General features: G+C 57.0%; 5 protein-coding genes and 1 non-coding gene across 27 annotated transcripts; 3 read left to right on the top strand and 3 right to left on the bottom strand.

Annotated features, from left to right (window-relative positions):
* Positions 1-5,236: 5,236 nt before the first annotated feature.
* LOC123617111 (lipocalin 1-like) lies at positions 5,237-10,649 on the bottom strand. Of its 2 annotated transcripts, XM_045517300.2 has the most exons (6): positions 9,768-10,649; positions 8,957-9,090; positions 8,165-8,238; positions 7,881-7,994; positions 7,297-7,392; positions 5,237-6,526 (listed from the first exon to the last, which is right to left on the bottom strand). In XM_045517300.2, the coding sequence occupies exons 1-6, from the start codon at positions 10,008-10,010 to the stop codon at positions 6,483-6,485; spliced, it is 705 nt and encodes a 234-aa protein (XP_045373256.1). In that variant the 5' UTR covers positions 10,011-10,649; the 3' UTR covers positions 5,237-6,482. The 2 variants fall into 2 exon arrangements, with proteins under 2 accessions (XP_045373256.1, XP_045373257.1); XM_045517301.2 differs by lacking the exon at positions 7,881-7,994.
* A 31,286-nt stretch (positions 10,650-41,935) lies between these two features.
* GBGT1 (globoside alpha-1,3-N-acetylgalactosaminyltransferase 1 (FORS blood group)) lies at positions 41,936-53,336 on the top strand. 10 transcript variants are annotated; one of them, XR_012506596.1, is made up of 10 exons: positions 41,936-42,224; positions 43,245-43,433; positions 44,018-44,083; positions 47,674-47,724; positions 47,805-47,840; positions 48,432-48,566; positions 49,629-50,373; positions 51,043-51,209; positions 51,615-51,702; positions 52,238-53,236. XR_012506596.1 is itself a non-coding variant. In XM_010955916.3 (7 exons), exons 2-7 carry the CDS (start codon positions 43,348-43,350, stop codon positions 50,311-50,313), a joined length of 1,059 nt encoding a protein of 352 aa, XP_010954218.1. In that variant the 5' UTR covers positions 41,936-42,224; positions 43,245-43,347; the 3' UTR covers positions 50,314-51,017. The 10 variants fall into 10 exon arrangements, 6 of the variants coding, with proteins under 6 accessions (XP_010954218.1, XP_045373311.1, XP_010954219.1 ...); XR_012506594.1 differs by having other exon boundaries at positions 51,615-53,280; XR_012506595.1 differs by having other exon boundaries at positions 51,043-51,702; positions 52,238-53,278.
* Positions 53,337-54,495: 1,159 nt separating this feature from the next.
* On the top strand, positions 54,496-116,555 carry RALGDS (ral guanine nucleotide dissociation stimulator). 12 transcript variants are annotated; one of them, XM_074362486.1, is made up of 19 exons: positions 76,587-76,835; positions 86,476-86,586; positions 87,552-87,745; positions 88,248-88,346; positions 89,208-89,401; positions 89,629-89,657; positions 89,736-90,077; positions 90,815-91,030; positions 91,343-91,446; positions 91,900-91,984; positions 93,250-93,318; positions 93,733-93,819; positions 94,283-94,315; positions 94,616-94,737; positions 94,929-95,024; positions 95,308-95,509; positions 95,678-95,920; positions 97,136-97,250; positions 99,071-102,606. In XM_074362486.1, the coding sequence occupies exons 1-19, from the start codon at positions 76,653-76,655 to the stop codon at positions 99,244-99,246; spliced, it is 2,700 nt and encodes an 899-aa protein (XP_074218587.1). In that variant the 5' UTR covers positions 76,587-76,652; the 3' UTR covers positions 99,247-102,606. The 12 variants fall into 12 exon arrangements, 11 of the variants coding, with proteins under 11 accessions (XP_074218590.1, XP_074218589.1, XP_074218585.1 ...); XM_074362489.1 differs by lacking the exon at positions 76,587-76,835 and adding an exon at positions 54,496-54,651 and having other exon boundaries at positions 89,629-90,077; positions 99,071-102,605; XM_074362488.1 differs by lacking the exon at positions 76,587-76,835 and adding an exon at positions 60,917-61,029 and having other exon boundaries at positions 89,629-90,077; positions 99,071-102,605.
* Positions 104,442-104,513, top strand: TRNAA-UGC (transfer RNA alanine (anticodon UGC)). Its single transcript has one exon. It is a non-coding gene; the product is annotated as a tRNA-Ala (tRNA).
* Positions 105,778-114,706, bottom strand: CEL (carboxyl ester lipase). The gene is made up of 11 exons (XM_010955915.3): positions 114,598-114,706; positions 112,250-112,403; positions 112,037-112,159; positions 111,641-111,838; positions 110,905-111,035; positions 110,651-110,758; positions 110,434-110,551; positions 108,126-108,312; positions 107,760-107,963; positions 106,516-106,713; positions 105,778-106,145 (listed from the first exon to the last, which is right to left on the bottom strand). Exons 1-11 carry the CDS (start codon positions 114,661-114,663, stop codon positions 105,863-105,865), a joined length of 1,770 nt encoding a protein of 589 aa, XP_010954217.1. The 5' UTR covers positions 114,664-114,706; the 3' UTR covers positions 105,778-105,862.
* A 2,981-nt stretch (positions 116,556-119,536) lies between the features above and the next one.
* Positions 119,537-133,923, bottom strand: GTF3C5 (general transcription factor IIIC subunit 5). Its single transcript, XM_010955913.3, has 11 exons — positions 133,480-133,923; positions 131,648-131,867; positions 130,112-130,310; positions 126,121-126,316; positions 124,876-124,980; positions 123,720-123,834; positions 123,188-123,268; positions 122,970-123,067; positions 121,756-121,838; positions 120,952-121,094; positions 119,537-120,222 (listed from the first exon to the last, which is right to left on the bottom strand). The coding sequence occupies exons 1-11, from the start codon at positions 133,630-133,632 to the stop codon at positions 120,065-120,067; spliced, it is 1,551 nt and encodes a 516-aa protein (XP_010954215.2). The 5' UTR covers positions 133,633-133,923; the 3' UTR covers positions 119,537-120,064.
* Positions 133,924-136,253: the final 2,330 nt, after the last annotated feature.

The following is a 136,253-nucleotide window of genomic DNA, read 5'->3' as shown; positions in this document are numbered from 1 at the left end:
CAAGTTAAAACAGCAAGAAGATACCACTACACACCTGTTCGCACAGCCAGAATTCGGAACACTGACATCAGCAAACGCTGGTAAGGATGTGGAGCCACAGGAACTGGTGGGAATGCAAAATGGCACAGCCACTTGGAAAGACAGTGCGATGGCTTCTTACAAAGCTCAGTACAGTGATCCAGCAATGATCTAGCAATGGGGCTCCTGAGTATTAATCCAAGTGTCTTGAAAACTGTCCACAAACAACCTGCACAAGATTTTATGGTAGCTTTATTCATAATTGCTAAAATCTGGAAGCAACCAAGATGTCCTACATTAGATAAATGGATAAACTGGGTACATCCAGATAAAGGAATGTTCTTCAGTAATAAAAAGAAATAAGCTATCAAGTCATGAAAAGATATAGAAGAAACTTAAAAGCATGTTGGTAAGTGAGAGAAGCCAGAAGCAAATCTGCAAAGATTACCTACTGTATGATCCCAACTACAAGACATTTTGGAAAAGGCAAAACTGTGGAGACAGTAAGGGGCTCAGTGGTTGCCAGGAGGTTGGGAGTGGGGGGGGGGGTCAGTGAGCACTGAGGGTTTGGGGGCAGCGGAACTGCTTCACGTGCCCCTGCAATGGTGGGCATGTGGCACCAAGCCTTTTTCAAAACCCATCGAACTTTATAGCACAAAGAGTGAGTCTTAACAGAGATAAATGAAACAATCATTTAGGAGGTTGGGGGAATTCGGGGAAGGAATGCTATAAGTGACAAAATAATTGAACTGTATCAAACACGCCGGGAATAAATTCCCTGAGGGCGGAGGAAGGCACTGACTGAGGTCACTTTGGAAGCGAGTGGAGTCTGTAAGAGTAAAAGCAACGGAGCTGCACATGAGACCGTCTCTAGTTGATAAAGCCATTTCCCGCTGGGAGTACAAGGTAGCGACTCTGAACCCTCGACTGGAACGATTAAGTAAGTGGACAACAGGGCGTGGGAACCTGCTTGTCACTGGTGGGGTGAAGGTTTATAGGTGAGCAGGGGAGGGTAGGTGGACCCATGTGTCTATGGGTTGGAACTGGAGACACCAGTATGAGCTCCTGTTTAACTTCCCGGAGCACAGAGTCACACATGGAAGTATCTATAGATACCTTTGTACAGGTTGGTACGAATGAATACACACGTTTCTTTCCTTGCTTTTCCAGCTGAGACAGCCTCGAAAGAATGACGCCCCCAGTAGCAGCAAGCACACCTAGCCCAGACCTTGGTTTCTAATATGATTCTACAAAACAAAGCAAAACCCCAAACCAAGGCTCCTTGGAGAAATGTCTGATTCTAAGACTGAGATGGAAGTGCATAGGATGAGCCTGCAGCACGTCAAAGGAACACAGAAGCCGACTGGAAGAGTCCCCAGTGGATAAAGATGGAAGAATCTGAGCAAGAAAATAAAGTGGTATTGGATGATGGCACAAAGTATAAAACAGATGTCCACTCATGTGGACATGAGTCCGCGCTGGTGTAAATAAATGACTGAAGAAACAAGGAAATGAATGGGAAAGAAGAGACAAAACTGCCCTGCATAAGGATTCCAAGTAGATACTCTCCTCCAGAAGGTGGAGCTCATGGGCTGCGTGGTATTTCTGCACAGAGATTACAGCGTGGAGAGCAGGAGACAGAGCAGCTTTCCCGTGGGGGGGAGAGCAGGAGACAGAGCAGCGTGGAGAGCAGGAGACAGAGCAGCTTTCCCTGGCTCTGCAAACTCAGAGCCAGGTGCTCAAGGTCACACCCGCTGGAATAGGTCATGATGCAGAGAGACTCACAGCTGGGAGGAGCCTAAGCAGACGTGCGTCACGTGGGTCCCGGACAGGGTCCTGGAACAGAAAAGGACGTTGGGGATGAGTGGAGGAAATCTGACTGAAGCGAGGAGCTGAGTCATTAAGAGTGTCACCATTGCTTCACGAATGGTAACAAATGCCCCCTAGAAACGCAAGCCATTGATGATGGGGGAGCTGGGTGCCAGTGGGTCCAGGGACCACCTTCACAATTCTTCTGTACAATGGCTCTAAAAGTAAAGTTTATTTTAAAAGGAGGAGAAATAAGAAAAATGCATTAATAATGCAAGATCAAGGCAGAAAAAAATGAACCCCACTGCTCTGGTTGTCTTCCTGTGGGGTTGTTTTACCTTAAGGAAAGGGCTCAGCGTAAATTACTATTTTGGGGGTAGTAATGACGGGCTTTCCTCGGCAGAAGGGGTGCACACTAATCCGTGGTATGGGTTTTGTCATGTACCCCGGAGCTGTCAAATTAGACCCGGCATAGAGTAGGTGCTTGGTAATCATTTGGTTTAAAAGAAAGTAAATAAATGGATCTGAATCCTTGAATTTTTGTGATTCCAATTGCAATAGGTCTTTGTTCAAATTCAAAACGTAAATGATCTTTTTTCCCACTGATCTAAAGAATAAACCACTTACCATGAGGGTTGACAAATTTAGCAAATAAAAATACGGGATGCTCAGGTAGCCTTGAAGTTCTGATAACGCATAATTTTCAGCTCCAATTCCCCATGCAACACCTGGGACATGCTTCATTGAAAACATTATTTGTTGCTTCTTAAATAAGAGTCCTGTGTGTGTCTGGCAAACCATCCCCCAGAAGATCCATCTCTGAGGGTGAGAATCTTTGCTGTGTGAAGATTCTACAACCTGGAAAGCAAAGCTGGCAGGAGTCGAGAGATTCCGGTGGTGGCAGAACCAGAAGGAACAGAAAAGCGCAGACTGGCGTCCCTAGAGGCAACCGCTGTCAACTTCTTCGCCTGTCAGTTCAGAAATAGTCTTTACACGTGCACGTCTCCGTGTGGATTAGCCTGTGTGTACCGTGTGCGTGCAAGTGCAAGGAGTCTGGTGTTGAGCAAGGGAGAGTCAGGACGCGGGACTGCGATCTTGCACCAGGAGCTCCATGGGGCAGCGGACCTGGAGCCAGCGGGGTGGGGCTGCCGCCCAGAAGGGGATCGCGGAGGGGCTGCATCTGTCTGGATACACATTCTCTAACCTGCTTTAGTTTTGTTTTTCCTAATCCTCTCAACCACACCTCTTTCCTGACCACCCGTTCCCTTCCAGACCCAGGTGAAATGTCTTCTCTCCAAGCGGCTTCCCCTGGTCCCACATTTGGGCTGAAGGTGCCACGTTCAGCCATCGGCTCCTTAGGGTCTGGTCACCCCCGTTAGCACCACCACGGGGATTATTTGGGCTGCTTCTCTGCCGCAGGTGCCTGGGGGGGTGGGAGCTGGTTCACAGCTGTGGAAACAGCACCAAGAGCCCCCACCACACCCCGAGGGGCTGGTAAATATTTGTGGAATGAATAGATCACTTGTTATAACTTGGTTTTCCCTTCACACCCAGGGATAATCAAGGAGAGGAACTTCAGCTCTCAGACTGGTTTAATCCCCGATAAGAACAAAACTGTGTGCTTACAAACACACACACACACGCACACACACACGCGCGTGCGCGCGCGCACACACACACACACGCATGCATGCACACATGAACTCAATTTGGAGTGATGAGTTTTTTTTTTTTTTTCTTTTTTCCCAAGCGGCAAATTAGAGCATCCTGGGAGGTTTCCATAAATTGGAGTTAATACTGACCCAGTCAACTTGCTTGAACCTTCCTGATTTATTCAGTGAAACAGAGAATCCCTTTGGAGACAGCTTGAAAATGCCGTGAACAGCTTCTCTTGATCGTGGCCTCAGCTCTCAGGAGAGGGTCCCATTTTCAGTGGCAGATACGCAATATTCTGCTTTATGGTTATATGCCATACTTCTTAGCTAATCCCTTCTTGGCTTTAGATTGTTTACAGTTTGGGGTTCTTGCCAGTAATGTTCCAGTGACTAACCTTGGACATATATATTCTTACACTGTCATGTGAGTTTATCTGCAGGTTAAATTCCTGAAACATTCAGAGTCATTAGGTCAAAGACGGCAGACTTTTACAATTTTGATGTAAGCTGCTAAATTTCCTTTTAATAATTTACCACGTTACTATCTTATCTACAGTGGATAAACTGTCATAAAATCTTTTATTCTCAGCAAAACTATTAGTGAAAATATCCAAATTCAATTTACATTTCTGTAATTATTATTGTATTTTATCATATTAATGTGTCTACCATTCATATGTACTTAATCTTCTGTGGATTCCTTTTCCATACATGTGTTTTCCAAATGGACCTCAGGTGCTCAGAGTTAGATTAATCATGAACTGTGATTCATGAAACACTGTCTTCATGGGTTTATGCAAAACCTACTTATGTTATTTATTGATTTGTTTGCTGATAAGCAAAGTCTTCTTGCTTTCTGATGTTTGGTGATGCCAATATCATGGGCATAAAGTATCTCTTGAGGTATGTCACTAATACGATGCAGTAATCACTTCCAAAGTTTTTCTCCTCCGTAAACTAATGAGAAAACTGGCCAAAATTGTTATAATCAACTCTTTCTGAAAGCTGGAAATTAACCAGGGGCTTACACTACTCCGGGGAGCGTTTACTCAAGAAAAACAGCTCTCAGTAAGAAAAGTGAGGTTTGTGGCATTTTAACTTGCCCTGGACTGATTGCCTTTCTCTAGCTCTATAAGGGCCTGGAGTCAGATTCTCTCTCCCTCCCCAGGGTTTATTTTTGCTTTTTGTTGTTACATTTGTTTGTTTAATGACTTTTCCAAACTAATTTTATAAAATCTGTATTATTTGTCATTTATGGCCACTGAAATCTCTGCTCTGTTGGAGAGAATCTGATTTACAGACTTGCCATATTATATTATTTAAATTATTTATTTTCGATCAAAAACTACCAAATATGCAAAGAAACAAGACAGTGTGGTCTCTACACAAGAAAGAAAGCCATGAATAGAAACTATTTAGTAAGTCCAACACCTGAGCCTGAAGAAGCCCAGGTGCTGAACTTACTAAAGCTTTAAATAAGTCATTTTAAATATCTTCAAAGAACTAAAGGAAACCAAAGTATGAGGACAATGTCTTACCAAAGACAGTATCAATAAAGATGTAGAAATCATTAAAAAAAAAGAATCAAATAAAAATTCTGGAGTTGAAAAGTGCAATGTCTGAAATAAAAAATTTACTGGAGGAGTTCAGCAGTAGATTTGAGCAGACAGAAGAAAGACTCAACAATTCAAGGAGCTCAACAAATTCCAGATAGGATGAATTCAAAGAGATCCACAACTAGATAAACCAAAATCAAACTATCAGAAATCATAAGCAAAGAAACAGTCTTGAAAGCAGCAAGAGAAGTGACTCAATAAGATTAATGGATGATTTTTAGTTGTGGTGGAATGCTAGATCCGTTTGCATTCTTCTTTTCTCTAAAATGTTTTAAAACTTTGATTCCTTCTTGTGGATTTGAGATTCAGGTTTGCAATTTGGGGAAACTGTCCCATTGGAATGTTGATTAAGCTGCTTGAAATAGATAAAGGTTAACTTCAGATCGTTAACTATGTGTGATATTGAAGACTTTGCAGGAATGCCACACATCTATTTATTTAAGTCATTTTTTTTCAGTGTCCCAGAGCAAGGATGTATTTTTTAAAATGTGATTTTAACGTGTCCCTTATATTTTTCTTTGGGGGCTGCTGGTTTGTAGGGAGGCCTCCGTGCTTTGAGCACCTGTTCACCCCCAACTTGCCCGTGGGCCGCAGGTGGAGTCCGCACAGGTGGCCGATGGGGTCCCTGCCTTCGTGCTGGCCTCACGCAGTGGCTGTGGTGGAAGATGCCCCCCCCCCTCGGGAGGCCTTGTTCTTGCCGAAGGCGTTTCTGGGGCTGGATCTGGTCATACCTGCCTCTGGCATTTCCAGGGGGTGAGTACTGAGGCCCTGACCCAGTTTTCTAAGAGCCGGCCCTGCTGTGGGTGGCCCCTGGTTCACTGGCTGAAGTAGGCACCTCCCAATTCAGGCACCACCAGGCAGGGCCCTTGACTCGGAGGAGAGGGTGGAGACCTGTGTCAGCTCACCAACTGCGCAGGTATATGGGCCTGTGTTTGTTTACCTGGCTCGTCTGGGGAGCATGGGCTGGCACTGTGGTCATTCAGTGCCCCTCTGACCTGGGCAGGGATGTGCTATGTTGGCTCACGGAGCCCAGAGCAGTTCCCAGGTGTAGGCAGGTCAGTGCCAGCCCGGCCCTCGCAAGGTCCCTGTCCCTGAAGGACCTGGCAGGTGGCTCCATCTGCCAGCCTGCAACACTGTGCTCACCATGGTGGGAGCTTGAGAGGCCATCTGCCCCCTTCCAACACCCAGCATGTCCTCAAGCCCGCGGGCCAGGCTGGGAGACTGCGGCCCTTGGTTTTTGGTTGGTGGGACCTGGTAACCCACAGCGATGGAGGGGCCGGGCTCTAGGCTGGAGGGGCCTCCAGGGGGCGGAGGGGTTTGGAAGAATCCTGGGTGAGCCAGGGTGCGGGGGAGGGAGGGAGGCGTGCCAGCGGGGCAGGAAAACTCAGGGGGTGGCTCCAACCGAGGCTTCAGGTGGGGGACACTGGTCTGTGGAGGGGAGAGACCAAGGTCAGATTCTAAGGCCTTCGTTCATTCAGCTCAAGACAACTGACTAATCAAACACACCGCACACAACCACCCCCAGCTCTGGGATCTGTCAAGCACCGCCAACAGCAGCCCGCACCTGCCTCCTCCCACCCACAATGACCTGCAAGACCCCACAGCCCTACCCGCTCCTTGGCTCTCCCTCCCCCGACCTCTGCTCCTGCCACATGCCTCACATGCTTCCTCCTCCAGGCAGCCTCCCTGGCTGCACTCCCCAGCTCTAGGGGCCTCTTTTCCCTACAGCCTTGTCTCTAATGAATTAGTGACCAACTGCAGTGTCCCTGGGTAACCCACACAAGGGCTGAAGAATGTCTTTCTTGTTCTACGTGCATCCAAACTCCCAGAACAGGGCCTGGCCTTTGTGTTTGTTGATTGACTGAATGATACACAGGGAAGGGGTACAGGGAGAGGCCGGTGCCTCACAGCACCTCCTCCCGGCTGTGTGACCTCAGCTGTGTTTCTGAATCTCTCTGGGTGTCCACATCCACAGGATGGAGATGACAGTTGTGCCCACACCACCTCGTTATAGGGGCTTCATGAGATCTGGCAGGTGAAGTGCCTGTCACTGGCCTGTCTGTACTGGGTGCCCAGTACAGGCTGGCCGTGTTTCTAGTTACTCTGGTCTTGGGTGGTTATTGCTAGTGGGGGCTTCCCACCTCCTCCCCAGCCCCCTCTCCTGGGTACAGGGGAAATGGCTGGACGGTGGTGCTCACCATCGAGGTTGAAGACCGGGCCTTCCTGCAGATGGAACTTGGAGACGTACGCAAGATACTGTCCCAGCCACTGGGGATCCTCCAGCATTCTTCTGGCTGAAATCCAAGCGGCTGCGGTGAGGGGCCAGGAACCCAGGGCTTTTCTTGGATGAGGCCCCCCCTCCCAGCTCCCTGCCGGGCCTGGGACCCGCGGCTCTTCAGCCGTAGCTACAGTGGCTGCGCCCTGTCCCCTCGCCTGCTGCGTCCGCTCTCATCACCGCAGACACAGCCCTCCTTGAAAGGGAACGTCAGGCATGTTCCCTCAGGTGAGGACCCCAGGGGAGCCCCAGCCAGTCTTCAGGACAACGGCTGCTTACCCTGCACAGCCCACCCTCCACTCTGTCCTCGGGGCCCCGCCTTCTCACCGTGGCACTTCCACTTTCTAAGCCCCATGTGGCTCAGTGACATCCACATTCATGGCTGCATGGGTTCTGCCCTCCTCAGGACAGCGGGTGTGGAAGATGTTGTCCCCACATCCCCCACTGCTGGGCCCAGGTGCTGCCTGGCTAGCACCGGGGAGCCAGCACCGGGGACCCAGCACCTACCCAGCAGTGCCCACAGGCTGGTGACCTCGCCGTCGTCCTGGAAGCGGACGTAGAGGATGAGGTGGCTATAGTCAGTGCTGACGAAGTGCAGGAGAATGGTGCCGCCTCCCTTGACTGCGGGGACCGAGGCCGGTGACCAGCCATCCTCCCCTCTGGTCCCGGCTCCATCCCACCCCGTGGAGAGCGTGTCACCACCAAGAAGATGTCACCCACACACCCATGACCAGTCTAGGGCACAAGGGCCCCCCGCCCCCCCATCTTTCCCAGGGGGCTGGGCTGCTCACAGGCACTTTGGTACTGGCCGAGGAGCCCCGTTGGATGGACGGTGACATTTAGTCCTTGGCACACGCCTTCTCCTCTGGGAAAAGAGAAAGGGGATTACTGGTGGTCACCCTCCTAACCCTCCCTGTCTCTTGGCCCCTGGCCTGGTGCGGGCTCAGGTCTGCTGCAGGGGGTGCGTTGGGGACACCCCCAGCTGAGGTCCCTCCATCTCCCAAGGCTCTTGGCCCCCTGGGCTTTGGAGGGTCAGATTCTCAGCTCTGGGAGCCCTGGGAGGCGGGTCTGCTCATTCCTCGGGGCATGGAGGGGGCCCACCCATGAGGTGCCGGGATGGGGCTGAAGAGGCCAGAGGGCAGGAGTGAGGAACTGGCAGCCTCCTTGTTTCTGGGATGGAGGCAAGCCTCCCAGGGCGGTTGGACCCAGGCTGGCTTTGGCGGGCGGCTTCAGGTCTCCAGGTAGGGGTTGTCTGTGGCCGTAACTGCTGTCCACGCCATGGGTGCGTCCTCGAGTTCACAAGGTCAGCGTGTGGCCCCCTGCAGACCCTCCTGACCACCAGCCAGTGCTGGGAGCACAGCCCTGCCAGGGTCCCCTAGCCTCTGGGGCGGGCATGAGCAGTTGGGGGGAACGGAGCTGTCTGTCCCACCCACCCCCACTTTGAGGCTTCGGAGGCCCTGAAGCTGAGCCTGAGACTGCCTAGGCAGGGGCTCGAGCCCCAGCGCCGCCGTGGGTCCGCCCCGGGTCTGACTGCCGTGCTGTCCCTTGGGAGGACCCCGAGGGGCTGCGGGGAACAAGCTTACGTCCAGAACAAGACAAGCTCCACGTCCTCGCCCCGGCTCCAAATGGAGTGGAGCGCGAGCCTCAGGGGGTCATCTGGGGCGGCCAGGGGTGCATGGCTGGCGGCTAGCTGGACGGTCAGCCAGCGCCCCTCCACCTGCAGGGGTGCGGGCGCAAGGGCGGGTGAGGGTCCTTGGCCGAGTGGCACCTGGAGCACCCCCCCCCCGGAGGGTCTTTGCTCTCGGCCCCCAGCATTGGTGCCGAGCACTGCCAGGGACGATCACAGGCCCTGGGGGTACTGGCGAGTGCCCGCGGGCTCTGGGCTGGGGACACGTAGTCCACTTCCTTGCAGCCTCTCCCCCACTTCCTTCAGCTCCTCCCATATCTGGTCCAAACGCTGTCCACTGTGGGGTCCATGTGCCCCGGCTGAGTCCAGGGAGGATGAAGGACGCCCTGGGACTGCCCTCGCTGCCCCCCGCCCAGCACAGTGATGGTTGATGGGCAGGCAAGGTCAAGCAGGGGAAGGAGCCCCTCGACTCTGAACCCCTCATCACCCTCAGGACACCCTCCTGTCGTCCCAGCAGTGACGCTGCCAGTGCTCGGCCAGGCCTCCGGGCCCATCCCCAGCAGCAGAGCGCTGCATCTACTTTCCCTGGTGGTGCAGGAATGCAGAGACCCTGCCTCTAGCTGGGCGGACAGACGCCCCTCGTCCATCCCTCTCCCTTAGTGTCCTGCCCGCTTCCTGCCCGCCTGCCCCGAAGTGCCTCCTCCGTGTGACACTTGTCCCACATCCCCATCCCAAGGCTGAGTCTGGGACCTGAGCCGCATGGTTACCTTCTGGGCGTCAAAGCCTGGTTGCACTGGCACATCTTCCAGAGTCTCCTGGGCTCTGGCCAGGCCCAGGCTGAGGATTAGCAGCAGCAGGGGCCCACTCTCCAGGACCTTGACTGCAGGGCCCCAGAGGGAGGAGAGGCCAGGCAGCTGGTGCCCCTTCTCTGTCCCCATCCTCCAGCACTGACTTGCTACCTGGGCCAACCCAGATGTCCTAGCCAGACTCTTGGAAAATTCTGGAATCATCTCCGTGGGTTTGAAGGCCTCTATGTTACCCGCCTTGCGTACAGAGGAGTGAAGGATGCTTGGCCTGGGCTGAGGCTGTCAGGGCAGTTTGACCACATAGCTCTGTCCTGGGAGCCCTGGGAGGCGGGTCTGCTCATTCCTCGGGGCTCAGCTGCCCTTCCTGGCCCGCCCTCCACCCAGGGTTGTCTGTCTATCCATCCTACAGAGCCAGAAAGGCCACGACACCCTCCTTGTCTTCCCCTCCCGCTGTCCTGGGGCCGAGGTTGGCATGGAGGTCCTGGGATGTGGTCAGCTCACTGGCTCCCACTTGTCCCCAATTACAGCCAGCATCTCTCGCCTGCCCCCCCCCCCACAGCCCCTTCCTGAATTCAGAGGCTCAGAGGCTGCACTCTGCGTGTGCTGGCCCGTGGGGTGCAGCTCAGCCTCGGATGTGCTCTGCTGACCTCTTTAATGGAAGGAAGTATCCAAGATTTAAATCCTTTTCAAAGAACAATTGAAAAACATCCACAAGCTGAAAATTTAAAGAACTCTGCGGAAACAGCAAACACCAGGCTTACAGAGCAGCCTCTCTGAAGGACACAGAGGAGCTCCAGACGGAGGCAGCTGGATCCGGAAAGTGGGAGGAACGGGGCTTTCACCCAGGTGCGACTATGCCCTTGCGCCCCCAGCCCCCCGCCTTCCTCCTCCTCCCTTCCCTCCCCTCCCTCATCTGGCTCCCAGATCACACAAGCCAGTGACACCAGTGTGTCCTGTGAGCTCTGGGCCTGCATGGCGTCCACCCTGAGGGAGCCCTTTCCTGGTGTCACCGCCTCTCTTGCCCTGGGAGCCCCTGGGACTGTCAGCCTTGTCTGCCAGGCAGGCTTGCTGGCTTTTCCATCATCACATCCACTTGTGTCCAGCAGTGAGGCACCCTTGGCCTTCACTTTCTGGGATCGACCACCACCCACGGACAGAGGGAGACCAAACCTGGCAGCCAGGCTGCAGAGAGGTCATTAGAGCCCCTTGCCAAGGGAGTGTCCCTGCCGGCAGCCAGGGTGTGTTCTGGGACCTTAGATGACCTCAAATGATGGCCCCCTCCCCACTTCTGGGCCTTCCCCAGTCCTGGGAGGGGTCCAGCCACTGTGTCTTGGAGGTGGGCCCTGGGAGAGGGCCGGGGTGGTGAGCAGGATGGCCGGGGCCCCGGCACTGCTGTGTGATTCTGAGCCGGACTCCACCTGCATCTCTCACAGCTGGCGGTCCCCGTGCTTGCCTGGCCTCGGCAGACCCAGGACGGTCAAGAGGCTAACGTGTCAGAGGCTGACTCAGAAAGCCCTAGTTAACGCGGGCTGGCTTGTCCCTGCGACTGGAGACCGAGACCGCCCACATCACGCGCTAACAAGGCTCACCTGTAAAGCTGGAGGGCTCTGAGCCCTCCCACATGTGCAGGTTCCTGGGTTACAACGCAGGCAGGTTAAGGCAGGATGGTTGAGCCCCTCGGGTGAAACCTCCCACTGATGTTTCTGTGGGTTTGGAGGTGTGCGGGGGCGCAGCGGCTCCTTCTGGAGGGGCAAGAGTTAAATTCTTCCAGACTCAAAGTGAGAAAACCCTGGAGAGGTGCGAGGGGTGTGTCTGCACAGCAGCATTCCTGTTTCCCCTTTAGGTTCAACAGCATCACAGTGTCCTGCGGGTGTCCGGTTGCTTTACGAAGTCACCCATCTCTTTCTCTTTGACAGGAGTGACTGGGAGAGTGACGAGGTTGTGGAAACTCTGGAGGCCCGTCCATTTGGGCATTACTGGTGACTTGCAAGTGAGGCCCAGCGCCTTGCTCAGGGTGTTCAGAAGTTACAGCATTCAAAGCACAAAAGAGACCTCAATTTTTTTTTTTTTAAGATAGTGAGCCATGAAAGGTGCTGCTGCAGGGCTGTCTGTGGTAGCAAGAGTCAAGGGGACAGGCATTCTGGAGTGGGAGGGGTGTTCTCTGGTCATGGCTGCTGTTTGCGGGGAGCCTCACCCGGGCACGGAGGGAGGCTGAGCTTGGGAAGATGCCAGGAGTGAATGAGCCTCATCTTGTGTACAAACTAGGGAGGCTTTAGCATGCTTTTTAGGATGCCCGGTCTGGACGACTGCACGTCAGCTGGGCGCATTCGTGCACATCCCTTTCTGGGTCCTCTGCTCTGTTCTACTGATCGGTGGTTCATGCCTCAGCAAATTCCACAGCGTCTTCATTACTGTAGCTGTATAATAAGATTTGCAATGTGATAGACTGACTCCTCCCATCTTATTCTTTTTAATTTTTGCTCTTCTGTAGCCAAGATCCTTTGCCCTCTCATATAAATCTTAGAATAATCTTATCTATGTCTACAAAAAACCTTGCTGGGATTTGGATAGGAATGGCGTTAAACCTGCATGTCACTTTGAGGAGAACTGACATCCTTGCTTTGTTTAGTCTTCTAGTCCATGAACTCTCCATTTATTTAGATCTTCCTTGATTTCTTTTATTGGCAAGCATTGTGTGGTTTTCAGTCTTCAGATCCTATACAAGTTTCATGAGATTTACACCTAAGTATTCCACTTTTTTTGGAGTGGTTATAAATGGTATTGTATTTTTAATTTTGGGGTCCACATGTTCATTGCTAGTGTGTAAAGATGCCACTGATTTTTGTATGTTTTTCCTGTATCTGGCCACCTTGGTGAACTCAGTCATTAGTTCTAGGAGGTTTTGGGTTTTGTTTTCATATTTTTTGTTTGTTTGTTTGTTTTTTTGTTTTAGATTCTGTGAGGTTTTCTCCATAGACAGTCATGTCATCAGCAAATAGAGGTGCTTTTATTTCTTCCTTTCAGATCTGTATGCCTTTCATTACCTTTTCTTGCCTTATTGCTCTGGCTAGAACTTGCCACACAAGGATGAGCGAGAAGGGTGAGAGGAACATTCTTCCCACATTCTTGATCATTCATTGTTCGTCGCTGATGAAAGTGTTAATCACCCCCCACTAAGTGCAATGTTAATATAAGTTTTTTGTAGATGAACTTACCAAGTTGAAAAAGCTCCCTCTATTCTTGTTTTTCTGAGGTTTTTTTTTTTTTTTTTTTTTTTTAAATCATGAATGAGTGTTGAATTTTGTTGAATCCTTTTTCTTGCATCCCTGGCATAAATCCTACTTGGGTATGGTGTATAATTCTTTTTATATATTGCTAAAATCTATTTGCTAGTATTGTATTAAGGATTGTTGAGTCTATATTGATGAGAAACATTAGTCTGGAGTTTCCTTAAAAAAAAATCTGTGTGGTTTTGGTATCCACTTTACCAATATACCAATATTTGGCATACCAAATTACCAATAATATTTTGGTAATATTAGTTTCACAAAATGAATTAGGAAGTGTTTCCTAATCTATTTTCTGCAAGAGAGTTTGTAGAACTCATGCTAATTCTTTACACATTTGGTGTAATTCTCCTATGAAATAACCTAGGCCTGGACATGGCGTTGGAGGAGTCCTAAAATTAGGGATTCAGTTTTCTTAATAGTTTTAGGGCTATTCAAATTATCTAGCTCACGTTGGATGAGTCCTGCTAGTTTGTATTCTTTAAAATAATTGGGCCATTTTATCCATGTCATCAAGTTTATTATACCGAGTTGCCCACAGAATTCCCTTATTATCTTTTTGATGTCTGCAGGGTCTGCAGTGATAGCCCCTCTTTCATTCCTGATATGACTCATTTGTGTCTCCTCTCTTTTTTGCTTCGTGAGTCATGCTAGAGGTTTCCTTTCCAACGCTTATGCCTTTTGTCTCTGTTTGTTGTCTTACTGCGCTAAGACCTTCAGTATGATGGGAGAGGACAATCTTGCCTTCATCTCAGTCTTCATGGAAAGTGTTTAGTCTCTTATCGTTAAGTATGGTGTTAGCTGGTTAAAAATTTTTTTTTTTTTAATTATCACTTTAAGGATATCCCCTGCTGTTCCTAGGCAGGATTGTACTTTCTGGCTCCCTTCCTGTTGAGTGACAACTTCTGGCCGACAGGTTGAGAAGGGAGGTGGTGTGTGTGCCTTCTGGGATAGAGCACTGGATGGATTGTGTGGCCCTCTGGATGTCCACATTTCCCCTCTGGATGGTGACCAGCAACCTCGTGAGTGGTGGCTACTCGATCACCTGGATCCTTGAGTGATCACGAGGTGCAGACACCGCTGCCAACCTGCAAAAGAGCTTTCACATAAACAAGAAACAAGTCTTTGATGTTTTAAGTCACTGAGATTTTTCAGGTTATTCATTAAGGCAGCAAAGCCAGTTTGTGAGGAATGACCCTCCTGGTGTGTAAAGGATTTGCCTCATGAGTGGGACAGGATGTTTTTGAAATATGTGTATATATTTCCATCAATTAAAGGTGCTTAGATGGGCGTTTCTCCATTAACCTTAATTATATATTTTCTAATGGGGACACTTCTTTGATCCTTCTGGTTTCAGTCACAATATATTGAATACTTTGTTGGATTCAACTTGTTAATAAATTATTTGGGTATTTGTGTCTTTATTCCAAAAGGTGATGGTTCTGCTCCTCCTCCTGCATCGTCCTCGAGGAGCTTTGTCGGAGGACAACCCGGAATCCCCATCCGTCTGTGTGCCTGGGACACACTGTGTGAGCCAGGATGCGCCTGATGCTGGTTTGGTGGTTCCCACCCATTGACTGAGAAGATCGGGAACTCCTCATCATCTGCTAGAGTTACTGTTCTTTCCAAGTTCTCTTTTTTAGCCTGTATTGATATATGATATATTTTTAATGGATCCATTTCATCTATATTTTAAAATCTTTAACATATATAATTATACATATATAAATATGAGCATATATTATGTTATATGTAAATTGTTCTTATTATTTAAAAATCCCTGTTTCAGCAGGGAGGGTACAGCTCAGTGGTAGAGTGCTTGCCTAGCATGCATGAGGTCCTGGGTTCAATCCCCAGTGCCTCAAATAAGTAAATAAATAAACCTATTACCTGTCCCCCTAAAAAAGAGTGGTTGGCCCTAAATAACAAAATGCAGAAATACTGAAAATCCCTATTTCTGTTGCTAGATATCCCTTTTCCATCTGTGCTGCTCAGAAGTGTGTGCAGAACAAGTTTCCTTTAACCTCTGGCCTCTTTGTCCAGTTCCTCTATCCAGGGGGAATGTCTCCCTTTCATTTTAGCGTGGAAAAGATGAATGAATTTTTGGCAGATGAAGTTTGGTATCAACCGTCTTCCTCCCAGCAATTACCCTTGTGTTCCTGAAACATGGCCTTCAGGGTTAGGGGGCTGCGTTTGTAAAAGAGGCAGAATTTGATCTGCAAGTAACTTATTTAAGTTTTTATTTATTTATTAGGTATTTATTACATTAAGTGAGAGTAATTTTTCATTTCCTGTTTTTGTGGAGTTTCGGTGTTGGCTGGACTCGCGACATTAACTGGCAGGTGCCTCTGCAGCACTGCTACCTGGTTCCCGAAAGTTTAAAAGACCCGGATGACGTGTGCTGATGCCCAGGTGTCACGAGGCCCATGACGCAGACACCCTGGGTCCCGGCCCCTGCCGTCGCCCTCTGAAGCTGCCCCGTGGCTCCATCCATGTGCACAGGCCAGGAAAGACTCAGGCAGGAGTGCTCGCTGGTTTATGTCTTTACTGCTGGAGGAGGAACAGCCCAGAGCAGGAGATCCCAGGTCCCAGCAGGAGTGACCTTGGACCCAGTCCCTCCTGATTCCACTGATGGTGGAGGTGGGGGTGACATGTCTGTCCCCAGAGGGGCCAAGGCTCCCAGGCCCTGAAATGGACACGGGGCTCCCCTGTGACTCCAGGGGAACCTGCTGCACCCTCGCCAGCCCCTCCCTGGCTGGGGGTGTAGGATGGCTCCTCCTTGGGAGAAGGACCCTTGCCTCCTCCCCAGCTTCCAGCCATCCCCGTGGTGAGTGCTGGGGGTGGGGGACAGGACCTGACTGGGGGAGCTGAGGCCCCACCGAGACTCCCACCCCATGCCCGTACCTCGGGAGGGTAAGAACAGCAGGGGCGCACCTGGCCATGGCTCTGCTCTGGAGGGAGGGCGGGAGGGCCTGTGAGGGGAGAGTCAGGATGTGGAGCCCAGGCCCAGGGGGGCTTGGCAGGGGTGTGGGGACCGGGGACCCACCTCGGTGGCTCTGTGCCCCCACCACTCCGGAGAGGCCTGGGGAGAATTGGGTCACCATAGGAGGAAGACAGCCCAGGACTGTGTCTTTGCGACCGGGGCACACAGGGGAGGGCCTGGGTCATCCATCTCCTTCCAGCTGGGTCGGGTTGAAGCTGGTGCTGAGCTCACAGGCTCTGGCGAATTTCTCTGCGACCTCTCCGTCCACCTTCAGGTCCTGGCAGTTGGGGCGGGCTCAGTCCCTGGGGCCCCTGAGAGCTCGGATCGACTGACATGCCAGGATCCACAGCGCTTGGTGCAGCCCCGCTTCCCAGGGTGGTCTGCAGGGCCCAGCCGCTTGCCCTCCAGGTTCCCTGCCCACCCGCCTCTGCCCAGCCCCCTCCTCTCCCTCCAGGGCAGCGCCAGGAGGGTGTGCATGCTCACAGGGGGAAGCCCCCCGGTCCGGGCTGTCCAGGTCTCGCCCAGCGTGGCTGATGTGCTGATCAGAAGTATGTCTACAGAAGCTCACGTGAAATCCCTCAGAAGAGGACTGGGGACGCCTCTGCCTGACCTGATGCAACCTCTTCTTCGAGCTTGCATTTGGTTAAATACGTTAGAGTTTTAGTGGCCCTGTTATTAAACACCACCATTCAACCAAAGCTTTACTTAGTATTAAGCCTTCAACCAAGCCAGTAACATTAAGCCTAGCCTTGCCCGGGCCACCACCCTCCAGGCCCCCTTTCCAGCTCCCGCCTCCCAGTTTCTGGCCCATGTCAGTGGACTTAGCGCGCTACCGGAGGAAAACTCGGCCAAAAGGACGGGCCAACAGGGCGCTGAACACCTGTTCTCCAGGAGCCCAGGGACTGGACAGGGGTCCTCAGCACCCTTCTCACTCGGGGTGACCTCAGGAACATCGGTGTTGGATCCAGGAGCTGGCACTTCGGGGCGACAGTGTTCTCTGTGCAGAAGAGCCGGTGGTTTTCGCAGTCGGGGTGGAGCAGGACAGCTTTGCTCTGCCCCACCCCTGGGAGAGACGAGCAGAGCCTACGTGCAGGTGAAGTCTCTGCGCCAGAGGTGCTGCTGAGTGTTCCCTGCAAGTAACTGGACCCCGCATCCGCGGCCACCCTGGGGCAGAAGCTGGCACAGGCGGTGTTTTGCTGGAGGCAGCACGAGAGGGGGCGGAGGAGGGCAAAGCGGTGCAATACAAAGCACCTGCTGAAGGTGGGGGGCCAGGTGCGCATGCGGCCATGGCGGACAGAGGGGAGGCGCTGGAGGTGGACTCTGAGCTCAGAGGAGGGAGGCGTGAGGGCAGGAGGCACTGCCGGCACGAAAAGAGGGTGTGGTGCTGGGGTGGAAAGAGGCAGAGGACATAGGCCCCTGGGAAGTGACGGGATTCTGGAGAGAGGAGGAGGGTCAGGATGACCCCGAGCAAGTCCCAGGTGCAAGAAACAAAGAGAATTTGCAGGGAAACATCCACAAGAAGTTTCTCCTGCATCCTTCTGTTCAAGTTTTAAGGCAATTGTCCACAAGTGGACGAGAGGTTCTGAGGCCACTTTGTCTCCACTTTTGTATTTTTATAATTCACTGAAAAACTCAAGATGTTGCACATGGTCATGGAGAATTCCATAGAAAAAGAAGATGCTCCGTGTTCTTCATCAGATGATGCTCTGGTCCCTCCATCAGGACAGACCCTGTGTCTCTCCATCACCCAGCAAAGAGGCCCAGGAGCTCAGTAAGGAGTGAGCTTCAGTGTTCTAGATTGAGCTGGAGGCAGCCCCACTCTTTCTGAGCCAGAACAGACCCCCCCCCTCCCAGAACAGTCCTGGAGGAGATTCACGCTGCCCTGGCTCTGGCGTGAGGCTGGAAGGAACCACACACGGAAGGCTCCTGTCCGGCACTCAGACACCTCCACGTCTGGGGAGGGCCTCGCCAGCCCCTTGAGATAAAGTGCTCCCTGTGAGTCAGAGTCAGGAGGCCCTGTAGCTCTGGCTGTGGACAAAGGCCCCACCTCTCCCTGGTCTGAGCTCAAAGCAGCCCTCGGGAGCTGGGCACTGACCACTGATGTTGAACTTGGCTGCACACTCAGTCTTCTTGGCAAAGATCTCCTTGACACACCTGCTGTCCCTCCTTGAAAGGCAGTGACAGCATAACATGGTGACACTTGAACTTGAACCACCCTTACTGCATCCCTCATCCCAGACGGGGCTCCTGACCGGAATTGCCCTGGCCCCAAGGACCCGAGCATGAACACGGGAGGCAGTGAGCGTCTAGCAAACACTGGGCTGTAGAATTTCCCACTCTTGAAATAATGCTTGTCTGTTAACCCAGGTGGATTTAAAGTGCAAATCATAAGCGTTACCTGGGACCATTTGGATCTTGGGAAACCAAGTGACAGGCCACCCTGCAGATGGTGAGCACGGAGAGGGTTTCCTAACATCGTGGCTCTCCGTGTGCTCCTTCAGGTCTCGGAGGCCCCAGCTCCCCTGTCCTCCCTGCGCTCACCACCCACCCAGCCACCAGTGAGAGGATGAAGTCACGGGGTCCAGACACTCCTCACCCCGTGTTTCCTGGGCTCCAGCAGCTCCCAAATTAATTTGTGGTGATTATAATACAATTAGCAAAACAGCTTACATTTGTATTTATTTTCTAATTGTTTACCTCTCTGCCCATGTTTTTTCTCTTCAAAATCCCTTCCTTTAAAGAAAAAATTAATCTGTTGGAGAAGTGAAAAAAAAAATTCAGAAAGGAAGAAGAGGAATCCTATTATGCTTCTCAAGGATAGGATGGTGAACAGCAATCTTGCCAGAGTTGAAGAATTAAAGGAAATTGATGTTAAAGTGAGGAAAGAAATTGAGGGTGCTGCCCAGTTTGTTACAGCCAATCCTGAACCCCCTTTGGAAGAAGTCAGCTATCACATCTACTGCAACGATCCGCCTTTTGAAGTACAGGTTGCAAACTGGTGGATCAAGTTCAAATCCATTAGTTAATGGGAGATGGTTACACCTCAGTGGCCTGTTTGGCAGCAACTGTAAGGAACGCTTTGTATTCTCAACTTTGTTGAGGAGGAAAAACCCACAGAAAGAAAGTGTGTAGATTAAGATAGTAATTGCATGTGGTTTGTACAGGGTTGCATTAAATGATGTTATTGCACACTTAAAAAAAAGTTCCTGCTTCTGGCCAAATCATCACTGCAGAGCCCACCCCAGCACCAGGTCCCCTGCAGGACTGGAGGGCCCCCTCACCCACAGCCCATCCCAGATGCGCCGGGGAAGGTTCTGCAACTCTTTATCTGTATATGAATGGGAAGATGTACCCTTAAAGGTCAGAGCCTTGAGAAGGGGCTATCTTGTATATTTCAGGCTCTAGGCAACATTCTTTCACAAAAAGCGCAGAACCAGCAAGACTCAGCACAGGAAACAGGGCGCAGGGTTGGAGCCAAAGGAGCAGATCCAATATGGAGGCAGATTTGTTCTTTCCTATCACAGTCTCGCACATTTTCTGTAAGGTTTACTCCTTAGTACATTGTTATTTTGCCGATGTAAACCTCATATCTTTCTTCTGTAAACTATCTGGTTGGATATGCGTGTTGTGAAAAAATCCTCTTCAAGGCCATCTTGTACTAGAAAACCTTGTACTCCATCCAGCGGTTCCTGGCTGACTTTTCTCTGTTCCTCTATGTCGATAATCATGTAAGCGGTAGTGACCCCTTTGCGCTCCCTTAACCTGATCTCTATGGTCTCCCTTTTCTTGTCTCATTGCATTGGCAGCGACCCCAGTGTGATGGCACCCACGGAGATCAAATGGGCATTCTGGACTCATTGCCCAGCTCGGGGAACTGCTATTTCAGAGTTAAGCATGATGGTAACTTGGGTTTTTGCAAAACAAACTTTACAAGGTTAAGGACACGTTCTATTTGCAGTTTTCTAGGAGGTTTTGGTTCTGTGGTTGTGGGAAGCTTGTCATCAAATGCTTTCCAGCATCTGTTGAGTTTATCACGGAGTCTTCATTTAATGTGCGTGTGTGTGTCTGGCAACGGACAGATTTTCTGAATTTCAGGAACAATCAGAGTATGCCCACTAAAACCACTACTACTTAGCACTGTGCCAGCCTGTTAGTGAAGACAATCAGACAAGAGGGGAAAACAGAAGTGTAAGGGAAGACGGAAGTAAATCCGCCACCACAGGCAGGTGACCTGACTGCACACCTACACAGCTCAAGAAAATCAGCTGAAGACCAACTGTAAACAACAGAGATTCAGCTACTTATAAGAATACAAACCAAAGTAGTTTAGGAACCATTATCTTTCCTACATATGTAAGCAACAGACAGTTACAAGTTAGAATGAAAGCAAAGAATAATTTGGAATCTCAACAAAATAATAAAACACTTGGAACAACATAAGCAGCAAATGCAGGGCCTTTATCAGGAAAACTTCAGAACACTGTTGGAGAGCCCCTAGCAACTTGACCGAATGACGATCTGGCCCAAGACTCTGTACAGGGAAACCCAGTATAAAAACATCAATTTCCCCAATAAAAATTATCAGTGGAATATTTTTTAATTTTTTTTATGATGGGAAGATAGACATTACATAAACATTACCGTCTTAACCATTTTTAAGTGCCATTAAGCACATTCACATTGTTGCACAACCATCACCGCGTCCGTCTCCAGAACTTTCTCATCTTCCCAAACTGACACTCTGTCCCCATTAAACACTCCCCCTCCCCCAGCCCTGGCCCCACCATCTACTTCCTGTGCCCAGGGCTTTGGCTCCTCTAGGGACCTCACATAAGTGGAATCACATAGGATTTGTCCTCTGAGGGACCTTGTGGGGGGTGATGCCAGGAAAGCCTTGGGTTTTCCAGGGGAAAGGTCACAGTGTCACCGTCCCATGGGGCCTGAGTTGGAAACAGTTTCATCAGTCCCTACTGAGCATGGTGTTGGCTGGAAGAGGAACGGGTGGCTCCCCAGGCTGGAGCTGGTGCTGGCAGTGATGTCCTGCGAGTCCCTGAACTAAGTGTTCCCTAAACGTGACAACAGGTTGTTAGAGTGTGTGGCCTCAAAATGGGGCTGTGGCTCTCCCGGGGTCACCTGCACAAAGTGGATGCAGCCCTGAGGACGTTTGCTTGCGAGGGTAAAAGCAGCACCCAGGCCCCCTGGGCTGAGCCTCCTCTCCCAGGACTGAAAGACGGGAGGCGCTAAATCCAGTCTCTTTACCTCCGTGCGGGGGGCTGACGATTTCTGTTTTGTTTAGCCCTTTGCTCTCCACAAACTCCTCGAAGATTCTCAGGGATTTCCGGGTTGGCCTCTAGGGAGCAGCCTGCAGGTGAGATGGATGCAGCTGGGTCCTGGCAGGGCCTTGCCAGGGGCCTCTTTCAGGCAGGGCCTCCAGGCACCAAGGGGACTCCTGCCTGCTGTCCCCAGGGGCGCCCGGGCAAATTGAGCAGGAGACAGACAGTGGGGCGTGTGAAACGCCATTGGAGTGGGGGCAGTGAGGGGACCTGGGGGCACCAAGGGGCTGGGCGGCACCGAGGGCGCTGTGCTCTGCAGTCCCAGGAGGCACCAGACAGTGTCCTCTCGGCTCGGCTGGGCTGGGACGCTGGGGGCACAGAGCCTGCTCGGGGCTGGGGGTGTGCGGGGACTGTCCCTGCAGGGCACGTTGGGGGTGATGAAATGACAAGCATGACCGGCGGAATCTGGACTGGACACACGGAGAACTTTGACAGAAACGTGACAACAGGTTGTTAGAGTGTGCGGCCTCAAAATGGGGCTGTGGCTCTCCCGGGGTCATCGCTGTCCAAGGTCGAGAGCAGGGTTTCTCCACCTCGGCAGGACTGGCGGGGTGGGCTGTCATGGGCACTGACGCCTGGGGAGCAGCATCCCTGGCCCCCATCCACCAGGCGCCTGGACCACCTCTCCTAAGTCATGGCAACCACAGATGTCCCCAGGCATTGCCCAGTGTCCCCTGGGGCTCTGTTAGGAACCCCTAGTCCAGGACAGGGCCGCACCAGACGCCGGCTGAGGAAGGAAAGGACAAGAGGATCTCGGAAGCGGGGAGGGGCGAGGGGAGGGGGGATGCTGAGCGGGGCCTGATGGGCGGGGACGAGGTCTGATGGGGGCGTGGCCTGGTGGGCGGGGTCCGATGGTGGGCGGGGCCTGCTGGGCGCCGGCGCAGGGAAGCAGGCGAGGTAACGTGAAATAGTAGACTAGAGGGGTCGCGAGAGCTTGCAAATTCTTTTTCCGCGGAGAGCGTCTGAGTAGTGGGGACCACAGCACCCCCAAGCCAGCGCCCCTTGACCTCAGAAAGTGCTGGGCGCACCGATGAGCATGGTCATCCTGGAAGTAGGTCTGATCCACTCTGCCCCTGGAGAGCACGATGGCGTGCGCCTTCCCCGGGAGGAGGTGGATAGAGATTCCGTGCCTCCATCCTGCGGGCGACATGGGCTAAACGAGGACCATCAGGGCCACACACGCCACCCCCGTCTGCCTAGAGAGGGAACGGGCATTGTGGCCACTCACAGGTGCTGAAGGTGTCGGCGTCAGACCCTCTGCGCAGGGGCAGTTTGTGTGCATCCGATGGGCTTCCTGGAACACAGGAGCAGGGGAGCTTCCCCACGACACAGACTGGTCCCTCCCCGCCCCACCTTCGGGGCCCCTCGCCCCAGGTCAGGCCTGCACCTGCTCCTCTCCCTGCCCCTGGGCTCTTCAACTCTGCCTGCCTGACTCCTGGAGCCCCACCCAGAGGCCCCGGAGCGAGGGGGCTGTCACAAGTTCACCTTGTTCAAGCAGGTGAAGCTTATTCCAGGAGGGGGCTGGGCAGGGTCCCAGGTCCTCACTGGACCCTACACAGCCTGGCCACGGCCCCACCAGCCCTGAAGGCCCCTAGCCTTCCCATGAGGGCCCACTCCCGGTGGATCCCCGCCCCTCCCTGGGTGCTTGGGTGGCCCCAGCCGGGAGGGAACCTGGGCAGGGCAGGGCCAGGACCAGCCTACACTGGCTTTCAGGACAACCTGGGGCAATTTCTCACCAAGCTAGTGAGCCTCTAGCCACTCTCTCCCTGTGTGTCCAGACCCTGGAGTGGCCTTGGTAAGATCGCATCTCAAGTTCTTCAAGTGCGCCTCCCGAGGTGAACAAACCTGGAGCCACACCCCGGATCCCCCTGGCTCCCGCCTGGTCCACTCATTGACCACAGAGCCATGAGCCGAGGCCTCTGTCCCTACGTGGGAGCCAGTGCCCAGGCCGCGGTCTTCCCGGGAGTGAGTGCGTGATGCCCGCAGGGACAGGGCTCAAGTTGGGCTCACATCTGGCTGGGTGAGGTCCCCTCTGGTTCCATGGAGGTCACAGGAGTGAGGACACAGGAGCCAGGGAATCACTGATGGGGCTTCAGGTGTGCTATTCAGTGTGGAGGGGCTGACATGGAGCGAAGGGCTGAGGGCTGGGGGAGATCGGCCTGTTTCCCTTTCGTGGGGGTGGGGGCCGGGAACCTGCATGTGGGAGCAGGCAGGCAGATGAATGAGGTGCTTACATGAGGTTCATCCTGAACTCCAGCTTGTCCAGAAGGCTCATCACGAACTCAAAGGGAGGCAGCTGGTGGCCCCTCTTCTCCTTAGGGATTGGCATGTTCCACACCCAGCACCCTATGTACCAGTTTCCTAAAAGTTGGGCGGAGGTGTCCGTGAGCAGCGGCAGGCTTGACCAGGGAAGGTGCCAAGGCCCGCAGGGAGGCCTGGCATGGTTCGGCTTTCCCATGAAGGCTTGAGGGGGCCAGAGCCCGGTCACATCACGGCCCCTGCGTCCAGCAGCACAAGGGGCAGCCAGGCTCCTGGGAGGCGCACAGACAGGGCTCTACACGTGGGGACACAGGGGACTGGGCTGCCGAGGAGAGTCACCTGAAGGATCAGGTCAAAGCCCTGTGTTGGGGGACATGACAGGAGGAGGGTGCTGAGAGTGTACAAAGCTTGGGGCGTTGGCCCAGGAATGGTACTGTCTGAGCACCAGCTGGCCCAACGACCCCATGGAGACAGGCCAGGACCTGGGACGTGGGACCCTGTGCTGCAGTGCCTGCACCCGGAGAAACATCTCCTCAAGCAACAGAACACAGGGAAACTAGAAGGCACTAAAAATAACTGCACACATGTGCAGTTGGGGCAAATTATGAACAATAAAATACAAAAGAGGCCACAGACCAAATGCCACTGCTAAGGTGCCAGGAGCAAATGTGGGGTACTGGGCATGACTCCCACAAACAGCTCCAGCCAAGGGGGCGGGCGACCACCCAGGCTATGCCTCCTGCCCCACCCGCCTGTCTGCCCGACTCTACCCCGTTTGAGGGACCACCTGTCTCTTGTTCTCGCTCCCTCCCTCTGCTTCAGTGGGTGTCCCAGTAAAGTCTTGCCTGGATTCCTCGTCTGGCCTCTTGTCAATTTCTATTGATCACGGAGTCCAAGGGCCCAGGTCAGTAGCACAATCACCACTGCTTGGTGGTGGCCAGGTCAAGGGTGAACACTGCCCTCCTTCCCCCGCCATCCCCAAACCCAGCCTCAGCGCCAGCTCTGGCCTGGGTGTGGCTTCTGGGATCCACACTCTTTGACCTCACCTGTCTCTTGTGTTCAGGGGAACCCGGGGCCTCAGGGCTGTGGGGGACACGTGGGATGTACTGAGCCCAGGCCATTTTTGTCAGTGAGGAGGGAGGACCTCGGGACAGGGGTTCACTAGGGAACGTTTAACAGGGAAACGGAAAAGAGAGGGATGGTCTGGCCCCCAGCGGAGCTGGCAAGCTGACCAGCTTCTGGGGATGGGAGGCGGGTGTGAGGGCCCAGAGGGTGGTGGGAGGACAGGTGCCCTGTGGTCAGGAAGGGGGACCAAATGCTGACTGGTCACTGGAGGGAGTGTGGGGGCACCTGGACCCCGAGATGTGCCTGGGTTGGGGAGGCTGATCCCTGGCAGCCTGGGTGACAGGGCCTGGGATGTGGCGGGTCATTTCCAGGGCCCTGACTCTCACCATAAATCACCCCTGAGTTTGCAACAGTCAAGTAATTGGTAAATGGTTCTGATATAGGTCTTCACATATAGGCTCTCATGGCAAAGTGGAAACTCTGATCGGAGTCCTGTCTGATGGACAGAGAGCAAGTTTCTGGTACCCACAATCTGACGGGGCAAGAAGTGGGTCTCAGGGTGGACTAGCCCTCGTAGGGGCTGGGCTGGGCCCCACATCAGGCACCATCTGTCCACGGCCTCACTGAGCCCTGCTGCCCTGGGGAGTGAGCTTGCCCTGGTGACACTCAGTGTCCCCTCCTCTGCCTGGAGACATCATGGTCACTGAAGACACAGAAAGGGTACTCTGGCCAAATTCCACCTGGGGCTGGGAGCAATAGGACTGAGACTCTAGCCCAGCACAGGTGCCAACCTGGGACACCCTCGTCCCCTCGTCCATCCATCCCGAAGGCTCTCATTTCCTTAGTGTCAGTGGGGATAAGCCGTGCCCCTCGGCTCCCAGCACAGAGAGCAGACCCAGCCCCGCCGCCAGGACGAGCAGCTGCATGTTCAGGGCCTCACGTCTGCTCTGTGCTCCCCTGGCCTCCTGGCCTCTCATTTATCCTCCGGCTCCAGTCTGTCCAGGAGACAGGATCCCGCCCCACCCACCACCTTCACCAAAGGCCCCTCAGTTTTGCTGTGTAGGTGGTGATCCAATTGTTTTGTTTGGATCCTGTGAATGGATGTTCTCAGTTTCGGGTAATTAGCTCATTACTCTCGAGCGGGATGCCTTCTGAGAGCCTTATCTGGGAGGCTGTCATCAGAAAGGGAAGGAGTGCCCCACTGGATTAAGAGCCAGGAGATAAAACACCAGCTTCCCTATGCTCCCCGCCCCCCACCCCCTGCCACAGGGCCTTCCTGCACCAGCCCTGGTGCCTCGAGCTCCCCCAGGAGAGCTGATCCACGTCCTGGCTCCAGCTGTCACCTCGGAGCTGATGGCCCCATGCCCTGCTTTACTCCCAGACCTCCTGAACCCTAGGCTCAGCGTCACGCCCTGAACGCCTTCACCAGGCTGCCCGTCACACCACTGCAGCCCCTCCCCAAGGCAGGCTGGATTGATCTTCCCCACAAATGTCCCCGGGCTCCTGTGTTCCCATCAGGGACCCAGTGTGGACCTGGGAGGCCTCGCTGGAAACTTCTCCTCTGCTGCCCACGCAGCCCGAACACTTTGCCCCCAACCCCTACCCTGTGTGTCCTGAATCTACCTCCTCCCTCTGTTCCTGCCCCTTCCCCCCTCATTCCAGGCTCCTGGGTGCAGCACCACTGACTGAAGCACCTTGGGTGGTCTCTGCTTTCCCCACCCCCCATTCTGCACCCAGAACTTTCTACCAAAGTGCAATGGCATCATCTCGCCCCTGTGCACGTGTACATGCATGTGTGTTTGTGTGCATGTGTGTGTGTCCTCATGTCTGTGTGACATGCATATGCATCTGAGTATGCACATGCACACGTAGGTGTGCACACATGACCTTCTGTGTGCATGGATGCACATGTGCGTGTCATGGGCACAGGTGTCCGTGCGAGGGTGTGTATGTTTCATTGTGTGCGTATTGTGCTGTGTCTGTGCTGCAGGAGAGAATGTGTGTGTGTGTGTCTGTGCATGGTCGGGGGAGATTCCAGAACATTCCCCCGGCTACACAGTTCTTACTCCAGTGGTGGGTGGTCCCATCCCCACCAGACCCAGAACCTTCTCTGAGCCCTCCAGCCTGGACTTGCAGCCCCTCTGCTGGGGATGCATCACCGTGTGGTCACGACAAAGCTCGGGCCCCCTTCTCGGGGGTCTTCCCGCTGCTCCTGAGGGGTCAGCCACGCTGTTTGTCCCCTTTAATGGCTCCTCACACACCAGTGACACTCGTGTGGCAGGAGGGAACATCTGCTCCATGGAATTAGCCTGGCATGTGCCCCGCCCACCGAGAGGCCCTCGGAGTCACCGTCTCGCTGGTCCCTGGCAGCGCTGCGCGCGGTGCCCTTCGCGGCCTGTCCAGGCCAGACCCGTCGGTGTGTTAGACTCACGGCAGGGAGCCCTGCAGGTGCAGATGGGCTGAGGGGCGGGTCAACTCCCCTTGAGGTGGGAGACCATCCCGGATCATCCAGGCGGCCCAGAGCAGTCTCACCTGTTGGGAGGGGCAGGGGGATGGTTAGAGAGGGGGGACGGGAGGATGGGACAGGGTCAGAGTGACGCCTGTGGGGTGACTGCGCTGGACGCTGCTGGCCCTGACGGTGGACAAAGGGGCCGCCAGCCCCGGGAAGGCGGTGGCCTCTAGAGGCTGAAAAAGGTGAGAAAACGGATCCTTCCCAGGGGCTCTGGAAGGGAACCAGCACGAACTAGAAAAACAACCCTGGTCTGTGAAATGGACGGTTCGTTGGGGAGGCCGCCCTGCCGTCCGGCAGATGAGGATGCGGGGCTGGTCCGCTCGGGAGAGGCAGGAGGTGGCTCTGCACGGAGGGCCTGGTCCAGGCCCGTGGGAGTGTGTGTCTGTGCTTGTCTGTGTATCTGTGCGTATGTGTGCGTGTCCGTGTGTCTGTCTACGTGTGTCTGTGTGTCTCTGTGTGTGTGTCCAGGTGTCTGTGTGTGTGTGTCTGTGTCTGCGTGTATCCGTGTGTCTGTGTGTCTCTGTGTGTGTCTGTGTGTCTGTCTGTGTGTCTCTGTGTGTGTCTGTGTGTCTGTGTGTCTCCGTGTGTCTGTGTGTCTCTGTGTGTGTCTGTGTGTCTCCGTGTGTGTCTGTGTGCACCCACATGATGGTGGTGGTTCACAGTAACAGGAAGTTCTCTCACAGTTTGGAGGACAGGTGTCTACAACCAGGTGCCGTCGGGAAGTCACCCAGGGTGTGTCCTGAACCAGTGGCGTCTGTGGCCGCAGCCCAGTACCTGAAGCCCTGGACACACGGCTGCCCGGGCTCTTCCTAGGGTGGGTCTGGGTGTCCCTGTGACCTCTGCCCCCTGGTTCCTGTCGTCCAGTCTGACTGTCCTGGTTCCTACGAGCTGTGAGAGCCACAGGACCATGGCCCTGAACTGTATTTCCACATATACCCACTGGAGAGCCTTCTGGCACCTGCAGTCAGAGCCCCGGTTGGCCAGATGCTTACAAAGAACAGTTAGCCCGGCGGCGCCAGCACCGGGGTCTGTGAAGAGCTGGTGCCCGGCGTCCTAGGCTCTGTCCTCAGACAGAAGGACAAGAGACGTGAAGCATGTGAAGGGAGAGCAAACCCGCGGAGGGTGCGCTGAGGCCCTGCAACTCGTCTGACCCTGCACATTTCTGAATTTGGGGAGGAATCTGAGGGTCTGTACATCATGTCATCAGCACAGGGCCAACTTTTGGCCCATCACAGCTTTGCCCACCCACACCCATCCTGCCCCTGGCTCTCCCAGGCCGTTGCTCTGGTCACTTCTGATGGACGGGACTCGGGCCCTGGGGCAGCAGGAGTCAGGGCTGAGGAGGACGCCCCCCCCCAACATGAGGCCTCCTGCTGGGAGGGAGGGGCCCCCTCCTCTGACCCCGGAGCCCCTCCCCGACAGCCACAGGAACGTCTCGTGCTGCTGCCTCTTCTGGGCTCTCTGGGGGCTCCTCTCCAGGCTGGCCGTCGTGGAGGTCCCCTCCCGCCAAGGTCGAGGGCAAGGTCAGCGAGGCCTCCCTCCCCACCTTCACGTGCCTCTGGCCCCCGACTCAGAACGTCTGGCCCGAGCCAGCTGGTCCCAGTGCTGCCCCCACCTCCGGCCGCGGCCACGCTGGCCGGTGTGGGCGTGGGCCTGGGGCCTGGTCTGCCTGAGCCGCTTTCCTCCTCTGAAGGTGTGAGGGGGGCTCCCCCTGCCTCCCAGGGTCTCCCGAGGACTCTGTCGTGTGACGGTCGCCCTGGCTCTGGCCCTCACCCTCCTAGGGGAGCCAAGCACACTGCTACCATCCATTCCTCTCTGCCCTTGAACCTCATCTCTGCTCCGTGAGGCCTGGGCACAACATCACCACCCTCCAAGTCCAGATGCAGAGACCCAGGCCCACAGAGGGACAGCGATTTGCGCAGGGCCCCTCCCAGCCAGAGGCCCCTCCCACGGCCCTCACCACCTGCGGCACCACCACTGACCAGGGCCCCCTCCCCTAGGTGCTCGGTGTGTGTCCCAGCCCACAGACCTGACGGGCCGCAGAGGAAAGGCCCAGGACTCTCCTGGGGGCCTGGCCAAGCAGCTTCTGCTGCCCCAGCCCCTGGGGTGTCTCCTGCAGGTTTGGTCCAAGGCCAGGAACGCTGCCCCTCCCTCCAGGAAGCCCTCCGATTCTCCCCCGCTCCTGCACAGAGCTCTGTCTCCATCTACCTCTGATGGACAGGGGAGGGGCTCCCGGGCACAGGTGGTGACGATTGGCTTCCCCTTTTGCAGGGAAGCTTCTGCATTCTGTTCCAAAAGAAATGCATTAGCCACCTCGAGCGTCCTCACGAGCCACCCCGCCGGCACCAGCTCACTGCTCCCAGATGCGGGCAGGCGGCTGCTCCTGTCACTCTGGTCTCAGCAGCCGCCACCTCAACGAGCCTTTCAGACCCTCCTGCCCAGCGCCCCCCCCCCGCCTCCCTAAAGAAGACTGTCCACATCATATGTCACCAGGGGAATGCAAATTGAAACAACAACGAGATGCCACTACACGTCTACTGGAGTGGACAAAACCTGGAGCGCCGACATAGCAAACGCAGGTGAGGATGCGGAGCAGCAGGCACTCACATCACCGCTGGTGGGAGCACAGCGGGGTTCAGCCACTTCGGAAGATGATTTGGCGGTTTCTTGCAAAAGTCAACAAACTCATACCACATGATCTGGCAGTCCTGTTCCCTGGTTTTTATCCAAAGGAGTTGAAAACTTACATCCACACAAAACCCACCCACGGATGTTTCAGAGGCTTCATTCATAATTGCCAGCACTTGGAAGCAACCAAAACGTCCTTCAGTAGGTGAAAGGATCAATAAACTGGTTCATCCCGACAGTGGGATATTATTCAGCACTGAAAAGAAATGCGCCTTCAAGCCATGAAGACATGAAGGGATTAAACGCGTATTACTAAGTGAGACAAGCCTGGTTACTGCGTGATTCCATCCTAGGACTTTCTGGAAAAGGCAAACTCAGGGAGCTGGTAAAACGCTCAGTGATTGCAAAGATGGATGGGGGCGGGTGCAGGGGGGTTTTAGGACACTGAAATCGTGTGATACCACAGTGATGGATACGTGCCAGACCTTTATCCAACCCCACAGAGTGTGCAACACCCAGGGTGAACCCTAAGGTAAACTATGGACTTTGTGTGATCATGATGTGTTAACGGAGGTTTATCAGTCATAAAACATTGACCGCCCTGGGGGAGATACTGAGAATGAGGGAGGCTGTGTATCTGCGGGTTAGGGAGTCTCTGAGGAATCTCTGTGCCTTCCCTTCGATTTTTGTGTTAACTTAAAACTGCATTAAAAAAATAAACTCTTAATTTTTTAAAAAAGCATACAATTCGGTGGGTTTTAGTATATTCTCAAGGTTGTGCAATCATCAACACTATTTAATTCCAGAAACCTTTTCATCGCCCTGAAGACCTTCTTTGTGCCTGTTAGTAGTCACTCCCAACGCCTCCCTCCCCCAGCCCCTGGCATCCAGTCATCGATGCTCTGTCCCTGTGGATTTGCCAATTCTGGACTTTTCTTATAAATGGAATCATACAAAATGTGGTACTTTGTGTCTGACTTCTTTCATTTTGCATAATGTTTCAAGGTTTACCCATTTTGTAATGTGTATTAATACTTCATTAATTTTTATGACTGAATAGTGTTCCATTATATGAATAGCCCACTTCTGTTTATCACTTCATCGACTGATGGGAATTTGAGTTGTTTTCACTTCGGGCTCTCAGGAGTGATGCTGCTATAAACACTCGCGTACCGGCTTTCGTGTGGACATGTGCTTCCATTTCTCTTGGGGAGACACGGGGAAGTGCAAACTCCCAACCTATGTTTCTAAGCAGCTGCTCTGTTTATATTCCCACCAGGAGTGAAGGAGGGAGGGTTCCAGTTTCTCTGAATCCTCTTCAACACTTGCCATTATCTGAATTTTAAAAAATTATTGTCAGAGCCACACTAGTGTGTGTGTGAAGTGACATCCCCCTGTGGCTTTGATTTGCGTTTCCCAAATGTCCGCTGCTCCGTCGCTGTCTCCGCGTGTGCTTGCTGCCACCTGCGTGTCTTCTCGGGAGGGACGCCATCCACGAGCGCTGCGCGTTTTCTCCGGGCTGCTTGTGTTCTCAGCGCTGAGCTGTGGGAGCTCACTGTCTGCTCTGCATAGTAGCCTCTTATCAGAGACGCAGACGTTGTAAACATGCTCTCCCAGCCTGAGGATGGTCTTTTCCCTTCTTGATAGTGTCCCTTGATGCACAGAGGTTTTAATTTTGGTGAAGTTCAATTGATCTATTTCTCTCTGGTTGCTTGTAGGTTGCGGGGGTGAGGCATATGTAAGAAACCATTGCCTGTTCCAAAACCATGAAGACTTAATCCTATGTTTTCCTCTAAGAGTTTTATAGTTTTAGGTCTCACATCTTTGATCCATTTGGCTTAGTTTTTACATATGGTGTGAGGTAAGGATTTGACTTCCTTCTGTGGTATGTGGATATCCAGGTATCCCAGCACCACTGGTGCCAAAGACTATTTTTCCCCATTGTCTTGGCACCTCAACTAACATTTGCATTTGTGTTTGGGGGTGTGGTTTGACTTACAGTTCCTTGGAAATGCTCTCTACCCAGAAGTTGTTTACCTTTGGCTGGAGGGGCTTCACGCAGTGCATATGTCGGCTGGTTTTTAGTGAGGTGCTCTGTGGGTCTCTCGGGTAATTCCTGTGCTTAACTTCCTTTTCTCGGGCTCTTTGCTCAACTCACTCTCATCATCCCAGAGCCCCAAAGCCCAGTCTTTGTCTCCTCTGCTCAGCATGGCTGCCTTGCTCTGCTGGGATTCTCTCCTCTGTGCCGCGGTGTTGAAATCCCCTCCTGACCTACAGCTGCAGGGATAATGGCTCACCTCACCTGTTTCTCCTCAGGATCATAGCTTCGCATTGTCTGCTGGCCAATGTCTAGAAACAATCCTTTCGTATATTTGGACCCATTTTCTCTTTGCAGTGGGCACATAAGTCCACCCCTGTTACTCCCGATGGCTGGGTAGACCTTGTTGCACTATCGTTCTGGCCTAGATCATGGCTGTATCTTTCTGACTGGTTTCTCCGTCTTTGTATTTGCTCTGCCTCCATTCTATCCTCAATGCGGCAACTGGGGTGACCCTTTAAAGCCATAAGGCACCCCTGGACTTTGCAAACTGTCCCTGTGGGGTCTCCATTTCTCAGAGCACATGATAAAGTCCTCATGGGGGCCTGCCCTCCCGACACCACTGGTCACCCACCTGTCTGACTCACCTGTGGCCCGTCTTCCCTTCGTCACCTGCCCCAGGCCCTCTGCCCTCCCCTGTCTCCCTGGAACACACCTGACACTCTCCCACCTGAAGATCTGCACTGAATGTTCTTTCCACCTGGAAGCCTCTTCCACCTGCCGATTTCATGGCTCATTTCCTCCGATATCTTTATAGTGTGTGCAAATGTCACCCTGGGGAGGCCGTCTCAGGCCCGTCACTTAAAATATAAACCGCCCCCTTGTCCCCACACTTCCTACTCCACCCGTTCCACTTTGACTTCTCCCCTTGGCACTTATCACTGTTTAAAATAATACATAATTATATGAATCAGCCTTCAGATCAGGACGCAGAAGCCATTCAATAGGCGGGGCAGGGATGGTCCGTAGGATGAACAATGAACTGTGAAGAACCACGGAGAAGAGCCCAGGGCTACAGCAGAGCGGCCAAGGAAGGGTCAGGCTGGGTCCAGACCTTGTTGAAGAAGGGGAGACTGAAGCCCGAGGGATGGTGGGCAAGTTCGCTGGGTCACGGTGGGCCAGAGCTGGTCCACGGTCAGGACAGAGGCCGGCAGGTAGGGAAGCACAGGCTGAGACTGGCAAGCAGGAGGCCTGTCTCCTCTCCCAGGGGCGGGTGCGCTGAGGCTGGGAAACCTACAGGGCTCACCGGGAATCCACTTGCCCAGGTGCCTCTGACTCTCCGCAGGAAGCCATCCCTGGGGATTCCCTGCATCAGCGTGCTGCGTGGCGGTGGACACCCCCGACTGGTGCCGCTGTTAGTCATCCAGCAGGAGAGAGAGAAAGAATGAAACGGAAGCACCCCGGACCCGGGAAGGAGGCCCCTTCGTCCTAAGCCTCCTACCAACAAAGCTCAACTCGCAGCAGGTGCAAAAGAGGAGTGTCTGCTGGGTCCGGCCCCATCACTGCAGAGCAGACAGCGGAGGACAGCGCACTGACGCTGCATCACAGAGGCAGCCCACTGACAGCGGCTCCATAAGGGCTTGCTGACATTTTCTGTGCTTGTACTTCCATCCTGCCTTCATTGTGAGAGCGGCAGTAAGCTTTCTGAGGACAGCACGTAGTTGTATCATGGCTTTTAATCTGTTCTGCCCATCCCTGGTCTGCTTTGTGTACTTAGTCCTTTACATTTGGCAGAATCATGAACGTGTTAGGGCTTGTATTCATTTCCTAGAGCTGCTGTACCGAAGTGCCACATATGACATGGGTTAAAACACAGAAATTGATTCTCTCACAGCTCTAGAAGCCAGTAGTCTGAGGTCAAGTGAGACGGGGAGGGAGAACATGCAGTCAAATGCGTGTTCATGAGGAGGTCACCACTGTGGGCACGGGGACTCGGTCCTCCTGAGCACCTCCGAGAAGCGGGTGGGACCAGTCAGATGTCCCACTGGGGAGCAAGGAGCCCGGGATGGGTAGCCCTGAGCTCCCATCCGTTGCACTGGGTGTGTTAACTCGCCTGCACATCCGCTCTCACCACGTGTGTCAGGGGAGACACAGAAGGAAGGATGCAGGCAGGTGAAACGGGAAGCCATGGTCCTGTCAGGGGCAGGGACTGTGTCCTCCAGCTGCAGGAGGGGCTGGAGGGGGGATCGGCGCCATCAATCACAGTCCACCCCTCGCCCTGCTCCGATGCACCCCTGCCCCATATTGAATGGTTCTGGCCAGCGCTGGAGCTGAGGCTCCAGGGTGGTGATGGCCATTCCCCCTCAAGTGATGTGAATGGACGGCTAGCGGAGCAGCCGCAGTCCCGCTGAGCAGCCGTTCTTGGACCCTCTGTGTAGGCATCCTGCCTCCCCTCTCCCTTCTACATGCCCCTCAGCCCCAGCCGGCGTGCCCTCTGGTCTGGTGTTTGCTAGGTGGGGCCGTCAAAACCTTCTGATACCCAAATACCAAGGAAAGCAAGACACTGTCCACTTCAGTGAGGCACCTGGGAGGTGGCAGCACCGAGACTTGAAGGCGAGACTCAGCAGAGCGGTGAGAGCCGGGGCTGTGGAGGGGGCAGCCCCTGGCAGCCACATCACGAAGGGGTGCAGAACCAGAGAAAGGTCCCAGCCATGGCACTGCGGCAGGGCTGTGTCCCCCCTCCTGCCCCCCCGCATCTGCCGGTGGGGTCCACCCTCAGTGGCGCACATCCAGTGTCCAGGAAGCACACAGTTGGAGAACTGGGCAGCGTTCAGCCTGCTGGGGCACAGGGCACAGGGGTGGAGGACGGGAGCCCTGGAAAGCTCAGCCACCCCAGGCAGAGGGTTCAGGGGCGGGGGCACCCTTGTTCTCTCGGTGAGACCTGCGTGCTGTTCCAGTGTTTCCTCGAGGATGAATTAAACTGGTCCCTGTCACAGATGCTGAGAGCAGTGACTCCCACATAACAACCTGACTGCGTGCTCCCTGGGCACCGCCGGGAGGCGCAGGGAACAGGGGAAGCTCTCCTGTCGATGAGGAGACTCAGCGCGGCCGCTCACCTCCGGCCCACCCCGGGGGTCGAGGCGGGGGCTTTCTGCTCGGCCGCACCTGCCAAGCTGGAGTGATTCCCGGATCATGCCAGCGCCTTCAGTGCAAGCCCCAGGGGGACAGAAAGGGCCAATTCTTATTATTTAGCCAGTGCTTGGGGTGGACAGCCTACAGCAGCATCCAACCTCGGGCCATAGAGGCACAAAGACACCATGTGTGACCCCAGCACCTGCCCGCAGGGCCCGCGTCAGCCGTGGGTCTCGGTGGGGGGGGTGTTCAGGCTCGGAACTGCAGGGCCGGGGAGGAAGCATCCCAGGTTCCTGCTCGGGACGTGGCCGGGGCCGAGGCCAGCAGAGCCGGGGCCCAAGGAGGCCCAGCCGCGACGTCCGCACAGACTCGCACGGGGCCGCCTTGGACTCTTCCAGCCCGTTTATCCGAAAGGAGTAAGACGTGAGGCCTGTCTTGGGTGATGTGGGGGCCAGAGCTGATGGGGGAGAAGCTCCCAGGTGGCCGGGATTCTAGAAGCATGAAGTTCAGGGGTTGGACAGGCTCTCCGGACCCGCGCGCTCTGAGCCTCCTGCGGGCTGGGAAGGCCCGTCACTCGTCCTCCGGGGAGCCCGCACCGTGACCCAGAGCCGCGGGAGCTAAGGGGCCCCCGCTGGAGAGGAGTCCACTGAGGCTCCGGAGGCGAGTCGCGGGCTTATTCCTTTAGGGCCAAATATCCAGTGACCCCCTGCCAGGGGGCCGGAGCTCTTCCCACACCAGCCGGCGAACCGCAGGAGTCAAGCCCCTGCTTTGAGGAATTGCGGTCGGAACGGGGGCGCCAGGCCGTGGACACGCGTGCGGGAAGCGAGCCGGCCCGTCCGGAGAGAACCGCGCGCTCTCCCGGGAACGGCCGGCGCCAGGGGCCCCGGGGAGGCCATGGCGCTCCTCCCTGGGCCTGCGGGGAACTCCCTGAGGAGATGGCACTGAGACTGAGCCCAGGCCACGAAGTAGTGCCCCGCCCCCAGGCAGCTCTGGGGTTTGCATCCTAGGCCCGGAGCCAGGAGCGCAGAGCATCAGGGCGGGGGGGTGGGGGGGTGGGGTGGGGGGTGGTGCTTGGTCCCCGGGACCCCGGGGCCCTTAGCCAAGTGCACCCCGCAGGCCTGCAGCGCTAAAGGCCAGTCCCTCTCTCCTCCCAGGTAAGCAGTGCTGAAGATCCCACCTGGGGCTCTGGGAGGTCGGGGTGGGAGGGAGGGTCAGGAAGCCAAGGCCTGTGTTCCGTGCTGAGCGCACACCCCTCCGTGCTGACAGCGACCCCCTGCCGATGGCGCACCTGAGAGTTTGCGCCCTTGGGCGGGGCTGCAGCATTATGCGTCCTTCGTTGCGGGGTGGCTCTTAATGGTCACTCAGCAGAGTCCAACAATAACCACGTGCCGCCTTCCCGATGCAGAACTGGCCGGGATGCTGTGTGGGAGGGATGTGGTCTGTGCCAGTTGCTCAGGTGCCAGCAGCTCAGATGGGTATAAACTGCAGCCTGGTGTGGAGCCGGCACAGCCTCACCCAGACCCCAGGTGACCTGCTGGCAGCTGCGAGCGCAGAGCCCCGGAGATGAAGGCCCTGTTCCTGATCATCACTCTCGGCCTGCTTGCTGCCCTGGAGGCACAGGACCCCCTGTCCTTCCCCTTGGAGACACAGGATGTGAGCCTGGGAGGGCGACGGGGGCAGGTGGAGGGACAGGTGGACTGCCTGTAGGCGGCAGTCCCAGGGGCCCTGTCTTAGGAAGGGTCACTGAAGGTCGGCTATGACCCTGTGCTCTCTGCAGGAAGGGGTCAGATGGAGCAGGAGAGCAGATTTGTGGGGTCACAGGCACTCCCTGCCTCTGTTCGGGGCCGGGAGCCCTGAGTTCCGGGCTTGTTCTGACTGAGCGAGGGGTGTGGACACGAGAGAACCCAGACTGCCTTTAGTAGGGGCTGCAGCTGGGCGCTGGGGGGCTGGGGCGCTGGGTGAGGAGGGGAATCTGGGCCACGCTGGGGTGGACTCAGGGGCTCAGGACCCCCATCTGCTCAGATCACAGGGACATGGTATGTGAACGCCACAGTGGCCGACAATGACCTGCCTAAGGAGAGGAGGCCTGGGAGTACCATCAGGACCAGTAGGGAAAGGAGCCGTTGGCACCGCGCGTGCGGGCGGTGAGACTGTTGGGGCGGTGCAGGCTCCCACGTGACATCTAGAGGCCCCGCCCCCTTGGCGGGGTCAGACGCCTCCCGTCACGAGGTGGGTGGAGGGGCGGGGCCCTGAGCTCCCAGCCTCCCAGGAGAGTGAGCCAGCGCAGCGTGTACGCTGAGCCTGTTAAGCAGGTCGTTAACCAAGCCCTCGTGGGACGATTAAGAAACTGAGGCCAGGAGAGAGGCAGGGAGTCGCCCCAGCCACAGGAGGTGGACACGGTCCAGGGGACAAGGGAGGGTGCCAGCCTCCCAGGCCAGGGTTCAACCGTCCCATAGGGTTTGCACTGGGAATGGGAGATCCTGAGATCCTGAGGGTCCCTGCCCACCCACTCCCATCAGGACCCTTTCCTCTGGGCATTGACACGTGGGCACACACACACACAGACACACACACTAAATGTCCTGCTGGGAGTCCCAGTGGACCCTGGGATGTGACAAGAGAGAAGAAGAAAGAGGTTGGAGGCAGCTCTGCCACGGGCAGGGGCTGCCAGTCTCCTGACACGGAGACCAGCCCCGCAGCATGGGGAGGGGACAGACGAGGTGAAGGCGGTTCTGTGCTGCTTGGACTCCTTCATTCCTTCTTCCCACATTTCTTTCCTTTTTTTTCCCTTGGGGATAGGTCACCAGGTTTATTTATTATTTTATTTTAATGGAGGGACTAGAGAGTGAACCCAGGACCTCATGCATGCTAAGTCTGCGCTCTACCACGGAGCTGTACCCACTCTCCGTCTTCCCACATTTTTTTTTTTTTGCAACTTCCCACATTTCTTGAGGGTGTGCTCCATGCAGGCAGAGCTCTAAATGCTGGTGGCATAGCAATGAACACGCCGTTTGACGGGCTGACAGATGAGGTCTTCACGCCCAGCACACGTGCCTCCAAGCAGATTTCGTGCTCAGGAGATGATGAGTCAGACAAGAAGTCTAAGCAGGGCACCTGGAGTTCCACGACAGCTGGAAGAGGACAAACTTCCTGGGAAGCTTTTAGCATCCCATCACCAGAATAGGACTGGGAGAACACAGGGGCCCCTGGGAACAAGAAACGTGGCTCTCTGCCATGGGGAGAGGTGTAAAGTCCTTTGTCTCTGACCCTGGAATCCGTGTAGTCTTAGGCATCTAGGAAATGGTGACAGGCTCAGTTAGTTTGCAAGTGGGTCAAATCTCAGCCCCTTCTTAGTTCTCAATGCACCAAAACAGAAGCTGCACTCCAGGGCACAGCTCAGAGCACTGGGGCAAAGAGCTGGGGGCTTGAGGAGGGCAGAAAAAGCTAAACACAGCTCTTTTAGGAGCCACAATATTGGGCAAGAATGAGTTTTGGGCTCCAGCAAGTGCTGGATCAGAGTGGGGCGGTTAAGAGGTTCGCCTCTGCACCAGATCTTTCAGGTCCAAACCCTGGCTCTGCTGCTTGCTTTGTGCGGATCACTTCCCTTCTCTGGGCCTTGATTACCTTTTAAAGGTAAGGATCGGGTGAAGATTAATGAGTTAGTACAGAGAAAGCACTTAATAGAATGCCTGGCACACCAGTGTCCTATAGAAGGTTTAGTGCAATTGGTTCAGCAGATCAGGGCCCCAGGGGCAGCACAGAGGACAGACTCACTGCTGGTGGGAAGGGAATGGAAGTGAGGCCAGTTCAGAGGATGAGGAAAGCTATGGATGGGGTACCCTCCACCTGACCCCTGCCCAGCGCTCTGGTTCCCCAGGAGGCTGTCAGGCATAACAGTGCTCCTAGAAAGGCAGGGGTACTGCTAGCAGGGTCACGCTCCTTGTTACCAGGTAGGCGAATCCTCTGTTCCTCAGGTTCAAGAGTCCCAGTGGACCATGTGTTGGAAGAGAGAGGCAGGCTCTCTGAGATTGGCCAGGTTGGATTTCTGCCCCAGGGGAACTGGTCCTCAGCCAGGTCATCCAAGAAGAGGGGAGATGGGAGGAGCTTGGGGAGAAGGAGAGGGTGAGGAGCTGATGGATGAGCTGGCAGTGAGAAAGGGGAGCATCTAGCGCAGGAGAGCCTCTAGGCTTCTGGGATCACTTGTGCTCCCTGTCAGCAAATGCAAGGGGGAAATGAAGTTCTGATTAAAAAGAACGTGCCTCAAACAATAAATGCTGGAGAGGGTGTGGAGAAAAAGGAACCCTCCTATACTGCTAGCGGGAATGCAGTTTGGTGTCACCACTGTGGAAAACAGCATGGAGAGTCCTAAAGAAACTAAAAATAGACTTACCATATGATCCAGCAATCCCACTCCTGGGCATATATCCAGAGAAAACTCCAATTCGGAAAGGTACATGCACCCCATGTTCACAGCTGCACTATTTACAACAGCCAAGGCATGGAAACAACCTAAATGGCCATCGACAGATAATGGAATAAAGAAGTTGTGGTATATTTATACAATGGAATACTACTGAGCCATAAAAAAGAATAAAATAATGCCATTTGCAGCAATATGGATGGACCTGGAGACTGTCATTCTAAGTGAAGTAAGCCAGAAAGAGAAAGAAAAATGCCATATGATACTACTCATATATGGAGTCTAAAAAAAAAAAAAAAGGACAATGAACTTATTTACAAAACAGAAACAGAGTCACACACATAGAAAACAAACTTATGGTTACCAGGGGAGAAAGGGGGTGAGAAGGGATAAATTGGGAGTTTAAGATTTGCAGCTACTACTATATATAAAATAGATAAACAACACAGGAAACTGTATTCAATATCTTGTAGTAAACTATAATGAAAAAGAATATGAAAATGAATGTATGTATGTATGTATATATGACTGAAACATTATGCTGTACACCAGAAATTGACACATTATAAACTGACTATATTTCATTAGAAAAGAATGAAAGAAAAAAAAGAACCTCTGAGGTAGGGACAATGGTTCCCCTATATTCTAAGTGGGAAACTGAGGTGCCAAGATCCCTCCTGGCCTGTGAGGAACAGCACTGGGGTTAAAGCCGTGTCCCTCCAGCCCAAAGGCACAAGGCTTGGCTGGTTCGGCCTCTTCCTGGAAAATGGAGCCCTGAGCAGGGATGTCAGAGGCCCTGGGGCCTGGAATACCTCAGCCCCCTCCCCCGCACACCAGACACACTGTGGCCTGCCCCCTGGGCCTGCCCCCACCTGGAACACACACCACATCTGACGCAGGACACGCACATGCACACGCGTGCACACAGAGTCCATGAAGCACTGGCTCTTCTTGGGAGGGTTGCTGTCTCATGTTTTCTGTTCTACTTAAAAGTCCCAGCTACCCCACACGCTCGGTCACGGCCCACTAAGCGGTGGTAAGGGCACTGGGGACCTCCGCCTGAGACCCCCCCGGCCCGACCCTGGGGTGTCCTCTGCAGGGCTCTCAGAGACAGGCAGAGATGGCCATCCACGCACATGAGCAGCTGAAACGTGTCTCTAGTCGTTTCCTCTGGTTTCTAGAAGTAGATAAACTGAACCAAAGGGAAGGGTATCGGGGTCCCATTGCCGAGTCACCCTCCAGGAGGAGAGTTCAGGAACCTTTTATCTTCCCTCACCATTTTACCCCGAGGCTGCCCTGAGGCTGACTTTGTCCTCTCTCCTGGAGGGTAGCGGGCATGGGGATAACAGAGATTGTCGGCTGGGTCAGGGGACAGCTGTTGCCCGTTGGCAGAATGCTGGCATGTCTGCCAGGGCCACAGGGCTGGGTCTGCCCCATCCCGCCCAACTCTTTATTGTCAGGATGGGACCAGTATCCAGAAGGTACACCAGAGAACTTTGCGAAAACACAAACTGAGTGAGAAAAACCAATCAGCAGGTCCCAGACTAGATCCTGGGAAACTAGTGTTTGCATCTAAAAATGGAGTCATGACCTTTCAGCCAACAGTCACCAGCTCCCCAGGCCTGTGCCAGGCCCCTGCAGACTCTGGGGAAACAAGCCAGGAACTTAGGGTCCTCAAGGGAAATCCCAAAGACACGGGCAATGACGTCCGCAAAGGACCTGGGAGGCTGTGCCCAGGCGCCAGGAAGATCTGGGTTTGTAACTTCAAGCTGCATCAATGTGATCTCAAGCAAACCTATAACCTCTCTGAGCCTTGATGGTTGTTCTGTCTTCCATACTGTTTCTCTGTCCACCTATTCCCCGACTTCCAATGGGGTTACCTCCTGATAAAAGTCCCATATGGTCTGTACCAAGTTCCTCCCCAGCCCTTGTTGCTTGGCCCCTTATTTACCATCAGGGTACCTTCTTTTTGTCCCTCTGAATGCCCCACCACCACCACGCCTAAGCAGAGGCCTCTACCTCCAAGGCCTCCAGCCCTGCGCTTGGCCTATGCTTGGAGACGTGTAAAAGGGTCTCCCTGGGGCTCCTGGAATCCCTGGGGTGAACCAGGGTCAATACTACCCCTACAGGCCATGGTTGGAAAGTACGGCCAACTCTTCTAAAAACAGTAGTTTTTTCCCCCAAATCCTTTCTCTTATTTCTCAGGCCCATATCCCCATCAGCAGTGGCCGGACGCGCACTTCTCGCCCGGAAGCCGGGCCCGCTGCTTCGGAGACCGCAGCCCAGACGCAGGATAGAGCCCAGAGGACTCCCTGCGCGTTGGGACCCGGGGGGCCGGGGCGGCAGCTGGTGGGCGGGGCGTGCGGGAAGATAGGCGGGGCAGCGGTGAGTGGGCGGGGCGCAAGGCTGGTTGGTGGGGCTGCGGCCAATGGGCGGGCGGGGCGCAAGGCTCCTTTTCCCTCCCCAGAATCCCACCAGGCTCCGCCCCCGATCGGCCCTGAGTCAGGCCCTACCCAGTGCGGTACTGGAAGCTCTGCGCGGCCGCCGGATTTCGCCGGAACCCCGGCAATCCCTGATTTCCCGGCCGGGGTGCGCCGTTAGGATCCATCCTAAGGCTGGTCCGGCCTCAGTGGGGTGAATCTGCAGCCCGCAGGGACAGTCGCGCTCCCTCCGCCGCACCTTGTCCTCGCCCCGCGCCCGGCCGGAGGAGGAGCAACGAGCAACGCGAGTCCCGGGCCCGCAGTGGTCGGCGGAAGTCCAGGTGTGCGTTCTGGATGCAGATCCCCGGCTGGGGCGGACGGAGCTCGGGCCTGGCTCTGCGTCGGCAGAGCGGCCCCGGGGGCCTGGGCCGGGCAGGAGGCAGGATCTAGCGGAGCCGACGCCCGAGGCGGGGCCTTAAGGGTCGGACGCTGCGCCCCAAGCCCGGTAGGGAAACGGGTCCGCAGACGGAGGAGAGGGACGGGCTTGCTAGAGGCTACTGAGTGAACAGGGGCCAAAGCCCCAAAACTCCGGTCCGGGGAGCTTTATGTGATCCCGGGCGGATACCCGCAGGGCTGCCGGGGGTCCCAGGCTCACTGTGACCCGGGCGGGACCAAGCGGCTTTACAGCCCTTACCGCCTATCAGGGGCAGTGCGTCTTGTTCCCCTCCACCACCACCACCAAGACCCCTATAACTGAGGAGGACACTGAGGCTGTGGCGGAGCGGGAAGGAGAGTGACTTGCCCCAGGTTACCGCCGAGCTGTGAGAGCTGAGGTGCTTTCCGGCGGTCCCCTGGAAAGCCCAGGCCCCGCCTCCCGGAGGAATGCACTGCTGCCACCCCTGCCCGACCCCCCATCCCTCCTAGGGGTATCGCGGCCTCCCCTCTCTGCGCAGCGCTCCCGTCCCCAGGCCTGGTGTGTCCCCGCTGTCCCGGCTCTGGGCTGCTTTCTGGTGTCCTGTTTCCCCCGGGAATCCTCCAAGCCCGGCCCCAGCACTGTTGCTCTAGTCCCTAGGATGGCCGCCCTTTGCTCGCGGCGTAAGGAGGTTGGGGGAGCCGAGGCCGGGGGCCGATCGTCCGGACCTGAGCGCCTCTCCCAAGGCACAGCTGCAGGCTTCGGCTGAGCGCTGAGCCTCTGTCGCCGGGTCAACCTACCGGAACTGCCAGATCTGGGCCGGGGGCGGGGCGTCCAGCAGGACGAGGAGATACCCGGAATCCACATTCCCCTGGTGGGGCTACCCAGGGGAGGGCAAGGCAGCAAGGACGGGGCCACTGTTCCCTGGATAAGGAACATTCCTTTGCAGGCGTTTCCGGACCCTGGAGACACAGGCCTAGAGCCTGAGAGCCCTGAGAGAGGTGGGCTGATTCACCAAGGCACACTCAGTCTCTGCAGGTGCCCAGGCTCAGATGCTGCACCCCAAGATGCACTGCCCCAGGCTAGCCCTGGGCCTGGGATTCTGCCTGCTGGTGGGCATGGCCCTCTACTGTCTGTGGTGAGCATGCCCCATGGAGCCCTCCCTCCCCACCTCAGACACCCCCTCTGTCCGCATCTCAACCCCTCAAACCTTGACCCCTTCACAGGATTCCCAGGTCCCACCCACCTCTCCTAGCACACCTGTCCCCCAACCCCAGCCCCGGTTAAGACTGAACTAGTCTGGCTTATGGGGGCAGAGCCGGGGGGGGGGGGTTTGCCTTGTACTGGCCTCCTAACCTTTGCACTTGTTCTTTCCTTTTCCTGGACTATTCTTCTCGCCGTGTTAATGAGGAACTCCTGTTTGTGCCCCAAAATTCACCCCAGGTGTTCCTTCTGCAAAGCTCCCGGGGCTGCCCCTCACCTTCAGCCCCTTATGTGCAGGGTGTGGCATCCAGAACATTCCTGCCCCAGGAATGAATGGCCGCATGGGGGCATAATGACAGCACTGCAGAAGGCCAGGAGGCTTTGTCCTCTGAGGTCAGCCAGACCCAAGGAGTGATGGGGGATCCCCAGGTGCAGCCCTGGGAGCCTTCACTCCCACAAACAAGTGAGTTTTCAGCCTCAGGGGCAGAGTGGAGTCAAACAGGTGTTTTTCCTTCCCAGGGTGTATGTGGAGAGCTCACTGCCGGTCTCGTACGTCCCCTATTATCTCCCCTGCCCATCGATCTTGTAAGTATCTGGGTAGGAAGTTTGGGGGCGCTGTGAGCTACCCAGAGTGGGGGAGTTGGGAGGGTTTTTAAGGTCACTTTGCAGGTTCTTAGGTCATAAGCTCATGATTCTGATCAGTGCGATAAATATTTAGGTAATTTGTGAACTGCCCTAAATGTGGAGTGAAATTCCCTTGTTTCAGTCCTTGGGTGTCCCTGCAGGACCCCCTCCATGGTGTGACCTGGAGCTTGTTGCATAGCTCTGAGCCTCACTTGCTGTATCTGTAAAATGGGATGATAGAGGTGCCTTTCCCGGGCCACCTGGAGCATGGGCTGCAATGATGCCTGTACAAATCCGGTGTTGCACCTGACCGACCCATTGGAAGTACTCAGTAAACAATGCTTTTAGGACTTGACCTTTTTGCTCAATTTTGTGTTCTATGTGAATTCATGGAACAAATGGATACGGGACCCGTCTTCTCCACAAGCCTGATTTTTTTGACATTTAAGAGTGGAGAAGATGGTTTGGGACAGTCTCAAGGGTGCATTTGGCCCCATGGTCTTTTGTTTTTCGTGACAGCAAAAGAAACGTTTAAAATCTGGATCAGAGACTACTAATTAACAACAAGGTGTGTTTTACTCTTATAAACATAGAATATGGAAATTAAGAAGCTGGAAAACAGAAAAGACAAAAAAAAAAAAAAAACCCTCTTGTGTCCTCCTGGTCTGATCATACTCTGATTCCAAAGTTCATCAACTTGTTGATTGCTGCGCTTTCTAACTTGGATAGATTTGAATAGAAGCAGAAAGGCTACTTGCTACTGAAAACAGTTGCGACCATGCTGTTTTTGCAATTTTTATCCTGTTTTCCCAGAATTGGCTTTATTTGTCAGAGTTTGGTCACCATCATTTTATTCAACCCAGGGGCTGGGCTCTGATTCTTGAACCCCTCTCCTTTTTCCACCAACAGCTTTGGGGCATTTGGGTTGTTTCCAGTCTCCTAGCATTCTAAATTAGTTTGTAAAGCTCTGATTATAAAGCGGTTTCCATCTTGAGGATCCTTTTGTTTGGTATATTTCCTTCCTGAGCCAGAGGACATGGCTGGGTTCTTCATCCATCTGGTCAGGTTGTCCCCAGAGGGACCATCTCGGCCATACTCACTCACACAACACCACTCCCACCCCCAGCAGCTGCCTGCATCTGGGCAGGTGCTGGAAGTATCAGGCATCACAACAAACAAAAACCAAACCATCTTGCTGATTCTGGAGATGGAGACGGGAAATGCCATCTGATTTAATTTTTTCTTATTTTTTTAATTTAAATTTTTAAATTTCACTTCTTTGATTCCTACCAGGTCCTCATCTCCCCCATGCTTTCCCTTAACTGAATTTCCTCTTCTGTGACTCGCCTGCTCAGCCACCTCCCTTCTTTGGCCTGTTTTCAGGGTCTCTGTCACCTTGGTTGCAAGTAATTCCTACATTTTTTTCTTTCCAGTTTGTCTGTCTTTTGGTTCTCCTGAGTTATTTTTTTAAATAGACTGAAGTTGGAGATTTTTTTGTCTGTTTCAAATGGTCACAGCTGCCCCTCTGTTCATTTGGATCTCCCCTTTACGTTTAGTTTTATTACCTTCAGAGGTTTGGAAATGTGAAGTTCCTCTTTTTGGCTGTAGCTCATCCGTGGCCTTGGTATTCTTATGTCCAACTTTTTAATGTGGCCAGAGTGGGGTGTGTTGAAGCTGATGGGGACAGGGGAGGCGCTGAAGGCCAGGGAAGTGGGGAACATGGGCCCCTTCCCTCTTCTCACTTCTGGCCATCTTGTCAGTCCCATCAGTTTCTGAGCAGGCACCTGAAATGTGCTTGTCTTTGTGAAACTAGATCAGAAGGCCAATTTGATGGATTGACTTTAAAAACATTGTTGCTTCAAGAGTAGAGACTGATGGCAGAAGGACAAATATTACAGGGTATCATTTATATGAGCGCTCTAGAATAGTCAAATTTATAGAGACAGAAGTAGGAATAATGGTTACCAGGAGCTCAGGGAGAGGGGATGGGGAGTGAGTGTTTAATGGGGACAGAGTTTCAGGTTGGGATGATGAAAGAGTTGGAGATGGATGGTGGTGATGGTAGCACAACAATGTGAATGTACCTAATGCCCTGAACCGTTAAAATGGTTAAAATATTAAATCCTTGTAATGTGTATCTTACCATACACATACACGCGCGTGCGCGCGCACACACACACACAGCATAGACTGGAAAAAGTAGGAAAGCTCTAAGAGGCCTAGGGCATCCCATCCTATGTGACATATTGAAGGTACCCAAGCAGACAGGCACCGCATCCTGAGGTGGTCTAAGCCTTATGGCCGACCTCGGGCCTCTGCTGGAGCTGGCTCTGACCTGCTTTCTGGGCGGCCTTGGGCCAGCCTTTCCCTTCTGCAGGCCTCAATTCTGCTTGGAGAATGAATGTATTGTCCCTATTTTAAGGGTGAGGGAACTAAACCCGGAGGAGTGAGATGTCTGGCCCCGGGTCTCTCCAGCCACCTAGTGGCAGAACCCGGAGTTGCATGACCTGTAGCCTCCTGTGTCTGAGCCTGCCGCCGGCCACCTCCTTCCTTGGGCACCCCTCTTCTAGTTCACCCAGGTAGGCCTGGGCTGAAGCTGGTGGAGGCTGACCACACTGACTGCCTGACAAGAAGAAGCCAGGGTACTGGTCTTTCTGACCATTTTTTCTGTGCTGAGCACAGGCTGACAGCCCCTGACTTCCATGGCTCCTTTAATTTTCACGGCAGCCCTGAGGGTTAAGGATGCTTCCTCCTTTTACAGATGAGGAAAAGTGGGTGTATCAGTCAGGGATCCACTAAAGAAGCAGAACCAAGAGGAGGGAGGGACACCGACAGATCGATCAATTGATTGATTGATTTAAAGAAAGTGGCTCCCGTGACTGTGGGGGTGGCTAAGCCAGTCTGAAATCCACAGAGCAGGCCGTCGGGAAGACGAGCGGGAACTCTGGGCAGGAGCTGACACGGCTGTCCATCAACAGAATTTCTTCTTCTTCAGGGAAACCTCAGTTCTATCCTTAAGGTCTTTCAGCTGAGTGTGTTAGGCGCCCCCCAGACTGAAGAAGATGATCTTTATGTAGGTTCAGCCGGTGTAGATGTTATTCACATCTACCAAACATGCACGCACCTTCACGGTAGCGCCTCAGCTGGTGCTTGTGTAAGTGGACACTACAACTGCCCATCGCTGTGGACTCAGGCTAATTAACTCGCCCAAGGGTCCCAGGCTAGAAAGTGGGCTCACGGGGACCTTACAGCCTCTCAAACCTCCCGCCCAGCGCCGCGTCCTACAGAGCAACGAGTCTGAAAGAACACCACTTCTCGACAAGTGGCGCCAGGCTCAAATCATACAGCGCCCCTGGACAGCCGGCTTCTGTAGGAGCCCAGCCCCCGCGGAGCAGGCCGGGCAGTGGGGAAGGGCATCTGCATGGAGCCTGGGGCGGGGGGTGGGGAGGGGTGCCTGCCCCGGGGGGCTTCAGCTCATCTTCATCCTTCCCTGCTTCCCATCTCTGCCCCCGATCGTGGCACTAACAGCTCTGCCTCACCTCTCCCGCCAGCAACATGAAGCTGCAGTACAAGGGTGAGGAGCCGTCCCAGCCCGTGGCACAGTAAGCAGACTGTCATCCCCGCTGGGTGGCCCCGGGGGTGGGGGCTGCCTCCGCTCACCACTGGCCCTTCTTGGTTGCAGGTCACAGTACCCTCAGCCCAAGCTGCTGGAGCAGAAGTAGGTGTGGAGCAGGGCCTGGGTGCAGAGGGAGAGACCTGGGGTGGAAGTGGCGGGGACAGAGTTCTGGTTTATAAGTTGGGGTAGTGGAGGTGTCATGTGGCCTTAGGATCCTGGTAGTCTGGGACCTGGGCCCCAGTCCAGCTCTGTCACTTGCTGTGTGACCTTGGGCAGGTTCCCCAACTGCTCTGAGCTTTTTCTGCACAGGTGGATAATAATAATACCCCCCTCTTAGGATGTTGTAGGAGCAGATGAGATGGTGTTTGTGAAACGCAGAGCACAGGGCCTGCTGTTTCGTAGCACGTGATCTGATGGTAATGATGATGTTAATGACCTCCATCTCTGAGGCACTTAGCAGGCTCCTGAAATGCCTGACCCCCCCATCCCCGGCACTTGGCGTGTGTTAACTCTCTCCTCTTGACCGTGCTGGGGAGTAGCTATCATGATCCCCACTTTCCCTGTGAGGAGACTGTGGCCCAGAGACAGGGATGAAGCTGCCCAGAGTCACACAGCAGGGGAGGCAGGGCCAAGAGGAGACTGAGGCTTTCATGAGGGGAGGGTCTCAGCCCCCACGGCCTCCTCTGCTGCCAGGCACACCAGGCTACTGACACTCACACCCTGGTTGGCGCCCATCGTCTCTGAGGGAACCTTCGACCCTGAGCTTCTGCATCACATCTACCAGCCGCTGAACCTGACCATCGGGCTCACAGTGTTTGCCGTGGGGAAGTGAGTGGTGGGCTGGGCTGCGGGGAGAGGGTGGTTATCATTTCTGAGCCCCAGGGACGGACAGTCCTGGGAGAGACAGGGCCCTGCCCCGGGTGCCAGGGAGGCTCTGAACCAGGTGCAGGCGGGAAGCTGTGGACTGTGATGGTAGGAGTGGGGCTTCCTGGAGGAAGACGGTCTGGCCCTGGCACGGAATGGGGTCGGCAGGGGGAGGGGGGCAGCCTAGGTGAGGGAGCAGCAGGAGCCTTTGTCAGGAGACATCCTTGCCCTCTCGCCCACCCACCCTGCTTCCCCTGAACGGTCCAGGCAGGTGTGAAGGAATGGAAACCCCCCCAGACCACGTCACATAAACAGGGGTCCGTAGTCAGGCCACAGGCAGGTCAAGAGACCTAGGCAAAGCTGGCCCCACCCCAGGACCTTCTCTTCACCCCAACGCCTGCCTACTCTCGGGACCACCACCCACACTTTCTGCTCCCCTCCCTCCCCCTCCCCCCCACGACCTTTCTTTTAGGAGCCATTACCTGGCAGCTTCCCTCTGGGTCCCTTCCTGGGGCTCCTGAGAGAGGGACCCTGATGGGGCCCCAACGCCTAAAGCGCTGCCCGCCTGGGGTCAGGGCACCACCCACCCAATCAGCTGCGGCCGGGAAGCGTGGTCCCGGCACCCAGCACCCCACACCACTCGCCTGCTGCTTGGTTACTTTCCTCTCTCTGAGCCTCAGTGTCTGTGCCTGTAAAGTGGGGATTGTGGTGCCGGCCTTCTTGGGAGTTTATGAGGCCAGAAGGAAGTAAGAATCTCTTAGAACACTGCCTGTCACTTAGTAAGACTCAGTCAAAGTGAGCTCTGTCCGTGACTATGAGAGTCATCAAGTATCATTATTAGGACGATCTTAGGAGGTTGGTGCTATGATTGGAGGAATCTGGCAGACGAAGACCACGAGGGTCAGACCTGAGCGACTTCTTGAGGCGGGAAGCTAGGCCCTGGCCCCGCGTGGTGCTGGCGCATACTGGGGACCCAGGCGGCAGCCTTGTGGCGGTGGTGGTGGATGATGGAGTCATGTCCACCAGGTACACCCAATTCGTCCAGCACTTCCTGGAGTCGGCCGAACGCTTCTTCATGCAGGGTTACCGAGTGCGCTACTATGTCTTCACCGATGACCCCACGGCCCTTCCTCGGGTCCCACTGGGCCCCGGCCGCCTCCTCAGCATCGTCCCCATCAAGAGGCACTCCCACTGGGAGGAGATCTCCACACGCCGGATGGAGACCATCAGCCAGCACATTGCAGAGAGTGTGCACCGGGAGGTAGACTACCTGTTCTGCGTCGATGTGGACATGGTATTCCGGAACCCATGGGGCCCGGAGACCTTAGGGGACCTGGTGGCTGCCATTCACCCAGGCTACTTCACTGTACCCCGCCAGCAGTTCCCCTACGAGCGCAGGCATGTTTCCACTGCCTTTGTGGCTGATGGCGAGGGGGACTTCTATTATGGTGGGGCGGTCTTTGGGGGGCGGGTGGCCAGGGTGTACGAGTTTACCAGGGGCTGCCACATGGGCATCCTGGCGGACAAGGCCAATGGCATCATGGCAGTCTGGCAGGAGGAGAGCCACCTGAACCGCCGCTTCATCTCACACAAGCCCTCCAAAGTGCTGTCCCCCGAGTACCTCTGGGATGACAGGAAGCCCCAGCCTCCCAGCCTGAAGCTGATCCGCTTTTCTACACTGGACAAGGACACCAACTGGCTAAGAAGCTGACGGCAGAGTCCAGGCTGCTGTGGATGGGGGGACCCCAAGCCCTGCACCCAGTTTGCCCCAGTGAGTACCCAGCCCGCCAGCCCCCAGTGCAGCCTACTTGCAACAGTGCCTCACTTCTCAAGCCTTAGCTGAGACCAGCCCTGTGCTGCCTGCCTCCCAGTCTGCCAGCAGAATCCAGAGGGAAAATGGGCGTGTAAAGGCCTTTGCAAACTGTAAAGGGCCATGCTCACACTAGAAGAATGCAAAGATCACACAGCACGTGGCCCCAAAATGGTCGAAAGGGAGGAAGGGAGACTAGAGGTAGAAGGAGACAGGGACCGCAGGCCTCACCCCACACATGTGCCTTGGGGGCGGGCTCTGGAGTCTCAGCCCCACCCAGGGACTGAAGTCCCCACACCCCCCTCCTTTTGTTGCCTATTGCCCTTAAGTTTGCACTTCCAGCACCCTGGTGTGAAAGGCACCCTGGACCCCTTTTCTCAGGCTGCAGGGGTTCCGGGTCCTGAGATGTCCCCCAGCCACACAGAGCCAATTTCTCACTCGGGACCCCAAGTGCGCCTTTGAAATGGACCAGGTTGAGGCTTTCTGGCTTCAAGTCCAGCCTGCACTTGAGGTGGCCCACACTCCCTTGGCACCAGCTGCCTTCTCTGTAAGAGGGTTAGGGCAGTTCTTAATAAAGGTGGTGAGCGCTAGGCTCTGTTGCTTCACCCGCACGTCTGTCTGCACTGCCAGCCCCTAGGGATTCAGTCAGCCAGAGTGGCCGATACAGTCAGCTGGTGGAGGGGTACAGTCTTCCAGGAAACCTGGGCTGAAGCTGGCCCCTGCGACAGATAGAATTTCACCCCGAGTCTCCTGGAAGACGGGTGAAGTGGAACCGTGCCACCAGACAAGCCGCACTGGTGAGTTGGAGCAGAGCCCACCAGCTGGGTTCCCTGTGGGCTCTTAGACCCTAAGCACATAGCAAATGTGTCTGCAAGGGCCCCTGTGTCCCAGGTGAGCCTTAGCCCTGTGAGGCCCCTGACAGGCATGGGGCCCCCAGGCCATGCATTGTGCAGGCTCAGGATTAGAGAGGCTTCAGAGCCCAGCTGTGGTCCAATCTGCCTGGTGGGACAGAGTTGTGGTGGTGGGGGCGGCCCAGTGTCCACTCTCCTGGGGGCAGCAGCGTCTTTGCCATGTAAGGGAGAGGCGGGGGGGGGGGGGGCAGAGAGGGATGTAATCTGTGGTCATAATGGGAGAAGGAGGAACCCCTGACCTGGCCACCCCTGGCAAAGCTGGGGCCAGCCCCAAGCCCACTCTTCCTGCAGGTTTGGCCAGCGAACAAGGACAGGCTACAGGTGGGCAGACTGACCAGTGTGAGGAGACAGCGCGGACTGGACAAGACGCATCGGGGAGGTTAGGCAGTTAGGCCTGGGTGGACCACGGCCCATGTGTTACCAGTGGGGAGCACCTTCCTAGGATGTCTGTCCACACCCTGGGGAGGGAGGGGTTGTGAAGCCGGTTAGGTTGAAGGAACAGGCCCTGCCTTCGAGGAGTTTCCATGTTGGAGCAGGGAGAGGGCCTGTGATGTGGAGAAGGAGGTGGCCCTGAGACCTGGGCAGCATCAGCCTTGCAGGAAGGGGTCCCTTCTTGCTCCCAGGCCACTCTGGGCCATTCTCAGCCTTGGCCCGAGCCCTCAGGTACTATGGCTACCCTGGTCCCCATCCCAGGGCATGGCCCTCAGACACAAGTTGAGTGAGTGACAGTGCCCAACTCCTGGAACCAAACTGGGGTACAGTCTACTTTCCAAAAAGATGCTAAGGGCTTGGGGGCTGGAGCTCCTCCATGGTTGGGAGGAAGTAAGGTGGGATGGGTGGTGGGGGACAGGCCTGGCCTGGCAGAAGGAGGTGAGAATGCCTGGAAATAGAAATAGACAAAATTACAATTACAGAATGTCTGCAGTGGCCCCTGAAACGTAAGCCGCCTCTCCTTTCATGGCCAGCTACCTCTTCTCCATGCCCGACAACCCAACATCATTACCCTGTCGCAGGGCCTGGCCCAGCACACCTCTGCTCACACTGCCTACCAGTCAGGCCTCCCGGTCCAATCACGTGGCCAGTTCCTGGATACTTACTCCTGACTTCACCTCCTCCAGGAAGCCTACCTTGATTTGTGTCCCCCTCCAGAGTGGGTACTTTTCAGTGTTTCCATAAATCCTCATTCCTGTGTCATCATTTACAATGTTCTAGTCATCTCCACCCCTTCCCCCAGCTGGTAAACCCCAAGAGGGCACAGATGGTGGCCTGCCAGGTTTAGCCCAGTCCCTGAAACCCCAGAGGGATTCCATGAGTGTTTGTTGAACGACTGTGTGAATGTGAGGCAGCTGAGAACACAGGTTTGAGCATGTCCTAGCATCTGTGGGATGTTAGGCAGGTCACCTCCCTGAGGCCCTGGGGTGAGGATGAAATGGGATTATGGTGGGGACACCTGTGGGCACTGACTTCCAGGCAGGTACTTGGAGAAATAGCTAGGTCTGGGCCTGCCAGGCAACACGCCCAACCCTGGGAGGGGGAGGTGACCACCAGAGCCCACACTGTACACAGGAGGAAACAGGCAGACTGCATCGCTGGCTGCATCTCAGGGATGCACGCTTGAATGGCGTGAATAATGCACGCACTAAGCTCCTTCCAACTGAGATGCTGTGGCTCTGATTAAACCACCTGGATCATGTCCTCTGCTGCCCCCAACCTGCGGTGACCCCGTACTCCTTGCCCAACATTCAGCGTCCTTTGTGGTCTGGATGTCCTCCCAGTGTGCACCCCTCACCCCGACTCCACCTCCCCACAGCCTTCCTCCCTGCACTGACCCTTCCAAGCCCTTGCCCTGCTCAGGGCCCCCTGCCTGCAGTGCCCCTCCCCACAGCCCCCCATCCATGATGAACTCACCTCCAAGGCTGGGCCCAAAGGCCACCTCCTCGGGCTCCTGAGTAAGCACAGCCTTTGGGGTAAGATTGACCTTAGCTCAAACTCACAAGGGGCTACCTCACAGCCCTGTGACAGGCAAGCTCCTGAGACTCTCAGAGCCTCAGTTTCCTCCATTGAAAAGGGGGTCAGTGACTCTGACCTTGGGAGGGAGTGATGGGGATTAAAGCAGGGAGATGAAGGTGCCCTAAGTGCTTGGACTCAGGATGTTGCCTGGCAGGAGGAGCCCAGCACAGGACGAGGCCTCTGATGGTCAGCACAGGGCTCAGTGATGGAAAAGAGCAATGATTGTGAGCCCCTCATTCACGGCTGGACTTGGTCACTCAGAGCTGAGTCACCTTGAGACCTTTTATACATGAGCCACTGTTCATGCATAAAAAGGGGCAAAACCCCTGAGCGCCCAGGAGGTGTCCTTACCATCACTAACTACCCCCAGCACTCGCTTATCCCGGTAGTGGGGCCCCTCCTCCCTGGGCTCCCTCCAGCCCCCTTTCACCGGCCAGGGCTGCAGCAGGGGGCAGGCTGGACCTTGTGTCCAGAGGTCCTGCCGGGAAGAGGAGGAGAGCGGGTGTAGAGGAGGGGGTAGGTGCGGCCTGACTTTCTTCCTGCCTGTACTCCGTGTCCACTGCTGCCTGGAGGACTGCTTGTCCCAGCCAGGCACTGAGCTGTCTCCTGCAGGTGGCATACGGGGACCAAGACAGGATGAGGTGTATAATCGGTGACTCCCACAACTCCAGGTCTACACTACCACCCGGCCCAGCCCCTGCCCGTTTGGGTTTGGGGTGGCTCGGGGTCCTAGGGTGCACAGGAGGAACAAAGCAGGCTGCGGGGACGCAGGGGACCCGCCGCTAGCTGAGCCCTGGGTGCGCCGCGCGGCAGCGCAAGGCAAGCCGGGGCTCACGTGCACGCGCGGTCCGCGGACCCGCGCAGGCCCCGTGTGCGCGCCCGACCGTGGACGCGAGGCCCGGCTGTCCCGGCCGGGTCCACCCACGTCTGCCCGCGAGTAGGAGGCCAGTGCGCGCCCCCGAGCTCACACGGCGGGGCCCGCCCCGACACCTGCGGCGGGCGGGGGCGGGGCGGGGCGGGGGCGGGGCCGAGGCGGTCCCCGCCCACCCGGCCGGAGCCAGGGAGCCCAGGCGGAACCGAGCAGCGGGGCCCCAGCGGCCGGCGGCGCGGCGCGGCGCGGCGCAGACAATGGGAGCGGCGCTGGTAGCGGCCGTGGAGTCCCGGGCCCGGCGGGGACGGGAGGCCGCGCCATGAGCCCCGCAGCCGGGCGCCCCCCTGCCCCGCGCGCGGGCCGAGGCGAGCGGCCTCTGCGAGCGCTGGGCCCCGCCCTGGGGCTGGCGATGTGCTGCCAGGGCTGAGGATGATGGTAGATTGCCAGGTGAGTGCCCCGCCCGGCCGCGGCCGCCCTCTCCGGCGTCGGCCGTGGAGGGAGGACCACATGCCTCCCCCGTCAACACCTCATCCATCCCGGAGGGAGCCCGGCGCCGAGTCCACGCTGAGCGCGCGCTTACGCAGTTCCGTGTCCCACCCTTCCTGGTACAACCGGGAAACTGAGGCCAGGAGAGAGAGACTGGCTCGGGGCCCACGAGGTGGGCAGAGTCCAGAAGAGAAGGAAGGGTCCCAGCCTCTTATGCGAGGGCTCGGCCACTCCCATGGAGTTTCCTTTGGGAATGAACGCTCCTAAAATCCTGGGGGACTCCTCCACCCCCTCCCATAAAAGGCTGTTTCCTCTCGGGATCCTGATGCGCCCACAGGTATATGCACACACATTGACGTCACAGATGGGGACCACGGCGTAGATTCAGAGGAGGAGTGGATACTGGGAGGTGACCAGAGGGAACGAAGAAAGAGGTTGGAGGCAGCTCTACCATGGGGCAGGGCCATCTAGTCTCCTGGCAACATGCTCAGGGCCCAAAGCATGAGGGGGAAAGATGCTAGGCTGATGGACAGAGTATCCCCAAGGTGCCCAGGGGTCTGCCTGGGCAGGGACCATCCCCAGAGTAGCCTGGAGAGAACAGTTTCTGAGTCCTGCATCCACCACTCTGGGCACATAGAACTAGGATGAGATCCGCCCCCAACCCCAGTGTGGAAGGAACTACAGGACAGAAGGCTTCAGCGTACTCCACTGTAAATGGGGTACATAGATGGGGCGATCCCAAGGGTCCTACAGCTTGTAAAAGAGTCTTTTGGCCTTGGTTCTCCATCCATGACCCACCGTGCTCTGAGTCCGTGGAAACTGTTTTCTACTTCCTCGAGGTCCTTCTGAGCAGAGGGCAGACTGGGGACTTGGGGTACAGGGAACCTGGGTAGTGCAGAATGAGGCAGGACCACTCGTCCAGGGACAAGGAACAAATCTATCTTTGTTGGAGCCTAGGGGTCCTCATTTGGAAGTGGGTGGAGTCATTACCCTGGTCGGGGTCAGGAGGCCTTGTGAGTGAACTGGACACCACGACAGTGGAGGGAAACAGGGGGACAAGAAAGACTTCCGAGGATGCTCACATCACTTCTGGAGCCAGCAGGTCTTGCTCCTTTGCCCCTCTGAGGGAGGGAGAGCCGCTGCCTTGACAACACCTAAACAAAGGTGTGTGTTTTTGTTTTCTGGTTTTCCTGCCTGGGACTGCAGTGCTGGAGCTGACCACCAGGGGGAGGGCTGTGCCTACTGTGCTCAATGGAGGAACTGAAGCGGGGAAGGGACACCAGGGAGTCATTCTGGGTGTCCCCCTGCCCCTGATCCAACAAGGGCCTTTTATTACTAGCCTCTGTGTCCACAATATAAGCTGCTCAGAGGCGGGAAGGGGCTCTGAGATCCTCTATTGATTCATTCAGCTACTGTGCCCTGGGCACTCACCCAGGAGCACACAGCCTGGAGGGCCAGACGGACAAAAGCAGGAAAGCAAATCCCTGGGAGAGAGAAGAGCACGTGCTCTAGGGAAACGAGTCAGGGTCCTGGAGGGAGGGCCGGGAGCTTCTGGGGGGGGGGGTGTCTAAAGATCTCCAGGGTGATCAGGATGCTGTGACCAGAAAGACCACAGGCACCAGCCCTGCAGACTGTGAGCAGTGAGCGGGGGAAGGTCGAAGGTGCAGAGACTTGGAGACAGAAGAGACTTTTGCCAGAGAGGAGGTGGGACAGGAGCCAGCGTGACTGGAGAGAGCTGGGGAGGAGAGAAGGGCCGGAGGGAGGAGGGCGGGAGGGAGGAGGGCAGGGCCGGACCTGGGTCTGGAAGGCCGACCCGGTGTCTGTGCCGGGTGACAGTGTTCCCCTGACTTAGCGCTTACAAGGACAACATTGACCATCTCCGTGTCTGTGACCAGGATGCAGGCTTGACTCAGCTGAGAGCCTCTGCCTCCAGGTCTCCCTAGGTGCTGGGCTGTGGTCTCAACTGAGGTTCCATCAGGGTGAGTCTGTCTCTGAGATTACCCACAGGTTATTGGCAGGTTTCATTTGGGCAGCGGGTGGGTGCAGAGAGATATTCCAGAAGGGCGTGTCCTGTGGTTAGGGTTGACTGGAGATGGGAAGGTATGATGCTGAAGATGAGGAGGAAGATTGGGTCTGGTATCTACTGAGTGCTCCTGTGTCCCATCCTCACTGCCCAGGGTCAGCTGCGCAGTCGTCAGGTTCCTGGGCTCTCACCTGGAGCGCTGGGTCGGCTGCACTGGGCCAAGGCAGCAGAGGCGGGGCTTGGTCCCTCACGGGCAATAGGGGTGGTACTAGTTTCCTGTGGCTGCTATAACAAAGTACCACAAACTGTGTGGCTCAAAACAAGCCAAATTTAGGGGGAGGGTATAGCTCAGTGGTAGAGCGCATGCTTAGCATGCACGAAGTCCTGGGTTCAATCCCTCGTACCTCCATTGAAAAATGAAAACAAAACAACAACAAAAACACCAAGACGCATTCTTTCTCTCTCAGTTCCAGAGGTCAAAAGTCCAAAAGCAAGCTGTTGGTAGCACCAGGCTCTCTGAAGGCTCTAGAAGAGGATCCTGCCTTGCCTCTTCCAGCTTCTGGTGGTTGCCAGCAATCCTTAATGTTCCTTGTCTTGTCAGTGCATCACTCCAAACTCTGCTTCCGTCTGCACATGTCTGTGTCCAGTTTTCCCTCTGCTTGTAAGGACACTACTCATTTGATTAGGGCCTATCCTACCCCAATATGACCTTATCTTAACTTGATTACATCTGCAAAGACCCTGTTTCCAAATAAGGTCTTATTCCCAGGAGCATGAGGTTAGGATTTCAGCATATCTTTTGGCGGGGAGCAAAATTAACCCCATATCAGGGGCATTGGAGTGGCCCCAAAGGCCAGGTACCCAGGTGCCCACAGAGATGGGGGGAGAAATTGGGGTCTGAGAAGGTCACCGGGGCTTGGCCCCCAGCACAGGGCTGTGGGGTGTGAGTGGAGCCTGGGGGTGCGCTGCTGCCAGGAACAACGGGACTCCCCAGCTTGGCGCATCCTGGCGCAGCGCCAGCAGGTGGCGCTGTGCCCTCCTTGTGGCTGCCACGAAGTTGCTCTGAGCAGCCGCCCCAAAGACAAAGGTCTCACCTTCCAGTTGCGGGGAGACAACACTCAATTGTAAACAGACCAGGAGCACAGTCATTTCAGGAGTGACGCTCTGTGGAGGAAATTAAACAAGGCGGGGCTGTGGGGTAGTGACGGGGTGGCGACCTGGATGTGTGGCCAGGGAGCCCGGCAGGGCCAGACCCACATGGGTTGGTTTTGTGTCTCCTGCTTCATCTGCAAGCTGAACCGGCCTTTCTCAGTCGCTTACAGGGGCCCTGCGGCTATGATTACACTGGTGGTTTCCAGACAGCTCTCCTATTACTGCAGGGGGGGCAGCCATGTGTCCCAGGGCTGGGGAGGGATCACGGAGGGCAGTCAGACAGCCACGGGGGTGTCCATGCAGGTTGAGGCTGGAGGGGTCCCTTCCCCAAAGACCCTGGGGCTGGTGCTGCCTGAGCTACCCCACTGCCCCCTGGTGGGGTTCTGCCCTGTCCTCTTACACAAAGCGGGGAGCGCCATCTGCTGAGGAGCAGGGGCCTGGGCTCCCCTGGGCATCAGGGAAATAGAGCAAAGTGCGCACTGGCCTGGGAAGTGGAGGCCATTTTAAACTTAAAAAATTTTTTTCCTATTCTTTTTTTTTTCTTTTTCTTTCTTCCTTTTTAAAGCCCAGTATTTTATCCTTGGGTTTTTTGGGGGAAAGAGTTGGGGGGAGTAATTAGGTTTATTTATTTATTTATTATAATTTTAATGGAGGTACTGGGGATTGAACCCAGAACCTTGTGCATGCTAAGCACGCACTCTACCACTGAGCTGTACCCTCCACCTGTGGAGGCCATTTCTTACTGTGGCCCTTGGACACCTCTGTATCTCACAAGGCCGAGGCCACTGATCGATTCGCACAGCAGATATTTATCAAGGGCCTCAGAGCTGAGCACCGGGCCTGTGTGGAGCATCTTAGCTCCCGTAGCTTCCCGACTATAGAGAAAGAATGGGGCAACATGGATACAGGATAAGCAGTAGATCCTATGGGAAGGCACTGAGCTGGGAGCCGGGGACCTGGATTTGGTGGCCACTCGGCCATCAGTGTTGCACTAGCCGTGGACCAAGCCCTGCAGAGAACTCCCCAGGCCACTCCCGCACCTCCATCCCATGCTGTGGAAGTGCCTGGTAATGACAGCCAGCCCTGAGCACTTCCCCTGCTCCTGACCTTGGGCTGCGGTGTCTTGTATCTGCAAGATGGGTACCACTGTCATCCTCCCTTCTGGATGGGGAAACTGAAGCACTGGAAGGTGGAGGTATCCCACAGTTAAGTAGTGGCAGGGCTGGTGGGGGCATGTCCCTGTGTGCAGACAAGCCTGGGAGGGCCCGGGCATAGGGGGCCAAATTCCTTCCAATTACGGTGAGCTTCCAACGGTCAGGGCTGGGCAGGCCCCAAGGTGGTGGTTAACAGCGGGAGTGGAGACGTAAACAGAGCTAATGAACCCCTTTCGTCCTCTCCCAACTCTAATGAAGGCCTTGGGCTCTGTTCTCTGCATTTTTTCAGGGTTCTGGGTTTTTGAACCTCAAAGAATCTTCTCTTAGGATCATGACTGGGTGGTCTCCCTGGGGGGTGGGGAAATGAGCTTATGGGACCTGGATGTCTCCTCCCAGGGCAGCCAAGCCAGGAGGTGGAGAGGAGAGGGTATCTCCCTAAATATGATAAGCCCCAGAGAAAGGGGAGTTCTCGTGGTAACCTGGAGCAGTTGCTTGGCAACTCCAGGTCCCCAAAATACTTGCCTGCAGGAAGGCTCAGGGCCGGGGCTCTCCCATGGCCTGTGTGTAGACCTTACCTACTCTGTGTCTGATCCACCCCCACCCTCCACTTCCACCCAGCAACCCCACCCTCTGAGTCTTCCCGTGGGAAACCCTAGCATGCTTCCCCCTGCCCATCGCCCTACCCTGCTGGCCAGCCACCCAGCATCAGGCCAGTCTCCTAGCAATGGAGGCTACTTCCTGGATATACGTGTGACAGTTGATGGTAGCAAAATGTCATAAAATGCAGGGTCAGAGGGCACAGTGGATGGAGCCACATACCAGCCAGAGGTGGTGGCGGTGGGGGAGAGGGGAGCACATGGTACCTTGTATTTTGCATCCCCTGCATCCTGCTGCCATGAGCAACTTGGGCCTGGGGCAGGATGGCAAGGCAGGGTGTGGCTGGGGTTGCAGGGTGGGTAGAGATGTGGAATAGGGGATTTTGGTTCTGGGCCACTTTTGAGACTGACAGGCTGTGTGACCTTCTCACTTGCCTCAGTTTCCCCACCTGTGGCCCCGTCTACCCTTGTGCCTGTGAGTTCAGCATTCAGTGCCTTGTAAATTAGACCACCTACTGGGGCTTTGGGGCGGGAGGGTGAGGGGCTAGGACCAGGCCAGCCACCTCTTCCTCCTCTGCCTGCCTGCATCCGTCTCGGTACTCAAGGGGAGGCAGGCTGTCTTCGGATTAAGGCCACTGGGTTTGAGATGGACACCTGTGTCTGTGTTCCAGCTCACTGCTTAGCACTGAGTGGCCCAGAACAGACACTAAACCCCTGGAGCCACGCTGCTTCCCAGTGTAAGGGGTGGAAGGCAGTCGGCCCTGTGGACCTCTTAGGGGCTATTTAGTGCCCAGCATCACAGAGGACACTGATCAGGGCTGTGTCCAGCCAGGAAGGAGCGAGGTGCCAGAGCCCCTGACCACAGAAGGGCGGTGTGTTGGAATGGAGGAGGGGACACACACACACACACACACACACACACACACACACACACACACACACACACACACGTACACACGTTTCCCGGTGCCCTCAGAGAGACAGGATGTAGACTGACCGTGACCATTCACTCTGAGTGACCTTGGGCGGGACTCTCATCCCTCTGAGCCTCCCCGACCCCATCTGTCAGACAGGGAGGGCTTGTGCCCCCCCCCTCCGGTGTTGAGGGAGGCTCGGCCGCACCCGCTGCAACCCCTGCCCAGCGGGGCACGTGGGTTCGGTGTGCGGGGCGTGCGGGGATCTCCGCCGGGACTGCCCAGCCCCCGCACCCCCCCACCACGCTGGAGCGCGGCGGGAGGAGGGGGCGGGGCGAGGGCGGCGCAGACAATGGCCCGGGCCCGGGGCCGCGGCGGCGGCAGTGCCCGGAGCGGGGCGCGGGGGCGCGGCCGGGCCAGGCCGGGCGGCGAGAGCGGGCGGCGCGCCCCTGCCGGCGTTCATGCTGGTGGTCCCGCCGCCGGGCGCGCGGGCGGACGAGGTGAGCGCCAGCCCCGCGGGGGCGCGGGGAGGAGGGGCAGGAGGCCCCCGGCGCGGGCGGGAGCTAAGGTGCAGGCGCGCTGCTCCCACCCACCCTGGGCTTTCTGCCTGGTGGGTGTCCGATGAACCGAACTGAGGCCTCTCGGCCCTTCCTTCCGCTACCCCTACCCGGTAGGGTGAGAAGGGGCGGGTCCATGCTGGGGCCAGAGAACACCCCAGATCCTACCCCCTTTCTGAACTGGGACCCAGAACTGGTTCTCTTGACACGGGATCTCTTCTCTGGCATCCCCTGAGATTCCAGGTATGCACACCTGACTGTGTGGAGCTGGGGTGGGGACGGGGTGCTCCTGGACAGTTGAGAGGAAAGTACCCTTGGTCAGTGGGTGGCCCTGAGCCCAAGATCTTACCCCCTCCCACCCTCTCCTCTTTTGGGACTCCACCCTGACCACAGGCCTTTGTCCTGGGGGGCCTTTTCCCTGGACCTGTCCAGATCAGAACTGGGAGGGCGGGAACGTGTGGGGTGGAGGATGGTGTTTAAGCCCTTGGGGCTGCCGCCACCTGAAATGAATCCGTTCCAACAAGATTCTTGCTCCTACACACCCACCCCCATCTGTCTGGGCTGCGGCAGAGGGAAGGAGGGAGAGTCCAGGCCTGACCATCTCCACCACCATCTCAAAGGGAAGTCCTGGCCCCTCAGGCGTGTGGGAGGTTGTCTAGAGGCCAAAGGAGAGAGAGAAGTCTGGGACAGAGCAGGAGCCCTGGCTAGGATTTGCAGCACCCCAGACAGGTTCCTTGCCTCCTCTATGCTTTGGATTCCTCACTCGTGGACTCATGGATGTCAAGGTGTAGGAAATGTTCCTGAAGCACCTGGCACCAGCACAAGCCGGCCCTGCTCAGGTGGCTGGAAAGGTCTTTTGACCTTCAAGGAAGGCTGGCCCACCACCTGTGACGACATGCAGTGTTGACTTCCTTTGGGGAGCTGGAGGCCAGCCCCTGGTTGAATCTACATGTATTTCCAGGGAGGGAAACTAGGGCCCAGAAACACTGAGAAAATTGCCCAGGTCATACAGGGAGCCCTACCCGAGGTCCTTCCTCCCTGAGGCCGGAGTTCCAAGCCCCTGACCACCACCCCCTACCTTCAAAGGGTGTGCTCACCCGGAAGTTGCCCTGCGACCTTCTTGTTGCTCAGAGTTGAAGTTCAAGGGTGAGGCAGTCCACCTGGCCTGAGGCCCTGGGTGGCCCGGGAGGTGACAGCTGTGGACTTTGAGGGCAGGGAGCTGGCAGCACCACCCACCTGCCCCGTCACCGCAGACAACTGCAATTCTTCAGGATTGCAAGGGCAGTTTCCTTCACAGCCACTTGGGACCGGGAGATACCTGCACGGAGGACTTGCCTCCATCCCCTCTCACCAGCCCGGCCAGGAGCAGGCACAGGGTGGGCACGGAGTGTCCCTGAAGACACATGCTTGCTGAGGCTGGGGACATGGGGTGGCTGTTGTTGGTCTGGCAGACTTGCAGGGAGTTGGGGGTACATTCGAGGCTCCTGGGCTTGGGTGTGCCATTCTGCACCTGTCCACGAATATGGGCGTGGGTGTGTCTTGGGAGCATTTCCCTGCCTTTGGGTGAATAAGGGCACATTTGAGCGAATTTGTGACATGTGTCATCAGGTTCCACCAGTGTGTGCGGCAGCCCGGCGGTGGCCAAGCAAGCACACACGTGAAAGGATGGGTGCAGACTGGTGCCTGCGGGAGGGAGAGCACATGTCATGGGAGCCCGTGTGTGTGTGTGCGCGCGTGCGCGTGTGTGTTTGTGTAAGCACTGACATCTTGCTTTTCCCGAGCACTGGGCCCGAGCCTTGACCCGAGGAGGCCTGAGTGTTCGTGCCTGAGCCCCTCAACCTCTCTCTTTAAGTGTGTTGATAAGTGTGCCCAGCTCACGGGGCCATAAAGTGCTTAGCCCGGGGCCTGACACACGCATGCACGCTCTTGCCTGGCGGTCATGTGGAGACCTAGACAGTTCTGGGACAGTCCCTGGGAGTGCCCAGGGGCCCCTTGCCTGAATCCCAGGTATGAGCAGGGGGAGGCAGAGAGGGGAGGCCCTGGAGCCTTGCCTTCTGTGGGAGGAACCAAGGAAGGAGCGAAGACCAGAGCTTGGCAGAGGGACAGCGAGTGGCAGAAAGGTGGGACAAAAGCCACGAAACCATCACTCAGCCCCGGGGCCTGGAACCCAAGGCACCCTCCCTGCCTCCCCAACCCCAGTCCCCACCCCTACCCCCCACTGCACTGGCCTGCGAGACCTTCCTTGCTGGAGAAGGACTGTGGGAAAGAGGGCAGCGGGCACCAGCCCCATCACCTCCTGGCAGCCAGCTGGACCCCCAGGTCCTTTCCTGAGGCCAGGGCAGCTCAGGAGGTCCCCCTCTGAAAGGGCAGCCCTGCTTTCCAGGCCCTGGGCCCCCACAGGCGGGCAGCGGGTGGGTGGTAGCACCCGGCACGCAGTGTCCCTGGCACGGCGGGCAGCCTCCTCATCACAAGGGCCCATTTATCCCCACTCCCCTGGCCCTGAAGTCCCGAGTGGCCAGGCGCCGCCGGACACAAGGGCCTGACTGGGGGCTCAGCTCCCTCCCCGCAGCCTCAGCCGGGCTGTCTGTGTTTTGCGAAGGGATTTCTTAGCCCAGGCCAGACCCGTCAGAGCAACCTCTGCTTACCCAATGAGCAGAGACCCACTCCCCAAGAATTACTGTTGAGCCAGGAATTCAGGAAGGAGGAAAAAAACTCAGATTGAACCAGAGCTAAGCTGTTTGCCTGCCTCCCCTGACTGACATCCCAAGGCAGGCCCGCTTCAGGGACCCTCCAGGCCCCTGTTTCCCAGAGAACCTGGCTGCCCCACCTTACTCCGACTCTCTTGCCTGGACTTGCCTCCCTCCTCTGCTCCCAGCCTCACTCTCTGGCAGGTTGGCAGAGAGGGCCTTGCCCTGCCCATGCCTTTCCTCTTTGCCATCCCTCAGGCTCCTCTCCAGCCTCGCTGCCTCCTCCAGGAAGCTTTCCTGGTGATCTTCCCAGAAGGAACTCACTGGCCCTGAACTATGAATATTTTTAAGTATAGGAATCTTGAAGCTGGAGGAACCATCCTGACCACGGTGTATTGGTTGAGAGCTCCCCTTGTGTGTCAGAGGCGGATCTAGGCCATCGATAGAGTTCCCTGCTCTCAGGGAGCTTACAGCCCTAATAACTCTTAAAAGAGGAAAGAACTTTATTTATTATACTGCAGGAACACAAGGTGACTTTTTTCTGTTTTGTTCCCTGGTGTATTCCCGGCACTTGAGCAGGGCCTGGCACCTAGTAGGTGCTCAGTAACTCGGTGTGGGCTGACTGTGATGCTGTAGCTGGGCCCCGGGGCCACTCTGGTCCGTGGATGGTGCAGGCCACAAGCCCTATCACCAGTGCTTGGGGATAGAAATCGAAATTGTTTAGAGAATATTACGGCAGTGGGACACTGCTGCGACGTGTCAGTTGCATTTTACAAAAGGATCAGTTGGCCCTGACCTGGGAATTAAAAAGGAGAACCACTGATTCTTCCCTACAGAGTGTCCGAGGCTACTTGAGGACAAGGATTTTTTGAACATGGGGCCTGTGCCAGGCCCCGTCCTAAGCGTGTGCATCCGATATCTCATTTGCCCCATGTAGGCTTTGGGAAGTAGAGGTTATCCCCCGCCCCATTTGGCGTTTGGGTCAGGATGAGGCTCAGCGGGGGTAAGTCACCTATCAGCTTCCCCCAGCCAGTAAGTGGCAGACTTGGGGACTGAGCCCAGGCTCCATCTCCCCGGAGCCCCAGCTCATAGCTGCCACTCTAATCCTTACAGTTGGGCGTGGGGCTCCTTGCCAAGCTGGACGTCGGGGTGGGGGGGCAGGCAGTGTTGAGGGGGTGGGGACCTGTCCTGGGCCACCATGGGGCTTGAGGGGGCTGGCACCCTTGACAGGGCTAGATCCTGCTGGGCGGGAAGCCAGTGGGAGTGGCTGGGGCGGCCCCAGATTGTCGGATCCTTGGCTTCTTGGCAACCTGTGTGACTCAGTGGGCTGGTTAAAGGGGCCGGCGGGCGGGCAGCCAGCACAGGGGAACCCTGTGGTGGGTGAATCAGCAGTTAGAGCAGCTGACCGCTGGGTTACTGTTCTGCCTGGGGTGGGGCCAAGCCTCCGCTGCCAGAACCAGCACAGCCCCTCTTTGCTCTTCTCTCTCCCAGTTCCCCTGACAGATGCTTCCTGGGGCTTCGCTGTTCCCAGGGGTCCCCAGGTCTCCCAGCCTGGAGCAGGGGACAGAGCCTCCCTATTTGGGCCTGTGGCCATCCACAAGCCACTCGGAGGCTCCGGCCTGTTGGCCCTCCCATAAAGAGGGGCCCCTTGTCCATGGAAGGGCATCTCCAGGGTAGATTCACCCTCAGCTCTTATAAAAAGCCGGGAGCAGCTTGGGAACACCAGCCGCAGAGGTAGACTGCTGTGTGGCTTTGGGTGAATTTGGTGCTGTCTCTGAGCTTCTGCCCTCAAGCTCACCTGCAAACCTGCCTCACATATTATGACAATTAAATGATAGTCACACTGGCACATCGGTGAAGAGGAAAAATAGTGGGGGAGTTGTTGACTCCGGCTCAGGCCCTGAGATGGGGGAATGGTGAACAGGGACGTGAGGCGGCAGAATCTTAAGCTGGGCCTCGTACAGGGCACAGACCACTCAGCCTGCTGACAGGGACCCAGCAGCCTCATGCCTGCCTGTGCTGCTGGGAACAAATCCACATTAACCCAGTGCAGAGTGGAGGAAAGCAAGCTGCGCTGGGGGCAGGACAGGCTCAGGCATGTACCTAGGCTTGGCACTGACCCGCTGTGCGGCCACAGGCCAGTTGCTTGCCCTCTCTGGGCCTCGACTGTCTTAGTTGTACAACAGATAATTACTGTGACTTCATCTGTTTCACAAAAACACTGCATGGAGAGGTGTTCTGTCCCACCAAGGAGCACCAAAGGCAGGGCCAGCCCGGGATCCAGGGGACAAGGGGGCATCAGGAGCTGCTTCTGCCTGTAAGCTTTCTACGTGGGGACGTTTGCCTTTGGGCTATATGTTTGCTATGCCCTAGTCCCTGGGAGTCTCTGGCAGACCTCAAGAGGGAAGGATGCCAGATGTAAGTGCATCCCCGCCACACCCAGACCTAAGCCCCGCTTGGGGGCCAGGTCACTCGCGTGCATGGCTGCAAGGTCACCCCTACCTAGCAAAGCCAGGCTGGTGGTGACGGTGTGTTGAGCGACTTAATGATGGGCCTCAGGTTCCCAGAAATGAGAGGGAGAACCAGACTGCCCCCTCACCCCCAGCAGGACCCGGAGTCAGGTCAGGAGGCTGCAGGAAAGAGGCTCGAAAGCCTGGCCCCAGGCCTCTCCTGTCTGCTTCCTGGACAGGATGTTGTGCTGAGTAAACAGCTTCAAGAGGAGTCACCACTCTGGCTCTGAGTCACTGCTCCTAGCGACAGCCACGCGGTGTTTGTAAACAGTGTGCTTCGCACCCATCAGGGCCTGCCCACAGGAGCCTGAGAGGGTGAGAGGACCCTGGGTGGGGGGGGGTGCCACGGGCCCCCTGGGAACCCCTCCTCACTCGAAGGGCTTGATTCCGGGCTCGTATCTGCGTATACACACATGTTCGTGAGCGGGGTTTTGCTGTGGCTGAGCTTGTGTGTAAGTGGCCAGGGTCCTTATCCCAGGGCCACCTGCATGGTGGACAGAGCATTGAGGGACTGACTGTGGATCATACGACCTCGGTGTCCTGGGACAAGCGTGGGGGCCTGGGTAGCATCTCAGGGCTGGTATGAATGTTCCCCGAGGCAGCACCCACCCAGAGCTCCACGCACAGTAAGGGCACAAGAAAAGCAGGAAAAGGTTGTGCGCACTCCAGCCGAGAAGTGAATTTGTGGTGAGGGGGGCAGGTGGAGCATCCTAACTGCTCCCAGCCCCAGAGCCCTGGCTCTCCATGGCCCGATTCCGTTCCAGGCCGTGACAGTGATGTGGTGCACCATGTGGTGACACAAGGCCGGCAGGGAACAAAGGCGCCTCTGCTCTCCACCCCCCCTCCCCCGGCGGGTGGGAGGAGGGGGATGTGCTCTGCCCCGCCCCTCCCCCTGCTCGCCCCGCCTCCTCAGGGCTCCTGCATTTCTTGCCTGCAGCTGGTCCTGTCCTGCCTCCTGGCTGTGACTCAGGCCCTCAGCCTTACCAGCAGCTCAGAGCCCACTGCTCTGGGGCAGCCCTGCCTGGGCCTGGCCCTGCTCCCAGAGGAATGGCCCGAATGGCCCTGAGGCCAGGCTGACCTGTGCAGGAGGCTGGGGCCCAGGAAGTGCAGAGGTAACAGGCTAGGAGGCTGAGGTCATTGGAGCGGAGCAGGGAGCCAGCCTGGTGCTCAGGAGTGGTGGAAGGAAGATGTGCCACCTTGCACGCCTGGCGCCTGGTGCCCGGGAAGCACTCAATAAATGCTTGTCGAATCAAAGGCATTAACACACAGACACGCCCAACTGGGCAGCTGGGATCCCTATGGGTTCCTGTAACCACTCCCGCCCACACTTCCTCCAGGGGCCTCTAGAAGCTTTCCCCCACCCCTAAACATGTCCACACAGTTGGGAAGGCTTTTCCAGCCCCTCACCCACCGATTCCTGCCACAGCACTGGGCTCAAGGACAAGGAGGCCACGGCTCCGGGGAGGCCCTCTCCCGTTTCATCGAATGCCCCAAAGGCTGGGGAGATCTCACTGGAACACGTACAGAGCAGCCAAACCACACCAGAGATGCCCAAGGTCACAAAGCCAGTCAGTTGGCGACACCGGGGAGGAGGCCACGGGTGGCGTCAGCCCTGGCAGCCTAGGGCTGTCTCCCCCCTCGGAGCTCTAGTGCCCACTGCCTCACCCAGGTCCTGCTGGAGTCCCCACGGGCCTCCCCGCTACAAGACTGAGAGCCGGGAGGCCTCTGTGCCAGTATATCCTCAGGGGAAGCGGACCAGAGCTTGTCTGCCAGCCCTCTCAGCCTCCCCTCTCTTGGGACCAGTGCTGCCTTTCGGTGCCCAACGTATGTTTGCTGATTTTAGACAACAGACGCTTCCAAGTTACCCACTGGGATCCGGTTGCAGGGCTGCATGCTAAGCACCGGGAAGACCTCAGACTGCCATCTGGAGCTTGCTCGTGGTGCTGGAGCAGGCCACAGTACTCCTGGCACATGGACGGCAGCCGCCAACATTCCCTGAATGTTTATTACGTGCCAGGCCGCCGGGCAGGCACACGACCATGAGAGACAGTCAGAGTCTGGGTCCTCTTAGTGCCGACCGTGAACCAGGCCTGTGCTGAGTTCTTGCCGAAGCCTCCAATGCCCTTGTGCCCATTTTACAGATGAGAAAACCGAGGCCACTACATCACTGGCCCAGAGTCCCAGAGCTGGCTAATAGAGAGCCCGGTCACTTCTGCTGTTTCTTAAAGGTCCGGATTCAGTGTCACCGTGCACAGAAGGGCTGAGGTGGCTGGGGAGAAGGAACAGGGGGTACCTGAGTAGTGGGGAGCATGAGGAGGTGGTCAGGGCTGAGTGAGTCAGAAGGGTCTGGGGGCCAAGGGCAGGGAGGACTTTGGATTCTCTGGTGGGTTGGACAAAAGCCTTTGGAGGGATTTCAGTGTCAGGAAGACGTGCTGTGATCTGGCTGCAGGCTCGAGAGTGGGTGCATGGAGACAGGAAGGCAGCTGCCCCATGATCCACCTGGAACCCCCCAGACGCCCACCCACATCCCCGTAGAGAACCCTCTCCCCAGGGGCTCCTAACTTCTCCTGCCGTGGAGGGAGGAGGAATTTGAATTTGAAAACCTCTGTACACTGCCCCTCCACCTCCTATAACAACCAGGAAACTGAGGCTGAGAGAGAAGAGGAACCTGCAAGTCCCACAGGGAGGCAGCGCCAGGCGGGGGCAGGAACAGTCTCGGTTCCCGAGCCCTGCGCTGCCCGCCCTGTCGGGTCCCCTGCACCCCACAAACCCACCGGAAGAGGATGTGAAATGCTCGCTCGCTCAGAGAAGCAGACCGAGGGCTGGTGGGGCTCGGTGTCAGGGTGGCACGCTGGGCCCCAGCCACCCTGCCAGGGCCTGGGGGCCTGAGGTGCCTGCAGGCCGGCTCCAGAGCCCCTACCCAGCCCTCGCTCCCCTCAGCCTCCAGGACCCTGCGCGCCCAGCCCCCTGCCCCCCAGGGTCCCAGGAGGGTGAGGAAGCAGCCCAGCCCCTTGGCTTCTGGGTCACTGGCGTCCCCAGGTTTTGGGATCTGAGCTGTGAATGCTGATGGAAGGAAGGTATCTGGGCTCTGCCGAGCTGCGCAGACACAGGACTTGGAGGCTCCATGTGACATCTTGGGCAAGTCCCAGCTCCCCTGGGGCCTCAGTTTTTCCATTTGTCAGGTGGGTATGTTAGACTCATCCCATGGCTTCTGGTGTCTGATCTGCAGCGAAATGAGAAAAATGGAGACAAGGTTGTGAGTTTTTCTTAAAGCCAAATGTATTCATTTAACGACAGCCCGTTCCTCCGACAGCCTGCCCCCCTAGTCACTTTTGGTGCTGTCTTTTCTGGAATGACGGTAATAGTGGTGGTGATGGGATTTTTTGTTTTTTTGATTTTTTTCAATCTGTTCTATCTGGCAAAATAAACAGTTCCCCACCCTAGGTGGGTCCCCAGAGTTTAAAATTAAGTCCCATGACTGGGTGCCTGGGGTGGAGGAGCTTTAAGGGCTGAGTGGCAGGGGGGGATTCCAGAACGGCTTAGAGCGGTGGGGTCTCCTGCACTCCCGGCAGTGCCTGGCGGGGCTCACGCCTGCGTGGTGGCCCCGCTGCCCGAGCCCTGTTGTGATCTTGGTAACTTGGACCTGCCACCTTTTGTGACTCTGGGTGGTGATTCCCCCCCAGGCAGGGGGAGTGGGGATGGGGCCTCAGGGTGTTGGGGGACACAGCTGGGCCCACCCCAAGAGAGCAGGTCTGAGCTGGAGCTACTGGCCCAGCTCGGGACAGAGCCCTATCCACCCGCCCTTGGCTGGCCCACAGCCGGATACAAGCGGGAATTCCTGGCTCTGTCGTCACGGGAGCAGGTATGACAGCCACGCGGGTGACACCGGGCCTAGGCACTCAGGTGCCTGACTCCACTGGGGCCGGTGGACAGGCAGGCAGACTGGCAGAGGGCCTCCCTCGGAGCCCACCCTCGGCCCAGCTCCTGCCCCAACATGGCCCGGGAAGCCAGGCCCGCTGAGCCCCAGGGCAGGAAAGGCGGGGTGTTCCTCGCCTGTGTCTCCGTGGTGACCGCCAGGCGGTGGGCCATCGCCCGCTGCACTGCTCTCCAGAGCCAGAGCCCCCCACCTTGGCCAACAACACCTCTGACGGCACCGGCCACCGAGGTGAGTTTCCAGGGCAACTGGTGCCTCTGCCAAGGGGCTGGGTAGGTCACGGCCAGGGCCCTCGACTTCCTCCCCGCATGTCAGAACAGGTTGAAGGAGTTTGACTGGGAGCTGCCGGCGAGGCGCCATCTCCTGTTCTGGGTGTGAGAAAGGAGGCAGGGGACATGCTGCCGGGGGTACCCAGGTGTGCCCACCCGGCCGGCCTGTCTGCCTGCCCCCTGCCCACCCAGGCAGGGTTGGGTGGCTGGGGATTGTCCTAGGGGCCCCTGTCCTATGCTGCTTCTCAGATTACGAAACTTTTGTGCGTTGCTTTATCGTCTGCTCTCCTGAGAACGCTGAGAGCCGGATGGTGGTGGTGTTACTACTACTGTTTTTGTTATCATCATCCCCATCTTCCCGATGGAGAAACTGAGGCTCAGGGAGGTGAAACTGGGGCTAGGAAGGTCCATAGCAGGGACTTGAGCACAAACCTAGGCTCTAAATTTGAAGAGTTTCCCAAACCTGCAGGCCCCCTCCTCGGTCATGTGTGCCCAATATTCCACCAGTGTGGGCTCTGGGAGGGACAGGAGCCCCCCGCCCCCATCTCCGACTGTTTCCCTTCCTAACCTTCCCCTCTTATTCTCAGGTTTCAGGCTCAGTTGCAGAGGCTTAGGCTCTGTTTCCACCTGTTTGTGTCCCCTTCAGTTTCTCTTCCTCTCTCCTCCCCTGCACCCCAACCCCAGGCCCTTTGGGGATTGGTGGCCATTGGGGGTATCAGGGACCCCTCAGGGTGCTGGGCACTAAGCGCCCTGGGAGTGGGGGACAGAATGGCCCCTGGTCTCCCTGTGGACGGTGTTTGTCATGGTGACCTTGGACTTGGGATGCAGTCCTCTGAGGGCCCCCCTCAGCATCCCCAGAGGTAAAGTCAGGGGCCGTGAGCACACCTCTCTAGGGGGGACAGCAAGCTGCCAGCATCTTACCCCTGAGCCACTTCCACAGCTCCCAGCGTTGATTCATCTTGTTCTGGTTGCCCTGGGACAGAAACACCCCATGAGGTCAGAGATTTCGGATGATGATGTCAGGTCCCTCCACCCAGGATGGTCTCCTGGCCGTTTGGAGGCTTCATTTCCCGCCTCCTGACATCTCTGAGCTTGGCCTCCAGCCCGTAGGGACTCCCCCTTCTCCCAAGGAGGAGGAGAGCCATGGAAGTTCCCAGGACCCCAGCCACACAGGAGGAGGGGCTAAGCCGGGCCCTCCCGCTGTGCCAAGAACTCCCACGCTCAGCCCAGGTGCCTCACCTCCTGCCAAGGTGTGTGCTCACCCGCCCACAGAGGCCACCCTGGGACCCAGGCAGCCAGGAATGGTGACGTCAGGTCAGGGAAATGCCCAAGGAACCTGGCCAGGCCACACTCCCTCCATGAACTCCCCAGGTTCTAAATATAGACCACAAAAGACAGAGCGGGGTGACCTCCACCTGCCCAGTGAGAGATGGAAAGTGTTCCATCAAGGCCCGACCTGAGTCTGGGTACCTGACTGCTATTCCTCACTGGGCCCCCAGCTGCCTCCATCACCTTGGTTGAGCCCAGGTTGGAGGAGGTGATGGCCGAGGCCCTTGTCACCTGGACATTGCCTTGAGCCCATTCTCACTCTGAGCCACTGTGTGCCTGGCAGGCCTCCCCAGAGCTGCACCCTCGGCCCAAACCCCATTCCCTGTGAATCATCTATCATGTGCAGGGCAAAGAGGTGGGTGCAAAGTGGGAGGACTGGGCCAGGCAGAGAGGGGCTGGCGTGAGGCTCTGGGGATTACAGCGGTTCTGTGTGAGCCTAGCCGGGTGTGGCAAGAGAGGACCCAGAGATGCACGCTGAGGTCACTGTTGGTCTTTTGTCTTGGGGTCTTGCATCAGGGGGACCAATGGGATGACAGTGGGAAGGAGATGGGGCCCCAGTGGTTTGGCCTGAGCACATCTTAACCTGGAGGTGCGAGTGAGGGGAGGCCCAGTGGGGTCTACGGCAAACCCACGAGCACATGGCCTGGCCGGAGAGGGCAGCACCCGTCAGCTCCCGCCCAGCCTCCTGTCTTGCGGGAAAGAAGACCCTGCTTGGCTGGGTTGTCCAGAGTTACAGGAGCAGCGGGAAATGTGGATTTTTAGATGAAATCACCTGACCTTTTATTGTTGGCTCCAAAACTGAAAAACACTTTGCAAGCCAAACAAAACACACGTATGGGCTAGATTAGGCCTGGTTCCCTTCCCGACTGTCAACTAGAAACTTGTCTGTTAAGCTTCCTGTGTTTAGAAGGATTGCGCTGGCGGCAGCGGTCTGTACAACCATGTTCTCCAGGGCTGCTTGTGCCCCCCCCCCCCCCGGGGAAGGGCAGATGCGCTCCCCAGGGAAAGGCTGGGAACCTGGGATGGCTGGGGGTGGGGTGAGCTGGGAGCAGGAGGAGGGAGGCAAGGAGGGACACCAGTTTGTAAAGCGCCACACTCCCTACGGTGCCTTGTGCTCTCTCTTCCTCCCAGTGGACCCTCCAAGGGCCAGGGTTAGCATAGCCTTGATTTCAGCCTCACCTGAGGTCCCCAGGGCTGTCTCCAGCCCCATGTGAACTGCATGGTTCAGTTTCCCAGCTGCCCACTGCCTCGGGCCCTGTGTGTTGTAAGCCCCCAGACCCTGGTGGTGTAAGGATGCTACGAGTGCCCCAGGCGCGGAGAGAGGGACTCGGAAAATGGTGATGCTGGCCGGGTGTCGCACTGGCCCCGGGTCTGGAGAGTGTTGCCCTTCCTCTGTGATGGCTGGGAGCCTTGGCAGTATCAGAGAGTGAGTCGCAAACTCTGTTCTTTTTCTTTTTTTGGAAAATTCCAAATAGACATGAATGTAGGGAAAATCGCAGAAAGGTACACAGCGGACTGACCACCAGTGCGGGGCCACTCTTGTGTCTTCTCTTACTGGACCCACGTCCTGCCCTCCTTCCCCAGAGCACACGATCTTTATATAAATCCCAGGGACGATGTTCCATCCATCAGTGTTTTAATATGTTACTCTAACAGTAACTGAAATCCCACCATCGCACTCCAGAACTGATGTCAGCTATGTCCAGTAGTGTTCAAACAACCCCAATTGTTTCTTAGGGCTTGTTTTTTGTTTGTTTGTTTGTTTTTAACAGTTACCCTGTTCAAATCACAATTCAGAATCCACTGCATTTGGTTACTGTCTCTCAACTTTCTTTTAGTCTACAGTTTCTCCTTGGTTTTTTCCCCTGAAATGTATTTGTTGAAGAAACCGAGAGATTTGTCCTGTGCTGATTCCCAGTGTGGAATTCGTGGGGATGCATCCTCACATGTGCTTAACACGGTCCTCAGTCCCCTGTAACTCTGCCAAATTCCTCCATGCAGAGCCTGGTTGGATTCAGGTTAGGTTTTTGGCAAGAGCACTTCTTGGGTGGCTACGGGTTCTCCCGTTAGGTGGCGTGTTCTGTCCTGGTCCCCTCTTTGGGGGGCTAGCCCTGCCCTTGGTGAGAGGCCTACCCCATAGCTTTAGGGGACGATGATGAGAGGAGACGCTGGTGGGCTGGGGAGAGGACCTCGCACGCAGGAGGCGTCCGCTGACTCGCAGCCCATGTTGCTAACGGTGTGGGCAAAATCTCCACCTGCCAGCCAGCCCTGGGGGTGGTTGGAGGTGCCCCACCTGTGCCGACTGAGGGTCACGCAGTAAGAAAGGGATGGAGCCAGGCTTCAACCCAGGCATTTCAATGCCAGAACCTGTCCTCCATGCTACACTGCCACCTGGGAACTAGGGGTATGTGTGTGTACACGTGTGCATGCAGCTGGAGCAGGGAACAGCCTGCCAGGACCAGGGAGGGGAGCCCAAAGCAGGGGTGAACAAGGAAGGGAGGGGACAGACACCGACCAGAGCCCCGCTCCCCGGCCCCACCCGCTCCCACCATGTAGGTGGTGCCCAGGGAGTCAGAGGTGAGGCAGCCTGGCGGACTGTGTTGTGTCTAGGGTGGTGATGAGGCTCCTTGCCTCTCCAGCCTGCTCAGGCCCTCCTAACTCCAGCCGGCTTGACCTTCAAGGTCAGAGAGGTGGTGACATTGGTGCACTCAGGAGTCACTTGGCCTCCATGGGCCCCTTTCTCCAGCTGTTAAATGGGTGCGAGCTTGCTTGTCAAGCCCCTCCCTGGGAGAAAGAGATAAAGGGACCAAAGAAAAGAGATAAAGTGAGGCAGGCAGGTGCTGGAGTCCCCAGGCACTGAGAGCTCGGCCCCAGGAGGAGTGGCTGGCCTAAGGCAGCAGCAGGGTCCAGGTCACCCCTCTGTGGCTCTCTGAGGACCTCCTTCCTCTAAAGACACCCTACCCACCTCACCTTCCCCTGGGGCTTCCTAAACAGCCTCCCTGGCATCTCCACCCCAAGCCAAATTTACCCATCTAGCTTTAAAACAAAAACAAAAACAAAAAACAAAACCCAGCATTTATCATGACATGTGCATAATTACTAAAGTATTTTAGAAAAAGGAGAAAATTCCAAGAAGTAAAAAGGAAAAACTGAATAGCGCCGCCCAGAAACAACCACCCTTACTTTTGCATAGTATGTCCCTCTAGTCATATGCAGGCGTGCAGGGTCGACTTCTGAAAGCACGTCCCGAATCCTGGTTTTCTGACTTCACAGTGAAAGCAGCATTTCCCTGCATCGCTGTCTTACCACGGCATGTAACAGCGTGCAGGGTCCTGTCAGTTAGAGGGTGTCTGAGTGGATTCGTTTGGCCGAGTTGCAGTTGAGGTGTCATCGAGGTTTCCATGAACATCCTTGTATAGAAATCCAGGTCCACACCTCTGAAAGCTTCCTTAGGGTGAATTCCAAAGAGTGGGCTTGTCAGTCAGAGGGTATGAGCGTTTTTAATGCCATCCCTAGAAACCACCAAACTGTCTTCCGTGCATCTTTGTCAAGGCCTTGCCTGTGCCCGATGGAGGACCACCCAGCAGGTGGCCTCACAAGTGGGTGGGAGCAGCTGGGGCCCCACTGTCCACGGATAGCTGAGGCTTGGCACACAGTGGGTGTGCAAGATGGAATATGTGGGCTGGACCCGCCCTCTCATTTTACAGGTGGGAAGCTGAGGCCCAGTGGTGTGGAACCAGTTAACCGGTTCTGGGGAGGTTGTAGCTTGCTGCTAACTGCGGCAGGGCTCTGTGAGGGCTGAGGGCGGAGCCCCAGGCCCCAGCAGTATGTTGGTCCTGTTCATTCGTCTGTCTACTTGCCTCCTCACTGGCTTCTAGAAGGAGTAGCTGAGGCTCCCTAGCTCTGCCTCCTCCCCAGCCCTCAGCATCTTCATAGCCACCCTGACCGCTTCCCTGAGACCATGAGTGCCAAGCCACCATGGCATCAGTGGACCAGAGCAGTGGCAGGTACTCAGCTGGGATCTGCCTCTCTTGACCCCTCACTCTTGTTTGTAGGCCCCAACCTGGTGATGCATGGTCTGGACTCTCCCCCTCACCCCCTGACTGCCCCTTCTCCGCAGTCTCATTTCTACCTCCTTGGGGTGGAATAGTGCCGGCAGAGGCCCCGCTCCCCCCTCCACTAAACACACACCACAACCCTCAGGACTTCCAAATGCACATGTGCACGGAGGACCTAGTCACGGTTCCAGGATTCAGGAGCACGCAGCCAGGCACAGGCACAGGCACCGGCTGAGTGCTATACGTCAGTTACCCAGTGTGATCCTCTTGGATGAAGAAACAGAGGCTCAGAGACGTTAAGCAACTTGTCCAAAGCCACAGAGCTGAGGAAGGGTTTAATTGGGATTTATATGAGGTGGAGACCCACCGCTTGTCCACACGTTAACATGTACACAAGTCACACACCTACACAACTCATGCACTGCACCTGCGCACGCACCCACACAAAGTGTACCCACAGCCGCGCAACACAAATACACGTGCGTTCAGCAGAAGGCAAACGCCCAGCCCTCCCGCGGACGCGCGCGCGCAGACGCGTACACACGCCCTTCTGGTGTCTCTAGCCACGCCCCTTGGCCCCGCCCCCTCCACGCTGCCGGCCCCGCCCCCGGCTTGACCTCAGCGGGGCCGGGCCGCGGGCGCAGAGCTCAGGCAGCGCCCAGCCGCGCGGGCCGCAGCCGCCCCCGCCGCGCGCCGGGCCGGCCCCGCGCCCGCGCCCGCGCCCGCGCCGCCCTGGGTCCTGCGGCCCGGCCGGCCGCCCGCGCCGCTGCGAGCCGTCCATGGTGCAGCGCATGTGGGCCGAGGCAGCCGGGCCTGCGGGCGGCGCCGAGCCGCTGTTTCCGGGCTCCCGGCGGAGCCGCAGCGTGTGGGACGCGGTGCGCCTGGAGGTGGGCGGCCCCGACAGCTGCTCGGTGGTGCTGCACAGCTTCACGCAGCTCGACCCCGACCTGCCGCGCCTGGAGGTGGGTGAGCCAGCTGGGCCCGGGGAGGAGTGGGTGGGGGCCCAGCGTCCTTAGCGGGTCACACCACCCAACCAGCCTGGGGGGGCCTTGCAAGGGGGAGGATCCTTCCGCAGAAATCCCCCTCCTTGCGCCAACCCCGAGGCAGCCAGGTGGGCGTGGGGGCTGCCACACAGTTGATCCAGGGACCAGAACCGGCTCTTCGTGCCCACCTCTGTCGGTCCCAGTACCAGCCCTCGCCGAGCCCAAGTGTGTCGGCCCCGCGCCCCTGCAGCCCAGGTAGGCCTATTCCCGTTGGCAGTCACTGAGTCTGAATTTCCCCGACAGCAAGGTTGGGCCGTATTTCACTCACGTAGCCAGCCCGGGGCCTGCATAGGCAGTTTGGCTAGGAAGTACAGGTGGTGAATTCCTAGAATCCTTGGGACCACAGTGGCCTTCTAGACAGCCCGCCTTGGTGTCAGAAGTGGACACTGATGTTGAGGGCTGGGGAGGCGGGGCTTCAGCTTCTGGGGCCAAGTGTCCTGGCTGGGAGGTTGGGACAACGGCCTCTCAGGCCGCGGGGTGACTCACTTCTGCTTGATTAGACAATGCACCGACACCCTGAATTTGGAAGGATTCAGAAGGCAGTGTGTGCCTATCACGGATGGGGTTGGGGTAACTAGGTGGGGGTGGACTCCTCTTTCTAGTGCTCTGGGTGGGGGTAGGAGGGGGTACTGTGGGTCATGGGGGAGGGAGTGCCCCCTCCCTCCCATCCGACTGTCCACCTGACTCTGACTCCCTGCGGCCAAGGTAGCAGAATCCAGGCTTGGGTCTGGACAGAAGCCATTGCTGGGTCAGAGGGCTCCAGGCATGTCTTGGCCGAGCCGGAGCCTTAGTGGAGTTCTTGAGCCCCCGTGCTTGTTAGGGCCCCTTGGTGTTCCCGCATTCATCACTTTGGGCCTGGACGCATTATAATTGCCAGCCTGAGTCTTGTGCCTCTGTGCATCCCCAGTGCCCAGACAGGGCCTGGATGCCCAAAGATAGAGCGCATCTCCCCGCCCAGAGTCAGGGGAAGGCAAGGGGTGGAGGGAGCTCTTGGTGGGGGAACCCTCATCCAACCAAGCTCTGGTCTCCATTGGCAGCTGGAACGAGACCCCTGGGAGGGGGGGGGTGGGAGGCCTGACACCAGCCCAGCACTCATCTGACTTTCATTAGGTCTGGCAGCTACTTGGGCTTTGTGTGCTGGAGGGTCCAGCCTGCGTGCTCACTGCTCACAGGGGCGGGCCGCTGCTTCTCTCCGCACTCCCCCACCCTGCATCCCTGCAGAACCAGGGGAGAGGCGGATCTGAGCCCTGTCCCTGCTCAGGGGTCTGCCTCATCTCCCCTCTCCCTCTCTTCCCCACCTCTCCCCCCTCCCCACTGCTCTCCCTCACTGGCCTCAGCACTGAGATCCAGGCCACGGTCTGCTGTTTAGAAATCAAAGGGGAAGCTTCTGGCTGGGGCAGGAAAACCAGGGTCCTGGCAGGAGAGGAGGCCACTGCCGGAAACCAAACACAATGACCATTTACCATGCGCTGGAGGAGGGGGCGGGGAAGTCCCTGTCCCTCCTGCCAGTACACCGCCCCCGCCCCCCCCCCCATCCTGGGGCCGATTTCCTGGTCGCTGTAGCCTGCCAGAGCTGAGGCGGCCCGCCTGTGGTCCCTGTCCTGTCTGGAAACCACCAGGCAGTTTCTGTTTCCTTCCCAAGTCCCCATTTCCCTACCAGACCTCCACCCAGTCCTTCCCTCTCTGGGCTGCCAGATGTCCTTGCACATCTGGGCATCTGCTCGTCACCATGATTCTAAGCCAAGCCACTGCTGACCTAGCTCAGCGTGCATGGTTCTGTGCTTTCTGGAGGTCAGCGGGCCTATGCCCCTGCCTCCGGGCAGGCAGCTGCCTCAGCCAGGCCAGAGGAGTTCTGGAGTCTGGAGTCCCTACTGGCTGCCGACACCACCCCCTCATTCCAGCTGGCTTTGACCTACCCTCCAGAGTAGGTGCCAAATCCACTTTATAGGAGACTGGAGCTCAGAGAAGTGAAGTCCCTGATCTAAACATACACACAGCCAAGGAGATGCAGCCAGGAGTTGAACATGGGCTGTGTTCTCTATGGGGAGCCAATTGTGTGCAAGAGCCCTCAGGGATCAGAGGAGGATGGGGCAGACGGTGGAGCTGTGAAGAGGAATGGAACCAGGCCCAGGCAGCCCAGAAGCCTCCTCTGTCAATGGAGGGTAGGGATGCCTATAGACCAGAGGGAAGGAGAAAGTGCTTTGGGCCAAAAGACACTGGGGAGAGCTTCGAGGAAGAAACAAGCCCCCAGCTGGACCCTAAAGGTTTTAAATACTAACTGATATGAACCAGCACTGTGTGGGAGGCCCTGTGCTAAGTAGGTTGCATGCGTTTTATGTCTTTTTGTGGTCAGCTTTATCCGTCATCCATTTAGCAGATGAACCAACCAAGGCACTAGAGGGTAATTCGATTGCACAAACTCACCGAGCTGGTGAGTGGCAGAGGCGGGATTCCGACCCAGGCAGGATGCCCGCAAGCCCTGAGCGCAGCGTGTGGGTGGAATGAACCGAGGAAGGCTTCTCTGATCTTCAGGAGGAGATACGCAGGGGAGCGTCTCCCTCCAGCCTCCCCTCCTCCTTCCCCTGTTGTCTGGTCTCTTGATCACACTGTGTGCCGGTCTTCGGCTTAACCTCCAGGGCTCGTTAGCCTTAGGCCAAGAGGCATGGCTCAGAGATAGGTGCGTGTGTCTGCGTCTGTGTACTGTAACCTTCAAGGAGGACTTCCTGGCTGACTCTGTAGCTGCGGAGCCTGTCAAGTTCAAGAGGGGACTGACTGCCACCGGCCGAACCTCCACGGACCCTTGGGTTCCCCTCTTGCTTGACTCCCCGAGGCCCCAGGAGAAGAAGAGAGAGGAGGCCAGGCTGGCTGGCACGGGGTCCTGGGCGCTTCTGGGTTGAGCACGCTGGGCTGTTGCCCGGGAGGCTCAGGGATGGCCCTGGAGCAGAAGTGTGTGGTAGGGGTCAGCCCTGGGACATGTTAGACTGCTGACGCCCAGGGACGAGGCCCGATCCTCAGCCTGGAAGTTGGCTGTTTCCAGGCCCCGTCTTGAATGCTGGCGAGAAGGCTGGAGTAGGCTTAGCTCTGGCCGGCGGCAGCCTCCGAGCCAGCCGGTGGGTGTGGTTTCAGGAGGCAGCACCCAGGCAGTTGAGGACTGGCGGCCCGGACAGCCCCCGCAGCGTGGCACCGGGCTGTGTCCACTAGGTCTCAGGCTCTAGCATCCAGCCTCCCAGGCCTAGAAACGTGGTGTTCCTAGATACACAGTTTCAGAGAAGGGACTTACCACTATCCAGTTCTGAGGAGGTGGGAGTTGAACCTGCAGCCCAGTGCAGGAGAAGCAGAACTTTGAGCACCCCCTGCCTCCATCCCCTGGCCAGCCCAGCACCCAGCATTAGGGCCTGCCTTGGGGGACCTCTTGGGAGTGAGTGTTTCCTGGACGTTTTCCTCTGCTCCCCAAGGAACCCTTGGATGTTTAAACAGCTAGCCCTGAAGTCATGCCTTAGAGGCATAATCTTGTCCTTTTGAACTGAGGGGCAGAACTGTTCATGCCAGTCAAGAACTTGGGTTCTGGAGGGAAGAGAGCCCCGCTGGAACGTCAGCTCAGCCGCCTGTAACCCTATACCTGCTCTTGTGCCTAGGCCTCAGTTTCCTTATCTGTAAAATGGACTTGATGCTGAGTCCTCTGCTTAGGGTTCTGGTGAGGATTGAAAGACAGGCAGCTGGACAAGCAGTCCGCACAGGGCCTGGCATGGTGTCCGAGCCACACAGGCGGTGGCTGCCACCATTGTGTTTTCTGACAAGGTGCCAGAGAAATGCCCATGCCCGGGGCTCCAAGAGGACATTGCCAGCCCAGTCAGCCAGGTGTTTCCGAAGTCTGTTTCCTGTAGCCAGCTTTGGGCCTATGGGTGCCTTGCCATCCCATGACAGGAGCCCCGACCAACCCCCGGTCTGTGGAGAGGTGCGGGTGCGAAGGAGCTGGGACCTGCCGCTGGGCCACTTGAGGAGGTGCATCCTGTCTCTGGTTCCTCGCTTGCATCTGTGTGACCAGGGGCTAGACTCTGCTTTGAGGCTGTGGCTGTGGCTGTGACCAGTGGAGCGAGGCCTCGGTGTTTCCATGGGACATGAGAGTCATAGGCCCTGCCCCAGCTGCCTCTTCCTGGCTCCTGACTGGGATGAGCTCCCCACTCAGCTTTCCTCACCCATCAAGTGAGTTGTGGGGAGGGTTAAACGTGAGGAGTGTGCGAGGGCCTGGCATCCAGGGAGTGCCCACCTGTGCTGGATGCTGTGGCCGGCAGGGTTGCTTTTGGGGCTGGACTTTCAGCCAGCCCTGCCTACACCCCCTTGGGCCAGGCCACCCTCCTCAGCTGTCACTGGCCACGCCCCCTTGCCGGCCTGACCCCTGCAGGCCTGACAGTCAGGACCCAGTCCTGGATGGGCAGGAGGACGAGGTGGGCGAGGCCGGCGCGAGGGCTGGTCTCCCATCCCCACCTGAGGCACTTTTCTCTTCTAAATACTGATGAGTAGCTGGGCTCGGGCTGGCCAGGCAGGATCTTGGGGAGATGGGTTAGCCTCTGCAGGGGCTCAGCACAGGCTAGTCCCCAGACTCCAGTTTCTGGGGTCACTGAGCTCCCTGGTTGCTCTGCCAGCCAGGCACCTTGTATGGTCCCCTGCCCAGGCCTCCTCTGGGCAGCGGTGCCTGGGGACCTGGAATGTGGCCCACCCCCATCCAGGGCTGACCTTGAGTCCTCACCAGGGTCCTCTGCGTGCCCTTGGGCCCAGGGTGGAGGACCCCCACCTGAGGGTGGGGGCAGGCCCAAGGTGGGGCCCTGTCCACACTGGGAGGGTCACGTACATTTGGACTTTTTGTTCTCCTGCCTTGTTGGGCATACTACAGTCTAAGAGATGAACCAAGAGTTGGACTTGAGGAGTCCTGGGTTCTCTCCTCCCTCTGGACACTCTGTCCTTTTTGCCTTTTTAATTGAAGTATATTTGATTTATAATGTCGTGTTAGTTTCTGGTGTACAGCATAGGGGTTCAGTTATCTATATGTACATATGCATATGTGCATTCTTTTTCTTTATAGTTTATTACAAGATATTAAATATAGTTCCCCATACTATATAGTAGGACCTTGTTTATCTATATTATATATAGTAGTTTGTATCTGCTAATCCCAAACTCCTAATTTATCCCTCCCTCCCCTTTCCCCTTTGGTAACCATAAGTTTGTTTTCTATGTCTGTGAGTCTATCTCTGTTTTGTGAATGAGTGCCTTCTTCCTAGATTCTGCATGGAAGTGATATCATATGATATTTGTCTTTCTCTGGCTTGCTTCAATTAGTATGATCATCTATAGGTCCATCCGTGTTGCTGCAAATGACATTATTTCATTCATATTTTTTACGGCTGAATAATAATCCATCGTGTGTATGTGTGTGTGTGTGTGTGTGTGTGTGTACACATGACGTATTCTTTATCCAGTCATCTGTCGATGGACATTTATGTTGCTTCCATGTCTTGGCTGTTGTAAATTGGACACTGTCTCCTTGACCATCTCCCCTGGGCCTTGGTCTCCACCTCTGTAAAATGGGTGCACGACTTTGTATTCACACTGTCCTGGGAGCCTGGGATTTGGAGAGGCTGAGCAGCTCTCTCTGCTCCCTGATCCCTCTGGTGTATTGGCTCCAAGGTCAGGAAGCTGCAGGCCTGGCTCTCCCCTCTCCGCAGAGATTTAGGATAACCTGCTCTCCCTTGAACATGGCCCTCCTCCAGGTTCCCAGAGCCTCTGGCAGGTTTCCTGGGAGGTTTTCCCCTGCCCAGTGTCAACCATCAGCTACCCAACAACAGTGTCCTCGGGTCTCGTTCCTGGGCTCTTGGTGTCCCCTCTCGTGACCCTCGCTGTCGCCCTGTTAGAGCTGTGGGTCTTCCTTCATCTCCCAGGCAGGCTCACTGAGGCCGAGGGCTGTGGGGCTCCATGGAGCCAGAGCCCTCCATGAAAGACAGTACCCTGGGGTCTGGTGGGCCCTGGAGGGGGTTCTCATATGCCCATGGCTGCAGGGTGCTGGCAGCTGGCTGGGTGAGAGCCTCGGGTGACCTTCATGACTCCATGGACTTGGGCAGCAGCTCAGCAGGGTGCCGCAAGGCCCCAGAGCAGTGACCTTGTGCACGTGGAGGCCTTGCGATTGGAGCCACCACTGCTCTTCTCCCCCAACCCCGGCCCACCTGAGTGAGCCCAGCTTTCTCCACGCGCAGCCCAGGGAAGAGACCATGGTCTGGGCTCAAGTCCTCCTCCGTCTGCCGCAGGCCTTGGCCAGGTCTCCTTAGGAGGAACCGGTCTGCAGCTGAGGACATCTGTGGGTCTAGAGGCCCCGCGTGGCCCCTGGTTGTAGCTTCCACAGGAAGTGGACAGCTGAACGGGTGTGGACGGGTCATCAGATGGGAGGAGGTGCCACCTCCGGGTGTGCAGTCACAAGCCTCCCTCTGGGGGAGGTGGCAGGGCTGGGGAAAGGCTCGGCAGTTCCCCTGGGGTCTATCCCCAAATACGGATGGGATCGGCCCCTGGAGACCCCGTTATCTACCTTGAGGAAATTGGGGCTTGGCTGCAGGCAGTTGGGGACACGGCATCCTGCAGGCCCGTCACCTTGAGAAGGCTGATCAGGTGACACACTAGCAGCTGCCACCCAGGCCGTCTTCTTGTCCCTGGGGCTACAGGGCGCCCCCAGGAACAGTGGGTGCCGGGCACCCTGGTGCCTGTTCCGCCAGCCTCTGCTCCCCTAGAGGCCCCGCACCACCCTCCCTCCCCAACAATCAAGTGCAGGAAGGCCATACAGGGTGTGCGAGGCCCAGCTGCCAACGGCCTCGCAGTGCCCCGGGAACTTCATTGAGTACCTGCTTGGAGTGGGACTGGAGGATCTGTCCCCTGAGGACACGGCTGCCCACGTGGCATTCTTTCCCCCTACAGTTCGGTGCTGCCCTATGGACGCCTCCCCTTGGGGCATCTGCTGTTTGCTCAGCTGCTCCCTCCCCCAGGAGCCCCCAGACCCTGCCAGAGCATCCCTGGTGGCACTTGGCACTGTCCTTTTAGGCTGCCTGTCCCTGGGCCTGTGCGCTGTCTGCTCTGCTAACAGGATGGGTTACCAGGGGCAGATGCCAAGGCTGTCGGCTGCTTCCTCTCTGTCCCTGGAGCAGAGAGCAGATGTCCCACTCTGCCCCTTTGTGCCCAGGACCCAGGCAGCTCTCTTTAGAGCCCCCTGCTCTGGTGTCTCTGGGTGGACGGCTTAAGCAGTGCCTGCTGTCAGCACTGCTCTAAGGGTCTGATTTGTTCCTGCTGCTGTTGCTTCTGCAAAGGGACCGGAGAGGACAGGGTTAGCGCCGCGCCAGCGGGAGCAGCTCCCCATCTGTGCAACAGGGCGGTGACGCCCCCTGGCCCAGCATGTGTGGCACTCAGCGTCCTTCCCTGCCCCCCCACCCGGCTGGCAGAAAGGGGCCCCTCAGGGAGGTGGAAGGGCTGGGGGATCACATGACACTGAGGCAGGGCCGACCAGCTGCTCTGCCGCCAGTGGGGCCAATGGCTCACTGCAGCGCCGTTGTTTAGACCTGCTCAGGGGCGGCAAGTCCTCCCCTGGGTTGGCCTGGCCAGGGGGCCCATCCATCCAGCAGGCCTCGATGGTGCCGTGCTGGGAGCCAGGTGCTGTGGGGGCTCCCATGGGGTTCAAGTCCAGTGCCCTCTGGCAGGCAGGTCCAGCACAGGGCCTCCAAGCTGCTGCCAGCAACTTGGGCGCTTGGGAAACTGTCTGGCTCCCAGCTGGACCAGATGTGGCTGGAATCCACAGGAGAGGGACAGGCCCTTTCAGGTGGGCCAGCAGCCTCTGCAGGGGACAGGTTGGACCCCTGAGGAGATGCAGGGATGGACAGGGCCCTGGTCTGGCAGGTGGACAGCAGGCCCCCAGCATCACTGTGGCCTCTTCTAGGTGGGGGAGGGCTGTGTGAGGCAGTGGGGGAAGCCAGCATCTGTTTCAGTTTTTCTGCTTCGGGAGAAGGAATTTCCCCTCCTTGACGGAAGGGCTGGACCTCCCCAAGCGTGGGCTGTTGGGGTTTGTGGCCTAGGAGGTGGCACTCAGTGTGGGGAACCTCTGCCTGTGGGTTCCCTGCTAACTTCCAAGAAACGCCTGGCTTTCTCTCCAGAGGCAGAGAAGGGTCAGGAGGCCCAGTGTGATTGCACTGGCTTTCCCGTTGGTATGATGCCCAGAGTGGGAGGGCGGCCCCAGGTCAGAGGAAGTGGCTTTCCGGAGGATGGCTCCCAGGCCTCCCAGAGCCCTCCCAGAGCCTTTGAGGCAGGAGGTAAGAGGCCCAGGCTCCCAGCCCCTGCCCAGGTGGGCTGATGTCTGAGGGTACAGCTCATAGGAAGCTGGGCACTTGGTTCCTGCCCAGAGGCCCAGCTCAGGCCAGAGGCCTTAGGGAAGGGCTGCGGCGAGGCCCAGGCTGAGTCGGCACTTTCACAGGGCCTTCTCTGAGCTCCACGCCCACCCTGAGTTGGGGCAGTGACCCGTACTCCCAGCTACTGGCACTGACCGTGTGATTCATGGCCTGGTGCCAGCTGGCGCCTCCCACCTCCTCCCTAAACTCTCAGAGGCCTGTGTCTTTGCTCCTAGTCTCCCCTCCCCACGGCAGGCTCGCCCCTTCCCTGAACAGGGGCAGGTGGGGGACAAGTGGCCTTGGCCAGGCCTTGATGCCCCCTCCAGGCCAGCCTGCCTAGCGGGAGGGATGGCTGCCTTTTAAAACAAGAGCCTTTCTGCCCGGGGTCCAGGGAGCAACCAGATGACCCCCCTTCCTGGCCCAGCCTGAGTCCCGTGGTTTTGGGTTTCTGTGGAACCCCATCGTCAGCCCAGGTGCCAGCACTGTCGTCTGCTGTGCTGTCCCCACGCACGTGATGACGAAAGGGGAACTGGGAACTCCTCTGTTGCCCAAGAAGGCACAAGAGCATGAATGAGCAGAGAGGGAAGAAAGTGGCCTGGGCTGTGGCCTTCGAGGATGCTCGCAACTGCCCGAGACCTGTGAGGCTGACTCCAGGGTCTGGGCAGCTGTGAGGGGGTTGGCTGGGCGGATGAGGTGAGGGGGCCGCAGGCCTCAGGCCCCGGGGGAGCCTGAGGGTCCTGGGTCTGCTCTTCACCTGCAGCCTCACGGCTTTGGACAGCTGCCTTTTCCTCGGCCTCCGCGTACTCATCTGTGAAACGACCACTTAACAGTACTCATCATGGGGCAGGGGTGGGGGCGCCCGGGCAGGAGCAGGCTGTTATGGGGTCAGAACCCTGGTGGGCGCGTCTTGTTCCCACCCGGCTCGTGGCTGGTGGGGAGAGGGGAGTGGTGGGGTCAGTGCCCGCCTGCCCCAGTGCTAATCCACAGCTGTCCAGCTGTGGTCCATTGCATTCTGGACCGGTGGTCTCTGTGGCCATCCATCTTTGCCTCCTCTGGACAACAGGAGGCAGCCCGGGGGCACCCCCTGCAGTCCAGGCGGGCTGGCCCTGACACCCGCCCCGCCCGGTGGCCGGGCGCTGTCTTTGCAGAGCCCCACGCAGGAGATCGGCGAGGAGCTGGTCGGCGGGGTCATCTACTCTGTCTCCCTGCGCAAGGTGCAGGCGCACCACGGCGCCAGCAAGGGCCAGCGCCGGCTCGGGGTGAGTGCAGCGGGTGGCCTCCACCCCCAGGGCCCCCGAGAAGGCCTGAGACCCAGGGGCCGCCCTGGCCACCCCAGTGGGCTCCCTTCCAGGGCTTTCTGCCCGCGGGGCCCCAGTTCTGCTCCCAGAGAAATCTGGGCCCCCAGCCCTCCCCTACCGTCCTGCCCTGGGCTTGGCCAAGTGCACAGTCACTCTTCACATATATGTGTGAACATCAAAAAAAGACATTTTCGTACTATTTTCACTTCGTGTCAAGCTGGGATCATTTGTGCCTTTTTTGCCCCTGTACTTCTTGTTTTAACGACTGCCCCCAGCTGTCCCTGGTACCCGTCAGCCTAAATGTCCTTGCACACCTCCTCCAAGCCTTGCATCACGTACTTACTAGGGCTTTTTTTTTTTTTTTTAACCCAGAAAGGGCTCGTTCTACTATATACGGTTCTCTGCAACTTGCTCTCTTGGAGCGCAGCCCTGTGACCCTTCCAGGTCAGAGCGGGAGCCTGACAGATGTGAACGTTCGGGAGGGAGGCTGGTTGCCACCGTGACTGAGCCTTTCACTGCACTGGCCCTTAATGTGACTCCTTTCCGTGGCCATTTCCACAGTGCTGCCCTGCACAGCCTGCGTGTCCTAATATACTGCTCCCTCCTGCCCCAGGATAAGCCTCGGTTTTCTCGTCTCTAGAATGGGGCTGCTTTGCTAGGGCTTGGCGGGGGCAAATACTCTTAACACAGCGAGGTGCTGTCATTACTCAGTTAATAAGACAACCTGAAGGTGTGAGTATTTGTCATCACCCCCACCTCCAATTCTGCTTTGAAAGCTGAGAACCTTTTCCTGTTGGGGGCACTCGTGTCCCAGCTCTGGTCGGCAGTCACTGAGCACTGAGGAGGTCCTCTGAGCCCCAGCCCCCGCCCTCCCAGTGGGCCATGGCGCCACCACTGATCATCCATTTTTCTTTGTCCCACCCCAGTGTGAAAATGAGTCGGCCCTGAACCTGTATGAGACGTGCAAGGTGCGGACCGTGAAGGCGGGCACGCTGGAGAAGCTGGTGGAACACCTGGTGCCTGCCTTCCAGGGCAGCGACCTCTCCTATGTCACCATCTTCCTGTGCACCTACCGAGCCTTCACCACCACGCAGCAGGTCCTGGACCTGCTCTTCAAAAGGTGAGCCCCCGCCCGCCTCCTGGCCGTGTGACTTGGGAGCGCCACTTCACCTCGCCGAGGCTCCGTTTGCGCCTGTGAAGGCCGGGCTGCCCAGAGGCCCGGCCGCACGGGGCTGGCAGGACATCGGGTGAGCGTGCACGGCGCGACCCTGTGCCCGGCCCTGCGGGAAGGGCTGCCGGGGCACGTGCGGCTCTTCCTGAGGGTTTCCTCTCCCCCGCGAAGAAGCCCCCGCCCTTGGGCAGGGCTGTCTTCCGTTTGTGAAGGAGGTTCCGGGTTCCGTCGCGGGGCGGGGGCCCTCCCAGAGCAGGGGTCACTGGGCGCTGGCTGAGCCCACTCAGATAGCTGTAAGGGGCCGACTCGGGGCTACACACGGGGCCCCCACTGTGCGCAGGCGCTGTTTCAGGCCTTTGGCGTAAGTCAGTGACTGGGGCAGATGGAAACCCCTGCCCTCCCGGGGTTCCACCCTGGTCGGGGGGTCAGCCAGTAACACCGGACGTCACAGCAGGTACGGTAGATGTGACGCCCTCACGGCCTCCTCTAGATACGGATGCATCCTCCCGTACTCCGACCAGGACGGCGGGCCCCAGGACCAGCTGAGAAAGTGAGTAGGCTTTGGGTCTGATGGGGGGGCCTCCTGTCTCCAAGATGGGGACTTTGTGGGGCTGAGGCTGCGGAGGGGCTGGGCAGGGCTGAGGTCTGGGGGCCTCTCCTGCGGGAGGAAAGGAGTCAGGGAGCTGTGGCTGGGGTCCTGAGTCCCCAGGGAGAAGAGGGGAGGCTGGGGGCTCAGAGCCGCCCCCTGAGAACATCCATCCCCTCCCAGATCTGGGGCCCAGGACAGGAGATGTGAGGGGCGAGCTGCTCACACGTCGGCCTCGTGCCCCAGTGTGAGTGCTCAGCTGGGGCTCACGAGAGCTCAGTCGGGGCTCGGGGGCCGGCCGTGTTCCCAATCCCGAGAAAAGTGTCACCAGGGGAATGAGGCTGACACGCGATGCGGAGACAAAGGCAGCCCTTCGGGGCTGAGCTGCAGGCTCAGGTGCGCGAGGCCCAGGAAAGCCAGGCAGGGGCCACGCTCTGCTCGTCCCCTCTTCCCTCACACACTCATGCAGCACCTGCCGTGTGCCGGCCAGGCCAGTGTGATGGAGTAGACGTGACCCTCCCTGCCCTCCTGCAGTTTCCACTGCAGTGAGGAGGGCCTGGGGTCGGACAGGAGTGAGTCAGGTTCCCTGAGAAAGGGAGAGGTGGTCACCACGGATGGAAGGCTCCCTCCCACGGAGACTGCCCGCCCCACCTGCTGACCAGGCTGCCCCTGTCTGGGTGGGCTGGGGCGGGGCTGGCCTCTGGATGGGCAGGGATGGGCCCCAACACCCAGCCGCCTTGGAGGTGCCATGGGAGGGCAGTGCAGAAGGAAAGCCCAGGCCTCTGACTCTGTCGTGCCCCGTCCCGCACCACTGCCTACCCCCAGTGCCATCTCCTCCATCCTGGGTACCTGGCTGGACCAGTACTCAGAGGACTTCTGTCAGCCACCGGACTTCCCCTGCCTCAAGCAGCTGGTGGCCTACGTGCAGCTCAATATGCCTGGCTCTGACCTGGAGCGCCGCGCCCAGCTTCTCTTGGCCCAGCTGGAGCATGCTGACCTCACCGAGACAGAGCCGGAGGGTGAGGAGATCCCCGGGGGGGGGGGGGCGGTGTGAGCACATGGGGAGGGGCCCCAGAGGCCACTGCTGGGCCAGGAGCAGAGGCTGGCCTCAGACCACCCATGTGGTGGACCAGAGTCTGGGAAGTCATCCTGGGGTGGTCTTGGGTTGCAGCTCCTCTTGAAGGCGGTGGCGTGTTTTTATGTCTTGAAAAGACATGAACGTTGCTGATCATTTATCCTCTTGTAGCTCTTTCTCCAGCTCCGGCTCGGAAACCAACTCCAGAGCGAGAGCCAGCTCCAGGTCTAACACCCAGTTCAGTGCCAGCTCCAGAGCTTGAGCCAGCATCGGCACCAGCTCCAGAGCTCAAGCCAACATCAGCACCAGCTCCAGAGCCCGAGCCATCATCGGCACCAGCTCCAGAGCCCGAGCCATCATCGGCACCAGCTCCAGAGCTCGAGTCATCATCGGCACCAGCTCTAGAGCTGGACCCAGTATTGGCACCAGCTCCAACCCCAACTCCAGAGCCAGAACCAGAACCAGCTCTATTGCAAAGTCTAGAGCTAGAGCCAGCTCTAGCACCAGAACCTCCCTGGCCTTCGCCTGTGCCTGCAGAGAATGGGCTGAGTGAGGAGAAGCCGCACCTCTTGGTGTTCCCTCCAGACCTGGTGGCAGAGCAGTTCACACTGATGGATGCGGTAGGCAGCTCTTCTCCACAGGGCGGGGGGGGGGGCAGGGGTGCACCTTCCTCCTGGCATCTGCTGCCCAGACCTGCCATTCCCTGTCCAGAGCTGATGCCCTGCTGCAAGTCTGAGTTCTGTCATTACAAACCGTGTGATGTAGGCAAGTTTCCTAACCCCAAGACCTCGATTCCCCTCCAGACTGTGGACATGGGACCTCTCTGCACAGAGTGACAGTGGATGAAATGAGGTGGAACAATAGAAAGCCAGGGTGGGGAGAGGTCTGGCCCACTTGGTGGGGGAGGGGAGCTCACCAGGGTGCAGCCAGCTCCATGGGTCACTGCCCCCCCCCTTCAGCACTTAACAGGCACCTGGTGTGTGCCAGAGGCCATGGCGAACACCAGAGAAAGCCTCTGGTTGTGGCACCCACATGAATGTATCTGGATGGGGGACAGACCTACGGCGTGATCAAGGGCTGAAAGCACCTCCTGTACATGCAGGGGTGAGCCCCTTCCGGGCCTTGGAGTTAGGATGGGCGAGTGAAAATGCCGAACTCTTTCCTGCCGGTTCATCCTGGGTCACCATGTGCTAGGCACCTGCAGTGGGCAGGGAACAAAACCCAGATGCCCCATCCTCAGCTTCCTGAGCCCCAGCTCTGACTGGTCACCCTACCTGGGACCGGGGAGGGGGCGGGGGCACTGTGGATCCTGAGCTGGGGTATGGCAGAGCCAGGTGACACGCCCCCTGCTCCCCAGGAGCTCTTCAAGAAGGTGGTACCCTACCACTGCCTGGGCTCCATCTGGTCCCAGCGGGACAAGAAGGGCAAGGAGCACCTGGCCCCCACCGTCCGTGCCACCGTCACGCAGTTCAACAGTGTGGCCAACTGCGTCATCACCACTTGCCTCGGGGACCGGAACGTGACGGCCCGGGACAGGGCCAGGGTGGTGGAGCACTGGATCGAGGTGGCCAGGGTATGCCGCCCAGGGCCCGGGGGACCCCTTTTCACCCCTGTCTGCCCTCAGGCTTGTGGTCTATGGTCTGAGCCCCTGAACGGCCAGGGGTCCTGCCTCCACAGGGGCACGCAGACTGGACCCACACAACCCACTCACTGCCTGTGCGCCCACTTCCTCCTCGCGGTCCTTCCCTGGGTAGAGCACAGATCTCCTCCTGGGAGTGCCTCCCGGGGCTCAGGTCTCATCTGGGAGGGGTGGTCCCAGCCGAGGGGGACTGAAACTGACCAGGTGGAGCTCCAGCTCCTCAAGTCCTGTTCCCCTCCCTCCCAGGAGTGCCGAGTCCTCAAGAACTTCTCGTCCCTCTACGCTATCCTGTCTGCCCTGCAGAGCAACTCCATCCACCGACTGAAGAAGACGTGGGAGGAAGTTTCCAGGTGGGCAGGCTTCTCCCTGGAATAGTTCCCACAGGGAGCCTGGGACCTGCCTGGGGGCAACGCATCCTGGAGGGAGGCCCCGGGGTGGGGCAAGGTCTCAGGGCCCATTGGCCTCAGGCCAGTGGTTCTGCCTCAAGACCCAGTTTCCTTATCTGTCAGGTCCTGGATTGAGTCACTTTGGAGATTTTCATGTGTTTACGTCACAGCCGTACAACTCTGTCCACTTGAAATCATAACTAGCCAACACAAAGCCTCTCAGTAAAAAGGGGAATGAGGGCCCCAGGTGACCCACGAGAGCCTGCTTCGCCCCCCAGGCCCATGGAGCCCTCAGGGCCCAGCAGAACCCTGTTTGAAAACCGCCCGACCAGGGAGCTTGTGTCTCTGGGTTCTTCAGTGTTTCTGCACGTGCACCCCTCCCCACGTTCCCCACTTTCTCCTTCCTTCCTCCTCCAGGGACAGCTTTCGAATCTTCCAGAAGCTGTCGGAGATTTTCTCGGATGAGAACAACTACTCCCTGAGCAGAGAGCTGCTCATCAAGGTAGGGGGGCTCGGGGGTGGCCTTGCGTTGCAAGTTGCTTTGGAAAATTCCCCTGGGCTGTGTTTGGTCTGTGGGCAGGTGAGGGGCAGTTGTGGGGGACAGAAGGCCCTGGTGCTGGGATGGAGTGGGGGAGGAGCAGGACTAGCGTCTCCTGCATCCTCGCTGCTCCCTCCCCCTCAGCACTCAGCTTCCCCCAGGTGGGGGGGGGGGTGGATGGGGTCAAGGACAGGGGGTCTTTCCCTTCCCCAGACCAGCCCAGCCTGTGCCCACCAAGCCAGGCCCTGCTGCTCCTCTGTCCGCACTCACCTCCAAGGGCTGTGCAGGGCCGGCACTGCAGGGGTTGCCCGGCACCACAGGGGCTGCCCAGCTGCGGGTCCAAAGGACCAGACCCGGGAGGCAGGTCTGGGTGCTGAGGACTCCTCACTCGGCCCCGGGGCCGTCACTACAAATGAAGCTCAGGGACTCTTCTCGAATTCTCAGCACCAGCCTTAGTTGGCCAGGACGAATGCCTGAGACGGCTGTGACAGGTGTAGGGGGGCTAATGCATTCACAGGGGTCCTTCCACGGCAGCTTCCATGCAAAAGAGGAACCAGAGTGTCACCACCCAGTGCTCCCAGCAGCCCCATCTCACCTGTGAGAGGTGGCACCGAGGAGAGCCCTGCTGAGTGGATGAAGACAGAGTTCTGTGCAGGGGACAGCCGGGGGGCTCCGTGGGGACATGAAACCTTCAGCAGGGCGGACACCCCAGTGTGCTGGGCAGGCGGGAGCAGGCAGAGTCCCTGACCCTCTCTCCCTGGCTCGCTCAGCTGAGGACCCAGCACTCAACAGAGGCACCCAGGGCCTGGGGGGGAGGGAGGAGCCTGCTCTCCTCGAGTCCCTCTGAGTCCCTTTCAGAGGCAGTCACTGCCCCTCTCCAGACCTGTTTCCTCTTCTGGAAAGTGGAGGAATGATGACTGCGAAGAGGGGGGGCAGCACAGACACGGTGACAGTGACGGGCGTGTGACATTGTATCCCTGGAGACCCTGAGGGGCCAGTGTAGTCCTTGTCTACACTGTCCAGCTGAGGAAGTAGGCTCAGGGGGGCAAGGCTGCTGGCCCAAGTTCCCACACCCCGTGAGCGCCGGAGCGGGACTTCAGATCTAGAAGTTGAGTGTGCTGGGGGTGGCCGGAGTGTGTGCACGAGTGACCAAGGCTGGGGGCAGGTCTACTGGAGAGTAAAGGGGGGAGGGGCCAAAGGCCTCACTGGCCCTGTCCTCGGCCCTGCAGGAGGGGACCTCCAAGTTTGCTACCCTGGAGATGAACCCCAAGAGAGCCCAGAAGCGGCCAAAGGAGACGGTGAGTGTGCCCGAGGCCTGGAGAGGAGGGGCTGGCCCAACCCCTCCCCTCCTGTGGGCGCACTGGCCTACGTGCCTCTTAGACCTGACCTCCCCTGGGCCCCAGTGAGGCTGCGCCCTGACCCGCTGGTGTCCCTGGCGGACTAGCTGTAGCCACCAGATCAGGGAACTGGAAGAGCTGGGCTCAGCAGGGATGTGGTGGGGAGGGCCCGGGACCGTATAACCTTGGGGATTTGCCAAATACAGGGCTGGAAGGTGACTAGAGGGAGTTTGGGAGGGGGACTTGGAGGAGGTGGCTAAACATCCCCAAGCTGCTCCAGATGAGAGGCCTGAGTGGGAAGGAGGCTGGGGCTGAGGGGTTTTCAGGGCCAGGGCCTGGGGCCTTGGTCATCCGCCCCCCTCCCCCATGTCACAGGGTGTCATCCAGGGCACCGTTCCCTACCTGGGCACATTCCTCACAGACCTGGTGATGCTGGACACCGCCATGAAGGACTATCTGTATGTGAGTGAGCCCGAGGGCTGGGGTGGGGGCGGGGTCTGAGCCTTGAGCTCTTAGCAGAGGGTGCAACTCCCGTGAGAGCCCCCTGGCCTCCCTGTGTCCCAGGAACACCTGCCCACTTTAGCAGCAAATGAACAGAGCTTGGTGCCTGGCTGGTGGGGCTCAGAGCCACAGGGGGTTTGGCCCAGCAGGACACAGCCCCTCCCCCAGGCGGTGGCTGTGACTGGAGAGAGGATGGACCCTCGAGGTTCGGGCATATTGTGGCCAAGCGGGCCTTTCTGCCCAAGGCCTCCAACTGGCCTCAGAGGATTGGATGGGAGGTCTCTCAGCCTCTACCCACTTCCCCCAGCCCTGGTGCGTGCTGCCCTGCCCCCTGCTGTGTGCTCTGGGTAGTGCAGCCTGAGAGGGGGCAAGGGGTGGTCATGGGCAAGGGGACACTTTCTGACACTGGCCGTCTGTTTTCCAGGGGAGACTGATCAACTTCGAGAAGAGGAGGAAGGTGAGCGGTCACAGCCTCATGGGAGAAGGGGGCGGATGTCGGGGATGTTGACGGGTGGAGATCAGAGGCCCCCCTGCGTAGAACATCTGGCTCCCCCCCCCCGCCCTGTTACATTTATCCTGAGAATTGGACTCAGGGTAGGGAGGGGGACCATCTCCCATGGAGGGTGGGGCAGAAGGTCGAATCAAGGACAACTTCCTGGAGCGGCTGAACCCAGTTCTGAGAAGAGAGTGGAAAGAGAGGACCCGGCAGGCCCTGCCCACCAGGCCGTCACCATCCTGTCCTTCCCTCTGGCCCCAGGAATTCGAAGTGATTGCCCAGATCAAGCTGCTCCAGTCGGCCTGCAACAATTACAGCATCTCGCCCGAAGAGCACTTTGAGGCCTGGTTCCGGTCCCTGGAGCGGCTCAGCGAGACGGAGAGGTGAGGCTGGGCAGGAGCTGGCACAGCATGGGGTCCCCGGGCCGGCTCCGGGGAGCCCATGGCATGGGATCGAAGTCAGCCTGGGACTGTTGCCTGGTGACAGCCAGGTACCTGGACTTTAGCTGCGGGGCAAGTGCTGGGAGGGAGACCCGAGTGTGACTTCTGGTAGCCAAGCTGCTGCTGTCCCATAGCTACAACTTGTCGTGTGAGCTGGAGCCCCCTTCCGAGTCGGCCAGCAACACCCTCAAGGTCAAGAAGAACACAGCCATCGTCAAGCGCTGGAGCGAGTGAGTGCCGGGGTGGGCCGGGGAGGGCTGCCTCCCGGCTCAGGGTGAGAGTGGCTCCGGACAGCTGGCACTGGGATCCCGGCTCCTCCACTGACAGCCCTGTGACTGGGGCCATTCGCCTCACCTCTCTGGGCCTCAGTTTTTTTCCCCTGTAAAATGGGGTGATTTCAGACACTGGAGCCGACAGGGCAGCTGCCTGGGTGCTTGGCACAGAGCATGCGGGGCAGGGGTGAGACGTGTCCCAGGAAAGGCCTCTCCCAAGTAAATTAGTCCTTCTGTGCAGCCGCCAGGCCCCCAGCATGGAGCTCAGCACCAGCAGCAGCTGCCACTCTAAGTCCTGTGACCAGCTCAGGTGTGGCCCCTACCTCAGCAGCGGGGACCTTGCCGACGCCCTCAGCGTCCACTCAGCCGGCTCCTCCAGCTCTGACGTGGAGGAGATCAACATGAGCTTTGTCCCAGAGTCCCCTGATGGCCAGGAGAAGAAGGTGACGGCCCCATCCCTCCTCCCTGGCAGCCCTTCCAGCCCTGTACCCGCCAGAGGGGCCAGGAAGCCCCAGCTCCTGCACAGGTTCCTAGAAACCCCCAGAGCTGGACACTGGTCTGGGGGGCCCTGCCGGGCCCAGGGCTTCTGCTGACCGTGCCGTCCCCCGCAGTTCTGGGAGTCGGCCTCCCAGTCGTCCCCGGAGACCTCTGGCATCAGCTCAGCCTCCAGCAGCACCTCCTCCTCCTCAGCCTCCACCACACCCGTGGCCAGCACACGCACCCACAAGCGCTCCGTCTCAGGGGTCTGCAACTACAGCTCCTCCCTGCCCCTCTACAACCAGCAGGTGGGCGACTGCTGCATCATCCGAGTCAGCCTGGACGTGGACAACGGCAACATGTACAAGAGCATCCTGGTGAGCCGGGCGGGCGGGCTGTGCCCTTGGCCCCGCGCTCTGCATCAGGCATCACCCCTGCCCTCCTGGAGATGGCCTTCTAGTGAGTGAGGAAGGACAGATGGTCAACCAGGCACAGAAATAAAGCAGCCAGGGCACCGACGGTGATCAGCGCTGAGGGCAGTAGACGAGGGGTTTACATCCGCGGCAGGAGAGGGGCGAGGTGGGCCTCACTGATAAAGCGCCTGAGTGTGGGGGAGGGAGCACCGTGCAGTGTCCTAAGACAGGAGTGTGCCTGGGGCTTGGAGGAGCAGTGAGGAGGCGCAAGGTGAAGGAGCAGAGGTCCGGGAAGTGTCAGGGGCCTGGACCTCATGGTAGGGAGATCGGAGCCACTGTGCGTTGGAGCAGAGGGGCAGCAGTGACTTTCGCCTTCGCCATGGGGGACAGGCTGGTGCCGAGAGATGCCCGGGGGCAGTTGCAGGGCTGCTGTCACAGTCCAGGTGGGGAAATGCAGTGGCCACACCAGGCTGGTGGCTGTGGGATGGCCGGCAGTGTCAGACACTGGATGTAATTTGAAGACTGAGATCGAGGGGGTGGGGGCTGAGGAGCTCCTCTCATCCTCCAGAACTCAGGCTGCAGAGGAGCCCCTCACACCCCGCAACGAGCTCTTGCATCCACCTACACTGGGTTAGGTGCCCTGTTCACACAGTCATCTGTGTGACCTGAAGTCCAAGACCGGCCTGTGCGCTGGCCCTTGGGGTTGAGGCAGGAGGGATCGGCCTGCACCGTCCACCCCTGCAGCCTCCAGCCAGTGCGGTCCTGGCTCGTAGGCGGCCGCTGGGTGTCCAGCCAGCAAGCCCCCTCTTCCCCCCAGGGCTAGGACTAGACGCTGTCCATATCCAGGCTCACTGGTACTGTTGCCCTGGACGGGTAGGGTCAAGAGGGCAGCCACAGAAGCAGGCAGTGTCCCTCGGTGGTTCGGGAGGCAGTCTTTCTGGAAGTGGGGGGCAGTTGGGAAGGACCCATCGTCACTGCACAGAGGCCTCTCCTGGAGGGCAGGAGAAGGTGGCACAACCCCCCTGGACCCCGCACCTGGCCAGAGGCTGTGAGCCCCTGTGCCCAGGGCCGAGACAGCCTGAGGGTCCTCAGCTGCTGCACTCTGGACCCTCGGGCTGCTCTGGACCCTCGGGCTGCTCTGGACCCTCGCCCTGATGGCCTGTCCCCTACCCCATCCAGGTGACCAGCCAAGACAAGGCTCCGGCTGTAATCCGCAAGGCCATGGACAAACACAACCTGGACGAGGACGAGCCGGAAGACTACGAGCTGGTGCAGGTTATTTCGGATGATCGCAGTAAGTAGGGCCAGTCCGGGGCCGGGAGGTGGGGGGGGGCACCATGTCCTGGGAACCACTGCCCCAGGAAACATGCCACCAGGGAGGGAGTGGGCTTTGTACACCCTCCGGCCTACCCAGGGGCAGCCCTGGACTCCCCCCATGTCTCCTCGCTGGCCCCTGGTGGCTGCTGGGCCCCTATTACGTGCCCTTCCCTGGGCATGGACAGTCAGTGGGAGACCTAGTTAGGTGCTAGCATCGTTAAGGAGAAGAGAGAAAAGGGGGCCAGGAGGCCAGATGGCAGAGCCCACAGGCCATTCAAAGGAGTACCTTCTGGCCAAGATGGGAAATGCATCATATCTGTTAAAATCTATGCGCATATGACACTGTTTTAGTCCTTTCTGGCTGCAGTAACAAAATGCCACAACTGCTGGCTTGTAAATGACAGAAATTTCTCTCTTGGTTCTGGAGGCTTAAAGTCCAAGATCAGGTTCTGGTGAAGGCCCTCTCCCAGGCTGCAGGCTGCTGACTTCCGCTGTGTTGTCACATGGTGGGAGTGGGTAGGGCACTCTCTGGGGTCCCCTTTATAAGGGCACTAATCCCATTCGTGGGGCTCTCCTGTTATGACCAAATTGCCTCCCCGAGGCCTCACCTCCTAATCCCATCAGGAGTTAGGATTTCAGTGAATTTAGGGAGGATGCAAACTTTAGGCCATAGCAGACACTAAACACGGAGGCTACCAGGGTGCAGCTTGGTTTTCTGAAAACTAGGAAAGAAAGAATCAGAAACAAGCAGACTTGGAGCCAGACAGCTGTGGCTCGGGGACCTTGGGCAAATTCCTCTGTCCTCCTTGCCTGTGTTCCCGTCACTACCATGGAGATAAAACAGGTCGGGAGTTAATCCAGGTGTCTGTACACGAGCTCATGTGTGTGTGCGCATCCCAGAGTTAGTTGCCTTGACCGCGGGTACTGCCATCACTCTGTTTCCTTTCCCGTGAGCTGATCGCCCACTCCCAGCCATTGGCCCAGATACTTAGCGATGACCCCCCACGAGGCCTAGAAGTTGCTTTCTAAATCCCCCCTCACCTTCCAGCACCATGTTGGTGAGGTAGGCAGGGAAGGTGGGACCCCCATCTTCCAGAAAAATAAGACTGAGGCCAAGAGAGATTGAAGACCTGCAGTAAGAGCCACTTGGTGGGGCCAGAGCGCGTATTCCGGCTCAGCAGGAGAGAGCGGGGAAGAGAACCCAACAGCAAGTACCTGCTGGGAGCCCAGCACACGGGGGCTCGGAGGCCTCCCTGGACCCTGGCGCAGAAGGCCTGGGGCAAAGCCTGTCCTTTGCTGGGACCAGAGCCCTTGTCCCGAGTTGGACAGGATTCAGGGCAGGTGCAGGTGGTCCGGGTTCTAGAAAGCTTGTTCTAGCTGCTGATCCTACTTTGTGGAGGTAGCAAAGGTGTAGGGGTGGCACGACCTTTGCCAGCCCGAGATGTGGCCTTCTGGAGTCAGAGTCTTTTTTATTTAAAAAAACAAATTTTTTTTGTTTTTATTTATTTATTTTTTTATTGGAAGTACTGGGGATTGAACCCAAGACCTCATGCATGCTAAGCATGCGCTCTACCACTGAGCTATACCCAACCCCCAGAGTCTTTTTTAAACAAGAGTCCTTAGGTTTCATCAGTGCCTCAGCAGAGTCTGTCCCAGGTAGTCCTTGGTGACCCTGGAGTGGCGTTTGGAGTCTCAGGTCTCTGGATCAGACCTGCCCTTGTGGGGGCTCTCAAGTGGTGGGGTGTCCTGTGGGGCCCCCATGAGCACAGCTGAACCCCCCTGCCCTTCCCTGACCAGAGCTGAAGATCCCTGACAACGCCAACGTATTCTACGCCATGAACTCTACCGCCAACTATGACTTTGTCCTAAAGAAACGGACCTTCACCAAGGGGGCAAAGGTCAGGCATGGAGCCAGCTCTACCCTCCCCCGAATGAAGCAGAAAGGACTCAAGATTGCCAAGGGCATCTTCTAACTGGTCCCTAGCTGGCCAGCCCCAGAGCCACCCTTTCCAGGGTCTGGCTGGCCAGGCAACTAAGCACTTACAGACTGCAGTGGCCCAGGCCAGCCAGGCGGGCACCTCTGCCCAACCTGCCAGCCCAGGCCACCCCCAGACTCCAGTTTCACCCTGAACCTCTCCTGCTGCCGGGATTGACGCCTGTGACCGATGGGCTGACCTGGCCTCCCGTGGACCACTCGCTGCCTTAGGTGCCTTCTGCTCTCTGGAATCAGAGGACTAGCTGACTTTTGCCAAGGAGCACTGCCAATGGGCACGGAGCCCTGCCTGCTGCCGGGCACTGCCCTCTGTACACTTCCCTCACACCTTGCCAGGTGTGGGTTACTGCCAGCTGTGCCCATGGGCACCCCAGGGCACCCACTCATCCACCGGGTCTGACCACTGCAGTCCTCTCCTCGTGCCCTTGGGGGGGTCCCGGCCCCTCCTCCAACCACTCTGGCCTTTCTCAGGCTGCACCAAAGAGTCCATCATCAGGGCCAACTGAGAGTGAGGGAGTCTCACCCACTGCCCACTCCAGCCCTCCCCCGGGAGAGGAGAGAGAGACCCTCTTCATGGACCACACTCTTAACCTGTGAGCAAGGACGGTCTCAGACGAGGCCCACTAATGTCGAATCTCGCAATGCTGCAAGTGGCATTCACCACTGCATCCTGGGCTGTGTGAGACCACAAGGGACGGGGGTCAGTGGGGAAGGAGGCTTGTGGGGGGAGGGGGTGGGGATTGAATATTTGTATAAAAGGTGAAAAGAAAATGTTTACCACTTGGGGAGGGACAATATTTATTTGTTGTAAATAGCAAAGGCTAGACTTGAATATTATATTAAAATTCTGTTTCTACTCTAGCCTAAGTGTTGTGGCTTGATTCTTTCATTGCCTGTGCTAATTTAAATGAGGTGCAGACTCTCACATTTCTGTGTTCAAACAGGAAATTTTGCAGGGTTACTGGGTGGTTTTATGCAGGAGAAGTGAGAAGGGCCAGCCTGCCTGTCATGGCTCACGCAAGGAAGCACAGAAGTCCACCTGCCACAGAGCAGATGGTCACCTCAGTGTCACTAAACTGGACACCAAACTGAGACAGCCGCTCAGAACCCCTGCTATTCGAATTTGGAAGTACTCTCACATGGCATAGCAACAACCCCTGAAATGCAAGTGATTTTAAAAATAACATTTTTAACAGAAAATGGTGGAGTTGGGGTCAGTCTCTCCATGGAAACAATTGTTAACCTGGGGGTAAAAAGCTATCAGAATCAACAAGTTGGGGGCTCTGGAACCTCATCGGACACAGCAGCCAGAGAAGTACCTGAGGAAGGATGCTGCGGCTGAACTTCAGCAGTCAAGGGAACCTCTGTCAGGTCACACACTGACCCCTGGGACAGTGGGACGGAAGCTGCAGTGACTGCACGAGGAACACAGGTTTGCAAAAACGGTTTGGAAGAGTCACTGAGAAACAGAAGGCTGCAGCCCTCAAGCAACGGAACAGCCCCAGAGGAGGGAGAAGATCTGATTTCCAGAGTTACCATATTATAATACTCAGTATCCAGCTCTCAACAAGTTACAAAGCATACAGAGAAACAGGAAAGTAGGGCTTGTTCAAGGGGGAAAAAAGAATTTGACAGAAACTCTATCTTAACATCCCTAGTCAAAGACATTAGGTCAACTGTCTTAAATATGCTCAGGGAGCTAAAAGGAACCATGGACAAAAAAAAAATTTAAAACTAAAGAGAATCAAGAGAACAATGTAAGAACAAATAGGAAACCTAATGAACAGATAGAAATAAAAAGGAACCGAATGGAAATTCTGGAGCTGAAAAGTTCAGTAACTGAAAGGAGAAACTTAACTAGAGGGATTCGCTGGCAGATTTGAGCCAGCAGAAGAAACAATCAGTGAACTCGTAGTTAAGGCAATTGAAATTATTCTGCCTGAGGAGCAGAAAGGAAAAAGAATGAAGAAAATTGAACACACCCCGAGGGACTTTAGGGACACCATCAAATGTAACAACATATGCATAATGAGAGTCCCAGGAGAAGAGAGGAAGGAACAGAGAGATTATATGAAGAAATAATGGCTGAAAAATCTCAAAATTGATGAAAGACATAAATCTACACATTAAGAAGCTCAATGAACTCCAAGCAGGATAAACTCAAAGAGACCCACCCAAGATACAGTATAACACAGTTGTTGAAAGACAAAGAGGAAATATTGGGAGCAGCAAGAAAGAAAGAATTTGTCACAATGGGGTCCCCGATAAGATCAACAGCTGAGTTTTCTTTAGCAACCATGGCAACCAGAGGGCAATAGGATGGCATGTTTAAAGTACTGAAAGAAGAAGAATTCTATATCCAGTAAACTATCCTTTAAGGATGAAGGGAAATTAAGATGTTGCCAGATAAACAAAGTTAGAGTAGTTTGTTATTAATAGACCTTCCTATAAGAAATGCTAACGGGAGCCCTTCAGGCTGAATGGAAGAGCACTAGACATTAACTCAAAGCCAAATGAAAAAATAAAGAACCCTAGTAGAGGTAACCAGTAGGCAGTTCTAAAAGAGTGTATTGTTGCACTTTTGTTCGTAACTCTTCTTTTTTGCTATATGATTTAAAAGGCAGATTCATAAAACAATAGGTATAAATCTATGTTAATGGGAACAGAACGTATAAAGACGTTATCTGTGACAACAACAAAAAGAGGGCGGGATGGAGGTAACAGGGCTGTGTGTATACTACTGAGACTAATTCGGTATTATTCAGGCTAGGTTGCTATGAGTTTAAGATGTTCACTGTAATCCCAAAGGTAATCTATAAGAAAAAATTTTTAGGAATATGCAGGAAAGGAGGGAATCACAATGGTGCACTATTGAAAAATTAACCAGGTCCTTGAAAAGCAGTAATGGCAGAATTGAGGATCAAAAATCATGGAGAACAAATAGCTAAATGGAAGAAGGAAATCCATGTTAGTAATCACTGTAAATATAAATGGGTTAAACTCTCCAATTAAAGGTCAGAGTTCAGGGGGAGGGTAGAGCTCAGTGGTAGAGCGCACGCATAACGTGCACGAGGTCCTGGGTTCTATCCCCAGCACCTCCTCTAAGAATAAATAAATAAACATAATTGCCCCCTGAAAAAGTTGGAGTTTGACAAAGTGGATTTTTAAAAAACATGACCTATCTACAAAGATACAAAAAGTTTGAAATAAAAGGATGGAAAAGATATTCTCTAAAAATAGCAAACAGAAGATAGCTTGGTGGCTATGTTATTATCAGACACAATAGACTTTAAGTCAAAAAGGTAACAAGAGAAAAAGACAGTATTGATGTAAAGGTTCCATCCATCTAGAAAGCAGCGATTGCAAACACATCCCCAGAACACATGAAGCGAAAACGGGTGTAATTGGAGAGAAAAGGAGACAGTTGGAGACTTCAGACCTCACTTCCAATAATGACTGGAACAACCAGACGGAAGACCAGGAAGGAAACAGGGCGTGAACAGCACAGTAAGGCAGGTCAGACCCGGTGGGCGTGTGCGGAGCGCGACAGAGAACACGCCTTCTTTTCAAGGGCATGTGGTGCCTTGGTCAGCATAGACCGCGTGTTAAACTGTGGAACAAGTCTTAATAAATTTTAAAAGCTTGGAGTCAAAGTATCTTTTCCAATCACAGTGGAATAAAAACAGAAATGAACAGGAGACGGGACGCTGGAGTACTCGTAAGTGGAGATTAAATAGCACTTTTCCGGTGGGGGGTAGAATTAGGTTTATTATGTAATTAATTTATGTTTCAACAGAGGTACTGGGGATTGAACCCAGAACCTCGTGCATGCTAAGCACACACTCTGCCACTTAGCTATACCTTCCCCCTCAAAACAGTCTTTAACAATCAATGGATCAAAGAAGAAATCACCAGGGGTATTAGAAAATTCCTCGAGACGAATGAAAACAAAAATGCTACGTATCAAAAAACTTATGGGATCTAGTGAAAGCAGTGCCAAGAAGAAATTTCACCTACATTAAAAATACGGAAAGCGTTCAAATCAGTGACCTAACTGTACACCTTAAAAAGCTAGGAAAAGAGCAGACTGAACCCAAAGCTAGCTGAAGGAAGGAAATAGTAAAGATTACAGTGCAGGGCTGTGCATCCTTGGCCCCCACCCAGGCCCCGTGATCGACCCTTTACCTCCTGGAATCCTTGTCTCTGGCCTCAGAATTCCTTTTCCTATGGCTTTTATGTCTGGGAGAAATATTTGTAGTGCAGCTTTTAAGGCTACAGCTGGCCTCATTCCTTAAGCATTTCTGCTACTTGTGAACTAGAATTTCCAGCAACTCTAGGATTTTCTGCAACTCTTTCTACAATTGATTTCACCCAGAAACTCACTAGAAGACCCTCTCTGTCAGGCACAGGGTGGCCGTTCATCCTCGCCGGCATCCGATGAATCCAGGCTAAGTGCTGTTTTGCTGGCGTAATGGTGCTGATTCCTGCCAGTGAAGGAACCCTACACCATCCCTCTCTGGCCAAGGTGAAGTCAGAGCCATGTGGTTCTGAGGCCCACTGTCTTATGCAGTCACCAGTTTTCAGATGCAGCCGTGTTGGTACCGACTTTGTCCTGAAGGGTAGCTGGGCAGGTGCCCTTAGAGCTTGCAGCCCCCCAGATGCTGTGTTCTTTGTCCAAGTTTGTTTTGGTTATGTCACAGGGAGGTGGGTGCTTTGAATCTTTCCCTTGGGGAAGGTTGCAATATGGAGCATGGGGGCAGGGGATGGGGCTGCCACCAAGACTCCCAGCCCATGGGCGTGCTTGGGCACAGCCTTGCCACTGAAATACTGAAGCACCTTTCATCACGGTGGTAAACAGACTGTCCCAAGCTCACCCACGCGTTTCCCCTGGGCTTCACCACGAGAGGAGCTAATATAGTTAATGCTTGGCCCCGCTGGGAGCCTCCAGGACCCTGGACAGCCTCCAGCCTGCAACAGGTATTTTCAGCTTTGTCCCCAAGATACAGCTTTTAAAGGCAAGAGCCAGGTGAAGACAAGATGTCCCCACGCTGTCTCGATGGTGTCACCCAGGCCCACAGCAGGGCTCGCCTCTGCCAGGGAGGCCTTCTCCGTGCAGCCCAGGGACTGAACACAACCCCAGATCCTGGCCATTCTGATGCACCCCAGCTGGTGGGCGGGACTATAGCTCAATGGTAGAGCGTGTGCTTTGCATGCGTGAGGTCCTGGGTTCAATCCCCAGTACCTCCATTAACAGCAACAACAGCAAAAAATAATAACAATAATAATAATAGCAGTGGGGAAACCTGGGTTCTGATGCAGCCCAGGCACCCGGGGGTGTGATGTCCTGAGTGACAGACACAGCTGTGCTTTCCCCCAGCAAGGGAGAGAAGTGCCACGTCCCAGGACTGGCCAGGCCCAAGGAGGTTCCGAGAGTGGACCCAGCAGGTAGAAACACTTAGAGTCGCCAGGTGCTGATGTGGTGGAGGAGGGCGTGTTGCGCCCTTGGGCTCCGTCAGCTGAGAGCAGGGACAGCTGCCGGGAGAGCGCGCGCTGCCGCGGGGGTCTTTCACGAAACCTGAAGGCCCTTGGCCAAGCCGGGGAGTCCAGGGCAGTGATCCCAGGCCAGCCTGCGGTCTCCGCTGCTCCTTGGGGGGCCAGGTTTGTCCCCACCACCACCACCACTCCACTGCGGGACTCGCTCCCCCAGCCTAGGTCTTCTGTCTGCGACTGGAGAGGGAAAGTGGTCCGAGGGCCCCTGGTGCTGCTGCCCCTCCCACCCCAGGCTGAGCTGCTCAGGACTCTGGAATCTCTTTTCTGAGCCCTCACCCCCACCCGACAGAGACTAAAGAATGGGTAACGGGAAGGGAAGATGCCCCTGGCATTGCTGTGAGCACTGGCTTTGGGGTCTCTGGGTTTGAATCGTGCTCTGGTGACCTTGGGCATGTGCCCAGGGCCAGGCTCCCAGACTCCCCAACTCTGACCTCTGCCTCCCATCCCCTACCTTTGCCAGAGCCCAGGGCCCAGCCTCTCACATCCTTTGCTTCTGACCTTCCAGTGTGATGCTTTCTTCTCTCATTGATATGGATCCAGCTGGAGGCAGAATCTGTCTCTCTTCCCAGACCATAGTTAGAACACAGAGGTCCCTCACCGCACCCAGAGGACCTGGATGTGGCTGGACTCACTGGTCCAGAAGAGGCCACCGCCTGCAGAGCCCAGCTGTCCTCCTGCCTGCGGCTGCTGCCACCCTTGCCCACCCTTTGGGGCAGAGCCCAGCCCCTCGGAGCCAGCAGACTTGCATGGAGGGGTCGACACCTGAATCCCAGTCCTGGCTCTGACATTTCACTGCTCCAAATCTGTTTCCTTCTCTGTAAAACGAGGATGGTCCTGTCGGCTTTCTGGAGCTCGAGGACTGGCAGATCATGGGGAAATGCGTTAGCCCTGGCACCTGATGCTATAACCACAACTGAGAGCCCCCTGCCTCCAGCTGGGTAGCAAAGAAAGACTCCAGACAGAAGGATGAGGCTTTATTCGGGAAGAGCTCAGGAGGGAAGGTGGGCCCCGGGGCCCCACCCTGTGGCCTCTGGAGGCCAAGGACCTTAGAAGCCAATGGCTATGGGCATCCGAGCCACCTCAGAGTCCCCCATGGGGGACACAGGGGTGGCTTCAGAGTCCGCCATGGGGGGCAGGGAGGTGGAGGCCTCGTCGGCCACCGTGGGCAGCGCCTGGTAGGTCAGCGTCCAGTAGTTCACGTAGCTGGTCCGCAGGTGCTGCTTCATGGAGCTGCTGTCCATCTCCTTCTTGATTTCCAGGTAGTCGCCGCCCTCCTGGGTGTAGGGATCCCAGTTCGCGGGCACAGCTGACTCGCCCACGTTGGGGTCCCTGCGGAGTAAGCACAAAAAGGCTGAGTGACTCTTCTGTGATTAAAAGTGCTTCAACCCTCAAAAAAAAAAAAAAAAAAAGGAGCTGGGTGGCTGAGTGGGGTCTGGAGGCTCTGGGAGGCTGGAGACCCACGTCCCCGACTCAGCACCGCCCCGGGTTGTCTGGGCAGTCCTCCACCCTCAGGCCGAGTGGAGCCACTGGGACATTTTCCTGCATCCTGGGCGCTGGCTGGGCATGTGCACACCCTGGGGCCCAGCCAGGAGCTCTTATCCTTACACAGACAGGGGTACCGAGGCTCAGGGAGGTTAAGTGTAAGAGAGGGAACAGGGACTGCAGGACAAGGCGGCAGGAGGCCTCACCCCTGCCTTACCCAGTTCTGGCAAAGTTGGTCCAGTAGGCGATCATGATCTTGGAGATAGTCCTGTCTTGGGCCCGGTAGCCCAGCGGAGTGGCGAAGGGCTTCCCGAAGACGTACTGGAGGTCATCCCCGTGGTCGGCCTCCATCCAGCTGGGGTAAAGGGGCATCCGCGAGGGGTAGGAGAACAGGTAGCTGTAGGTCTTGCCGCTCCTGGGGCGGGGAGGGGAGACCCCCCAGGTTGGCAGGGTGCTCACCTGGGGCCGCGCATCCCAGACGTGGGCCCCAGGGGAGGCCGTGGGGCGATCAGGGAAGGGTCTGGGGAGTTCCTGCACAACTCAAGCACCATCTGGGTCCCTACACCTGGGGAAGGGAAAGCTGTGGCCAATTTACAAATTCACGGGTTCTACGATTTCAGTTGGATCTGTCCTTTGCTTCACCAAACGTATTTAAGGCATCTTCCTTTTGTAATTCAGGATCAAGGAAGGTTTTTTTCTCTGCAAATGAATTTGTATTCTTCATGTGATTGGACAAGATAGTATGTGCCCTCAGATGTTTGCCTTTTGGCCTCACTGACAGGAAGCTCAGAGCTAAAGTTCTTGCCAAGCTTTCATCCTAGACTTCTAGGGGTGATTTTATCTCCCTACTTCTATTTGTTTGTTTTTATTTTTGAGGAGGGAGGTAATTAGGTTTGTTTTGTTTTTTGTGGCTTTGGTTTTTTTGGATTTACCTTTAATGGAGGTACTGGGGATTGAACCCAGGGCTTTGTGCATGCTAGGCATGCACTCCGCCACTGAGCTATGCCCTCCCTCCTCCCTACTTTTTAAGCATTCTTAACTTATTTTTTCATTTTTCATTGGCTATTATTATACGGAGGTTTTTAAATGTGGCCACAGGCTTAAGTTATTTTGCGAGTTGGCAAACTTGAAACCCATCACAGAGATCACCACCCAGTGTTCTCTCCTCCTACACAGCCGGAGGGGTGGAAGGCAGACTCAAGGACTCTCCGATAAAAGGACTGTGGGGTGTGGGAGGGCGTGCAGGGCTGGGCAGAGGCCAGGAGGCTCACAGGAGGGTTTCATAAAGCCTGGGAGGGGAGGAGGGGCTCTCTCAGGCCCGGTGAGGCCTGGGCAAAGCAGGCGGCGCTGCACAGGTGGGGACCCGAGCAGGCTTTCCCAAGCCTCCCGGACACCTGGGAGCCACCCACCTGCACGGCCTCCCTGATCCCAGGTGGGCCTCCCCCACCCTTCCCTCCTCACTTGGCGTTGGCCCTGTGCTGGGCCACGGCGACCTCCGTGGGTATCAGGAAGAGGATGTCGGTCTCAAAGTCCACCACGGTCTTCTTCTTGGTCTCCTGGGACGAGTCTTGGGCCCAGGGCTCGGTGTAGAAGTCAAAGGTGGCGTTGGCACCTCTGAGCCCCTTGTCAATGGTGAGCCCGCTGACCAGCTTGTAGAAGTCCTCCCTGCAGGAACCAAGCCAGCACTGGACCCTTTGCCCACAGGAGGGGATCTGCACCCCTCTCTGCAGAGGGCCACGGGCGGACCACCATCCCCACCATGGTGCTGACTCCCTCATTCTGCCAACACCTCCCGCAGCTGCCCTGGGCCCCACACTCCCAGCTCACGCGGTGATGCTCTTTTGGGGGTTGTTGATGGCTGGCATGTCGAGACCGGCAAAGAGGTGGGAGTCCATGTTGTTGGAGCCTGCTAGGTAGTCGATATCAGCGGTGTTGGCGTACAGGTTGATGGGGTCATCGGGGATGAAGTCTCCATCAACGACGGGGACGAAGCCCAGGTAGTGCAGTATGGGGTCTGGGTGGGAGAGCGGCAGGTCCTCACCCCTGCCGGCACCCACCTGCCCTCCCCTTGACATCCGAGGCAGGAGCTGACGTGGCCCTGACGAGGCTGTGGCAGAGATCTGCCTCCTCTGTTGGAGAGCAGGGTTGCTTGGCCACAGCCCTACGACGTTCGGGGCAGGAGAATTCTAGGTCGCGGGGGCCGTCCTGTGCTGTGTAGGGAGTTGAGCAGCCTCCCTGGCCTCCACCCAGTAGACACCAGTAGCAGCCCCTCTACCCCCTCCTGAGCTGTGAGAACCAGAACAGTCTCCAGACTCTTCCCTGGACACAAATTCACCAGCACTGAGAATGTGAATGAAAAATATTGCCAGCCCAATCGGTAAAAAAAGGACGCTGTGGCCATCAAGTCATTTGCTGCTACCACTGCCCCCAACAGGAAGCGGAGGGAACTCAGGGTGGAGACAAACAGGCGGCCCAGCCTCTGCAGCTCCCCCAACGGTGTCCCCTGAGGGACTCGGGGTGGGAAAGCACAGGACGCTGGCCCTGGACGGCTCAGGGGCAGATCAGGGGAGCGATTTCAATGGCTCAGATCTTTGCACCTTCCCATACATAAAAAAGCACTGAATTCCTTAACTTGCGATATCTGGTTTTCTTTAATTAACAATACTCTTCTGATGTCTGACTCCCTGGTCTTTGGGGCAAAAACGCCTGTATATCCTGGCTCCTCCCCCGCCTCTTTGGAACAGTCCCTCAGAGCCATCTGAGAGGCTGCCTCCCAGGCTTGAGTCCTCAGAAAGTCCACTGAATAAAACAGAACTCTCAACTTTTAGGACGTACATTTTTCAGTCAACAAGAACCACTGGTCCAGGGCCCAAGACTGTCCTCTCACTATAGCCAGTGGCCCTTTCCTGTCTCCCTCGTCTTGCTGGGCCTAAATCAGGAAGGAGGAAGACCTGGAAATGCCAAGGGGACCGATGGAGAAAGCGGTGCCCCCTCTCAGGCCTGGGTTCTAGTGCGCTACCCAGAAATGGTGCGAGGCCTGCACATCCCTCCAGACCCCAGAACTGGCCCGAGAGCACCAAGTGGCTGGTTCTCGGCAGCTGGATGCTCCGCTGTTATTAGGTCTGGCCCGTTTTCCCTCCCGTTCAGCTCTAAAGGAAATGAAGTATTTCTGCAAACCTGGGGTATTGCGACCAGGACCCCCATCGGACACCAAAATCCGGTGGCTCGAGTCTCTTATGTAAAATGGTGTCGCAAATATGTAAAATGGTGTCGCAAATATGTAAAATGGTGTCGTATTTGCATGTAACCTACCCACAGCCTCCCGTGTACTTTAAATTGTTTCTAGATTACCTATAATACCTAATACAATTGTAACTGCTGTGCAAATAGTGGTAAATTCAATGTAAACACTATGTAAATAGTTGCCAAGAAGAGGCAAGTTCAAGTTTTGCTTTTTGGAAACATCTGGGATTTTTTTTTTTCTCAACATTTTTGATCCGCAGTTGGTTGAATCTGCAGGTGCAGAACCCTCCGATACAGCGTTGGTTTGCACCTGGGGCCATGTTGCTGGCTGCGGTTTCGTTCTGCCGGGCACTCATAGTCTAATTCCCATTAAGTAAAAGTGCCACTGTTACGGCCCCATCGTGCTTTATCTTAGAAGAAGGAACAAGAGCGAATTCTCGCCTACTGGGCTGACGAGACTGGCACTCATAGGCCTTTGCTGCTGGAGTCCCCTGGCCTTCCTGGAGTGTAGAGCAGCAGAGCTGGAAGGGCCAGATGCTCCAGCAGGTGTTCAGGAAATGTTTGTTGAATGAATGCTTGGAGGAAAGAATGAGTTTGTCTAGTATAGAGGCTCTTGGTCTCCCCTTGAATCTCACCCAAATTTTGTGCAAATGATCGCATACATATGCATTACTGGGAATTGGGGCCCAAACATTCATCAGCTTCTCAAAGGGGTCAAGACCCACGGAGGACAGGAGGAAAGACTGGCCACTCCTCCCCTTACAGCCGGACCATGCAGCTAGCTGCCCGGGGGCACCAGCCAGCCATCACTTCCTCTTCCCTCTGGGAGCACGGCCTTCCCTGCTGTGGAGCCCCCATGCCCCCCACCCCAGCCCCAGCAGCCCCCACTCACACTCCAGGCCTATCAGGGGCAACTTATAGGCCAGTGTCAGGGCACGAGGGTCGGTCACCTTCAGACACCCAGCCAACCTGGAGGTGTCGTCCACGGGGCAGCCCACCTTCTCTGCGATCTGGGGGTTGGGGAGACGCAGTGGTCAGGGCAGAGAATGTGGGGTCCAGGACAGAGAATGGAAAGGAGGAAGGAATGGAAAGGTACCCCCACTCCCTACCTTTTTGGCCCAGAAGAGGGGGTTCTTCTGGATGGCCCAGGGGCTCAGTGCCTGGCCACTCTGGCTGATGGCTCGCTTGAAGAGGCCTTTGTTGTAGGGAGAGAGGGTCTGCAGCACACAGGGGTCCTGTCACCCACCTTGGCCCACAGGGGACGCCCAGGACACCCTGCCTGTCAGCTCCAGCTGCTCCTTATCCCCGTCAGCCCCCTCCCACACCCCTGGGGGAAGGCCCTCCCCTCCAGGGGTCCCCAGACCTGCAGAGAGACGCTGGCGCCTCCGGCTGATTCCCCAAAGATGGTGATATTGTCAGGGTCTCCCCCGAAGGCCGCGATGTTCCTCTTCACCCAAGCGATGGCCATGTGCTGGTCCCGAAGGCCGTAGTTACCTGGGGGCGGGGCGGGGGCCTGAATCCTGGACTCTTGGCCAGGGCCCACACCCTGGCCCACACAAGGTGCACAATCCACGTGAGTGGGGTGAGAGTGTCCCCGACTGCAGGGAGACTGTGGAGCCCCAGGATGGTGCGTGGAGGGTCCCCAGGAGGCTGGTTAGGTGGGTCTGGGTGGGTGGGGCTCAGGATAGGGGAGGGGAGCAGAAGGGCCAGGCCTGTGCAGCGCTCCGCCCCCACCATAGCCCCTCTTGTCTGTCTGTGGCTTCTGTGTCGGCCGATCCACCATCTTAACGTCCCATCTCCTGTCTCTTCCACGTGGCTCCCTGCCCCGAGGCGTGGGTGTCCTCCTGGGCCTCCCCCCGGGCATCCCTCTGGGTCTGGCCACCGGCAGCCTCTTCGCTTTCACTGCAGCTGCCAAGAGGCTCCTCCTGGGGCTCACAGTCCAGCTCCCCCTCACTCTGCAGGTAGGATTCTGCGCCTTTCCAGGGGACTGTCGGGGGGCTGTGCTGAGGGGGCGCCCCACTGGGCTCAGCTCACAGGCCGGGTGCGCTGGCTCCTCCCTCCCCCCCAACCCCGCCGCGAGCCCACGGTGCCCGGCGGACCTGGCAGGCTGGAGTCCCCGGTGCTGAGGAAGCCCAGGGGGCCGACGCGGTAGTTGAAAGTGACCACGATGACGTTGCCCCGGGTGGCGATCTCCTCGCCGTCGTACAGGTAGTTGCTGAGAAAGTTGGCCCCCTGGCTGGACCCCATGAGGAAAGCACCTCCGTAGATCCAGATCATGACAGGCAGGTCGTAAGAGACTGAGGCAGGGGGAGCGGGCTCGGTGACCCCAGATGCACCCCCTCCCGTGCCCCCTCTCCACTCTGTGCAGATGTCAGGGAAGTTCAGCTCTGAGGCCCCCAGACCCGACCAAGGGGCTGGGCCCGGGCCTCTGGCGGCCTGGGGGGCTTCCCGTGGGAGCGGGGGAGGTGGCGGGCACGGCGGGGGCGGGAGCTGACCTTCACTTCCGCCCTGGGGGACCCAGATGTTGAGGTAGAGGCAGTCCTCCTCCCCAAAGGTGTCGTCCTGGGTGATGGTGGCCTGCAGGCATCGTTTCTTGAAGTCCTTGGCCTCCAGGGTCCCTGTGGGCGGCCGGCGGGGCTGGTGTGAGGATGGCGGGCGCCCCGGGCCACCCCCGGGGCTGCAGGGCCCACCACACCCCCGCCTCCCACCTTGCCAGCCGGGGTGCTGCTGGGGATTCTCCAGGGCCTTGGGGGCGGCAGCGAAGGGGATGCCCTTGAAGATGTCAACAGAGTCGCCGCCAAAGAGACTCAGCTTCTTGTTGAAGCCTTCAACGAAGCCGCCCTCCGTATGCACGGCGCCCAGCTGGACGGGAGGCCGAGGTCAGGCAGGCTCGGGCTGGTTAGTCTCCAGCGCGCCGGGGCCACCCAGCAGGCCCTGAGTGCCCAGAGGCTCCCCAGAGACAACGTCAAGAAGGGGCCCATCTGCACCCGAGACCAAGACTCCTGCCGCCTGCCCACGTGGCTTGAGGAGCCAGCTCCCTGCCTCCCCCGCCCCACAGGGTGTCCTGCTCCCTGAATCTCACGGAAAGCTGGTCCCACCCATGTGTTCTCACTCAAGGAAGCCCTTCAAGGAGGCCGAGACAGGTGAGGTGAAAGTTGGGATTCTTCCTATGGCCCTCTGTGACCTTGAGCCTCAGCTTCCCCATCTGTAAGATGGGTGAAAACACTTTCTCCCTCATGGCCTGTTTGCCTGTCCGGCTGCCGGCAGTGGGAGATGCTCTGTGGATACTGACTGTTTCGTGCCCAACTGTGAGCTACCTGAGCCGTGGGCCCTTCTTTCTCCTCCTCTCCTCCCTCCCTATGGTGTCCAACCAGCCAGGTCCCAAGTCTCCTCACAGCCCCTGTGCTCCAAGCTGGGCAAGACCCCAGACCCACCTGAGGTGGCCAGAACCACTGCTGTGTATGCAGCCTTTGCACTGAGCTGGTCCCACATGGGCCAACATGCCCCGTCCTCACGAGGGGCCTGGGGGCTGGCGCTTATCTGCCCATTTTTCCTGTAGGGAACTGAGGCTTTCTTGTTTGAAGCTGCCCTGCTGGGATGTTGCTGCCTGACCTCAGAGCCAGGCCCTTCTCCCTGCGGTCTCCACCCTCGGTGCTCCTTCCCGTCTGCCCGCCAGGGCAAGCGCACAGGTGGACACCTCCCAGCTCTCACCTGTGCTAGATTCCAGGTGGGCAAGAGCAGGGCAGCCCCACATCCCAGGCCTGGCTGGGCCCCAGCTGCCCTCTGAGGTCTAGGCTAACAGGGGCCCCCTGGCCTCGCTGGGGTGCGGAGTGGGGATGGCTGGAAGTGGAGAGAGGAGGGAGGCAGAAGCAGGTGCCTGGGGGTCTGGGCCCAGGAGGCAGGCCCCGGCCGGCACCCCTCCCCCCCTGTTTTTCCTGACCAGCTTCCCCAGCTGCTGGGAGAGGGAACAGGGCCAGATCAGGGCCTGGGGGACTGGAGATGGCTGCTCAAAAGTATATCTGTGTGACGGAGATTGGCCTGAGGGCCCCGGGGGTGGGGGGTCCCACGGCATGGGACCCCGGACTTCATGGCAGTGTGGGGAGGGGTGTCACTGGCTGCTGGAGTAGCATGGAGGAAACCAGTGTCCTCTCAGCATCCAGAGAACAACTCCCTCGAAGGGACCTCCTCCTGGGGGCAGGAGGGGCCCAGGACCAGTGCCTGGACCTCCTTCCGGGCAGCAGGGGTGCCGAGAGCAGGGTGGAGAGACCAGCTTCGGGGGGCCCTGTTGGAGTCCTTATTGGGAGCAGGGACTGGCCGGCGCCTGCACTGTCTGCATGTGGCTTGGCTGGTGTTCCCTCCTGGAAGTGCTTTCCTTGCCCCATTTCTACCCAAGGGAGGGTAGATTTTATAGCTGCCCCGGGAGGGTTAGCTGGGCCTCCTGGCTCTCACTCCGGAGGGGAGCTGTTGCAACCAGCTGGCAGTCACCTCCCCCTTGGGAGGAACAGAAGCTGGAGATTCCATTAGGAGGCAGATCCAGGGTTGGACTAGCCCAGGTTCCAGACTGCTGCTCAGCCACTGAGGCTGTGTGATGCTGAGCGAGTTGCTTGTCTGCTCTGGGCCCCTGTCCCCCTTTCTGGGAAAGGGGACGACATCGTCGTCTCTAGAGAGAGGAAGGAGCCCGAGGGCTGTTACAGGTCTGGCAGCTGACTCAGCAAGTAAAAACTCAGGATGCCCAGTTACACTTGCGTTTCAGACAAATGATGATTTTTTTTAAGTATATTTATGTCCTAGATATTGTGTGGAACATGTATCAAAAATTCTTCCTGGTTTAGGTGACGTTCGAGTTGGACTGGGCGTTCTGCCTTTTATCTGGCAGCCCGACTCACCCTGCAAAGGAGAAGCAAGCGCTGCTGGGGCTGCTGCTGGCTTCTCTTTCTCAGGCTGGGCCTTTCTGCCAGTGACTTTGTCTGTCTTCCCTCTGCTGGGCCCCGTCCCCAGTGTTCCCGGGTCTGGCCTAGCGGACAGAGAGGGGCCCCTCTGCTGGGCGCTCGCTTACCTTCGCTGCACTCGCTACTGCCAAGCAGCAAGCAAGGCCCAAGACGGCCAGCCCCGGGCGCCCCATGGTGTGTGTCTGCCTGTATGTGGCCCTCCCTCTTGGCCTGCGGGTATTTATGGGGCCAGAGCCAGCCGGGAGCCCGGGTTGGCAGCTGCCTGCAGAGGGTCTCTTCCCCCTTCTCCTAACCTCTGCCCCTTCCTCCAGGCTGGCCGCACTCCAGGTGGTGTATGTGAGGCCAGGAGACAGCTGCTGTTTCCAGCCGGGCTCAGGCTTGGCCAAGGTCACGTGCAGACACACACACACGTGCAGGGATGGTCTTTCCTTCCCAGGGCCGGCTGCTCCCAGGTGCCCTGCTGCCCACAGTGTACCTGTGCAGGTGACTGCCTACCTGGGAGCAGAGGCAGGTGGCACGGGCGGGAGCTGCAAGGGCTGGGTGCCCAGTGCCCTGCATTCTGACACCGGCACAAGGGCTTCGTTTCAACCTTGGGGAAGTGGGTGTGCTTCCTCCCTGTGCCCTGCCTGCAACTCAGCAGATGGGGTTTACAGGGGACTGGGCACGTGACTTCCAGGGCAGAAAGGGCTGGGTGCTGCTGGGTGGCCAGTGTGCTGCCCCTCGGTACTGAGGGCGCACTGGTTATGCAGTGTGAGGTGGGAGGCGGGGACCTGAGCATCAGGAGGCTGTCCTGCCCTGAGTGTGGGGAGACCTCACTGTCACCGGGACAGCACTGGGATGGGAGGACGGGAGGCTCAAGCCCAGCCCTGAGGGCTTCCTGAGGAAAAGGAACGGCTGGGCTTTCTGGCCACAGAAATGGCCTAAGTGAAGACCCTGGGGCCATCACCATCACCAAGACCCACAGGGACCTACAGATAGACACCTGTCTGCCAGTCTACCTGTTACTGTTTCCAGCGCCCACATCTGTTGTGATGCAGAGTGGATAGAGAGAGGGCAGGAAAGGTAGGGAAGGGGGGGTGGCTTTTGGTAGGAGGGAGAAGTCAGGACGCTGGGAGGAAGGGGCCCTGCAGGATGGGCAGCAACAAGCGTGGCTTCAGCTGGGGGGTGTGGGGACTGGGGCGCAAAGGATTCGAGGGGTGCTGTCAGTGACGAGGAAGCACACCTGCTGACTCATAGCTCTGCCCAGCTCCTCCTGTTCTGAGCGTCTGTTCTAAAGGAAGTGATTCTGACTGTGGGGGAGGGGGCCCCGTGTGCTCAAGGACACTGAGTGCAGTCTTATTTACAGTAAAGGAGGAAAGGAAGGAGGTGGGTGGGGGGCTGGAGGGGAGGCAGGGGAGAGGGTTTTTTCCTGAATTTCAATAATAGGGGGTGGCTACTTCTTTATAGAACAGCAAGGGCCCACCTGGTCCTGCACAGAGCAGGGGATTAGCAAACACCAGAGGAGCGTGTCCGGAAAGGCCCGGAAGAGCCTAGCAGGAAGGCTCACCGCTGGGCTCCTGGCTGCGTCTGCCCAGTGCCTCCACTGGTTGATCCTGCTTTAGAGATCTGACTTTTGGGATGTTAATCTCAGCCAGGAAAGCTTTGGCCGACGTCTGACGTCTGACAAAGACTCTTTCCTTGACCAAACTCTACTCAGGCTCTCCGGACTCTTTTCCAGCTCTGCATTGTCCAGTTTTAGCAAGAATCTTGCCAGTTTGGTTTAACCAGTATCCCCCGCCATCCATACCTGAGCCCCTGCAATGTCTGATTGGGTTCCCCGCCCTCTGCCATCCCCCAGGTGCTTCTGACCACCCTGGCCTGCCGTCAGCAAGAATCCTGCTAGGTCAGTCTCGCCAGAAGCCCCCTCACCTGTGATGCTCGCTCCCAGTAAGTTTCCATCCACGGACTCTCCCTGCTCTGTGGCTATGAATTCCCACTTGCCCGTGCTGTATTTGGACTTGAGCTCCACTGTGTGCTTAAGTCTCTCTTCCCTTATTGCAATAATCCTGAATAAACTCTGTTCTTACTGCTTTAACTACTGCCCAGCTCTGGGTTTCCTCTTATGGATCTCCCCCAAACCCTGGGACCCCAACCCAGCGGAGGGGTGGTCTGTGTGCCTCAGCCACCTTGGTCCCCCGGGCGTGGACGGTGTGGCATTTGCTGCGCTGTGGCCTCGCTGCTGCTTTTCCTCTCTCAGGCAATCTTCTGACTCCCTGGTTCTCACAAAAGAAACCTGGGAAAATCAGACAAAACTAGGAGCATCGCGGCTGTGACATTTCAGCTGCACTGTGGTAACGTGGTGGAGAAAATTTAATCCAAATGTCTGAACTGGGAGCTTTGAGTCCTGGTCTGCAGACCTGTGAGGAAGTTTCAGGACAGATCATGGGGGCCTCGAAGCCCCTGGAACTGGATGCACGTGTGTGTGGGTAGGCATGTTTTTCTTCAGAGAAATGCTACGGTTATCACTGGATGCTTGGAGCATCTATGACCTTCCAAAAAGCCCAGGCTGGAATGACCAATGTTCTGAATTGATATAATTGACAAAACAGAAAACCAACCCGATTGATTTAACGGCACATGGACCTTAGGCAAATACATTTTGAAAATGTTTCTTTCTGGGCTGGAGCATCTTCTATGAAAGGCAAATGCACCTGTGTCAACGTCATACAAGGCAGACACTGCAAATCAGAGACGCACTCGATAGCTGTGTGACCCGAACCGGTGTCTTTACCTCTCTGAACTTCCTCACTGATACCTTTGCTCAGGGAGACTACCTATGACAGGTCCATAGCACAATTAATATCAGGGTCTACGATTTTTACTATTTACAAGGGGCTCAAAAGGAACATTTAAAATTTGTTTTCAGGCAGAGAAACATTTAGGTCATTTATCAGGAGATGTTCTAGCCTCCGTGAAAACAGTTCCTTCCAGTGACTTGGAGGCAGGACTGTATGTCCAAGCAGGATTTATCCTAAGGAAAAAGAAAGGGCAAAGCAATCCTAAATGATCTCCAGGGGTCTTATTATTTTTATCATGTATTGCTTTATATAGTTTATCATTTGTTTAAATAATCATATACTTGGTGATTTATTATATGATCTATTATACTGGTAGGAGAAAAAGTAATTAAGCTAGTTGTATAAGATTTTTAGCATCAGTGGAAAAAGAAACAAGTATTTCAATTGGGAAATATCTGCATGAACTCATAATTTATAATTTATTTTTATAACAAATTATTTTATTTTTTCTTTGAAATAAAAAGAAATGCCTGTTTCCTAGCACTGTGTATGTAGTCCAAAGCCCTAGAGGTAAAGAAAACCCAGGAGCAATGAGCACCCGCTGCTGCCCAGATTGGGGTCTCTAAACACCACTTCCACACCAAGGAAAGGGGCCCCTTGGAGGGGCAACTAGGCTGGGTCTGAGGCAGGAAATGCAGTGGGGGAGCCTGGGCCATCATGGTGGCCAGAAGCAGGAAGGCTGGGAAGACCAGAGGGTGTGCCGAAGGACAGGGAGCCAACCTGGGGCTGCTCTCAGGCCAGAGGCAAGATACGCTGGGCATCAAAAAGCAAGACCGAGATTGACTGAAACAAATCTGAGTTCATTATGAAGCTAAAAAGTGTCCCCCTGGTCATCACTGGCCACGTTACAGCACCGTAAACAAGGCCAGGGGGTGAGGGTGACACCACCTGGCCCTACCAGGCAACGCTTATGTCACTAAAGGGACCCAGCACACGCCCGTGCCTCCCAGGCTGACGGGTGCGTTCGAGCTGAACTGCTGTTTATTAGGTGTGATTGCAGCATTATTGTGTTTTTTAAACAAAAAGTCCTGATGTGTTAGAGATGCACGTTTTCCTGAGAACGGTTCCAGCAAAGCACGAGCGTGGAACAAAGTTAAAGCCACGGGGGAGGCACGCAGCAAGCTGGGCAGCAGGTAACTGGCGAAGCCCTAGGGTGAGTGGCTGGGGGCTCAACAGTAAGTTAGCACTTCTGTGTCTACCTGTAATTTTCCCTTAAAATGTTTTAAGGAAGGGGGTGTAGGCACTTAGGTTTCTAAGTGGGGACCCACTTCATACTCTGTAAGAACGTGGGCAGACCTCGGGTGGCCCCTCCAGGTTGGCACAGAGAAGGCGCACTCCGGGTAAGGGAGGGCTTGGCTGCAGAGGGAGTGTCCCTGTCCCAGGAAAGCCCTTCTCTGGTTTGCGTAGGGACCACAGCGGCTTCCGGGAGAGGGGACCAGAACCTAGACGCTCTCCCTCTGAGGTTCGAGGTCAGTGGCACGGCTCAGGGAAAGTGGACTGCCCCAGCTGAGATCCACCAGCAGAGACCAGTGGCCTCTGAGGGAAACGATGACAGAGGTGAGGGAGTGGGGAGCAGCTGGGTGTGCCCTGTCCCCAGCAGCAGGGAGCAGCACATGGAGGGGGGCTGACTATAGAAGGTAGGTTCCCAGGACCGGCCACTTCAGGCCAACTGTGAGCCACTGGGATCTGTCGTGGGAGGGGCTTCCCAGGAGCCTGATGGGCAGGATGGGGCGTCCACTGACTTAGGAACCTGTGGTCACATGAGGTGGCCCGGTCTGTTGGCTGAGGAAGGGGGTGATGGGTTCATCTTTGGCTCTGGCCGCCCTGCAGGACTGCGAACACCTGCCCAGCAGGGGGAGGGGAGCGCTCCCCCAGGAAGGGTGGCTCAGCCCACCAGGGACCCCGTGTGGCCTCTGGTTTCACACTGGGCAGCTGAAGAAGACAGGTCTGTTTCCCATGAACCTCTCAAGAACCCATCCATCTGGAACAGGAAGGGATGAGCATGAGGCTGTTGGACACTGCAAGGCTGGAGTTCCTTCTGGCTGCTCTCACCTGGCCTCGCAGGCCTGTTCTCAACCATCCCAGTGTTACCCAGCATGAGGTCACTGAATGAACAACCGAAGGAGCCAATGATGTCTGGCCGGAGCCCAAGCCCCAAGGCAAGAGGACACCCTCTCTGGCTCCAACACCCGCACTGAGACACCAAGACTCCTTGGGAAAATGTATTTAATGACAGTTCCCGCTGGGCCTGCCCTCTGTCAGGCTACACGAAATGGATGGGGTCTGAATCCAAGGAGGCTCTTCGGTCACCTGTGGCCATGGACCAGGCTTCCAGCCCCATCCGTACTTGCCTTTAGTCGTGAGGCCCAGCCGAAACCAGCCCCTGCCCTACCGCACCGTCTCCACCTCCAGCTCCAGCTGGTCTCAGCCAGAGGGAGGCGCTGGGTGCTGGCTCAGCCTACTGGACACTGGGCTGGCTCGGGGCTGTGAGAAGCCAGGGCGCCACCTTCGCGGATGTCGCCAAGCACCCAGGGCCAGAAGGCAGCCCCGAGCAGCAGGTCCCAGGCAGGACAAGGTTAGCTGCCCCTGCCTGCTGGGATCCCAGCTTTCCTCAGAGGGGCCGCTGTTCCAGCCCCCACGGGCAGCGCGGGGAGCCCGGGCTTGTCCTGGCCCCCTCATCAGGTCAGACACCACTCTGGCCTGGTCGGGGAGGCCGAGCCTCGGGCCCAGGGCTGCATCACACGTAGTCCAGAATCTCTGTCTCCATCTCGTTCTCACTCCCCTCCGACGGCTTGAAGTCCTCCTCCTCCTCCTCGTCATCCTCCTCTTCTTCCCCAGATTCACCGGTCAGCTGCTCCTTCCCGCCGTCAGCCTTGGTCGGGCTGGAGAACAGAGCTGGCGCCAAAACACAAAGCCATGTCTCCCAACGTAGGCTCCTGGGCGGCCCCCAGACCAGTCTCACCAGAGCCAGCCCCGCCCCCAGACAGGCTCCTGGGCGCCTGTCTAGTTACGGGCATCTGAATTCGATCTCTGCAGAAGCTGCTTTGGGGAGCGCGGCCGGCTGGGGGACCTGGGACCCTGCAGTCTAACAAGCACTTCAGGGGACACTGGAGCCAGTGGCTTTGAAAGTCACCTCTTGGAGGAGCCTTGGGTGGCTTCACGGGCCCAGTGGACTCCCCGGGTGTGCACAGGATGCTGTGGGAGGCCTTTTATGGACCAGACTCTCGGGGGACTGCATCCTAAAGGAGGCTGAGACCCCTGCTCCCCTCAGCTCCGTGGGGGTTGATGGGTCTGGGACCGCCCCCGCCCGAGCCCAGGCGGGACCCTGAGAGGGGCCCTTTTGCCTACCCTCCCCCTGCCCCATCAGGCGCACAGCCCAGCGAGGGCTCACTCCCCTTCCTCACACCCGGGGAGGGGCAGGCAGCGCAGGGCGACAGGACCCAGGCTCCCAGGGGAAGGACAGGTGCCCCGTGCCCACATATGGCCAGAGGATATCGGGTATGGGGGCAGCCCTGGCTGGCAGCGCCCTGTTCCAGCCCCACCTGGGGCCACGAGGGACACTTGCTCCATCCCGAGTGGGGCCCAAGGGACGGGGGGCGTCCCATCACCCCGAGCGGCTCTCACCAGGCCTCTTGGAGCGGATGGTCTGGCGGATCATGAGGGACATGGCGTCCCGCAGGTCGTCACTGGTCTTGGGGAGGCACCAGCCATCCCGCTCCGTGCAGGAGTTCTCAGCCCCGTCATTGCGGCGAATGATCTTCTGCAACCTGGGGGCAGGACACCCAGTCCCAGGGCGGGGCCTCTGCTCACAGGGGCCAGTGAGCGGTTGTGGCAGAGGTAGGGTCATGCTTAGCGGGCCCGCTCGGGGGGGTGAGTATGGTCAGGAAGCACGCCCGTGAAACTGGCGCATCCCCCGCTGGGGCCCTTGGACGGGGGGGTCCCTGACCCCCACACGGCACACAAAGCGGGCGCGTGCCCACGTCCCGGGTGAGAGTTCAGAGCTCCCACCAGATTCCAGGCTGTGTTTAACCTGCTCTCATCCCCACCCATTCCCAGCATCCCGTCCCCAGTTTTTAAACATCACTGAGAACAATTGGACTAAAGGTTCCTGGAATTCTGGCCAGCCCTGGGGACCAGGAACCGTGTCATGAACCCCCACGTGGGAGACAGAGGAGAGCAGAGACCACAGCCCAGCACCGCCTGCGGTGCACACGGGACACGGCACCCTGGACCCGCTCCGGGGGCCACGCGCCTGGGCAGAGGGATCTCCCGGCGGCATTAACTCCCAGGCAGTCAGCATCCTCGCTGAGACGAAGGCTGACGCGAAATGGAAGAGCCACAGGAAGCGTTCTGGTCCCCGGGCAGTTCCTCTTCCCTGACCAACACCCCACAGTCCCTCCTGGGCGTGGCAGGCCCCTCGGGACGTACTCGTCCACGTGCAAGTCGCATAACTGGTAGAACATCTGTCGATAGGGCGGCAGGGCCCCCTCCCGGAAGACGTAGACCGAGTCCTGGGAAAGGAGCGGAGACACGGGAAGGTGCTGGGGAACCCCTTGCCCCCACGTGGCGGCTCCCAGTCCTAGTCCCAGGCCCCAGCGAGCCCGGCTCGCCTCCTTGGATTCAGGCGGGGCGGTCCGGCCAAAGGCTGGTAGCAGGCGTGGGGAAAATAAGCTCTGACCCCCAGGGGTCGAGGGGTGGCCCACAGCCCCCGGAACCACGAGCCGGCCAGCCACTCACGGTTGGCGGGTGTCCCTCCAGCCTGAGGCCAAGCTCTGCCTCCAGGCCTTCCTGTAAAGCCAGCCCTCCTCACTGCCCGCCAACCTCTACTAATCGGCCATCTTACATAGCCCTGTGTGTCCACCCCTGAGGCATGAAGCGGGCTTTACTGCTTGCCTTCTTCCTTCCCCACCTAGGCGCCAAGTTCCAGAGGTGGGGATATGGCCTAGAACGAGAGTCCTTGAGGAGGACGGTTGCTCAGCTGAGGATCCAGCTGGCTGCACTGGGGAGAGAGGGCGCAAGACGCCGCTCCGCCCCCTCTACGAGGCAGGTGGTTCCAGGGCGGGGGACGTGCCCTTCCCGGCCTCCCCCGACCCCTGCCCTGGACCAGAGCAGCTCAGGCCAGCCCGAGCATGGGAAAGGCCTTTGGAAATCACCACCTCTGCTGGGCCATTGTGTCAACGAAAGCATGAGCCCGTGAGGGGCGGGCCCTGGGCCCGTAAACTCCACACCCTGGGCCCAGCTCACAGCCTGGGTTCAGATGGTCTGTTCGGGCTTCACGCTCCCAGTGCGCGATTCTTACCAGCCCTGCAGCGGCCCCACAGGACCTCAGGGCCTGGCTCACGGAGGGCACCACTTGGGGCTGTCGATGTCAAAGATCCCTCCCCGAGACCCGCCCAGGTGGTGCTCAACCCCCACTGCCCCGGGTGGTTCACACCGAGTTCTGACTCTGTTTTTGGAGGCTGTCCTGGAAGCTGGGAGTTGTGCAAAGGCACTGACAGGGCAGAGCCACCTCCGTCAGGGCCCCTCCCGGCGTCACACATGGGGCCTGGAGAATGTGCTGTGGGCGCCTGGCCTGCCCAGGGAGAAGGCGCCTTTCCCTGTCCCCTTCACTGTCACCCAGCAGCCAGCTCAGGGACACCCACCTTGAGCTTGTACTTGTTGGAGGTCAACTTCCGTGTACTGGGTGTCCCCGAGGGGCCCAGGCCCTGCTTGAGGTCGTGCATGGTGACAAGCTGGCTGGCTGCGAGGGGACAACAGCAGTGCTTTTGGAATATACGGGGTATTTCTCCCCAGCCCCCCCGCCCTGCCCTCCTGCCGCCCACCCCCTCCCTAGGGAGCAGGGCGAGCCTCAGGCACTCACGTGTCTTTTTGACGGTGATGGGGAGGCTGTAGTTGTAGGCGCTGCGCTTGGCTTTGACAGGCATGTCGCTGGAGGCGTAGCCTGCCGGAGAGGGAGGCACGTCAGGCGGGTGGGCGCGCTGCCCCCTCTGGCAAACAGCACTGGTCTGCACTGCAGACGCACGAGGGTATCCCGTTCCTGAGAGGGGGACTCCAGGCCCCCTGCGTTCTGGAGCTCTGTGTGCCGGGGGCCCAGGGCGGGCTGGACACTGGACACTTACTGGAGGCCCGGCCTGCACCGCAGAAGCCACAAGTAACTGGAGTACCCGAATGGGGACTGTGGTTTGCGGTTCAGCCGCCAGAGGGTCCAGGCTGGAGCCAGGACTCGAGCTCTGGTCCTCATCTCTATGCTATTCTGCCCACAACAGTCTCACCAAAGGGGAAAGGCTTTTCATCCTCTCCATATGGATTTACTCTTATTGCAGAAGAAAATGCTAGACATGGAAAGATACAAAGAGAGAAAAACAGGAAGCAAAGGCACTAGTCACGTTTACCGTATTTTATGCCACAGCGGATCCGGAAGTCAAGGACTTGATAGATCTTGGCGTCTGGGTGTTTTCGGGGGTCGTACCCATATCGAATCCACAGGCTTCTCCAGGGGCCCGTGATCTAGAGACAGAAAGGGTGGGAGTGCGAGTGGGGCCAATCCCCGACCCCTACAGAGACGCAGGCCACAGTGGTGTATCCAGGTGGGGCAGCGGGACAGTCCAAGAGGTGAGGACACGGCTCTGGAACCCCACCCCCAGCTTGGCCATGTGTGGCTCCGTCACCTTGGGTAGGTCCCTTGGCCTTTTCAAGGCATGGTCCACCTGTCAGATGGCGTTTTTGTGAGGATTAAATGAGATGCTGCCCCGGAGCCCTCACCACAGGGCCCGGCAGAGAGCAAGAGCTCAAGAAATGTCATTAGCGTATGACAGAGGGACGTAAGGTCCCGGAACAGTACTCCTGAGGCCCTTGTCTAGGAAGCCAACTCTGAACGGCAGACGGCGGCTCTGAGCACAGGAGGGAGGCGTCCCCGTGCACCCCACCCCCGCCATCACTGTCACGTCACGTCTTGCACTTGCCCCCCCAGTGCTCCACGTGGGGCCCTTGGGGACAGTGGGGACCACACGGGGCTCCTCCTCATAGCACCTGTGGGAATCTCCATGCCCTCCAGGACTGAGTCCACAGTGCACCTGCCCCGCTGAACCCCACTCAACCCAGGCAGACTGAATGAAGGCGGAGTGGCACTGAGGTCAGGGGCCCGGGCTCTGCAGCCACACAGGCCAGGGCCCCCGGGCGGCTCAGCCACTTGCTGGCCGCAGGACCCTGGCACATCGAGTCACTGCCCTGAGCCAGGCTTCTCCATCCCCGCCGGAGGAAGACAGGACAGGAAACACACACAGCACTCAGCCCAGTGCATGGTCCTTAGAAAGTCCTTAATACAAAGTCATTTAAAACGTATAATTCCTTTACTTACAAGTCATGCGACCACTCCTCAATGCCACGATCCCAGGACGGCCAGGTGTGCTACCAAGGAGGCCTCTGTAGGGGCTGCAACAAGCCTGTGCGGCTGGGACAGGGCCGCCTGCTCTTGCTGCGACTCTGAGCGGTCACATCAGGGACCAGAACCCCAGGGGGAGCCAAGGTGGGTGGTGGGCGGACACTCACCATGTAATAGGCCATGAAGGGCAGCAAGACCTTGAGCTTGTCAGGGTGGACGCTGATGTTGGCCTTGACGGCGTTACGTGACCAGATGGGTCGGATTTCAAACAGCTGGAGGTCAAGGTAGGGGCTGAGATGAGCACAAGCAGCCTCCGGCCCGCCTGCCCCAGGTTCCCCGCATGGTCTGGCCCCCAGAGGGCCTTCCGGGGAGGAGGCAGCAGAGAGCAGGGGCTGAGCGCTTAGCACCTCCCTCAGAAGCGTGCGCTGTGCGCCCAGCACGTTTCAAGTGCAGTTGCAGGGCCTGAGGGTCCTGAAATGACCTTGAGGGACACCGTCCCTGTCCTCATGCAGCTCAAAGGGCAGCCAGGGAGGCAGACGACCCAGAACAGGGCCATGAGGGGGACATGCCAGAGCTCAGGGATCCTGAACGGCACCAGCCTAGAGGGCAGAGGCCTGAGCTGGGGCGCCATGGAGGCCGCAGGGGACAGCCCAGCCTGGGGGAGGGCTGCCAAAGGCTGGGGTCTGGACCGCAAAAGGGCCAGGGTGGGAAGGACCCTGAGCAGGTGGGGGATTGGGCTGTGACCAGAGGACGATGAGGGGCCTCGGAGAGTGGCCCCCATCACCCACCGACCTAGTGACTGCTAGAAACACAACGAAGTGTCCACACAGTCTCTTTAAGAAATGACACCGCCTTGTCCCACCCCTGCCAGGGGCTAGTCAACTTCAACAGGGGAAGAGGCATCAGCCAGCAGTGATGTGGCCTGAGACCTGCTGTCCCCACCTGTGGGGACGCGACGAACAGCGGCCCCTGGACTGTGTCTTCTAGAACCTGAGAGCCAGTGGGCAAGGTGGAAGGCCGCCTCCTCCCAGGGCCGCGCATCCACTCGGACTCTAAGGCGGGGGAAGCGCCGGGCCTGGCGCGCAGCAGGTGCCCTGTCTGGTATGTTGCAACCAGCGACTGGATGAATAAAAGCTTCCGGGTCTCAGAGCGCCACCCTGAAGTCACATCTGGACAAGGCTTACCCACCACAAAGAGACCCCTAAGAGTTCTAAGAAGCACTTTCAACCTTGGGGAGGCAGGGCTTAATACTGGCATCACTTCAGACGTGACAGGAGGTGCACAGTTCCCATGTGCTGATGCCTGAGTTTAAAGAAAGGGCAGCGCAGCAGAGCGAGAGCAGAACCACACGGAGGGGCCGGCTGGGAAACGGGAGGGGCCCGCGCAGGGGGGCGGGGCGGGGGCGGGCGCACCTTCCGCAGCTCCTCCTCCACCTTCCGGTCGATGGGGTTGGTGCAGACCCTCCTCCACGTCTGGACGGCAGCGTCCAGCGGCTGCGCGGGCACCTCGTCCTCCTCGAAGTTGACGAAGATGGCGTTGTGGGGGCGCCGGGCCCGGCTCAGGCCGATGAGGTTCTCGCCTGAGATGGGGGGGTTGTTGTAGCCTTCCCTGGGGGCAGAGAGAGCATCTGGGGGCAGCAGCGCCAGGCGCGGGCCTGGCCGGACACCGGCGGCCCACACTCGTGTGCTTTTCCCTGCAATCTGGGTGAGGAGAGGACCGCAGCGCCAGCCGCTGAGGGCAGGGGCCTGAGTTCCCAGGCCCGTCTCTGGGAGAAGGGGCGGTGGCTCTGAGGCCCGGCAAGGCCAAAAGGCCCCAGACGCTGGGATGCAGGGAAGGGCTCCTGTCGTGAGGTTGGTGGCCTCACAACTGCTCGAGTCCAGCCAGTGAAAAGCTGGAAACAACCTAAATGCCCATCAGGCGGGGACGGGGAAGTCAGGTGGGGCACAGACACACAGGACACAGGGATCAGCTGTTAGACAACAGTGGTACTTAACGACGTCTACAGCTCACTTGCTTGACCCTGAAAACTATCCTACGGGGAAGGATCCATTTTCCCATGAAGTCACTGAGGCCACAGGGCTTGGAAACCCGACGAGAGCAGAGCTCAAGGGAATGGAGCTGGGACTCGAGCCAGGGAGGCTGGGGGCCGCCAACCACCATCCTGCCACGCCTGCCAGAGCCCGAGGCTCCGGCCTGGGAGCATCTCGACGTCATCAAGGAAAGGAGGGACAGAGGCTACCGAATGGTCTCATCCCACAGCACAGAGGTTAAAACGGGCTCCTCCACGTGAGCACAGAGCACGCAGGGGGACGAGCCCTGGGGTCTCAGAGCGCCCACCTCTGAGGAGGGATGTCAGGAACGCCGCCCCTACGCTAGAGCGGGGGGGCAGGATGAGGAGCCCCCAAAGCCCACCGCCAGCTTCAACAATCACCGTCATGTGGCTGATTTCACGTCATCCAGACCGCACCCCAGACCTGCTCAGCCACTCTGAGGGATATTTCAGAGTATGTCCTGGATGTCATATGACAACACTGAGGTGATCACTACCTTTTAAACGTGTTCCATTTTACCTTAATTTTCTACATGAGTACAGACTATTGCAAATCTGTGCCTTTTTTTTAAACGTGACTCCATTTGCTTGCGATTTGCAGATATATACAACTATATATAAAAAAGATAAACAGCGAGGTCCTACTGTAGAGCCCAGGGAACTATATTCAATATCTTATAATAGCCTATAATGGAAAAGAATCTGAAAAAGAATATACATGTATATGTATAAATGACACTGCTGTACACCAGAGACTGACACAACACTGTAAATCAACTCTACTTCAATTAAAAACACAAAACAAAACACATGACACCACTGGAAACCACCCTGAACAGCGACACTATCCTGTTTTCAGAGACACCTCCTGAAGCCCCAGACACCCAAGGAGAGATCCTGGCGGCTCCAAACCAGGAGCAGGAGCAGGAGCAGGAGGGAGCCGGCGGCCTCCACTGGCCCTCCTCCCCACCAACTGGCCTGAGGAGGAGGGACCCCCCATTAGGCCAGCCTCCTCCCCGCCAGCCCTCGGGGCCCCAGCAAGGCCAGCAGAGCAGAAAAATCAATAGCAGCCTTGGGAGAAACGGCAGGTTCTTTCCATGTGCTGGAAAATCGACAGACCACGTGGGAGGAAAACAGGGCCTCTGGGTCAAGGGCAGCCGGCCCTCCGCCCTAGTCCCCTCCCAGAAGCTGGGGGACAGCTGTCTGCTGGCCCCGCAGGACAGAGTGACTCAGACGCTGCCATCCAGTGCCAGGCCAGCAATGCGGGTCCAGGGTGGGGGGCTCTAGTTCCTTCTTGTACACATTTCTGTTTATTTCTGACTGTAAAAGTAAAATGCTCGTGGGGCAAAAAGTCAAAATATTTCAGAAATATGTAAATTTTAAAAATAGACTATATCTCGCCCTGCTTAAAACTCCCGTACTGCAGATAACACAGGCCCAGCAAACTCTCACTCAGCACGCTAGTTTCTGGCGGGGGGGGGGCGGTGTGACCCGCTTCTCTCTAGTTACACGCTTCGGCACTGTTCGATTTTCTCTGTCTCCTGCAATCACAGAGTGGGGGCGGGGGAACTTCATGGACCCAACAGGCCTGAGAGACGTCAACCAAAGCCACCCGCATGGCCCTGGTCTGGCTCCTGAGTCACTTTTGAGACAACTGGGAGATGGAACAAGGACTAGTCCTGGGTGACATTAAAGAACATTGTCGCATTTGCTCCTTACGATAATAGTACTCCAGTGAAGTTAAAAAAAAAAGTCCTTCCCTGTTAGAGACCCACACTGACTTGTTTCTGGAGGACGAGCTGTGATGCTGGGGGGCGGGGGCAGGGCAGGGAGCAGGCGGCAGAAGGCTGCTAATCACTGGAGCCGGTGCTGCAGGTGAGGGCGCATCGGACAACTCTACCTGTGGAACTCCCCATACGTTTTCAAAGGGAAAGAACAGCACATCTTTCTCTTTAGGATGGAATCCAAGCACCGCACTGAGGCCTACGGGACCCCCACCCCACCACGCTCTTGGCTTGCTCTGCTTTGCAGGCAATGCCGCCGACTATTCCTGTGCCAACCCCTGCCCCGTGTCTGGATTGTTCTCCTTGGGTCTTCACCTGCCCGGCTCTGTCATCAAGAGGCCTGTTTCAAAGGTCAGCTCCTCCCAGGGCCCTAACCCTCCCACTCACTGCCCATTACAGCCCACTCCTCTCTTATAGCCTTCAAGGCACACATCTGTGCACAGGCCCCACGGTCCGCTCACCCTTCACTCAGGCTCCATCCGGCTCCGAACCCCCGGCCCAGCACAGAGCCTCCCCTGACGTGTTCCCGCTGACGCCAGCTCCAAGGGGAGCCTGGGCCCTGATGGGCGGTCAGTCCCCGTGGATGGAAGTGTTTAGGGAGGAGAGAGAAGGTTCTCGTCCTCCCACCCCTCCAGAGACAACTATTCTGGGCCCAATCTTCCAGATTTTTCTAGGCTTCTAGAATCACCCCCCCAATTTATTCTTATGCCACAGACTCTGCCTGAACACCTGCTAGAGCAAGGTTCTCTGGACGCATGCCACGTCAGCCCATGGAGCTCGCTCTCCTGCAGGCTGTGCGGTCTTCCTGGGCACGGACAGGCCATTAGTGGACCGATCACTTACTTGTCGGACTCCGCCAGGCACTCACTGTCGTAAGTATTTCAGAAAACGGCAGTCCTTTAGCCCCCCGACAGCGCAGGGAAGCGGCACCGTTATCACCAGCCCCGTTACAGGCGGGAGGCTGGCACGGGAGGGCAGGGCTCACTCGGGATTGCATGCCAGCACCCGAACACAGGCCCCAGCCCATGTGCGCTCTCCCACACCAGGCCCTCTCAGCTTCCTGCTGCTGCCCATAACAACCAGGAAATGTCCCAAGTGTGTTTCTGAGCTCTGATCGTCACTGTGGGATAGGCTCCTACAGGCAGCACTGCTAGGCCAACAGGGAGGAGCACATGAAACTGGAACAGACCCTGCCAGGCTGCTCTCCAAAAGAGCCGGCCTCCCTCCTGGTGCCCTTTCAGTGCGGGGGTCTGTCTCTCCGCACCTCAAGGTACACACTTTCGGGGCTGGGTCTTCATGTTCAAAGATGCCATCCTGATTCACACTCCGTGGTGTGGGGACAGCTCTGAGCAAGGCCTCCGGGTGGGGCGCAGGGACCAGGGCTGCTTCCTGACACTTCTCGTCAGGGTCCCTCATCACTGGCTACTCTGCCGCTGAAGGCGCTGGGGCCATGGGCCTGAGCGAAGCCAGCCACCCTGGCCACCTGCCCCATGAGTGGCAGAGTCGAGCCCTCTGACCGCAGGGCCCTGGCTCTGAACCCCAATGCTGCAGGGAGCTGGGAGTACCTACCGGTGCTGTGTCTCTGGTCGATAGAAGTAGTCCACCGGGGTGTCCAGCCTGGAGAAGATGGGTGGGGGGATGTAGAGGGGCAGCTCCTGGTGGAAGAAAGTCTCCTTCTCAGGCTTGAGCATGAGAACCTTGTCGTACATGGACGTGTGCCCGCCGCCTGCATCCGTGTGCACAGCCAGGTACTGGAAGTCGGACATTCCTGGAAAGAGAGGGGGACAGACACCCTATCACACTTGCCCAGGCATGGCAGCGGCCACGCACCGACGCCCACACCTTCTGGAGGGTCCTGAGCCAGCCCCATGGGGGAGGCTGCTGGGCAAAAGGTGGCAAGAGCCAAAACCACCCCTGCGAGTCGCTCCTGTGAACTCAGCCCAATGCACTGCAAGTCACTTGAATAAGTATTTTGGGGGCAGGGGGTTACATGACATGTGATGATGACGTCTAGGCTTGTGTGCCTCAAAATGTTAGGCGCACGTGACTCACCTGGGATCTTGCTGAATGCAGATTCTGAGATGCTGCATTTCTAACAAGCTCCCAGGTGAGGCCAATGCTGCTGGCCCAGGGACACACATGGAAGGGGAGATGCCAGCTCCGTCAGAGAGAGAAAACACGATCACTTGGAAAGCCTCATTCTGGGAAGGACAGCCCTCTCAGCGGATACCAGAATGACCGCCAGAATGACCGACATTCAAAAGGTCCAACACGTGGGATCCCAGGCCGTCTTGGTTTCCTTACGCTTTCTATCCCCTCCTTCCTCTCTGAGTCTTTAGTCTCTTCAGAGTCTATCTAAAGAACTGCAGCTGCAACTACAGACCTTCTGAAGGCTTGTTAGTAACCTGCCGAGTGCCTCCAGTGTGTGGGAACCAGCCCTTAAACAGGCATCATCTCCCTGAATCTCCCCAAGGCTTCAAGGAACTCAGGGCTCCAGCCGCCCAGACAAGGAGGCCAAGGCTGAGGACAGCCGAGCTACCTGCCCAGAGAGACTCGCAGAGCTGGCGCAGGCACCACGCCAAAGCCCACGTTCTTTCTGACTCCCCTTCCTCACCCCACACCTACTGCCTCCTCACAGGAGTTCCCTGGGGGCGGCAAACTCAGGTGAGGACCCCACAGGAGATATTCAGTCCACTGAGAGTTCACAGGACATGAGGTCCCGAGGGAAGTCATCTGGGAAGGCTTTAGAGGGAAGGCAAGACCAGCAGCCATCAAGACTGAGAAGGTTCCCAAACACCGGGGGCTGAAAAGTAGAGGCCTGCTGACTAGTTTTATTTGGCCCCAAATAATGGCTTTAAAAACAAGATTTCTCAGAGAACTCCAGTTCCCTGAAGAATGCAGAAAGCCAGGCAACAATGAGCCCACAGACTGCAGGGAGCTGCTGGCTGGAGGGAGGAGAGTCTATCTCCTGGATGGGGCCTGCACTATGCCACCCCCTTGTCCCCTACCCACCGCAGGTTGTGAATGGCCCACACACTCCTGCAGGTATGAGGGACACATGCCATGAAATAACTCAGTGCAAGAAGAACTGCACTTTGCAGTTACCTTGAAATTTGTAAATGGTGGAGACGATGCCAAGGACCTCCACGTCGACTGTGACCTCGGGGTGAGCCTCAAGCCCCGGGGCCCCCCTCCGCTGCCTCGTCTTCCTCCTGACCCGGAGCAGCAGGCTGCTGGAACCAAAGCGGTTGGCACACACCGGGTGGCAGTAGGGGTCCTTGGGCCGGAAGTACAGCTCCAGCCTCTTGGTAGGGTCAGTATAGATCTGTGGTGAGGCCAAGGGAGACACAGTGAAGCAGTGACCAGCTAAGCAGGCGGCAGGAAACTGCTCCCCTCTCAACAAAAGCCCAATGGAGACCCAGGTGACCAGGGCCAGAGGCTCGTGTTTCATTCTGAGCTTTTAATTCCCAAAAGATTCATTTGTTTTTTTTTAATGGAGTTACTGAGGATGGAACCCAGGACCTCATGCATGCTAAGCATGCGCTCAACCACTGAGCTATACCCACCCTCCAAGAATCATTTTTCAAACCCAAGACTTAGGAATCCCTTCTCATGAAACACAGGTCTATAGATTGTTAGGGTGGGAATGATCCCAGAGGTGAGCCAGGCCCAGAGGAGGTGCACCAGAAGCAGGCATGGAATGAATGAATGACCAGTCTCTTGCCAAAGGGCTCACACTAAAACTGGGGGGCTGACATCCCCAGGGTTAGCGGGAGGGTCCTGTCAATGCCGCAGTAAAGTGACTCATGATAAAAGAATAAAGCATGACTGACTGGGTCTCGGCAGGCATCTTGTGCTTAATGACAAGTTCAAGGTTTTTAACATCCATAAAGGATGAGGAGGCAGAGTTAAGATTTCAGAGGGAGGCAAGCATGAGTTCAAATCCCCACGGTACCATGTACGAACTTATTTGATCCAATCTTTCTTCCTGTGTCTTTATCTGAAAAATGGGAATAATAATGTTACCTAACTCACTAGAAAATGTTGTGAAAATTCAATCATGCATTTGACAAGTATTATAGATGTGAGAACTAAGGGAGTGAATGAAACAGACAAGGTCCTGCTCTCATGGAGTTTACAGCCTCAGAGCCAAGGGTCCTAGACAGACAATAAACACATTAAAACATAATTTCAGACTGGAATTAGCAGGTTGAGTCGGTAGATATTAACTGCTAGCAGCCACTTTACTGAGGGCAGGCAGAGAAGGGCTCTCTGAAGGAGACACTTCAAGGTCTGATGCATGTAATGCACTTACACATAGAGCTCTGTATAACGTAAGAATCCACCCCAGCTCCACTATTTGCCGCGTAAACACATTGCCTTGGTTTCTTTGCAAAAATTAGGACACCGATAGTTTCTACCTGGCAGGGTTCTAATGAGGACTGAATGTAAGTAAGTAAAAGCACCTAGAACTGTGCCTGGTACAGAGTAAGTTGTTAGCTATGACTGCCTTCAACCCTAATAACATAATCCTTAGCCCTACTCTCACGCAGGTCAATGGTTCTTCATCTGCCCATTCCTCAGATTTCTGCCCCAGCTTTCTGCCTCAGCGAAATGAAGATGTAGCAGACCAGCACATCCGGGGGTAAGGGGGCTGCAGCTGAGCTGCGTTTAAGACAGGGATGCCGAGGCTGCGGCTCATCCGAGGATGGGATGGGAAAGACATTCCCCTCTTTGGGTCTCCTCTGCAGACCTTTTCCCTCAGCTCCCGGGGAAAACGGTCAGCGCCCGGCGATCTCAGAAGCAAACCCCACACATGGCCGCCCGAGCCTGCCTCAAGCTCAGTTTCTTGCCAAGGAAACCACACATCCTGCCCCTCCGGCGTCGTCCCCCGACTCAGTCCTACCCCCGGTCCCCGGAGGCTCCTCGTTTCTCACCCGGGAGACGCTTTCCTCGCCGCCCAAGGTCTGCATCATCTTGGACACGTCGCGCACCACGCCCGGGTATTCCACACACACCATGCGCCGCTCGCGCGGCAGCTCCAGAGGCACCGCGACCCCTGTCCCCGCGCCGGCCGCCCCCGCCGCCATCCCGGCCCGTCTGGTGGGGCCGCCGCAGCCCGTCCCTCCACGCGCTCCCAAAGGCCGAGCCTCAATGGTTCCGCGAAGGAATCGTTCCGGGGTCCTTCCCTGCTCGGGTCTCTCTAAATCCCTGAGTTCCGCGAAGCCAGAAGGCCTCTAGGGACAAACGCCCATGGAGAGGTCCCAAGACTTCAGGGTACACCCGCCGGTCCTTAACTTTGTGTTTAAAATGATGCGGGTTAGAGCCCGAGGGGCGGGGAAGGACCTGTCTCTCCCACCAACCTGAGAGGGACCGGATTGTTTGTAAGACACCGCCCGGTCCTCGACTTTAGCCAATGAGAACCCGAGGGCCAAGCAGAGTTTTTTTTTAGCCAATGAAGAGTCGGGAGGAGCCGCCCCAGCTTCCACCCCCTCCATAGGTTTAGCCAATAACGAGCCAGGACTAGGCCAGGTCCCCGCCCCTTTCTCGGATTCCAGCCCCTGGGAGAGACAGAGAAAGACTTCCTGTCCGCCGTATTGCAGGGGAAGGTCCCCGTAAAGAATTATTTCCGGACCCCGGGTACGCGGGGAGGTTTTGTCCGGGCTCGGACCTCCGCTCCTGCTGGCCGCCCCAGGATGAGCTTTCTGGCGGCGCGTGGAGGCCGCGAGGAGTTTGATGTGGAAACGGCGAGCGCGGGGGAACTGCGCTTGGAATGCTCGCCTGCCTCCACGCACTGAAAGCCCGGAAGCGCGCTCCGCGCGGGAGCTCGGGGCAGAATGCGGGCGTCGGTCCTTCATTTCTTGGACAGTTACTCCTCGCCTGCTGTGCCGGGCACCACTCAAACCCAACAGAAGCATTAAGTGAGCGGCTGTGTGAGAGACCCTGAAGCGAGAGACAGGGACCATTCTAGGAAGTGACGGAAGACAAAACTATCTGGAGCAAAGTGAGGGAGACGAAGAGTCGGAGGTCGACATAGGTCAGACAGATCCTAAAAACGATGTACCTAACGGGTTGGCTTTCTCTGAGTGCGATGGAAAGCCCTTGAAGGCTTTTGTGCAGGGAGTGCCGTATCTGATCTATGCGTTTAAAAGACTCTATGGCTGTTGTGTAGAGAGTAGACCAAAGAGGGCAAAAGTGGACTGAGATGAAAGCAGCTGACAGGCTGCGTAATCTAGGCAAGAGATGCTGCCCCGGCCAGGGAAGTGGCAGTGAGGATGGAAAGAAGAGACTGGATTTGAGAATATTAGGAGATAAAAATCAGTAAGAGCAAGGGACCCCTTGGATATGGGTACGCCTTGGATATGGGTACCCCAAGTTGCTGAAATGATTTTTTAAAATTGAAGTACAGACAATTACAATGTGTCAATTTCTGGTGTACAGCACAATGTCCCAGTCTTTCATATACATACATGTATTCGTTTTCATATTTTTTCCATTAAAGGTTACAAGATATTGAATATAGTTCCCTGTGCTATACAACAGAAACTTTAAAAAAATATTATTATATATAATATGTGGCTAACATTTGTAAATCTCAAACTCCCTAATTTATCCTCTCCCACCCCCTTTCCCCGGTAACAGTAAGATTGTTTACTAAGTGTGCGAGTCTGTTTCTGTTTTGTAGATGAGTTTATAATGTCCTTTTTGGGGTGAGGGGGAGAAATGATTTCTGAATCAAAAGACTACCTCATTGTTCTAGATGGACTCCAGAAGGTCAAATAAATGGCTGCAAAGACCACAAAGTCCCTTATTAAAAGAAAAATTTGTAATTCAAGTGTGAGCTATGTGTCACTGGCTGGGAGCCCTAGAACTTTGAAAGGAAGGCCCCTCCAAGAGCACAGTGAGGAATCAACCAGCAGCACATGGTGGACAGAAGCTGCGTGTTTCAGTGGGAGGCTGGGCCTGAGGGCTTAGCAGCCCCGACCTGCCTTTTCCAGCAGGAACTTGCATGTTCTGCCACCACAGAAGATTCTGTGCAGTGAGGCCAGGATGATTCTCCAGAATTTTCCATGCCTTGAGATGAAGTATCCTTTTAAACTTCTCCTGTCCTTTGCTCTCATTCCACGCTTACCAAGCGTGGAATTGATTTGATTTTCCAGAAAGGAGAATCTGAATAACGGATGTATATTTTCATTCCCCTGTGAGTATATCAGCCCCCTGTGAGTTTGGTACACATGAGTCAGTCCTGAAGACTGTCACTATCAGTAGAGTTGACTGATAAAATAGTGTATACACAATTAAGTTAGAATTTCACATAATATTGGGGACATACTTTTAAAAATTAAATACTGGGGACAGACACTAATCATTTATTCATTATCTGAAATTCCAGTTTAGCTAGGGGTATTTTTATTTGCTAAATATGGCACCCCTTCCTCTGGGTATTGAAGGAATTCAGTTTCTGAATCTTCAAAGCTGGTTGCAAACTACCCAGAACCTTAGGGAACCCACTGAGATCCTGACCACCCCATACCCCCCCACCCCAATTCAGTGACCCTCTAGTTTTGTCTGCTCTGATCTGCTCTCTATGGAAGCAAGAGTGATCTCTCTGGGAGGAGCTGGCTCTGGCCCTGTCTCCAGAGACCCCCCTCCCCACCAGTTCCCCATTTCACCACCTGACTGACTCCTCTGCATCCTTTAGTGTTCTGCT

The sequence above is a fragment of the Camelus bactrianus genome, chromosome 4 (genome assembly GCF_048773025.1).
Source record: "Camelus bactrianus isolate YW-2024 breed Bactrian camel chromosome 4, ASM4877302v1, whole genome shotgun sequence".
In the NCBI taxonomy this organism is placed as follows: Eukaryota; Metazoa; Chordata; class Mammalia; order Artiodactyla; family Camelidae; genus Camelus; species Camelus bactrianus.
Note: the sequence above shows the minus strand (reverse complement) of the source record. Positions and strands in the feature narration are given on the sequence as shown.

What these genes read in the sequence shown, in the direction of transcription:
- GBGT1 (XM_010955916.3), top strand. Translation starts at nt 43,348, where the DNA reads ATGCTGCACCCCAAGATGCACTGCCCCAGGCTAGCCCTGGGCCTGGGA. An exon ending in ATGGCCCTCTACTGTCTGTG is followed by an intron (nt 43,434 to 44,017) that starts GTGAGCATGCCC and finishes TTTCCTTCCCAG; the next exon opens with GGTGTATGTGGAGAGCTCAC. An exon ending in ACAGTGTTTGCCGTGGGGAA is followed by an intron (nt 48,567 to 49,628) that starts GTGAGTGGTGGG and finishes CATGTCCACCAG; the next exon opens with GTACACCCAATTCGTCCAGC.
- GTF3C5 (XM_010955913.3), bottom strand. Translation starts at nt 133,632, where the DNA reads ATGGCGGCGGGGGCGGCCGGCGCGGGGACAGGGGTCGCGGTGCCTCTG. An exon ending in TGGAGGAGGAGCTGCGGAAG is followed by an intron (nt 124,981 to 126,120) that starts GTGCGCCCGCCC and finishes CTTGACCTCCAG; the next exon opens with CTGTTTGAAATCCGACCCAT. An exon ending in CATCACCGTCAAAAAGACAC is followed by an intron (nt 123,068 to 123,187) that starts GTGAGTGCCTGA and finishes GTCCCCTCGCAG; the next exon opens with CCAGCCAGCTTGTCACCATG.
- CEL (XM_010955915.3), bottom strand. Translation starts at nt 114,663, where the DNA reads ATGGGGCGCCCGGGGCTGGCCGTCTTGGGCCTTGCTTGCTGCTTGGCA. An exon ending in GCCCCTGATAGGCCTGGAGT is followed by an intron (nt 108,313 to 110,433) that starts GTGAGTGGGGGC and finishes TCTCCCACCCAG; the next exon opens with ACCCCATACTGCACTACCTG. An exon ending in ACCAACTTTGCCAGAACTGG is followed by an intron (nt 106,146 to 106,515) that starts GTAAGGCAGGGG and finishes CTTACTCCGCAG; the next exon opens with GGACCCCAACGTGGGCGAGT.
- LOC123617111 (XM_045517300.2), bottom strand. Translation starts at nt 10,010, where the DNA reads ATGATTCCAGAATTTTCCAAGAGTCTGGCTAGGACATCTGGGTTGGCC. An exon ending in CAGGCTTTGACGCCCAGAAG is followed by an intron (nt 9,091 to 9,767) that starts GTAACCATGCGG and finishes GCACCCCTGCAG; the next exon opens with GTGGAGGGGCGCTGGCTGAC. An exon ending in CCCGGTCTTCAACCTCGATG is followed by an intron (nt 6,527 to 7,296) that starts GTGAGCACCACC and finishes TCCCCTCCACAG; the next exon opens with ACCAGTGTCCCCCACCTGAA.
- RALGDS (XM_045517352.2), top strand. Translation starts at nt 76,653, where the DNA reads ATGGTGCAGCGCATGTGGGCCGAGGCAGCCGGGCCTGCGGGCGGCGCC. An exon ending in ACGTGGGAGGAAGTTTCCAG is followed by an intron (nt 91,447 to 91,899) that starts GTGGGCAGGCTT and finishes TTCCTCCTCCAG; the next exon opens with GGACAGCTTTCGAATCTTCC. An exon ending in AGAAGCGGCCAAAGGAGACG is followed by an intron (nt 93,319 to 93,732) that starts GTGAGTGTGCCC and finishes CCCATGTCACAG; the next exon opens with GGTGTCATCCAGGGCACCGT.